At 45.5% G+C, this 144,179-nt stretch overlaps 6 protein-coding genes and 1 pseudogene across 7 annotated transcripts; 6 read left to right on the forward strand and 1 right to left on the reverse strand.

Annotated features, from left to right (window-relative positions):
• Positions 1-15,596: 15,596 nt before the first annotated feature.
• Positions 15,597-26,251, reverse strand: gm2a (ganglioside GM2 activator). The gene is made up of 4 exons (XM_083914921.1): positions 25,629-26,251; positions 23,595-23,747; positions 18,801-18,983; positions 15,597-17,881 (listed from the first exon to the last, which is right to left on the reverse strand). The coding sequence occupies exons 1-4, from the start codon at positions 25,719-25,721 to the stop codon at positions 17,726-17,728; spliced, it is 585 nt and encodes a 194-aa protein (XP_083771047.1). The 5' UTR covers positions 25,722-26,251; the 3' UTR covers positions 15,597-17,725.
• A 12,112-nt stretch (positions 26,252-38,363) lies between these two features.
• On the forward strand, positions 38,364-80,315 carry shtn3 (shootin 3; the record flags this gene model as incomplete). The annotated part of the gene is made up of 16 exons (XM_083914911.1): positions 38,364-38,444; positions 45,929-45,989; positions 62,437-62,531; positions 64,732-64,912; positions 65,083-65,180; positions 65,294-65,375; positions 66,755-66,849; positions 68,256-68,402; positions 69,582-69,735; positions 71,489-71,684; positions 74,007-74,077; positions 74,345-74,445; positions 76,748-76,813; positions 76,925-77,054; positions 79,412-79,715; positions 80,159-80,315. The coding sequence occupies 16 exons, from the start codon at positions 38,364-38,366 to the stop codon at positions 80,313-80,315; spliced, it is 2,019 nt and encodes a 672-aa protein (XP_083771037.1).
• A 6,255-nt stretch (positions 80,316-86,570) lies between these two features.
• LOC310948595 (histone H2A-like) lies at positions 86,571-87,404 on the forward strand. Its single transcript, XM_083915775.1, has one exon. The coding sequence runs from the start codon at positions 86,664-86,666 to the stop codon at positions 87,048-87,050; it is 387 nt and encodes a 128-aa protein (XP_083771901.1). The 5' UTR covers positions 86,571-86,663; the 3' UTR covers positions 87,051-87,404.
• A 2,401-nt stretch (positions 87,405-89,805) lies between these two features.
• LOC310948709 (E3 ubiquitin-protein ligase TRAIP-like) lies at positions 89,806-95,135 on the forward strand. Its single transcript, XM_083915917.1, has 2 exons — positions 89,806-89,886; positions 93,091-95,135. The coding sequence occupies exon 2, from the start codon at positions 93,149-93,151 to the stop codon at positions 94,487-94,489; it is 1,341 nt and encodes a 446-aa protein (XP_083772043.1). The 5' UTR covers positions 89,806-89,886; positions 93,091-93,148; the 3' UTR covers positions 94,490-95,135.
• A 1,084-nt stretch (positions 95,136-96,219) lies between these two features.
• Positions 96,220-96,530, forward strand: LOC310948584 (histone H4-like; annotated as a pseudogene). Its single transcript has one exon. The product of its transcript is annotated as a histone H4-like (transcript).
• Positions 96,531-99,436: 2,906 nt separating this feature from the next.
• On the forward strand, positions 99,437-99,748 carry LOC310948540 (histone H4; the record flags this gene model as incomplete). The annotated part of the gene is made up of 1 exon (XM_083915703.1): positions 99,437-99,748. One exon carries the CDS (start codon positions 99,437-99,439, stop codon positions 99,746-99,748), a length of 312 nt encoding a protein of 103 aa, XP_083771829.1.
• A 2,842-nt stretch (positions 99,749-102,590) lies between these two features.
• thoc3 (THO complex 3) lies at positions 102,591-109,393 on the forward strand (the record flags this gene model as incomplete). Its single annotated transcript, XM_083915659.1, has 6 exons — positions 102,591-102,770; positions 103,570-103,726; positions 103,876-104,080; positions 106,632-106,793; positions 107,384-107,484; positions 109,116-109,393. The coding sequence occupies 6 exons, from the start codon at positions 102,591-102,593 to the stop codon at positions 109,277-109,279; spliced, it is 969 nt and encodes a 322-aa protein (XP_083771785.1). The 3' UTR covers positions 109,280-109,393.
• Between the last annotated feature and the right edge of the window lie 34,786 nt (positions 109,394-144,179).

A 144,179-nucleotide genomic window follows, 5' to 3' on the forward strand; every position in this document is an offset into this window, starting at 1 on the left:
ACTCTGTCACATCTAGTTATTGTTTGATTTGATTTATGTTTTTATGCTTATTGTCACTCTGACCCTTTCCAATCTTTGTGTTTAAACTGCTACACAATCATTTCCCTCGGGATAAATAAAGATCCTTCAATCTTGAATCTTGAATCTTTTTTAAAACAGAATATTTCTGTCTCTTCTTTTGGTCGGACTCCAGCCGACACCGAGCGAAGAGCCCGACAGCTGCTGAATATCTTCCCAGCATGCACGGCGCTTATTTTTCATTGGGTCCCCAGAAATATCCTGCGGGCCGAGAGAGAGAGACTCAGGCGGAGGAGGGTTCAAGCGTATCACTTTCCTCTCGGCTCAGAGGGAGGGGGGGCTGTTCTCCGCAGAGAGGCATCGGCCGCTGTCATCCGTCAATGAGAGATGGATGACTGAAGAGAGGACGGAGGGGTGGGGGGGGGGTTATTCCAGAAATATCGGCGGTTGAAAGAAATCAGTGATGAGCGTCGGTGGGAGACGAGATGCAAACGGGGGAGTGTGCACGTGTGGACGAACTGTACGAGTCATATCTGAATATGTGAAAACAAAGTGACTCTAGAAATATTTTAAAGGAGCTTTTTGACGTTCTGTGACGTGTGCGGTCGTCTGTGCGGTCGACCCAAACCTGAGGCATCCAGGCAGAGCAGAGGTCGGCCAATCAGATTAGATTATCAGCAAAACAAACACCATCGACCTCCTGTGTGTGTGTGTGTGTGTGTGTGTGTGTGTGTGTGTGTGTGTGTGTGTGTGTGTGTGTCTGTGACTACATTTCCAGCTGAACCAGTTACAGGAAGAGAGACACACAAAGGAACACGGCTGTTTCCAATTAATCCACCACCTGTATGAAAGTGTGTGTGTGTGCGTGTGTGTGTGTGTGTGTGTGTGTGTGTGTGTGTGTGTGTGTGTGGTCAGGACGCTGCGTACCGTCGAGCCGCCTGCAGTGAAAACTTTCTTCACTTCAAGACCCACTGTGAAAATTTTCCACTATTTGGTTTTCATTCATTTTCTTCAGCTGCTGCGAATGAGACGCTACAGCAAACTACTGAGGGAGGAACGTCTGCAGCACGCGCGTTGATTAAGGACGAGTTTCGGATTAAAGGCCTGGCTGCTTGCAGCTCTGGAAGTGTGTCTGTCTTTGTCTTTTCTCTCTCTCCTTGTCTTCCTCTCTCCGGTGCAGAGAGATGTCCGTCCTCCACAGAGCTGGGTCTGTCTGACGTTCCTGTCTGTTATAGTGAAGGTTTTCAACGCCACCGTACTCTACGGGGGAATTGTTGGGTCTCTGTAAATCATAAATAAGAACGTGATCACACTGTCCTTTTGGCCGCGGCCAAAACCGGTTTTTCAGCTAAAGTCTAGTACCTTTAAGTAGTGTGAGCGCACCCGCTCCGCGCTCAACTGGGGCCAGCGGACCGTCCACGGCCCGCTTGAAAGAGGTGGGCTTTAGCGGAGCCGTTTGCACATGTACGAGCACGAGCGTGCGCACGTGTACGCGCACGAGCACGCGCACGAGCACGAGCCCTACGGCAGTAGCGTTGTGTCCGCCTGTTCGGACATGTAAATAGAAGGACGGACCATGCGCGGACATTTAACAACAACAACAATGGCGGTGAAAGGTTCACGTTGCTGTGATGCGGAGGTGGAGTGTTTACTGCAGATTTGGTCGATGAAAAGATTCAAAAACAGTCGACAAGACGCACAAAAACTCAGAGGTCTACGGAAAGATTTGTAAACAAAGCCACACACACGCGATCAATGCGTGTGACGTGTTACGGCGTGATGACGTATAGGCAGCAAGAAGCATTGGCCGAGGCCCAGGTAGTGTGAGTACAAACGGGGCTGGGGCGCGGGGGGACAAGGACCCTAAAGTCCGGGTCTCGGAGGATAGTGTGAGCGCGCCCTAAGTCACAGAGTGTGGTCTTTACCTACTCTGTAAAGTGTCCTGAGATCACTTAGTTCCTTGTTAGGATTTGGCACTTTAAATAAAGTGGAATTGAATTAAATTGAACACACACGCTGGGGCGTAACGAATGAAACAAGACCTGTTAACCTGCGAATATTTCAATGTGTTCTCTTGAACATCTCCGTAAGAAAACCTACGTGAAGTTACGCACAGAAATCTGTACGGAAACACGCGCTGACGGACCGCAGGAGCCAAAACACGCTAAACCGGATGTAAAAAACGCACAAAAACCAACGTTACGTGCCAACAGAAGGTGGCGGCTATGGTTAGGAATGAAAAACACTCGGGTAGGATTAGAAAAAAGGGTTGGTTGAGTACGGCCGGGAATTGACAAGATAGACATGATGATGCATTCTCTTAACTTTTAATATTCTGAGATTTAAGTTTTTGTATAAAGAACATTAATTACACGCAAACTCTGCTCCATTTGTATGAACGTTGGATGTGCGTCGGCCTAAAATCTGCACCACGCAGGAGAAACTACGCCCTGTGTTGGTCGGCTTTCACCACCCTCCAGAGCAGCTTCACCTGAGTGTGTGTGTGTGTGTGTGTGTGTGTGTGTGTGTGTGTGTGTGTGTGTGTGTGTGTGTGTGTGTGTGTGTGTGTGTGTGTGTGTGTGTGTGTGTGTGTGTGTGTGTGTGTGTGTGTGTGTGTGTGTGTGAGTGTGTGTGAGTGTGTGTGTGTGTGTGTGTGTGTGATTATATGTGACCCCATTAGCAGCCATTAGCGGTGCAGTCGACAGTAAATTCACCTTTTGTTTTCCTGAAGCCTCGCTGAAAGACTCTTCACACCGACAGGGAGTGTGTGTGCGTGTGTGTGTGTGTGTGTGTGTGTGTGTGTGTGTGTGCGTGTGCCAGTGAGTGTCTGTGTGTGTTAAAAGCAGGATGTAGCTGCTCTGCTGACCCACATGTTGCCAGATAAGGATCAGAGTGCAAGAAGATAAATACCCACACTCTCCGGTGTGTGTGTGTGTGTGTGTGTGGGTAGGTGTGTGTGTGTGTGTGTGTATATGTGGGTAGGTGTGTGTGTGTGTGTGTGTGTGTATGTGGGTAGGTGTGTGTGCTGAAGTCTCCATTCATTCATTTTATGTTAGCTTCATGTGGCCTGATTTAATGTTTTCATTAAATCTAATGTACAGAACTAAAACCTTTATTTATGATGTTCCTGGAAATCCGAACTTCCCTCAGTCACTTCTCTTTTAATAACTGCAGTTTAAAGGATGTGCAGGAAGAAGAAGAAGAAGAAGAAGAAGAACGGACGCAGCTAGAAGCCTGCAGCGAATTAATTGCAATTGGACGTTGCATTCATAATATGCATCAAATCTACAGTACAGAGCAAACGTCTGGACACACCTTCTCATTCAAAGAGTTTTCTTTATTTTCATGAGTATTAAAATCGTAGATGCACTCGGGGACACTTTCAAAGTTTTCGGACTAACTGACCTTCATTTCTCAAAGTGATGACGGCCGCTCGTTTCTCTTTACTTTGCTGCTTTAACACAAATTCTAACAGTCTGTTCAGTGGGACTATCAGCTGTGTATCCACCTGACTTCTGAGGGTCCATACCCCGTTTCTAAGGCAAGAAATCCCACTTATTGAAGCTGACGGGGCACACGTGTGGAGTGGAAACCATTTCAGGTGACCACCTCTTGAAGCTTGGCTACACGGTGGTGTAGTGGTCAGCACTAACCCTAACGCTTCTGTGTGGAGTTAGCATGTTGTCCCCGTGTCTGCGTGGGTTTTCTCCGGGTTCTCCGGTTTCCTCCCACAGTCCAAAGACGTGCAGGTGTTCGGTTCATTGATGACTCTAAATCACCCGTAGGTGTGAATGGTTGTCTGTCTCTGTTCGTCTCTATGTGTCCTGTGATAGACTGGCGTCCTGTCCAGGGTGGACCCCGCCTCACGCCCGATGTCAGCTGGGATCAACTCCAGCCCCCCCGCGACCCCGACAGGGACAAGAGGCTGAAGATGAATGAGATTCCCTGTTGTGTATTAAAGTGTGACACTAGTTTCAATTGAGACATTAAATACATCTCATCTCAGCTTCAGCCTCTTATCCGGGGTCGGGTCTCGGGGGCAGCAGCTCAAGCAGGGGACCCCAAACTTCCCTTTCCCGGGCCACATTAACCAGCTCTAACTGGGGGATCCTGAGGCGTTCCCAGGCCAGTGTGGAGATCTAATCTCTCCACCTGGTCCTGGGTCTTCCCCGAGGCCTCCTCCCAGCTGGACGTGCCTGGAACACCTCCCTAGGGAGGCGCCCAGGGTTCATCCTTACCAGATGATCCTGAACCACCTCAACTGGCTCCTTTCAACGCAAAGGAGCAGCGGCTCTACTCCGAGTTCCTCACGGATGCTGAACTTCTCCCCCTCTCTCTAAGGGAGACTCCAGCCCCCCTCCTGAGGAGACACATTTCAGACGCTTGGACCTGGACCTGGTTCTTTGGGTCCTGACCCAGCTTTCATGACCACAGGTGAGGGTAGGAACCAGGATTGACCGGTAGATCCAGAGCTTTGTCTTCCTCAGCTCTCTTTTGGTCACAACGGTGCAGTAGAGCGACTGCAGCACCGCCCCCGCTGCTCCGATTCTCCGGCCAAACTCACGCTTTCATGACCATTTAGAAAAAATTCAAATACACGTTTTAGTCGTGTCCCCGGGGTTTTCACTCGGCCCCGTTGCCCTGAAGCATTAAAACCTTTTACAAGTCATGTGATCAACAGGAAGTAGCATCCTCTGAGTCTCCTAACGACCCAAACTCATATTTTTAATCATATTTCAAACAACTGAGACGCTCAATCTCAGCTCTCAGTCCGGTTTATCATCTCTCAGGTGTTACGTTTTATTTTGATGATAAGTTTAGGAATGAACAGACGACAGGTGACGACTCAGAGACCCGATCAGTGACCGCACTGAGCCGGCTCACCTGAGATGTTTGTTTACACGGTGACCTCCGACCTCTCCGCCCCTCCTCTCCCTCCCCCTCTTCATCACCAACTCTTTGTCTGCCTCCTTCACCTCTCCGCCCTTCTTTCTCTTTCGTCCCCTTCTCTCCTCCTCCGTCGCCTCCTCTCCTGCGTCCGTGAACGAGCTTCCTGTCGCAGGAAACAGCCTGATGGTGGAGGTCAGAGACAGGATGTCCTGCAGAGAGGAGGGGGGAGAGGAGGTGAGGAGAGAGGAGGGAGAAGAGGAAACAAGAGAGGAAACAGGAGAGAGGAGAGGAAAGGAAACAAGAGAGGAGAGGAGAGGAAACAAGAAAGGAGAGGAACAAGGAGAAGAATAAGGAGAGGAGAGCAGGAGACAAGAGGAGAGGAAACGAGAGGAGACAAAAGGGGAGAGGAGACAAGAGAGGAGAGGAAACGAGAGAGGAGAGGAAACAAGAGAGGAGAGGAAACGAGAAAGGAGAGGAGACAAGAGAGCAGAGGAAACAAGAGAGGAGAGGAAACAAGAGAGGAGAGGAAACAAGAGAGGAGAGGAGACAAGAGAGGAGAGGAAACGAGATGAAACAAGAGAGGAGAGGAGAGGAAAGAAGAAAGGAAACAAGAGAGGAGAGGAGACAAGAGAGCAGAGGAAACGAGAGAGGAGAGGAAACAAGAGAGGAGAGGAGACAAGAGAGGAGCGAAACAAGGACAGGAATAAGGAAAGGAGACAAGGAGAAGACTAAGGAGAGGAGAGCAGGAGACAAGAGGGGAGGAAACGAGAGGAGACAAGAGAGGAGACGAGAAAGGAGAGGAGACGAGAAAGGAGAGGAAACAAGAGAGGAGAGGAAACAAGAAAGGAGAGGAGACGAGAAAGGAGAGGAAACAAGAGAGGAGAGGAAACAAGGACAGGAATAAGGAGAGGAAACAAGGAGAAGACTAAGGAGAGGAGAGCAGGTTTAGTTTTCAAAATCCCTTTATTTCACTATTTCAGGGACAAACCAGGTGATTTTCACCTCAAACACAATGAAATCAAACCCTTAAACATCAATAAACAGATATTAAAAGTGAATGCTCAGCTCCCCATCGCTGCTCACAGAACACAGCACCTCCCCAACAGCCCACATGTGGCTGAAGGCCTGCACATGATCCATCATGGTGTCACAGGTGTGCTCCACCCTCAGCCTGGCTTTCACCAGTCCTGCCAGAACAGGCACCGGCTCCACACAGCCAGCGTCCTGGACCCGGTTCCTGCAGGTCAGCCAGAAGGCCGACTTCGCAGCACCGGACAAAAGGTTTAGCAGGAGGTGCACAGCCTTCTTCTGAACAGTGTACTCCTCCCCAAAACCCTCCACCCGACTTTTTAAAAGCTGGAACAAGGCTGAAAGACGAGGACATTCAATGAACAAGTGTGTTAAAGTCTCAGCTCCAGAACAGAACCCACATCCCTCCCCCAGCTCCGGATCAAGGTGCGCTCTGTACCTGTTTGTAGCTATCGCCCCGTGCACAACCCTCCACTGGAGGTCAACTGTCCGCTTTTCAATGGGCAACTTGTACAGGCAACGCAAGCGGCCTTTCGGGGAAGAGTCCGGACCAAAGAACTCAGTCCACCTCGACTCCTTTACTCCTTCCAGGGAGACACGGTTCAAGAGCTTCACCAGGAGTTGGTAGAGTTCTTTCTTCCCTGCTTCTTCAAACTTCTTGAGGGGCGGTGTTTTAAAAGAGAGCAGCTGGCCTCCTCCTTCCTGCCAGTCCCCCACAGCTGGTGCGATCGACAATGCAGGGAAACTGTAGCTGCCGTCCTCTAGCCACTGGTCACACAAGGTGGCATCCTCAGCAAAGGTCCTCAGGGACTGTGGCAGGGCGGCACGGACCTCTCCCACCACTCTGGTGACCAGTCTGAGAGAGGAGATGCTGCAGCGGGCTCTCATGTCTTCAACAGACGATGTTCTCAGCAGATGGCCCACCTTTGGAAAACCGGCCTCTCTCAGACTGTTCTGCAGGCCGGCAGACTCCAGCGTTTGTGGTCTTAAGCGGATGTTAAAAAACAGCGGTCCTTCCAAAACCCACATACCTGGAACTCCATCCAAGGCACTTGCAGTCTTAACCGCCTGCCACGCCTGCAAGACTGAGGAGTAGAAAGGCGTCAGTGTGGTCAGGTCCACCTCGCTGAGCTGCAGAAGAAACAGCTGTTTATCGTAGCCCAACCTGCCAGCACGCCTTAGCAGTATCTTAGCCGTGTCCAGCCAACCCGGGCCACAGGCATAAAGGAGTCTCTTTGCAGTTTGCAGCCTAAAAGCAGCAATCTTTGCCTGGATACTTACTAGCGCCTGTCCCCCTTCAGCTACAGGCAGGCAAAGGACTGCTGCCGGGACCCAATGTCGACCAGACCAGAAGAAATCCACTATATCCCTTTGGATGTCCTCGATAAGACCTCTAGGTGGTGTCAGAGCAGAAAGTCTGTGCCAAAGGGTCGAGGCGACCAAGTTATTAGTAACCAGGACTCTTCCTCTATAGGACAGCTGAGGTAGCAACCATTTCCACTTAGTTAACCGAGCGCACACCTTTTCCTTCACTCCCTCCCAGTTCTTAGCTTGAAAGTCCTCGGTCCCCAAAAACACCCCCAGAACTTTCAAGCCGTCCTTTCCCCACTTAAGACCACCGGGCAGAATGGGCACGGCCTTCTCTCGCCACTCTCCAACCAACAGAGCTTCGCTTTTTGTCCAGTTCACTCTGGCAGAAGAAGCTCTCTCATATAGGGAAAGTGTGTCCTGCAAAAACTTAACATCCTCTTGGTTAGAGACAAAGACATTGACATCATCAGCATATGCAGATAAAACAAAAGAGCGATCGAGATCAACAGACCCCGACAGTGACAGACCCCTGAGCCGACCCCTCAGACTGCACAGTAAGGGCTCAATGGCCAGGCTATATAACTGTCCTGACAGAGGACAACCCTGTCTTATTCCTCTCTGCAAAGGAATTGGCCGACTCAGCCCAGCTCCCATTTGTCCCGTGCCCCGTGCTTTGCGGTCCTTGTCCCCCCCTCCAGCCCCGTTTGTACTCACACTACCTGGGCCTCGGAGAATGCTTCTTGCTGCCTATACGTCATCACGACGTAACACTTCACACGCATTGATGACGTCATCGCGATGCGTGGCTTTGTTTCCAAAGGCAACGCAGAAAACATGGGAACGTTTTTGGCTTTGTTGTTTTTTTGGACTAATTTTTGATGCGGCACGACGCCGTTTAGTCGACGTTGCAAGGCGACAACATTGTTTGAAATGTCCGCGCATGGTCCCTCCTTCTTTTTTCTACGTCCCAACAGGCGCACAGGAAATGACCTCAGAGCCGCCGTAGGCCTCGTGCTCGTACACGTGCGCACGCTCGTGCTCGTACACGTGCAAACGTGCTTTACTAAAGCCCACCTCTCCCAAACGGGTCGTGGACGGCAAGTGTGGCGCTCCTAGACGTGGTACGGTTGCACTCACACTGGTCAAAGGAACCAGACTTTAGCTGTGAAACGTGTTTGGCCACGGTACGGATGCACAGTGTGAGTGTGACCTTAATGTTCAGGTAAACTAACAAAGCGACTCAGCCGTGATTAACTTCACCTTGGGTTTGATTTGTGGATTAAAGTTTAACGTTTGTGTGAAGTCACTGAATCCTTAAAGCACGTTTCTGTGACACTAACATTAGTGCGGTTTAATCTGCGTCCGTCTGTTTAAAGCAGATAGAAACTGTGACAGTGATGCTCTCGGCCTCTTCCTTCCTTCACCTCCTGCAAGAAGAAGAAGAAGAAGAGGTGGCGATGCATTTTTACTTTTCCCTGTTTGTTTGCGCGCAGGATCACCACGGCAACACGTCGTTGGACAGATTATTTAAAGGTGGAACTGCAGACGGAGGAAACGGCAGCATCAGGACTTTTCTGGGTGTATGTCTGCGGGGTTAATTGTTTCTTCCTGTGATTGTGGATCTTCCTCCACCTCACCCGAACCTACTGACCTCTTCAGTCACACTCCGCGTGTATAGTGTGTCTGTGTGTGTGTGTGTGTGTGTGTGTGTGTGTGTGTGTGTGCGTGCGTGTGTGTGTTGAATAGATCCTGATCCTGGTATTCCCCTGGAATTCTTGCCAAAATTCGTGCGGCAGTAAAAACCTGAAGTCAACTTTGTGACGATGGTTCGAGTCTTTCACGTGTATTAAAACTGGTGTCATGTCTTAAAATGGCCGTACTATGTTATAAAAATACAAAAATATATAAGTGTGCACTTGCATTATCCCAAATGTTTGCAACAATATTGAAACTAGAGAAATCTGTAACTTCACTATACAAATATACTCAGTAACAGTGATTTGTTGTCTGACGTACGGCTTTATTTAGAGCATAAACTACGTGACATTTTGCCAGTGGCGGGCACAGGGGTGGAAGTCGCCACCCCCCCCCCCCTCCGGCCTAGTTGTTAAATAAGGTTTGCTGAAGTGTCCTCATGGGGGCCAAAATGTGTGCTACAGTGTCCTCTAGAATGCAAATTGTGTGCTAAAGTGTCCTCTAGGATGCAAAATGTGTGCTAAAGTGTCCTCTAGAATGCAAATTGTGTGCTAAAGTGTCCTCTAGAATGCAAATTATGTGCTAAAGTGCCCTCTAGGAGGCAAATTGTGTGCTAAAGTGTCCCCTAGGAGGCAAACTGTGTGCTAAAGTGTCCTCATGGGGGCCAAAATGTGTGCTAAAGTGCCCTCTAGGAGGCAAAATGTGTGCTAAAGTGCCCTCTAGGTGGCCAAAATGTGTGCTAAAGTGCTCTCATGGTCGCCAAAATGTGTGCTAAAGTGTCCTGTAGGAGGCAAAATGTGTGCTAAAGTATCCTCTAGGAGGCAAAATGCGTGCTACAGTGTCCTCTAGCATACATTTTAGCCCCCATGAGGACACTTTACCACACATTTTGCCTCCTAAAGTGTCCTCTAGGAGCCAAAATGTGTGCTAAAGTGCCCTCTAGGAGGCAAAATGTGTGCTAGAGTGTTAAAGGTGGACAACTCTTTTTGCAAGCAGCAAACAAAGACTCCAGCCAGTTTACTTCTTTAATGAAAAAGTCTAATTGTGTCGTCTCTTTCTCCAGAACAAACAAATCCCAAACACTAATTGCATGCTGTCAGAGGCTGCAGCTGAGCGCTCGTCAGTGATGCGCTACACCTGCCAAGGTGTCGCTCAGCACTCTATAAGTCACCTCCCCTCTGAGCTGCAAACTCACACATCATAAACGGCACCGACGCTGCACACTCACACTTCATTTGTCCCGTTTTAGTTCAGTTATTTTATGCAACCTTTCTGGAAAATACCTCAGTTACGACTCCACTCCACTTGTTTCTCTCATGGTGGAATAAATAAGACCTAACTGCACGTCATTGTGTGATAAAGCAGCAATGATCGGTTATCTCTAAGTGGAACCGGTGCTTCCTTTAAGTTGGTTTCATCTCTGAATCCACAGACTTTGGGAGAGGAACTTAAATGAAAGCTGAGAGAGAACCCGACCTGTCAGCATTGCACATTCTGCTAATTTCTACACATTTTAAACCTGAACGTCCACATTTAAAGTCTGTGCTTTAATCTCATTTGCAGCTGAAGTCACAATAACACAGTGAGGATGATGATGTTTCCCCTGTTACTCTGGATTTACTGTGACTTGTTCTGCCCTCTAGTGGCCAAAACCACACGATGCATGAGTAAAAACATGTAAATGACATAAATCAAGTCAATTATTAACGTGGTTAATAAAGCACATGTGTGTCTGGTGTCCACATGCTGCGGTGCAACCACATTAGCTTCTCTGCCAAAGCTGCGCACTTCCTGTCTGAGATTAGGGGACAGCTGCAGACCACCTGCTGCTCTTAAAGGGGTAGTTCTGCCTTTTTAAAGGGGGGTTGCATGAGGAGCTTGCAGTCAGTGTATTAATGCTTTTATTATAGAAATAAAGACAAAGAAGCTGCTGCAGCAAAACTCAAGCCACCTTTAGAAAAAGGTCCACGTGAAGAAATGAATATATGTTTAAGTGTACCTTTTATATTTAGGGTATTTTCAACACTTTACCTTTCTGTCAGACACTACTTCTCAATCCCATGGCGTCAAATACGGCTGTTTTTAGACGTGTCAACAGAGTGTTGCGACACTTTTTACCGTCAGAAAATGCCAATAAATATCATTTTAACACAGACTGTAAAAAAAATGGACGTAGCGTCTCCGTCGTGGTCCGTTCTCTCAACTTGATCCAATCGTCCTCGCCTACAGGAGTCTCCATCTTGTCAGATTTTGACTCCGCCCCATTTCCATTGACCGAAATAGGGCATGTATGTGACGTTGGGGGGAGGGGCGTACGTCCATCTGGCTGACGTTTACCTCCGAGGAGAAGTGAGGGCTAGAGGCTAGCTGTCACTCAAGAGGCCACGCCCCTAATTATTCATAACCTTTAACCTCCAATAAAATAAAAACTAGCCCCTCCCCCTCAGTGTTGTCATGGAGATATGAGCTAAACACACAGACTAGAATGTTCTTTTGTCCTTAAACAGGTTTAATGATGCTGTGTAAACGGCCTGTTTAACATGGGGCTCAATGAGAAACTGCTCTGTTATGAAACCTGCCCCTAGTGGACACTCAGAGAACTGACGCTGACGGAGCTTCCTGATTGGATCAACCAGGAAGTCCCTGAGGTTGGGGCTTGAATATAATAATAACAATTAAAAACTAGACAATCCGACATGTTCCAGCAGGAATAGGATCTGAATTTACAACAGACGATGTTTACATTCACTGCTACACGTAGCTAGCTTCATGCTAACGTCAGGGAAAGCTAATCCTGATTGATGTTGTTCATTTCTCCCCATTTTCAGATCTGATAGCTGGGAAAATGTTTTATTGTGTAGTATTTGGTTTATATGCGACTGTAACGTTACTCCGCTGCTAACTAAGGTACATGTAGCTACATGCTAACATCAGGGAATGCTCTAATCTTGGTTGATGTTGTTAATTTCTCCCCATTTTCAGATCTGATAGCTGGGAAAATGTTTCATTGTGTAGTTTTTGGTTTATATGCGACTCTAACGTAACTATGCTGCTAACTAAGCTACATGTAGCTACATGCTAACATCAGGGAATGCTCTAATCTTGGTTGACATTGTTAATTTCTCCCTAAATTGGGGAATAATTAACTTTGAATTTGGTTTAGAAGCTTTAATTGGCTGTCAAAAGGTGAGTAAGTAAGTGTAAGTGTAAGACAAATGCAGTTGCATGTCGTCGAGTGGAGCCTATTGACGGCGTTCACGTCAACACGTTTAGCTGCTGTTGTGTAACATCTAAGATGGCGTCCACAGAGGGGTCAAACTCTGACGGTGATGACTTTGAATACACATACATGTCTTTTAAACGTAATTTTTACAGAAAAAACTTAAACAAAACAAAGAAAAGTATCACTTTTCTGAAAAAAGGGCAAATCGTGACACACGCACACAAACTGATTGATCACAGATGCCAAATGCTACAGAACTCGTTTAAGGATCCAAAATAAAAGCCACGTGTTGCATACTTTTATTTTGAAAGGTCACAGCATTAGCGGTTGAGGTCTGCTCATTACGAACACACAAGAAAAACCCCTTGATTGGACGCTGCGGTTGGTTTCTGCCGTGGTTTTCGCTGCTGTTCGTCGTCTGACGTGAAGTCTTTCATGTCTCACCAAACCGCAGAAGAGCGCTGAGTGAACTGTACCAGACGCCAGCCGGAAGCTCCTTTTCATCAGCAGAGCGCACGATTCAAAGGGTACAACGGCTGAAAACACACGTGAACAAGATCCTGTAACTAACCCTCATATTCATGGGTTCATACATGATTTAAAGGATGATGCACACTGTGCTTGTGTTCACTGTAGGCTGAGCATCAGCGGCTGAGTCTCAAGGAAGTGTTTGCTCCTGCATGTGTAATTCCTTCTTTCCTCCTTTTGTTTTCTGCTTTCTCGGCGGTTTCCTGTTAACATCCAAAGTCTTTATTATGTCTTTGTCGTCATGAAGATTACATAAAGAGACCAGGATGTTGTGTTAGCGTGGTTTCTTTACGCTGTGTGAGCTGCTGCAGAAGGAAATCTGATAAATCACAGAGGATTCAATTCAATTCAATTCAATTTTATTTATAGTGCCAAATCATAACAAAGGTTATCTCAGGACACTTTACAGAGTAGGTAAAGACCACACTATATGACTTATTTATGATTTACAGAGACCCAACAATTCCCCCGTAGAGTACGGTGGCGTTGAAAACCTTCACTATAACAGACAGGAACGTCAGACAGACCCAGCTCTGTGGAGGACGCACATCTGTCTGCACCGGAGAGAGGAAGAGAAGGAGAGAGAGAGAGAGAGAAAAGACGGACAGATGGACAGAGAGACACAAAGACAGACACAAAGACAGAGACAGACAGAGAGACAGTCCCAGAGATGCAAGCAACCACAAAAGTAACAGTAACTATAATAATATCTATAGTAATGTGAATATGACTCATATGTTAAGTCAGTTAATACAACAGAACAGTAGAAACAAGCACAGCTGAGGTGATAGAATATGAAAATGATAATAATTATGGTGGTAAATATGATCAATGATGAGTCGTGGCAACAGCAGCTACAACACAGTGAGACACACCACTGATGGTGCCTCTACGGCAGGAAAGCTCCTGTCCTCCATCTTTCTTTGGGTCGTTTTTGGGGAGGGGTGGATTCAGTGTGTCTGCAGAGACTGGTAGCATGGATGCTCATGTGTGTTTACAGAAAAGTAGACGTGGATGTGCTTTATACTCGCGGGCCAGCTCTCAGAGAACCTTGATATGATCTTGCGGACCAAATATAATTACACCGCCAGATTTGGCCCACGGGCCTGAGTTTGACAACCCTGCTCTACGGCTACAAATCCATAGTTTATAAGACTAGTGATGGTAAATATAACTTACACTTATGCACTTCATGGTGTTCAGAAGTGCTGGTGCTGGTGTGTGTGGTGGCAGTGTGTGCAGCAACAGTGAACACTTCAGTCTCATCTTAGAGGAAATGCTGCCCCCTGCTGGTAAAACATGCAACTGATAGAGTGATCAGAGGTTCTTATGTTTACTTCAAAGCTCAAAAACACGTCATCGTTTTTTATTTAAAACAAAATGAAGACGATCAGTCTGCTGCTGCACTGTGCTGAAACCAGGGGAGTGTGAGGAGTCTGGGTAAAGCAGCTCCGTCACATGTGACGGAGCTGAGCGTGCGAAGCTCTGGAGGCAGGAATACGAATGCAAAGTGTGTGTTACAGTGCTGAGTGTGCGATGAGATAAAGGTGTGTGTGAGTTAAACGGCTCAATTCAATTCAATTCAATTTTATTTACAGTGCCACGGACATCTGTCTGCACCGGAGAGAGGGAGAGAAAAGACGGACAGATGGACAGAGACAGACACACTTACATTAACTATAATAACATCTATAGTAATGTGAATATGACTTATTAATACAGCAGAACAGTAGAAACAAGCACAGCTAAGGTGATAGATTATAATAGCAGCAGGAAACGTCATGCAGGACCACAGCAGCAGGCACCACCACCATCAGCAGAGACCTGCACACAGGACCACGGCAGCAGGCACCACCACCATCAGCAGAGACCTACACACAGGACCACGGCAGCAGGCACCACCACCATCAGCAGAGACCTGCGAGACGACAAAGCACAAACAACTCCGGGGAAGAAGCTGAGTCAGTAACATGCACTGATGAGACATGGTTGACACAAACAGAGAGGAGAGAAGCTCAGAGGACCAGGAACAGGATCATCCCCCGGCAGATGAGGCCTAAAGCACCGCGATTAAGCAGAACATCATTTAAAAAAATAACATTATTGTTAAGGGATTGTAAGCCGAGCTGAAACCTGCTGCTGGACACTGAAGCATCACTTCCTGTTTGTTTTTGAGGATGTGTGCGTTCAATCTGCAGCTCAAACACATCATGTAATGGTGTTTATTAAAAACTGCACAGTGTGTTCGGACATTATTTGTTGTTTTCAACACTGTAGAAAAAAAAAACAACTAAAAATTTAGGCAAATCAGAAGCTCTGGAGGCAGGAATACCAATGCAAAGTGTGTGTTACAGTAGTTCAACGGCTGAAACTTGCTGCTGGACACTGAAGCGTCACTTCCTGTTTGTTTGGAGGATGTGTGTGTTCAGTCTGCAAAAACACGACACAGCAAAATACACAAAGGTCACTCTGCTGCTGCATCATGCTGAAACTAGGGGAGTGTGTTTACAGAGTGAGAAGTAGAATTACTTTATTTATCCGGCAACGGGGAAATTGAATTTTTTTTTCACTCTTAATCATGTTGCACGCGCACACACACACACACACACACACAATTAAGGAGAGATGTCAGAGCGAGGGGGCTGCCAGTGACCAGCGCCCCGAGCAGTTGGGGGTTCGGTGCCTTACTCAACAGCTCCTCAGTAGTGCCCAGGAGATGAACTGGCACCTCTCCAGCCACCAGTCCACGCTCCATACATGGTCCACACAGGGACTTGAACCAGCGACACTACGGTTCCCACCCAAGTCACCTATGGACTGAGCATCTTTCAGCTTTATACTAAATGTAATAAATGCGTATTTTGACGTATTTGACCATGAATACAAACACACAGAGTTCACGTGATGGTGTTTATTAAAAACTGCAGTGTTCACACATCATTTGTTGTTTTCAACACTGTAGAAAAAAACAACTAAACATTTAGTTTCGCTCTTAAAATCATAAAGAAATCAAACAATCATCGTAGATAAAGACGTCATCAGGCACTTAGTTAAACTCTAAATATCATCTTTCATACACTGGCTGAAATCAGATCATGATAAAATGAGAATCAGGTTAATTCCCAGTGTTTTTATTCATTTATAAGAAAAAAATCCTCCGTTTTCACAACATCCACGTGAAAAATAAGCAACAAAAAAGAAACAATGGATGAACTTAAAGCACTTTTAAAGAATCACCCAGAGAGGAAAGTTGTGTGTGTGTGTGTGTGTGTGTGTGTGTGTGTGTGTGAGTTTAAAAACGTTTTCACCAAGAAACGAGTCACACAAAGTGTTTTTCATGTGATTAAAAGGTAAAAAATCAACTTTAATCAAAGTTTCTGACGCATCTGACGTCAGATCTTTGCTGTTAATGTGAAATAAAACGGATTTAGTTAAAACTAGAAAACGAGGTGTGAGCTCCTGTGGACAGCTTGGAACAGCTTCACCCCAAATCACCAACTTTAAGTCAAAGAAAGAAACAACTTAGACATGATTTCAGATGTTGCTGCCTGAGGAAACAGAGTGTGGAAGTCAAAAAACAGTAAATTAAACCAAAATTTGCCTTCAGATGCCTTTCACTAACACCCAAAATGGCTCAAATCCGTCTCAAATGTCCTTTTAACTGTGTTTGTTGGGAGGAAACATGGAGAGATAGTGACATGAACGTTGTTATTAAAACAAATCCTGAACCTTTCCTTGAATGCAGGGTTTGTAAAGCTTTTTAAAACTTTAATTTAAGCACTTTCAAGGGACCAGAACAACAGCGTTTTGACCCTATTGCATGATGGCATGGCGGCCATTTTCTGCTTTTCGCCATGAAGCAGGAAGTTGCTGTAACTTCAGTATACGTCGTCGTAGATAAAACTACAACGATGTCGTGTTGAGACGTTTATAGAGAAGCAAAAACAACGACGTCAGCAGAACGGACCAGGATGCGTTTCAGCAGCGAGGTGTGTCGGGTTTGATGGTTTCAAAACAAAAGTCCTAAAATTCCCTTTTTAATAAAAACAAAAGGTGAAGATGATGAAGAACGCGTGAATCTGCAGGAGTTCACCTGTTAAACAGGATTAAGAAGATTTAACTCACTTTACCAATTTAAAAAGATGTTTAAAAACAACACGGTCAACGCATAAAACAGAGATATGATTATTATTACTTTTATTGTTCCTCCTTTACCTGTTGCGACCCGGACGAGCCCCCAAAACTCCCTGTGAGCCGCTCAGAACACCTACAGTATATACATTAAATTAGCCTCTTTTTGGCGCATTTATTTCATTTATTGCTGCTTTTGAGGATGTTTATGTTACCGGAGGCGTTGTTGCATCTTTGAGTCGTGTTCTGGCCGCCCTTCAAAATAAAAGTCCTCTGCCACGTTCATGGTTTAATTGCCCAGGGGACGCTTCCGGTGTCGTTTAGCCGCGGAGGAGGGACAAGTTACTCATTCCTGCCTTAAAGGTTGTTAAAGGTTTTAAAAAAGGAGCTGATTTTGACTGAATTAACCTTTTCTGTAGTCGTGAAACGGTGGAAGAACGGACGTCCGAAGCTCCCAAAAGTAAAAAAATACGCTTAATCTTCAATTTGTAAACGCACTGCAATGACGAACAGCTGCTGCTCCTGTGAATCTCTTGGTTCTTGGTGCCTGAATTTAAAAATATATCTGAATAAACGTGAGAAGCTTGACTCATGCAAAGAAGCTTTTGTGCATCGCACCACGTTGGCTTTGATTCTTTAAAGGACTCTTAATGAAATGAAATGTGTATTTAGGTAGAACGACGTTGTCCTGCAGGAGATCTTGTTCCGTTTGTTAGATTTGTTTCCCCAAAAAGCAGAAATGTGCATTATTTATTTATTTATTCCTCAATTTCAAACTTTTAAAAACCTGTGAAGAAAATCAGCTTCAGGACTTTGTGCAACTTCTGCTTCCCATATTTTTTTGATTTATGTGCAAATAAACAGCTTAAAGGTCCGGACTGTTAGTTTTGTGGCGTTGCTTCAGTCGGAGTGAAGCGACAGAGCCACTTTGAGGCAACCGAGCTCTTTGCCTTCACTGCCCAGGACGCCCTGCACGCGGTAATCCCCGTTGGATAGCCAGTAGGGCAGATCAAGGTTGGGCAGGTAGAAGTCCGACTTAGGCAGAGAGTACGAACCCTGAGGAGAGAGAGAGAGAGAGAGAGAGAGAGAGAGAGAGAGAGAGAGAGAGAGAGAGAGAGAGAGAGAGAGAGAGAGAGAGAGAGAGAGAGAGAGAGAGAGAGAGAGAGAGAGAGAGAGAGAGAGAGAGAGAGAGAGAGAGAGAGAGAGAGAGAGAGAGAGAGAGAGAGAGAGAGAGAGAGAGAGAGAGAGAGAGAGAGAGAGAGAGAGAGAGAGAGAGAGAGAGAGAGAGAGAGAGAGAGAGAGAGAGAGAGAGAGAGAGAGAGAGAAAACGAGAACACTTTATTCACACATTCAGTCTCTGCAATCATTAAGGGCGCACTCACACTGTGCCTCCGTACCGTGCCCAAACACACTTCACGGCTAAAGTCTGGTTCCTTTGACCAGTGTGAGTGCAACCGTACCACGTCTAGGAGCGGCACGCTTGCCGTCCACGGCCCGTTTGGGAGAGGTGGGCTTTAGTAAAGCACGTTTGCACATGTACGAGCACGAGCGTGCGCACGTGTACGAGCACGAGGCCTACGGCGGTTCTGACATAGAAAGAAGGAGGGACCATGCGCGGACATTTCAAACAATGGCGGCGAAAGGTTCACGTTGGTGTGATGCGGAGGTGGAGTGTTTACTGCAGATTTGGTCGATGAAAAGATTCAAAAACAGTCGACAAGACGCACAAAAACTCTGAGGTCTACGGAAAGATCTGGAAACAAAGCCACGCATCGCCATGACGTCATCAATGCGTGTGACGTGTTACGGCGTGATGACGTATAGGCAGCAAGAAGCATTCTCCGAGGCCCAGGTAGTGTGAGTACAAACGGGCCTGGAGGGGGGGACAACGACCCTAAAGCACGGGGCACGGGACGGAGGCACAGTGGGAGTGCGCCCTAACAAGCAGCAGGACTCTTATTGTGATAGGACTCACAGGCATGAAGGGGCAGCGGCAGGGTAGTCCGTAGGTGTGCAGCGGCTCGGGACAGTCCTGACCCGGGGGGATGAGCTGGTTCAGGATGTCGCAGCCGTCCTGATAGTGACAACTGCCCAGCTCCTCCAAACACGGGATCCTCACCCAGAAACCCGCCACCTCCTTCTCCAGGGTCACGTTCACCTGAGGGGGGGAGGGGAGAAAACGAGGTATGAGCTCCTGTGGACAGTTTGGAACAGCTTCATCCCAAATCACCAACTTTAGGTCAAAGAAAGAAAAACTTAGACATGATTTCAGATGTTGCTGCTGAGGAAACAGTGTGTGGAAGTCAAAAAACAGTAAATTAAACCAAATGTTGGAGTTGCTGAGGTGCCTTTCACTAACACCCAAAATGGCTCAAATCTGTCTCAAATGTCCTTTTAACTGTGTTTGTTGGGAGAAAACACGGAGACATGAACGTTGTTATTTAAACAAATACTGAACATTTAAGTATAATTTAAGCACTTTCAAGGGACCAGAACAACAACGTTTTGCCCCTTTTGCATGATGACATGGCAGCCATTTTTTGCTTTTCGCCTGAAGCCAAGGACGTGCCAATAGTGACCAACAGGCACAGCGCCACCTACTGGCAACAGGATGTCTGGCTGAGGGCAAAAAATTCATTTGAGTTTCACTGACAACTGATCCAGAGGAACAAAAAGCATGTCTGGTGCGCTCTCTAGCGCCACACAGGGGTCAGGGGACGCGGGAAGTGGTGCAAAAGTTGCGATACGTTCATCGCCGCTCGCAGCTTCAATTTTATATCTGCTTTTTTCTTTTACTACCAGAATTTTTTTGTGCTGGTCAGGAGGCACTTGGCTGAAAATATTTATTATAAAAAGTCCACCCTGCAGAAACATTTTACAAAATAAGAAAGAAAATAGCAAAAATAAGCCATAAAATCAAATTTAAAAGGGGAAAAGATGTACATATTCACATGATATAGTGTTTATTTTTTTATTTTATTATTATTTTACCATATCAGAGTTTTGTCAAGTTACTGCTGATGAAAAACCAGTATTTCCTGATTAAATAAAAACATAACAGAGGGGACTTTTATTGTGAAATTAAATGTTTTTATCCACCCTTTTGCAGCAGCTCTTTGACCGCAGACTCAACAGCTTCTAAATGGAAACCGCAGATGTTGCGACGTAACAGTAATGTCTGTAGTAACATCCTACACAAATTTAAGGGATGTACATTCATTCATCTTCAACCCCTTGTCCCCATCGGGGTCACGGGGGGCTGGAGCTGATCCCAGCTGACATCGGGCGTGAGGCGGGGTCCACCCTGGACAGGACGCCAGTCTATCACAGGACACATAGAGACGAACAGAGACAGACAACCATTCACACCTACGGGTGATTTAGAGTCATCAATGAACCGAACACCTGCACGTCTTTGGACTGTGGGAGGAAACCGGAGAACCCGGAGAAAACCCACGCAGACACGGGGAGAACATGCAAACTCCACACAGAAGGGCCCCAGCCGGGGTGGGAACCTGGAACCTTCTCGCTGTGAGGCGACAGTGCTAACCACTATTTTGTTTCATCAATGTTTATTGTTACTTTTGTTGTGTTCACATTGACGTTGATTGTAGACATTTTATATCACCATTTGTTTGATTAGTGGTTATTTAATGAGTCCTTTCTGTGTCGTAGAATAGCGGCTAATCCATCGGTGTTAGCGCCGTTTTGACGACTCTCGTAACGATAAAGCTGAAGTAAACGGTTAAAACCATATTTGGTTAGAAAGATAAGAAGTCCGACTTTATTTCTACACCATTAAATCAACTCTAAACATTACGCCATCGTTTATATTTGTAGATTAAACACAAATTTAGTCAAAAGCAGGTGAACAATGACTTTTAATGTCTGAAAAACAAACCAATAAAGGGTTTTTATGGTGTAATAAACGTATGAAAGTGGAATAAAGAACAACAACAAGGGAACGAGACTGTAAAAACTTAAGTGTGGCTGTAAAGAGGAAGTGCTGAGTCGAGCTTTGAGGAAGTCACATCAGGTTACTGACGACAAAGAGAGAAGTGATAATATTTTGATCTTCAGGAAAATCCTTGTTTAACCTCAAACTGTAAAGAAACGGGAAGAAAACGCCAAACGGATCCATATCTGAAGTCATTTACAGAGCACTGTGTGTTTACTCTGCAGCCATATCTGAGCGCAAAGAGGAGAAGCTGATAAAAATCCTGCTACTCTGCATTTCTGTTACGTTCATGTGTGTCAGTCCAGTTTCTGATGAATAAACTAATGTTAATGTAATGTAATGGGACAAGTAGCCTAAAGCACGGACAGTGGGAGTGCGCCCGTAATAGGATCCCTCAATGATACCTGTTTTTAATTTTAGGAGATGTTGTATGAGGATCATACTTCGATTTGCCAGGTACTGTTGCACATTTGTAAATTGTGATGAGAAGAACTTTTTATCAGGTAAAACATCCCCAACGTTAGTGATGGTGTTCCTTATTGTAACGTTAAACACATGCTTTATAGTCGACAGTGCAGTTATCAGAGGTTTGTTTACTCTGCTGCTGCACACGCTGATCTAATCTACACTTAGGGCGGTCGGCAGTAGCTCAGTCCATAGGAAACCGTAGGGTCGCTGGTTGGAGTCCCTGTGTGGATCATGAATGGAGCGTGGACTGGTGGCTGGAGAGGTGCCAGCTCATCTCCTGGGCGCTGTTGAGCAAGGCACCGAACCCCCAACTGCTCGGGGCGCTGGTCGCTCTTACATATCTCCATTGGTGGCATGTATATAGGTCCTGTCTGTGCATGTATGTGTGTTTCGGGCCTGTGTGTGTAACATGATTAATAATAAAAGTGAAATAAAGTAATTCTTCTTCTTCTTCACTTTTTAACTAATGAAGACAAATCTACAGGTTTCTCTCTTCAGTTCTGTGATCAAAGGCAAACTAACTAAACTTAAAACAATCCTAAAAACACACGTTAACACTGATGCACTCTTCATTCTTCTGGTTAATGATGATCAGGAAGCACTGACAGCAGAACTTAATCAGTGGTGTCTGTGAGATACAGAGTGGGGCGGTTTATACTTTGGCTTTTATTGATTTGAAACGAGATAAAAGAAGGAGAACTGTGTGCTTTGAACCTGCTGAGTCATGAGGTTTTATATCCCCGCGGGTTAAACGCACGACTGCAGCTTTACAGTCGCCACTGCCTCATAAACCTACTTCTGCTGCAGACCTGTCACCACGAGCTTAAAGGGCGTTTTGATACAAGTTTTAATGGCAGAATAAATCTGATTGAATGAGTCGAACTGTTTTTGACTTGTTCGTCCTTGACAGGGGAAAAAACTGCACCGAAAAAGCCCCAAAACAAGATTTATGAGACGTCTGCGTTTGACACACAGACTTAAAAACATGGAGGAAAGTTCACAAACATAGTTGGCGAAGGTTAGCACGACGACTCAGAGGGAAAACGCACGAATAAAAAGACAGTAAATAAGATAAAAGTGCGGAAAAGAGTGAGAGCAACTGTTGCTGGCTGCCGCTCGAAACAGCGCCGCAAAGATTAAAGTCTATCTTCCTCCCAAAGGTCCAGAGAGATTGATCCGTGCCTTTATGTCTTCACGGCTGGATCACTGGAACTCTCTGTATGTCGGTGCCGTTGCCTCGTCGCCTGCAGCTCGTGCAACACGCAGCCGCTCGTCTCCTGACTGGTAAACAAGAGCGATCACATGACACCAGTTGTGGCCTCGCTGCACTGGATCTTTGTCTGCTTCAGGATTGATTTTAAAGATTTAAATGGACTTTTACACCGTCACACTCCAGCCAGAGCGCTGAGGTCGGCAGATCAGCTGATAATGGAAGTCCCCAGGACCGGACTGCAAACCAGAGGGGACCGAGCCTCTGCGGCGGCGGCCCCGAGGCTCTGGATCAGTCTGCCCTCACACATTAGTGCGTCCGCCCCGTGCTTTAGGGTCCTTGTCCCCCCCTCCAGGCCCGTTTGTACTCACACTACCTGGGCCTCGGAGAATGCTTCTTGCTGCCTATACGTCATCACGCCGTAACACGTCACACGCATTGATGACGTCATGGCGATGCGTGGCTTTGTTTCCAGATCTTTCCGTAGACCTCGGAGTTTTTGTGCGTCTTGTCGACTGTTTTTGAATCTTTTCATCGACCAAATCTGCAGTAAACACTCCACCTCCGCATCACACCAACGTGAACCTTTCACCGCCATTGTTTTAAATGTCCGTGCATGGTCCCTCCTTCTTTTCTCTATGTCCCAACAGGCGCACAGGAAATGACCTCAGAACCGCCGTAGGCCTCGTGCTCGTACACGTGCGCACGCTCGTGCTCGTACACGTGCAGACGTGCTTTACTAAAGCCCACCTCTCCCAAACGGGCCGTGGACGGCAAGCGTGCCGCTCCTAGACGCGGTACGGTTGCACTCACACTGGTCAAAGGAACCAGACTTTAGCCGTAAAACCTGTTTGGGCACGGTACGGATGGACAGTGTGAGTGCGCCCTAACAGATGAATAGGTACATGAATATTACAGAATGTTGCTACGTCAGCTAGCTAGAAATTCAGGACAAAAAAGCCGTGTTTACGATCCTATACTCTCACTTTTCTTCGCTTCAACCACAGAGACGCTCTTCTCTCTGTAAAACACTCGCACGTGTCCAGACGTAAAGAACAACACTACATTTGTGTGATGCTTATATAAATATATATATATATATATATATATATAAAAAAGGAGAGTGTACTCACAGCCAGGGGAGCAGAGAGCTTTACAGATGTGGATCCAGAGGCGAACGCCGTCAGGTCCCCGGGGATGGAGATGGGATCTGGAGACACGCTCAGAGACTTCAGGACAGCCGGGGCGTCGGGCTTCCCGCAGTTCTTCCAGTCGAAACCCAAAATCTGTCCCCAAACACGCAGAAGTCAGTCGACACGAACCAGACACGAACCGGCCGCTCACGTTCAGCGGGTCATAAATCACGTCCAGGTCGTCTCCGCGTGTCTTTGACGTATTTAAATCCGAGTTTCAGTTTCTTTTCCTATGAAAATCCACTTGAAACGGAGTGAAGTCGTCATGTTTGTCTCATATTTATGTATTAATTTATTCAAAATAGCATTTTTGTTTTTATTTGTATTATTTGTCTGTTTTATATTTAGGTGCTTAAAGGACTCGGACTCATGTTTTTCATGTTTTTACATTAATTAATGAAAGTTTACTTGTTTTAATTGAACAAAAATGTCGTTTTATTTTAAGGTGAGTGCATTAGGACTCGGGTTCAATCATTTATGGCTCTATTATTGATTCATTTATTCATAATAGTTTCTTTTTTTTTACAAATATCTTTTTAATAACTGAACTTTATACATTTGCTTTGCTGATTAATCTTTTTCTAATACAAGTCTCTGTTTATTAATCACGTAATAATAACTAATAATAATAACTTTATTTGTGTAGCATCTTTAAAAACAGCTGTTAACAGAGCAATTTGACACTAAAAATCAAAATACATACACAGATACAGTATCAACAAAACTAATAATAATAATAAACATAATAACAATAAGAATGGTAGTAAAATCCAATGAGGTTTTGCTTTTTGTTTTTAATTAATTAATACATGATAGCATTTATGTGTTGATTTTCTTTTTTACTTTTCATTTAACATTTTGTGTTTTGTTTGTAATTAATGAATTTGCTGATTAGTCTTTTTCTAATACAAGTGTGTGTTTATTAATCACGTGTTTTATGAGCTGATGCGAGTGTGTGCAGCGTTTTCTCTCTGTTTTGGTCCGTTCTTACGTCTAAAAAGAACTTTTTAATCCTGTTTTTGAATGGTGTTATATATAAATATTGCTTATTATTATTATTATTATAATTATTGTTAAACTGTGGGACCCAAAGAAAGTCTCATGGTCACATAAATAAATAAACCACTGGAAACAAAGTAAAAATATAAATAAACATTCATTAATGTTTATTAACACTAACTTTTGTGTCGTCGACTTCAGTGGAAGAAATCAATAATATGAGTTTAATAACAACATGTTTATAATATTAATAACATCATCATAACTTTATTTCTATAGCATCTTTAAAAACAGCAGTTAACGGAGCAAAAATCTAAACACACACACAAATACAGCAGAAACAAAACTAATAATAACAATAATATAATAATAATAATAGTAGCAGTAAAATCCAATCCGGTTTTTATTTAATTAATTTTTGATAGTATTTTTGATTTGATTTTTTAATTATTTTTCTATTTTCTCTTGTTGGATTGGATTTAAATATTAAAAACATAATAATATTAGTTTAATAACATGTTTATAATAACATAATAATAACTTTATTTCTATAGCATCTTTAAAAACGGAGAACTTAGACAGCAAATATCAAAATACATAAACAAATACAATGTAACAAAACTAATAATAACAATAACAATAATAATAGTAATAATGATAATAGTAAAATCCAATGAGGTTTAACATAAGCATAAATCACACACCATTGTATTAAAGTGCACAGAGGACAAAGGAAATGATTATTAACTCGTTATTAAATTAATTTAAAGTGATTTTAAAGAGTTTTATTTTGTTTTTTAAACTTTAATTGAATCCTAATTTCCTGTTCATTCACTCGCTGTTTAACAAAGAGAGGCTGAAGCAGATATTTCTATTTAAAATGTTATTAAAGGACTTTTTAAATGTTATTAAATGACTTTTAATTGTGTTTTAAGAGGTTTTAATAATAATAATGATAATATTTCATGTCCTCACCGTCGCCTTGGTGACTCTCCTCAGTCTGGAGGAGCTTCCGTTGTTTATTTGAGTTAAAACTAAAATTAAAACTAAAAATAAAACTTTCTCCATCTTGTTTCCTCTGAGGGGACGAACAGCGACACGAACCGGAGGAGAGACGGTGCTCTGCGGCGACACAAGCCGGAGGAGAGACGGTGCTCTGCGGAGACACAAGCCGGAGGAGAGACGGTGCTCTGCGGCGACACGAACCGGAGGAGAGACGGTGCTCTGCGGAGACACAAGCCGGAGGAGAGACGGTGCTCTGCGGCGACACAAGCCGGAGGAGAGACGGTGCTCTGCGGCGACACGAACCGGAGGAGAGACGGTGCTCTGCGGAGACACAAGCCGGAGGAGAGTCGTTGCTCTGCGGCGACACGAACCGGAGGAGAGACGGTGCTCTGCGGCGACACAAGCCGGAGGAGAGACGGTGCTCTGCGGCGACACAAGCCGGAGGAGAGACGATGCTCTGCGGCGACACAAGCCGGAGGAGAGACGGTGCTCTGCGGCGACACAAGCCGGAGGAGAGACGGTGCTCTGCGGCGACACGAACCGGAGGAGAGACGGTGCTCTGCGGCGACACAAGCCGGAGGAGAGACGGTGCACTGCGGCGGCGACGAGCTCTTAAACTGACGGTTAACGGAACTAACGGCAGTTTACCTCCGGAGTTACTTCCGTGTTTACTTCCGCATCACTGTCACATGACCGCTACGTCACGTGACCGGCGTCTATCAAACAGAATTATTTAATAATAATAATAATTATAATAATAATGATAATAATAATAAATAATACAAATAATAATAATAATTATTATAATAACAATAATAATGATAATGATATTATTATTATTATAATAATTATAATAATCATTATAATCATAATAATAACTATAATTGTAACTATAACTATATCATTATTAATACTACTACTAATAATAATAATACTAATTAATAATCATATAAATAATAATATTAATAATACATGTATTTACTTTTATTAAGTTTATTATGTATTTATAACAGTATTCATGTGATGATGTGTTACTTTACTATTTTCTCAGTAATTCGCATTTTTACAATTAATTAACTAATTATTAATTAATTAATTAGTTAATCAATTCATTAATTAGTTCATGATAGTATTTCTGTGTTGTTGTTTTTTTTAATTGGTGGGAACTGGACTCAGTAATTCATCGTTTACAGTTCAATCATTTTTGTAGAGATTTTGAAACTATTTTCTTCATTTTATTTAAGTATGAGTGCATTGTGACTTGGATTCAAAAATTCACGTTTTTATTATTAATTAATTTGCTTTTATTTAGTTATTTAATTATGAATTCATAATGGTACACTCTGGGCGACAGTAGCTCAGGTCGCTGGTTCAAGTCCCTGTGTGGACCATGAATGGAGCTTGGACTGGTGGCTGGAGAGGTGCCAGTTCCTCTCCTGGGCGCTGCAGAGGTGCTGTTGAGCAAGGCACTGAACCCCCAACTGCTCGGGGCGCTGATCCATCGGCAGCCCCCCTCGCTCTGACATCTCTCCATTAGTTGCATGTGTATAGGTCCTGTGTGTGTGTGTGTGTGTGTGTGTGTGTGTGTGTGTGTGTGTGTGTGTGTGTGTGTGTGTGTGTGTGTGTGTGTGTGTGTGTGTGTGTGTGTGTGTACAATGAATAACAGAGTGAAAAAATTGAATTGTTAAAAACAGCTGAGATGCTCCTGTAGTTGCATGCAATTGCCTCTAGATGTCACTGTAGAACAGCTACCTCCACAAAAACACACACACACACACACACACACACACACACACACACACACACACAGCAGCTGATCTGAGGTCTCTGCAGGAAGCAACCAAACAGTTTTTTCATGCATCTGTAATAAAAACATGAATGCTTTTTGAATGTGAGTTGTGTTTCTGTTGTTTTAGTGTATTAAGGGAGACCGGGGACGGTCGTAACTCTGTCGTTTGCAGGTTATGTTTGTAGCCTCAGATATTCTTAAACTAACAACGATAAATGGAAAATAAAGGACTCAAGATTTAACGTGGACGTGAGACATCATGACTCAAATTACTTGTCTTTGTTCATTTCCTGTTTAAATATGTTCAGCGTTAATATTACGAGTATGAGTGATGTGTCTTCTGTGTGTCCAGTAATCAAGGAAGATTTTTGCGTATCAAGGTTTGTGTCGATGAGGTGGTGTCGTTCGAAGCCTCGTGAGCCGGCCGTACCACGTGACTGATCCAGGAAATGGTTCAAGGGTTTGCCGTGCGATTCGAAATATAACGGGGTAACCAGACGCAATGTAACTTGTATAAACTTGCTGTTACTTTTGTCAGTACCACAGCTTCATCTGTGCCCACGTGAAATCCTCAGGGAAAAAGAAATCAACTGAAGCTCAGCACTGTGGAAAAGTTACTATTAACTAAAATGTATAAAATGTCCTTTTTAACCCAAGTACATTTACATCACAACCCTCTTCCTCTCACAACTCTGTAGCTAGCTAACATTAGCCTGATATCTGTTTACTCACAACTCTGTAGCTAGCTAACATTAACCTGATACAATCTATTCCCTCACAACTCTCTAGCTAGCTAATACTAGCCTGATATCTGTTCACTCACAACTCTGTAGCTAGCTAACATTAGCCTGATACAATCTGTCCTCTCTCAACTCTGTAGCTAGCTAACATTAGCCTGATATCTGTTCACTCACAACTCTGTAGCTAGCTAACATTAGCCTGATATCTGTTCACTCACAACTCTGTAGCTAGCTAACATTAGCCTGATGCAATATGTCCTCTCACAACTCTGTAGCTATCTAACATTAGCCTGATGCAATCTGTCCTCTCACAACTCTGTAGCTAGCTAACATTAGCCTGATACAATATGTCCTCTCACAACTCAGTAGCTAGCTAATGTTAGCCTGGTGTTATCTGTTCCCTCACAACTCTGTAGCTAGGGAACAAAATGAATACTTGGTCTGTTGAGGCAAAGACACAAACACTGATCTTTTTCACAGAAAATAATTAATGTTTAGTCCATATTTAAATACATTTATGTCTTTGTGCTGGATTATTCCTCAGTTTCAGATGCTACAAAATGTAACTTGAATGCAACGCTCGTCTTGTTTTGTTTGATCACATTTATCTAACTAAATTAAAAACAAATCTATATATAATACATACACTGTAAAAAATGACCGTGAAATTTACATGAAAACTATGTAAAATCCCTACAGAATAGTATTGTAAACCCAAAAACATATATTTTTTGTTTAAATCACAGTGAACTTTTGTAAACTATTAAACAGAATGTTTTTGTTGTATTTACAACAGCAATATGTGATTATAATCAAATTTATTTGTTAAAACTACAAATATTGGTAACAAACACAGAGAAATACTGTAATACTCATAAGAAAATAATTTTGTTAATTTGACATGCAAATATTGTTAAAACTATAGTTTTAGTCAGTTCTTTTTAAAAATTAAAAAAAATATATGTAAGTCACTTTACAAGTTTATGCTGTACTTTTAAAATGATTAATGAAACGATGCAAGTTGAGGTAATAAAAATGTTTTCACAAAAACTTTCATTGTGAACCTGAGAGGTTTATATTTATATATAAAAATATACAATTATAATAAGATTGTTTTTATAATTAAGGCTATCTGTAGCCTATTGTGGAGTGTGTGTGTATATGAAATTAAAATGATAGCCTATGTTTCTGTATTATACTAACCATAATCCTTGTATGCTTTATGTTTCTTTTTGTCTTTAAATTTTAATGTAACACTTAGCCTACTGGTGTTCTATTCATATTTATTTATAAAAGTAATAATTTAAGCATTGTATCATTATCACAGGCTAAACAACCTAACAGTGCCTCCTCTAACCACAGACTGGTACTTGTACTCTCTCTCATTGTGCACTGAGTCCGCCTAATTTTGAAGTTCGAAGTGTGCATCTGAAGCACCTGATTGGATAATGACGTGAGGGCGGGCGGAGCGGGAGAAGCAAGAGCTCCTCCTTGACAGGTGCACTGACATCGTTAACAAGCCGCACCGTCTGCTGAGCGGAGAAAGCAGTAGCAGAGCAGAAATCTTCGGGTGACTGTCATTTTAAAAGTTTTTAGGACAATTCAACGATTTTAACAGAAGTTTGTTGGAGGGTCCGTGGCTGTTCAATCAGAAAATCGAAAGTTTGCAAGGTAAGCTTCACATTTCCTTTTTTTCGAGACCAAACGAAAATTTGTGCTGAAAGCACATGGTGTAAGCTAGCGCAAGTTGATATTTAGCTAGCCTGCTAAGACCAGTAGCAGCTACATCAACGCCTGATATAACTTAGTTCAGCTGAAAAGCACCTGGCTGCAAACACTTGAAATCCTAAAAATGATCACCTGCGTCTTTTGTAAAAAGAAATTGGATACATTAAGAGGCTATGTACTACATTGCAGAGTGCATAGGAATGAGCCTCGTTGTCTTTTCAAATGTGTCGGCGCCAACTGTATTCAAACATTTACCACTTACTCAGCTTTCAAGGGCCATTTTTATCGTGTGCACAATGTACCTGCACCAAAAGCTGCTCCTAAAGCTGTTGTTGCGGATTTAAAATGTGCAGTTTCATTATGTGCCAGCCATTTTCACACCGTGAAAGAGCTAGTGTCTCACTTAAATGATCATATTGGAGAGGGCAGGTCTGTGTCATGTCCAGTAAGTGGTTGTAAGCACGTGTTTACAAAAAAGTCATCATTTACTTCTCACATGTGTAGGAAGCATAAAGCATGCTCCCCTGATGGTATTGATGACATGTACAGGGAAACTCGCCCTCAGCCCCCAAATGTCATTGCCAGTACAGATGATTCAGAAAACACACATGAAGCCATGCCAACTGCAAGTGCAGCCAGTGAAATGCCAGAGAATGATAGTCAGTCTTATCTCAGAAACATGTGTCTCTTTTACCTTAAACTGCAAGGACAGCTGCTTGTTCCTGCCTCTACAATACAGACTATTGTTGAGGAAATGCAAAATGTGCACGAGTTAGGTCAAGCCTACACAATAACTAAAGTAAGTTCTTTATTAAAAAATGAGATGAGCCTATCGGATGAAGCAGTCACTAAAATCTGTGACTGCATTAAAGAGTCAGATTTGTTCTCTGTCTGTCATCAGGGACAATTAAGAACGACATACTCCAGAAATAAGACATTCACAAAAATGTTTAAATACACAGAACCCCAAAAAGTGGCATTGGGAATGGATGAAAACATGACACACAAATGTGCATACTACATACCAGTGGCAGAAACTCTGAAGAGCTTTTTACAGTCGCGTTTATGGAGGGATACACAGTCACAACAGTTTGGAGATCCTGATGTAGAGGTTTTTACGGATTTATATGATGGACAAAATTTCAAATGTAACCAGTTCTTTAATGAAAACCCTGAAAGCCTCAAACTGATTTTGTACCAAGATTCATTTGAAATTGTGAATCCCCTGGGTTCTGCTAAAAAGACGCACAAAGTTCTTGCAGTCTATCTCTCATTAGCAAATTTACCCATTCATTTGCGTTCAAATACTGATAATATGTTTTTAGTGTTGTTGTGTGTTGAGAATGACCTTAAGCGTTTTGGAATAGCCAAAGTTTTCTCAGAGTTGTTGGCAGATCTGAAATCCTTGGAGACAGATGGAATAAATGTAGATGGACAAACGGTAAAAGGGGGTCTTTACTGCATTGCTGGGGATAACTTGGGTTCTCATTGCATAGGTGGGTTTACAGAGAACTTCAGCCGCTCTCTATATTTTTGCAGGTACTGCGAAATCACAAGAAGTCAGTTTGAGGCTGATCCGAATGCCTGTGGTCCTCCACGCACCCCAGAGACGTATGACGCGGCCGTTGCTGATCTCCAGGCTGAAAACATCCAAAGCGTCAGAGGAATAAAGGTAAACTCCATCTTTAATACCCTTGAATCTTTTCATGTATCTCAGCCTGGTCTCCCGCCTTGTTTAGGTCATGACCTCTTTGAAGGAGTCTTGTCATATGATCTAGCACTGTACCTGAAGTACATTATAAAAAAGAAAAAATGGTTCACATACTCACTCTTAAACAGGCGCATCAAACAGTTGAAGTACAAGGGATCTGAAGCACTCACAAAGCCATGTGCTGTCAACCCTGACGGAGCCAAGTTATCAGGGCAAGCCATTCAAAACTGGAACCTTTTGAGATTGCTACCAGTTTTGATTGGTGACAAAGTGCAAAACCATGAGGATGAAGTATGGCAGTTAGCGCTCCAGCTAAAAGACATTGTGGATCTTATTTGTGCTCAGAACATTTCCTTGTCCCAGATAGCATATGTTGACATTTTGATCCAGGAATATTTGGAGTCGAGAAAGATGTTGTTTCCTGAAATTCAACTAAAACCCAAGCACCATTTTTTGCGCCATTATTCAGCACTGTTGTTGAAATTTGGTCCGTTGATGAGGTTATGGACGCTTAGGTTTGAAAGTAAACACAGTTATTTCAAAAGATGTGCCAGACACTTGAAAAACTTCAAAAACATTTGTCAAACTTTGTCAGAGCGTCATCAGATGTATCAGGCATATCTTTTAGCTGGGCAAGAATGCAGTAAACTACTGCAAGTGAAGGATAGCTGTGCGTTTTATCCCAACCTCTACAGTGACACTATTAAACATGCAGTCAGGGATTTAGCCTTTTCAGAAAGCAATACCAGAGTTACTACAGACATTCAGTACAAGGGCACTGCATATAAAAAAGGACAGTTTCTTGTGTACAGAAATGATGAGTATATGGAATTTGGTGAACTTCTACTCATCTTGATTCAAAATTACACATCTGTGTATGTTTTGATGGATATCAACAAAGGCATCTTCCTCTCAGAATACCATCTGTATTCTGTAACAAAGGACAGTCTTGGGTTACAGTGTATCAACATCAATGACCTGCCCGATTTCTATCCTTTGGTATCATACATTCTTGATGGATACCAAGTCATTCCACTAAAACACAGTATTGTGGCAAAATAAAGTCTAGTTAAAGCTGACTTACTTCTCACTGTAAATAGTTTGACATTAATATAAGTGTTACCTGATGCAAGTCTCTGGTCTGTTAAGTGTATGTACTGAATAATTTTTCTGTTCTGTTTGAAGGTGGCATTTCTTCGTCAGTGCAAATATGAGTGACTCGGAGCGAACCTTCCTAGATGTCGCCATCATGGAAGTCCTACCAGAACTTCAAGCAGTAAACAAAAACATCCTGGAAGAGCACTTACTGTCCATTGGAGTCGAGACGTGTGATGATCTACGCTTCGTAACAGAGGCTGATTTGATGACAGCATTAAGACCTGTACAAGCCAGAAAGCTTCTTTCTGTTTGGAAACTGAAATGTAAGAAAAACCAACACACGACTATTCAAAAGCAGATGTGGACATTGTATAATATTGTACATTGTGAATCATGATCTTATTTTTTGTCATTTAAAGACCAAACTCCCGAGAACAGCTCACTATCATCTGTGGAAGCCTCGCCTACCCAATTGCTGTCATCACTCTCTGTTTCACCCCAAAGTTCAACGTCAACCTCTTCCAGCAGCCCAGGACTTGACACACAATGGGACGACAACTTTGAAATTCCATGGAGTAAATTTCCTGAGGAAGTGATGCATTCTTTGGAGAGGGGAAAAAGGCCAGGTCCAAAACTGAGGAAGCAAATGGTCCGAATTGTTGTGACCGAGATGATGGAAAAATGCCCTCATGTAGGTAAAAAGCATTCAACTGACGTTGCAAAAGAAATGGTGGCAAAATATCCCAATTCTCTGCAAGATGTAATAGAGGGCGATATTGTTGGAACAGGCTACCATTCCCTTGTCAAACAGTTGCAAAACAGAATTGAAAATGTGAGGCGCACTTCAACACCCAAAATCAGAAAAAGAAAACATCAGACTGATAACTCAGACCACACAGACGAGATCCCATTAGAAGAGAGAGCAGCAATGCAGGACACTTACGGATGCATTAAATGGAATGTAAAATTTCTGCCCCGTGAAGAAACTGAAGAGAGCCAGCGGCAAAAGATGGAAAGACTCAAGGTGATGTGCCAACACTCTGATGCCAATCCAGAGGAGGTAAAATGTCTAATGAAGTCCACTTTTTACACACAGCGTCAACATGTCAACCAGGGAAAAAGTATCAAATGCCTTAGAGAGGAGTGGCCGTTATGGTTTAATGAACTTGGCATGTCAGTCCACTTCAAGGAACTCACTGGGATTGACCTCAAAGAGACATTCACACGAAATTTGGATTTGAAGGGGAAAAGACTTCTCAACTACATGACCACAGTTGGTGTCCACAAGAGCAAGAAGTTCCTTCAGACTTATGCAAAGCTTCAGAGGATGCGAGGACCGCAGAGTGGCTGCTCAGATGATGTGAAAGAGATGCTCCTGCTACTGCTCAGCTACTTTGATGAGAAGGAGGAGTCCATGTTCTTCTACGTAGACGATACATGTCTGGCAGAAGAGGTCCAACTGGAGCAAGTGCCTCTGACACCCGCTGTTATTGTCTGTGGTAAGTCTGTTTCATATCTCTTTTTTAAATTGCACTGTTTATAGAACTTGTCATGCGAGTACAGCACTTATTAATATAACCTGTTAAATAATTTGTTCATAGGACAGTCCTGCTATTCCTCAACAAGGTACATGCTGAGTCTAGATCGGAACCTTGTCAACACAAACATCTCCTCCTTCATTTCTGCGTTGTGCCTCATGTTCGGAAGCTACTATTGCTTCAACGTCCATTATCCATCAGAGCTGGCTTCAACTCTGGAGTTTCTTCAAAGGTGAGTAAACATGGCTTACTCATTTGTCAGACCTGATATCAGACCTGGGACTGTGGGACCTGGAGTCTGGCTCCGAGGTCCTAGTCTTAATCCGGACCTTAACTAAGGCGTGTGTGTGTGTGTGTGTGTATGTGTGTATATATATGTATGTATGTATGTATATTTATATAGGTGTGTGTATATATACACGTGTACTGTATGTATATATATATGTGTGTGTGTGTGTGTGTGTATATATTTTCTTGTCTCTTTCCTTTTTAACTGATCAATTAAAATGCTTAATATGCTTTTATTCTATAGATGTTTTTTCTCGATAAACCCAGAAAAAGGAACCAAAGTGGAGAACAAAAACTCAAAGCGCCGTCTCAACGTGAACCCTCGAGTCCTCACACTGATACAGGAACTCTCCGATCATGAGTGGCGAGCCTAAATATGGACTCTTTCTGTGGTCTCTGACTGTTTGTTTGAGAAGAGGTACTGTCCACAATGTGTATTATGGTAATTAAGGCACAATATGTAATTTTTGTTTAAGTCTTAAAGGTGCACAGTGTAACTTTTTCTGGTAGGGGCCCGCCATCTGCTTGTTTCATGAAGATGTTCTTGCTTTGCAGGAATGTTCCACAGTATGGTATAAAACTTATCTATCTTGCATTTATTCAATTAGAACTGTTTTTATTGCAAAAAAAATACCTTAACAAACGTGCATTCGTACTGTGAGGTGGCTTGCCTCTCCACAGATCTGACCTGTGACTTGGCTTGTCGGCATCACCTGATTGTCTCCATGGAGATAGATACGTTTAATTGCCATACTGTGGAACATTCCAGACAGGGAGAGTGTGGGTTGTTGTTGTGTGCCTGGCAATTCAACTTTGTTAAATGGACAGAAAAATGTCCACATTTAAAGAGGCTAATCTTCTGGAGTATTTCAACTTGGATTCAGTCATAGTTAAAAGAACCATTACATGTAGCTTCTTTGCATGTTGTATAGGTTGAAAAGAAATGCATCCAATTGTTTTATGCCATACTGTGGAAGATTCCAGACAGGGGGAGTGTGGGTTGTTGTTGTGTGCCTGGCACTTCAACTTTGTTAAATGGACAGAAAAATGTCCAGATTTAAAGAGGCTAATCTTCTGGAGTATTTCAACTTGGGTTCAGTCATGGTTAAAAGAACCATTACATGTAGCTTCTTTGCATGTTGTATAGGTTGAAAAGAAATGCATCCAATTGTTTTATGCCATACTGTGGAAGATTCCAGACAGGGGGAGTGTGGGTTGTTGTTGTGTGCCTGGCACTTCAACTTTGTTAAATGGACAGAAAAATGTCCACATTTAAAGAGGCTAATCTTCTGGAGTATTTCAACTTGGGTTCAGTCATGGTTAAAAGAACCATTACATGTAGCTTTTTTGCATGTTGTATGTGTTGAAAAGAAATGCATCCAATTGTTTTATGCCATAAGGGAGCATGTGGGTTGTTGTTGTGAATTGGGTTGTTGTTGTGTGCCTGGCACTTAAAGTTGTAGAAGTGACAGAAAAATGTCCTGATTTTAAAGAGGCTAATGTTCTGGAGTATTTCAACTTGGGTTCAGTCATAGTTAAAAGAACAATTACATGTAGCTTCTTTGGATGTTGTATACGTTGAACAAAAAATGCATCCAATTGTTTACAATTATTGACGATGGCTGTTAAATAAATTTCCCAAAAGTGATATTTTCCTCTCTTGTCTTTTCTCAAGATGTCTTTTTTGCATGTTTTGGTGTAGGCGTAGTAGTTATCATTTTGCAGGTTTATAAGTAAATTTGACAAAATAACTTGATTATTAAAACATAAAAATACAGCATATTATGAATAGATTTTACGTATAATATACAGAACGGCTCCATTTAAAATGCAAAGTTTTACTGTTGTTCTACCAGTTTAAATTAGTTTTTTGTTTGATATTTCCCTGTTAATTTTACCGTTTATTGATGCACAATAAGCAATTATTACATGTCAAAAATACAGGAAATGGTCTATTCATATACAATACCATTATGCGAAATTAACAAATTTTTTTTGTAGACTTAACAGTTTTTTAATGTGATTCAGCCGTGATTTAATTCACTGTAATTCAAATTACATATTTTGTCAGTAAAGTTATCTACTGTGCTGCTGTATTTTTTACAGGAATTCTCTGGTAACCACAGCTGCCAGCGTTTTCCTGTAAAAACGACAGTTTTTTTTTTACAGTGTACCGTATGTAGCTCATTGTCATACTTTTTGAAGAAATTAGACAGGAATTAAAAGGGTAAAATACACAGAATGCACATAAATACAAACCAAAATAAAACGCTATTAAAAAGACAAAAGTCCAACATTTAAACACATTTATTGCTTTATTCTGGGTTTTTTCTCATTTCCATCTGCTACAAAATGGAACTTGAATGCAACGCTTGCCTCGGACGCGTGTCGGACTCTCCCATCAACCCTTGAACGCACCATGACTCTGCTCTAGTGAGGACTTCAGAGTGACCAATTAATTAATTCATTAATAAGTGACTGATAATGTGTTTATATCTTGTAATATTAGGGCTCAATTGAAGACGTGCATGCAAAATAAGCGCACAATCCTCCTGCGGAACATTGAACTCGCTGTGCGCCAGTGACGTGCAGTCAGGGGAGGCAGGTGAGGCTGCGCCTCCCCTGTCATCATGAGAGAATAAAGAAACGAAATAATAAAATAACAAGTATTAATATTTGTCCTCTGGACTATGATTTTGGTGTGGTTCTTAATGTATTTTGGCCGTTTTTATAGTAAAAATGGCAGAAAAGTCTGTATTTCCTATTTAAATAAGCGGAGTCTCATCAGAGACGAGAGGTGAGGCACGGACAGCCGAGCCTCCCTCCAGATTGCGCAATCACTCACAAACTGTATTGAGCGCGTGCCCTCTGCGCGTGCTTGTTCCCATTTCTGTGTATGTTTCCAATATGATGGTTGAGGACACTTTTATGTAATAAAAGCATACGTCTTCTTTTCCATGGTGTTCAGTAATGTATTTTACGTATGTGTGTAATATTTACATCTTATTGATAAGACATAAATCCACAGGGAAAATGCTATCAGGCTGCTCACTATCGCCGCCTTCCTTGAGGCAGACAGTGCCTCTGCCTCAAGGCAGGCGGCGATAGTGAGCAGCCTGATAGCCTGCAGCCAGATCACGGTGAACTCTGACCCGTGTGCAAAAGGTAAACACAAGAAGTGTGCTGTGTGACGCTGTAGAGCTTAGCGACAAGCCGTCATTTCTCCCCCTGAAAATGGAGGATTTGATTTCTAAACTAAGAAATTTTTCAAATCTGGACTTTCAGTCAAAGCGAGAAGTCATTTACAAGTAAAGGTAAGATATACTGCAATATACAGTGGCTCTGGTGTTTTAAAATGGTTTTCAGCATCCTGTTCGCTCCTATTCTCTCATCCTATCCTATTGGCATCCAACTGTGTGTTTGTAAATCTGACTTGTGAGTCAGTGCCTCCCCAACCCCAACCCTCACTGCACGTCACTGCTGTGCGCAAATGGTTCAGTCCGACTGTGCCTGCAGCATCGAGAGAGGACGGAGAGGAGGGGGGATGAAGAGGATGGAGGAGGGGTTCAGGGAGCCGGATGATGCAGGAGGAGGAGGAGGGTCCTGTCAGCCGGCAGCAGCAGCAGCAGCAGCAGCGGCGGCGCACTGAGCTCCTCTCCATCCCCGCGCGTCAAAGGAAGCAAAAGCAGAAGAATGGGCTCGGATCCAAACACGTGCTGCTAGAATAGACCTTCATTTTTGTCTTTTCCACACCAATACCCAAAAGGTGGGGGACATTTTCTCACTTTTCTTCTCTTGCATCCCCCCCTGAAAATGCTCCCCTGCTCTTCATCCGCGCAGATGGAGGGATGCGAGGAGGAGGAGGAGAGGAGGGACGCGCACATGCAAACGGAGGTAAAACACATGAAAACAGCAAAAATGTTCGCATCAAATCCAAATTATTCAGAGTGTGAAGAGCCAAATGTGTCATTAGAGATCCGTGCATGTCCCCGCGGCTCGGATGGGACATTTTAGAGGCTATTTCTTTACAGCCGGTGTTGAATTCGCCGGCCGGCTTCTTCCTGGAGGTTATTGTAGACATCAAAGAGCCGGACCCCTCCCTAAATCCGCCGCTCCTCTCGCCATTGAACCGGAGAGGAGAGGATACACCTTCAGCTTATATTAGACATGGATTTCGATGGTTTCATGGGGCAGTTTCATGATTTCTCCCCGGGTTTGAGTCTTTTATAGAGGGTGTAAAGAGGCTGAATGGCTCCAATACAAAGAAATGAACGCCTCCTCGGGTTTGAACTGATATTTAGCAGAATTTAAAACCCTCTCTCTGCCTCTAATCTGCTGTTTGTTGGATGAAATTTTACCGTAAACACCCCAAATTCAAGGATGGATACAGGGGGAATCAAACCCACAACTACTTCTGGTGACAATGCCTTGCTCTACCCCTTTAACTACCCAGGGAATTGAACGCACGACCCTTCTTGGTGCCTAAATCTCCGCCCTTTGACCTGCAAGGACAAACCCATAAATCTGCAGTCTATAGTGCCTTGCTTCGTTCCTTGAGTTAGTTAATTTGGAGCTGAACCCCCATGTAGTTTGTTAGTGCCTTGCTCACCACATTTCCCTAAAAAGAGGGAATGGAGCCAGCAACCCTGCCTCCTTTACCCATTTACTCTGCGACAAATATAACCCATAAAAGGTGTGTCCGTGTATTGCGATACATGCTAAGTCACTGGGAATTGAACTCCCAACCCTAGAAATGTGTTAATGCCTTGCCTCATGCATTGTCCTACAAAGAGGGAATTGAACCAGCAACCCTGCCTTGGTATACACATTTAATTTGCAACAAATTTAACCCGGGACAGGTGATGTTACCAGGAATTAAACCCCCAACCTTTGAATGTGTTAATGCCTTGCTTTTGCCATTGAACTACATAAAGAGAAACAGACCCCTTTGTGGGAATAGAACCTCCAACCTCTTGTTGCCTTCCACCAGTCACTGTTAATGCCTTGCCTCATCCATTGTCCTACAAAGAGGGAATGGAACTAGCAACCCTGCCTTGCTTTACACATTTATTCTGCGATAAATGTACCCCTAAAAGGTGTCTCCATGTATTGCTATAGATGCCAAGTCACTGGGAATTGAACCCCCAACCCTAGAAATGTGTTAATGCCTTGCTTATGCCATTGACCTACATAAAGAGAAACAGACCCCTTTGTGTTTTCCACATTGGGAATGGAACCTCCAACCTCCTGCTGCCTTCCACCAGTCACTGTTAATGCCTTGCCTCATCCATTGTCCTACAAAGAGGGAATTGAACCAGCAACCCTACCTTGGTATACCCATTTAATTTGCAACAAATTTAACCCTTTAAGGTGTTTAAGTGTCCACTTATGAACAGGGATTTAACCCCCAACCCTAGAAATGTGTTAATGCCTTGCCTCATCCATTGTCCTACAAAGAGGGAATTGAACCAGAACCTTCTTAATCTTAGTTCAGCTGAACCTTACACACTCACTCCTTTTGCATGCATGCTTAAACTGAAACACATTACTTCTGCTGGTACACCGCGACTTGAACTTTGAGCCTCTTTTTTAATTCATGCTGCAAAGGATTGTGGGTCAGAGTATTCAGGAAAGCATGCTGCAAACTCCGACTGTATGCAGAGGGTCATCCTGGTATTTCTGCGTTTGACCTTGCTGCGTATCAGGACCTAGTAAATCGCACGCTGGAGCCGCCGGGCGCGGATATCGATCGGCTTCCGCGGGTAACTCGACTGTAGATCGGCTTCCGCGGGTAACGCGACTGTAGATCGGCTTCCGCGGGTAACGCGACCGTAGATCGACTTCCGCGGGTAACGCGACCGTAGATCGACTTTCTATGTAATCGCGCTGCTTCTGTGCGTGATCACAGGCTCATAATCGCATTTTCTGTAGACGTGTTTGTCTCTAAGTACGGTTCGAGTCCCACCGCAGACACGTGTGTACGTCAATGTCAGAGATTTGGGAAGAAAACGCTTATTTTGAGGCGGAGGGGCGACTTTGCGAAACATTTGAACGATATGTTCAGGCTCCTGCTGAGGACCAAGAACCAAGAACGGGTTTTTGTTCAGGGACTCGACCTGACGTACGTATCTGGACGAACCCGTAAATCCGCAGTCTATAGTGCCTTGCTTCGTTCCTTGAGTTAGTTAATTGGGAGCTGACCCCCCCATTTAGTTTGTTAGTGCCTTGCTCACCACATTGACCTACAAAGAGGGAATGGAGCCAGCAACCCTGCCTCGCTTTACCCATTTACTTTAATATAACTCATAAAAGGTGTCTCCATGTATTGCTATAGATGCCAAGTCACTGGGATTTGAACCCCCAACCCTAGAAATGTGTTAATGCCTTGCGTCATCCATTGTCCTACAAAGAGGGAATTGAACCAGCAACCCTGCCTTGGTATACCCATTTAATTTGCAACAAATTTAACCCTTTAAGGTGTATAAGTGTCCACTTAGTTACCAGGAATTAAACCCCCAACCTTTGAATGTGTTAATGCCTTGCTAATGCCATTGAACTACGTAAAGAGAAACAGACCCCTTTGTGAGAATAGAACCTCCAACCTCTTGCTGCCTTCCACCAGTCACTGTTAATGCCTTGCCTCATCCATTGTCCTACAAAGAGGGAATAGAGCCAGCAACCCTGCCTTGGTATACCTATTTAATTTGCAACAAATTTAACCCTTTAAGGTGTTTAAGTGTCCACTTAGTTACCAGGGATTTAACCCCCAACCCTAGAAATGTGTTAATGCCTTGCCTCATCCATTGTCCTACAAAGAGGGAATTGAACCAGAACATTCTTAATCTTAGTTCAGCTGAACCTTACACACTCACTCCTTTTGCATGCATGCTTAAACTGAAACACATTTCTTCTGCGGGTACACCGCGACTTGAACTTTGAGCCTCTTTTTTAATTCATGCTGCAAAGGATTGTGGGTCAGAGTATTCAGGAGAGCATGCTGCGAAGTCCGACTGTACGCAGAAGGACATCCTGGTATTTCTGGGATACTGCGTTTGACATGCTGCGTTTCTAGTATGGTGGTATGAACACTGGAACGTAGGGTTGGCAAAGAGTCCCTGAATGCATCATCAAAGTTGCATCGAGGATCTGAAAGGAAGGAGAACAGAAATAATTCATTTCTCAGAGGAGGACTGAGGCGGGCCGTCCGCGGGCTTGTTTCCATTCTCTTAGTTTGCTCGTCGTATATCTGTTCTCTCGTTACTCACAGTAAGTAAAAGAGGAAGTGGCGTCGCAGCTCGTGTGCGGTCTCCCCTCGTCGTCCAACCTTCAGCTTCAGGAAGCGTCTAAATGTGTAGTGATTTGCTTGGATCAGTGTCTTAACGTCGCTGCAGCGGCGTCACTGATGGAAGACGCAAAGTCACATTTTTAAGAAGCCATGACTCCTGAATTATTCATCTAGTTTTTGATGAACCGTCATTGGTCAAAGCGTCTTTGTCCGCACGAGTCAACGCTCCACAACTAATGATCAACTAAAGGCGCCCTCCCACTGTGCCTCCGTCCCGTGCCCCGTGCTTTAGGGTCCTTGTCCCCCCCTCCAGGCCCGTTTGTACTCACACTACCTGGGCCTCGGAGAATGCTTCTTGCTGCCTATACGTCATCACGCCGTAACACGTCACACGCATTGATGACGTCATGGCGATGCGTGGCTTTGTTTCCAGATCTTTCCGTAGACCTCAGAGTTTTTGTGCGTCTTGTCGACTGTTTTTGAATCTTTTCATCGACCAAATCTGCAGTAAACACTCCACCTCCGCATCACACCAACGTGAACCTTTCACCGCCATTGTTTGAAATGTCCGCGCATGGTCCCTCCTTCTTTTTTCTACGTCCCAACAGGCGCACAGGAAATGACCTCAGAGCCGCCGTAGGCCTCGTGCTCGTACACGTGCGAAAGCTCGTGCTCGTACATGTGCAAACGTGCTTTACTAAAGCCCACCTCTCCCAAACGGGCCGTGGACGGCAAGCGTGCCACTCCTAGACGCGGTACGGTTGCACTCACACTGATTAAAGGAACTAGACGTTTACCCGTGAAACATGCTCGGGCACGGGACAGATGGACAGTGTGAGTGCGCCCTAAACATATTCAGCATATATTGACTGATTGAACACACAGTCAGTCCTTTCTTGTTTGCTGTTACTCTTCCTGCACAGGAGGTCACTTAAATGCTCCGCGAGGTCCAATTACCATTTGAAATGAAGCGTGCAGCGTTTGCAGATGCGCTCCTCTGTTGACCGCGGTCACTCAGGAGGCCACCGTGCATCGCTGTCCAATAAAGGAAAGAGGCCGTAGAACTTCCCTTCATCGCCTCGTTAACCTGAGATCAAACAGAGTGGAACAGAGAGGATGAGAGCGAAGCGGAGACGTATTTGGTTCAGTCGAAAACTGAAGGTAAAGAACCTTCAAGGTCGTCTGTGATGGGATTGTCACTGAAATGCACCATGGGAATCTTCCCCTTTGGATTTTATTTGTCCATTTTTAGTTGTTTTGTATGTCTTTGGGATTGATTTGCGTCTGTCGTAGTGTAGTTTCTCTCATTTGCATCTATTTTTAAACATTTTGCGTGTCGTGGTTGTCGTCGTTTGTGTCTATTGGGTCGTTTTGTAGGCCTTGTGAGACCATCCCGATCAAGCCTTTATTACAAAGGACAGACAGGAAATAGGGGGGAGAAAGAGGGGGAGAGAGGGAGACGTGCAGCAAAGGGCGGAGTCGGAGCTGTTGTATTTTACTCTCAGATCAGATCTGTACTACGGCAACAGTTTCCCTGAGTCACTACGAGCAACCACGGACACATTCGACCGGTCGCTCATTAACCTGAGACACCGGTTCGTCTGATTCCACTGTTGGAACATCGACTCTGACCATCGAACACACAACAAACAGACATTTTGATGCTGTAACAGTTTTAATTCAGTGTCCAAAGCTTGCTGACTCGTTGCCAACATGCACACACACAAATTAGGGTTATTAGGGGACGAGAACACTTGATTTTTTACTGTCTGAGGTTTGATGCAAACTGTGTCGTCTCCACCCAGGGAGGAGTGAGAATGAAACCCACAGTTCGTCCTCCAGCGTTGACGCAGGTTTGCACTTGTTAACCTCCGACGGCTGCAGCTGCTGCCGCTGTCACCCAAATTTCATCCCTCCAAAGCCGGGCTTCTCGGCAGCTGCGGCTCCTAAATATAGCACAACAACGGATACTTCCATCAGACCCCGTGATGTGAAAATGAGCGGTTTCGGCCTTTTGTAGGGCAGCCGTCAGGTCAGCAGGAGCGGAGTCGGTCTGCGATCAGATGTGATGTGCTGTCAGTGTTAAAATGAGACGATGGAGAAGGGCAGTGTTCAGCTGGGAGGGGATCAGGAACACGAGTTTATTTGGAGACACGGCGACTTGTGCTGCACTTTCCTCGTCTCCTGAGACCAAAGCTAATATTTCTAAATGTTCTCACTCGTTGCAGAACCCTGTTTTGTTGCTGGACTGTCAGTCGTGGACTTTATGTCTCTTATGCATTTATTCAAGTACTGCACTAAAGTATTCCCGTTTCCTGCATCTTCACACCTTCCAGAAGGAAATATTGTACTTTTTACTTCACTACTTTTGCCTCTGAGCTTTTCAGGTCAACGTTGCACACATGCAAAATTGAATCAGCTTGAAATGTGACGCATTCATATAAATTTAACTGCATAACGGTACATTAAAGGCACTTTACCCAATTTAAACCAGCTCTGTGTCACGGCAGTGTGTGCGGAGGAACAGCGTTTGGCTTCCCTCTGTGGCGGAAATCCCCGCAGAGCAGCGGAGTTTCGCATCGTCACGATCTTTAAATTTTCTCTACACGAACGATGCTTATATCAATGCATCAATAATAATATTCCGATAATAGTTTAGCCGATTCCACTCTGGACGATGGAGCGTGAGTTTGGTTGGAGAATCGGAGCAGCGGGGGCGGTGCTGCAGTCGCTCTACCGCACCGTTGTGATGAAAAGAGAGCTGAGGAAGACAAAGCTCTGGATCTACCCTCAGTCCTGGTTCCTACCCTCACCTGTGGTCATGAAAGCTGGGTCAGGACCCAAAGAACCAGGTCCAGGTCAGAACCCAAAGAACCAGGTCGCGGGTACAAGCGGCCGAAATGGGTTTTCTCAGGAGGGGGGCTGGAGTCTCCCTTAGAGAGAGGGGGAGAAGTTCAGCATCCGTGAGGAACTCGGAGTAGAGCCGCTGCTCCTTTGCGTTGAAAGGAGCCAGTTGAGGTGGTTCAGGATCATCTGGTAAGGATGAACCCTGGGCGCCTCCCTAGGGAGGTGTTCCAGGCACGTCCAGCTGGGAGGAGGCCTCGGGGAAGACCCACGACCAGGTGGAGAGATTAGATCTCCACACTGGCCTGGGAACGCCTCAGGATCCCCCAGTTAGAGCTGGTTAATGAGGCCCGGGAAAGGGAAGTTTGGGGTCCCCTGCTGGAGCTGCTGCCCCCGAGACCCGACCCCGGATAAGAGGCTGAAGATGAGATGTTTCCACTCTAAATTATCAATGTGTATTATGGTTTTATGATACAGAAAGCTGATTATTTGGGGCTATGGGACTCTGGTAATCCAAAAAAACATTTGTCTCAGTGTAATTTAGTGGTAATATGTATTAGTAAATAATGTTTTCCTCTTCACAGACTGAATGCTTTGGTGGTGTCCTGTAGACGCTGCAAGTGTTTTGTTTTTCAAAGCGACTGCATTAAGTTGTGACTCAGGCCAATACGTTGTGGTCGCTCGCAGTGACGGCAGCTGTTGAAAACACGAACATGTAGATGTCCTCATAAAGGTGTTAAATCATATCTACTCATCTGTGTGTACTACGCACACAGTTTACCCGAGTCACTACGAGCAACCGTGGACACATCCGACTGGCCGCTCATTAACCTGAGACACCAGTTCGTCTGAAACGCTCCTGATTCCACTGTTGGAACATCGACTCTGACCATCGGACGCACAACAAACTGAATTAAAACTGTTACAGCATCAAAATGTCTGTGTCCAAAGCTTGCTGGCTTGTTGCCAACATGCACACACACATTTTTGATTAGCGTAGGCTGTGAAAAGGTCAATAATCGTCCCTGGTACCAGAAAAACCTCAGTTCAACTTCAATTCTGTTGAGTTTTGTAATCATAGATCGAATGGTTTATGAAACTGTGTGTAAAGTGCCCTCTGTGTCTGGCTCACCGCGTGTGTGTGTGTGTGTGTGTGTGTGTAACTCTACCCTGTCGGTATCAGTGACCTGTAAACTCAGTCTGTTGTGGAACATGATCTAATGAGTCGACCTGCTGTCTCCTCCTGCAGTGCAACAGACTGACGGAGGAGAGAGACGAGGCCGAGAGACAACTCAAACACATCAAGAGAGGTGAGTCCGGCTTCCTGCAGCCTCCGTCATCACACGCACTCCGGGCGGTGTCTCAACGCACGCAACTTTATGTTAAACGTCAAATATCTCAACTTGTCTGAGTACGTGATGATGATGTTGGTGACTGTGACTTGGGCTTTGGGCGAAACAATGTCTATTGCACATCTGTCTGTCGTCTCTCGCTCTTGAGGTGTCTTCCTTTTTCCACGCAATGAAGTTTTCAGGAACAAAACTACGACATTGTAAGGGCGCCCTCCCACTGTGCGTCCGTCCCGTGCCCCGTGCTTTAGGGTCCTTGTCCCCCCCTCCCGTTTGTACTCACACTACCCGGGCCTCGGAGAATGCTTCTTGCTGCCTATACGTCATCACGCCGTAACACGTCACACGCATTGATGACGTCATGGCGATGCGTGGCTTTGTTTCCAGATCTTTCCGTAGACCTCGGAGTTTTTGTGCGTCTTGTCGACTGTTTTTGAATCTTTTCATCGACCAAATCTGCAGTAAACACTCCACCTCCGCATCACACCAACGTGAACCTTTCACCGCCATTGTTTTAAATGTCTGCGCATGGTCCCTCCTTCTTTTTTCTACGTCCCAACAGGCGCACAGGAAATGACCTCAGAACCTCCGTAGGCCTCGTGCTCGTACACGTGCGCACGCACTCTACAAAAGTCCACCTCTCTCAGACGGGCCGTGGACGGCCAGCTGGCCGCAGTTATGCGCGGAGCGGTTGTACTCACACTGGTCAAACGCACTAGGCTTGACCCGAAAAACCTGTTTTGGCCCGGTGCGGAAGGACAGTGTGAGTGCGCCCTAAAGGTTATTATTATTATAATTACTGTTACTGTTACTCGAGAATTTCTACATGAATTATGACATTTCACACAAACGTCTCTCCAAAAGGTCAAAGTTCAACTTCACTGTGACGTCGTAACGTTTCAAAGCTCAGGAACTGAAGAGAAGATGTTTGATCTGATACTGAACTGGTGACGCCAAACTTTTAGATATGAAGATGTTTGTTTGCACACAAATATACACTCAAACTTTTTCATAAATACCTTTTACTTTACTCTGTTTCTCTTTTAAACTCGACTAATCTGAAACGACGTCCGTGCACAGAAAGACTCTCAGAAGTTACTGACACGCGTCGTATCGTCGCCACGGAGAAGGAGTGAAAATAAAGCGCGTGCACTGAGGTATTTGTCGCCGGACGGGAAGGTGATTGAAACTTTTCCCCCTAAAGACAAAAGCCAGATGCTCCTTTGTTGAAAGACGCGCTCGGATGTCGTGCAACACAAAGCAGAGCGACACGATCGGACAGCCGCCACCCTGACTTCCTCCCTCTCTCCTCCTCCTCCACCTCCTCGCCTTCACACCTTCTCTCCTCACCGCCGTCGACATGACATCACCGCCACCTTGACTTCCTCCCTCTCTCCTCTCTCCTTCGTCACGACACCTTGACTTCCTCCCTCGCTCCTCTCTCCTTCGTCGCCACCTTGACTTCCTCCCTCTCTCCTCTCTCCTTCGTCGCCACCTTGACTTCCTCCCTCTCTCCTCTCTCCTTCGTCGCCACCTTGACTTCCTCCCTCTCTCCTCTCTCCTTCGTCGCCACCTTGACTTCCTCCCTCTCTCCTCTCTCCTTCGTCACCGACACCTTGACTTCCTCCCTCTCTCCTCTCTCCTTCGTCACCGACACCTTGACTTCCTCCCTCTCTCCTCTCTCCTTCGTCACCGACACCTTGTCCTCTGAACGGGTGTGTCGGGGAGAGGAGCGTGTCCGTTTCCTTGGCGACTGTCAGGTTAGCCGGCCAACAGCAGGTGAGCTTTTGTGTTAAACGTCTGATTCCTGTTGGGAGGACGACGCTGCAGCTCCGGGCGTCTGTCATGACCGTTCACACAGGTGAGAGAGGACTTTATTAATAATAAGCCGACATAAAAGCTCACGGTTTAACATGAGAGGAGATAACAGGAGCTCACAGCTGCAGGGTGCTGACGTTAGGGAGGATATCTCTTTCTGAACGTGAGCGCCGATCATTTGCTTGAGTAATTTAAGTCCTATTTAGTCACTTTGTCATTAGTGGATATATTACTATTAAATATACTTTCCACGCAAACACAACGCCGGAGCAGATCAGAGCTCACTTTAGTGTCTTTACCTTTACACGCAAACACAACGCTGGAGCAGATCAGAGCTCACTTTAGTGTTTTTACCTTTACACGCAAACACAACGCTGGAGCAGATCAGAGCTCACTTTAGTGTTTTTACCTTTACACGCAAACACAACGCTGGAGCAGATCAGAGCTCACTTTAGTGTTTTTACCTTTACACGCAAACACAACGCTGGAGCAGATCAGAGCTCACTTTAGTGTTTTTACCTTTACACGCAAACACAACGCTGGAGCAGATCAGAGCTCACTTTAGTGTTTTTACCTTTACACGCAAACACAACGCTGGAGCAGATCAGAGCTCACTTTAGTGTTTTTACCGTTACACGCAAACACAACGCTGGAGCAGGTCAGAGCTCACTTTAGTGTTTTTACCTTTACACGCAAACACAACGCTGGAGCAGATCAGAGCTCACTTTAGTGTTTTTACCGTTACACGCAAACACAACGCTGGAGCAGATCAGAGCTCACTTTAGTGTTTTTACCTTTACACGCAAACACAACGCTGGAGCAGACCAGAGCTCACTTTAGTGTTTTTACCTTTACACGCAAACACAACGCTGGAGCAGATCAAAGCTCACTTTAGTGTTTTTACCTTTACACGCAAACACAACGCTTGAGCAGATCAGAGCTCACTTTAGTGTTTCTACCTTTACATGCAAACACAACGCTGGAGCAGATCAGAGCTCACTTTAGTGTTTTTACCTTTACACGCAAACGCTGGAGCAAATCAGAGCTCACTTTAGTGTTTTTACCTTTACACGCAAACACAACGCTAGAGCAGATCAGAGCTCACTTTAGTGTTTTTACCTTTACACGCAAACGCTGGAGCAAATCAGAGCTCACTTTAGTGTTTTTACCTTTACACGCAAACACAACGCTGGAGCAGATCAGAGCTCACTTTAGTGTTTTTACCTTTACACGCAAACACAACGCTAGAGCAGATCAGAGCTCACTTTAGTATTTTTACCTTTACACGCAAACACAACGCTGGAGCAGATCAGAGCTCACTTTAGTGTTTCTACCTTTACACGCAAACACAACGCTGGAGCAGATCAGAGCTCATTTAAGTGTTTTTACCTTTACACGCAAACACAACGCTGGAGCAGATCAGAGCTCACTTTAGTGTTTTTACCCCTTTACATGGTGACGAGTTATTAAGGTTTACACTCTGGTGGTTAACTTTTTTGCGTTTTTAAACCCCAAAAATGCTTTCGGCGTCCATACGAAAGGAACATCTGATTAGATATTGTGTCGTTTTTTACTCGCAAGCATTGTCGTGTAAACAGGGCCTGAGTGATTAGAACAAACCGGAATAGTTTCGCATTTTATTGAACTGTTTCAATTGATTACTTCTTTCCAATGTCCACATTTACAAGTCATCTAGTGGACGAACCTGATTGGACTCTTTGGTGGTCCAGTCGGCTGATTCACAGATGCAATGGAGACATAATGGTTTTGAATTTTCCACTTCAGTAAATGTTAAAAGGCGTCTGGAGTTTGATGTAACACATGAAAACATTTGCATTGGAGGGTTTTTATTTGTTTCTAATGACGGACATGTAGATCTCCGTCTCTTGCGTCTCTCAGGTCGTTCACAGTGAAATGAAGGATGATAAACTTTAAGATAAATATGATATGAGCCCCGTGGTTGGACACGAAACATGTCAAAAACTGGTCTGCACCGGCAGAAGTGGACCCGCGGTCTTCACAGTCACGGCACCGCGGGTGCCGTCGTGTCATCCCTTCATTCATTCACTCATTTATTCATCCGCCGCCTCTCCCCGGAGAACACGGCAGTCACTCTTGTCATGTTATTCCCATGAATTATTAAAACCCCCTGACATGAATTATTCAGCAGCAGAAAATGGGGGGAAGGAGGAGGATTACCACTCCTGCCCGACTCTTCATCCATTGTGGTCCGTTCTACCTGCTCCTCCATATTTGATGGCCACATTTTAATGGATTTAATGAGGGAGACTCTGCTCGCCGGCAGGCACGCTTTGTTTTCATTTCAGGCTCGTTTCGAATCTCAAAGGCCAGACTGAGAGTTCACCGACGTGAAAACAGTGATGACCTGAGACTCACCGTTAGATAACGTACTCCACCGTGGACACTCATGATGGCGCTGCATTTAATCTGTAACGCATCCGTGTGGATGATTGAAGACAATTGAATTGAATTTCACTCAGGGACAACAATTGTCATTATAACCAAAGTTATCTCAAGACACTTTACATACAGAGTAGGTCACGACCACACTATGACTTATTTACAGAACAATTCCCCCTTGAGCCGCAACAAGTCGCACTATCTTTAATGAAAGTAGTAATAATTGTTATAGTTATATTTACAGTAATAATCCAGCCATCTTGTGCACACAGGGGTGTTAAAAACCTTCCTGTTAACAGGCAGGAACGAACAGATCCAACTCTCCCAACTCCCAACTGGAGGACGGACATCTGTCTTTTCACAACAAGTATTTGATGGGTGACTTGTTAAATTTGGTACGAACATTTGTGATTCCTTGACTTTTCCTCTGGCGCCACCATAGACGTGTGTGTGACATGGGTAAAAAAGGGACGTAGCATACCCGTTGAGGTTCGTTCTCTTAACTTGACCCAGTCGTCGTTGTCTACGGGAGTCGCCATCTTGTCAGACTTTGTCTCCGCCTCATTTCCTCTGACCAAAAGCTTGCATGTATGTGATGTTGGGGGGAGGGGTATACGTTCATCGAGAAACTGCTTTGTTATGAAACTTGCCTAGTGTCCTAGTGGACACTCAGAGAACTGCAGTTGTTGGCAGCGACTTCCTGATTCGATCAACCAGGAAGTCGCTTGGGTGCCACCAACAGTTTTCACATGTTCAACAAAACAACAACTCTTCAAACCTAAACAACCAAAAATATATTTTGTCAGCTACTTACAAAGGTTAGTAAAATTACGACAATCTTTTGGTGCCTCAACTCTTTAGCCCGACCTCCTTCCTGACACCTTTTGTGACAGTATATATATCATAATGCAGAAGTAACGAACTAAAACCAAACGCACAAGAGAAACGAACACTTAAAGAAACATCAGCGTGTTAAAAATGAGGACTTGTACTGCAGCGAGCCACCAGGGGGCGATCCAGATGTTTTTCGGCTTCATTGGGATGCCGTCAAACCGTCCATTGTTAAATGCGGTCTTTAGCTTTAGCTTCAGAAGGCGACGTTAGCTAGCAAGACACGGTTACTCGTCTTGAGAAGACGTAGCATCTATTCACCGGCAGCTGTGTCGCGTGTAAATGTGTCTGTGATGCTGTCATGCCTCTGTTTGCGTGAACCTTCATTTGTCCAGTGCGTCGGATGTTTTTCCTCATTGTTTGTACGTTGATGCACTTAGGAGGCAAAAACTCTCAGGCGCTGCACTTAAAACCGCACAATGGCAGGGGTAACTCTGCTTTCATACATGCAGCCACGATAGGAACCTGAATCAAGACGACACAAATAAATGAAATACAGCCAACAAGACAGAAGACGCAGGTACAAGAACCTTTGTTGGTCATCTGATGCTCCTGTAAGTGAGCCGTGAGCCCACTCAGCGTTTACAGGACGGATCGCCCGCAGCGGCGTCCGCTCGTGCAGCGGCGTCCGCTCGTGCAGCCTAGTTACTCACTCTACTGTACTCAGATAAAAGCCCGTGGCTGCACTTTCTCTGCATTCAAGTGCTTTCGGAAATGCGGTTAATTACACGCTGAGGGAACATAAAGGACCAACAAACTGGTGACATGACACCAGGGACCAACAGAGACAGTCAGGGACTTATTATATACACTGCATTTTATATTGTTTATTGTGTTGGATCATTTATTAGTAGCTCAGGTGGCTGTTTCTGTGTATTCTTTAGGGTCTTTGTTAGCGATGAACATGTTTATTATCTTTTCGACTCACTGGTTCATTCTCCAGTCTATTAAATGTGAAACCACGTCTGTCGCAGTTCCCCAGAACCCAAACTTACAGGCGGAAAAACCCAAATATATTCAATATTTATTGACATTTACAGCACATGAAGAGCTGGAACCAAAACAATGTTTGGCATTTCTGCTTGACGTAAATGACGAACGGATCATAAGAAAGGTTGTTGATTAATTTCATGTTGATTGACTTGTTTCAACACTAAATTACACACGTGAAACTAATATTGAATATCTGTTCTGCCACATTGGCCTCTTATCCGGGGTCAGGTCCCGGGGGCAGCAGCTTTAGCAGGGGACCCCAAACTTCCCTTTCCCGGGCCACATTAACCAGCTCTAACTGGGGGATCCTGAGGCGTTCCCAGGCCAGTGTGGAGATCTAATCTCTCCACCTGGTCCTGGGTCTTCCCCAAGCCTCCTTTGTCCTGACCGAGTGATTTATTGGTGGATTAAAAGATGTTTAGGAAAGCAACCTTTCGCCGCCATTGTTTGAAATGTCCGCGCATGGTCCCTCCTTCTTTTTTCTACGTCCCAACAGGCGCACAGGAAATGACCTCAGAACCGCCGTAGGCCTCGTGCTCGTACACGTGCGCACGCTCGTGCTCGTACACGTGCAAACGTGCTTTACTAAAGCCCACCTCTCCCAAACGGGCCGTGGTCGGCAAGCGTGCCACTCCTAGACGTGGTACGGTTGCACTCACACTGGTCAAAGGAACCAGACTTTAGCCGTGAAACCTGTTTGGGCACGGTACAGATGGATGTTTTGGTTTGGCTTATGATATTTCTTGAAAATTAAGTAGGTTTTCAAAAAATATCACGTATAAAATGACCTTTGGGCCTGATTGATTGGTTTAAAGTCAGATAAATCACATGCAAAAAGAAATCTCTCGATACGGAAAGTTGGAGTACTCTGTTATAACTGCCAGAGAGAGCCTCAAACAACCCGGATGAAGAGAGTTTGCATGTTTTTTAACAGCGTATCTTTCCGTTAATGCAGATGAACGTGTGATTTAAGGTTTTCACCACAGCCCCAAACCCGTATCTGTGTCAGCGAGGCCTTCAGGGGCTCACTTCACCCTGACTCTGACCTTACAGGAGCTCAGGTGAAGGGTTTTCTGCTCACGGGCGACATGACTAATGCTTCTGTGTCTGCTAATGTAGCACACACACACACACACACACACACACATACACAGAAATAACTTATCATTAAACTGGAGTGAAAAGTGTTTCTGTAAATGCATCGTAAAACCTCTCAAACGTTCGACGGATCGTCAAGTCGAAGCTTAAGAGAAGCTCTTGAAGGCCGGATTAGTGCGTCTATTGTTCACGGTTTAGCTCAGTTAGTGTTGCAGCTTAAACACCTCTGGCATTAACGCTCACTTCCTTTTTCAGGAGAAGAAAGTTGATGTTTTCAGTCGCCAGACGTCCTTTAACGTCAGGCCAGACGACGGTTTGGTTCTGGTTTGGACCGGAAGCCTTCAGCAGCGGTTTGCACGTCTGTCTTGTCTTAATCCCCCGTCCGTCTCTAACGGTTTTAACCCTCTGCGGTGGGATTTCACCATGACTCGTGCATGAATGTGCTTAACCGTTGGCTAATCCTCCAAATCATCTGTTAATAACGCACGTCGTCACTAAAGAGGCTTTTCCCAGCTCCTGCTCGCTGCCGAGGAACAAAAGCAGTTCTGTGTTTGAGGCCGTCTGTCAGATCATCGCAGGCTTCCAGGGCGCGTCGTCATCGTCGTCTCTGTGGTGAAGCCTCCGAACCCTCACGAGTCCCTGACCCAGAACCGTTTCTGACAGGAGGCAGAGGCCGGAGGAGCGGCTCTGTCCCTGAGAGGAAAACTGTGCGTTTGAGGCTTTTTCAGCTCTCCGTCGTCTCTCTGGAAAAACTCGGTTTGTGAAGCTGAAGCAGGAATAATTCATCAGGATTCAGGAGTGTTGTTCGGTCACATGTGGCGTGACACACATGTGAGGATCAGTTCATCATTTAAAGATTTGTAAACTGGCGTTTTAGGATATTAAACTGAACATCTGTATTCTGTTTATTATTTTAACTACCGTAATTTCCGGACTATAAGCCGCTACTTTCCCCCCTCGTTCTGGTCCCTGTGGCTTATACAACGGTGCGGCTTTTCTACGGCTTACGGTAACCAGGGGCGCGCACTACCGAGGATGCGCGAGACCGAGGCAGACATCTGGCGCCAGGTAACGAGAGCAAAACAAAGAGTAGGAGAGCGTCAGCGACAGTTTGCGCGAAGGAAGTGTTCATGCAAACACCCTCAATATGGAAAACAAACGGAGAAGTGCATATGATGCTGCTTTTAAGTTAAAGGCAATCGATCTGGCTGTCAAAGAAGGAAACAGAGCTGCTGCACGTACCCTTGACATCAATGAATGGCTGGTTATTTTGATAACGTAAACGGCCGCGGGACTGCACTTTTACTGCCGTGTTACAGGCGAGCACTTTGTATTACTTTGCACCGTTGTATTATTTGTACTCTGCACGAATGCTGTTCGCCATGTCAAAGATGTGAAAGTTTTTTCATTGAATGATTGAAAGATTTATTGTTAATAAATGGGACGCATTGCGTTCCCAAACAGTCATCTCTGTCCCGACAATCCCCTCCGTGGTAGCAGGAACCCCTATATACTACGGTAATTACACATCAAAACGCCTGCGGCTCATAGTCGCCTGCGGCTTTTATATGGAGCAATCTGTATTTTACCCTAAATTTAGCTGGTGCGGCTTATAGTCAGGTGCGCTTTATAGTCCGGAAATTACGGTATTTTCTGACCTTTTACAGACAAACCCAAGTAAATCAAAGGTTGTTGTTTACATGATCGTGTATAAAATGATATAAAATACACCATAATGTGCATTTCCCTGAGTTGGGCCAAAGAGCACGTGCCCGTGCTCCGTTGTATTTTACTCTCAGATCAGTTTGGTGACGTGCGGTGGAGAAAATTAGGAGCCGTTTGCCAAGCGAACGTCCAATCAGCGTTGGTTTCTTTGGTGGATTGAAGTGGAACAGAAGAGACTGTTGAGTGTAACCAACATGGAGGCTTCCGCGGATGAGATGAGCAGCTATGGAGCGAGCCGCTCACTAACTCTTTGTTCTCTGGATCCTTCTGTTGGATATGGACCGGGCTCCTGAAATTGGGCCTTTGATCCGTAAATTCACGTTAAACACAAAGGGAAAATCTCCTTTACCCACATGTTGTTTCCTTTCTGAGCTTTGCCTCCACGCTGTTAGCACGTCACACGCTTCACTCATCTGATTGGTTGGTTTGGCCCGTGTGTTGGTGACAGACAGATGGTTTACATCAGCTGACATCGGGCGTGAGGCGGGGTCCACCCTGGACAGGACGCCAGTCTATCACAGGACACATAGAGACGAACAGAGACAGACAATCATTCACATCTACGGGTGATTTAGAGTCATCAATGAACCCAACACCTGCACGTCTTTGGACTGTGGGAGGAAACCGGAGAACCCGGAGAAAACCCACGCAGACACGGGGACAACATGCAAACTCCACACAGAAGGGCCCCAGCCGGGATTCAAACATGCACATCTGAATTTGGACAACAGCCAATAGGAGCGCTCTCCCCCCCTCTCTCTCTCTCCCCCCTCTCCCCCCCCCCCCCCCCCCTCTCTCTCTCTCTCTCTCTCTCCCTCTCTCTCTCTCTCTCTCTCACCCTCTCTCTCTCTCTCTCTCTCTCTGTCTCTCCCTCTCTCTCTCTCTCTCTCGCCCTCCCTCTCTCTCTCTCTCTCTCTCTCTCCCTCTCTCTCTCGTATCATCATTAGCTAACAGACAGTTCTCCAGAGCTGCAGCGGAGTCGAGTGAAAACAGAACTATAAATAGCCGAGCATGACCCGCTCTCCTCCGGTGTTGCTGTCTGACCCGCGGAGCTGCACTTGAACCGCGGTGCAGCCGAGCAGAGGTCGATGCGCCGTGGCGTGTGGGTTGAAGCGGTGGTTAAAGCGACTGAATGGAGCAGAGAGAGAGAGAGAGAGAGATGAGGGTACAAGTGAGAGTCTGACTCGGAGGGAATCACACCACCGAACCCATCCACAAGCATTAAACATTGAATGGGGGATTAAAAATAGATCCTTCGCCCTCGTCGTCATCTCCTCGCTTTCCAAACCGGGATGATTCGAGATGAGCGTCATCACAGGGTTCAGCCGTCACTTCGTTAAACGTCAAACGCAGCTGCAGTTAAAGCTGTTTCCTGCTGCCCGTCCAATGGGATCTCAGCATCTTTACGCCTCTTTTTAAATGTTAGTTTTTTATTTGGATGTAAAAGTTCTCCGCGCTTCATTTGAGAGTTGAGCGTACCGTAGTTTTCGGAGTAAAATAAAGAAGGAAAAAAAACATTTATAAGTCGCACCAGAGTACAAGTTGCATTTTGGGGGGAAATGTATTTGATCAAATCCAACACCAAGAAACGACATTTCGTCTTGAAAGGCAATTTAAACTAAAACTAGAATAGAGAACAACAGGCTGAATAAGAGTTTACGTTATATGACGCATAAACAACGACCTGAGAACGTGCCTGGTGTGTTAACGTAACATGTTACGGTACGTTTAGGTAGTGTTGTGGTTTGATGTTATTGCGTGACTATTGTAGTGTGCATCGTGGGTCTGTGTGATAAATATCACACACGGAGGCGAGGCTGTAACATGTGCTCTTTTCGTAGCCGCACAACTTTATAACACAAATACAGGAACAATCAATCACCGCACACACCGAGTGACACAGTCATGAACAGTCGAGCACCGATCAGCTACACCACAGCTAGCATCTTTTTTTTCACAATGCACTTCTGCCATGACCCGCCCCCGCCCAATTCTGATTGGTTGACGTGTGTGTGTGACGATTGCTGGTATACGCCTCGTCTCTTACGTCTCATCTCATCTTCAGCCTCTTATCCGGGTCAGGTCTCAGGGGCAGCAGCTTTAGCAGGGGACCCCAAACTTCCCTTTCCCGGGCCACATTAACCAGCTCTAACTGGGGGATCCTGAGGCGTTCCCAGGTCAGTGTGGAGATCTAATCTCTCCACCTGGTCCTGGGTCTTCCCCGAGGCCTCCTCCCAGCTGGACGTGCCTGGAACACCTCCCTAGGGAGGCGCCCAGGGTTCATCCTTACCAGATGATCCTGAACCACCTCAACCGGGCTATTATTTGATGTTTTACGTTAATGTGTTAATAATTTCACACAGAAGTCGCTCCAGAGTAGAAGTCGCAACCCCGGCCAAACTATGAAAAAAACTGCGACTTATAATCCGAAAAATACGGTAATGCATCCAAACTGAGCGGCGACCTCCGGTGCTAGTTTATTATTTGGTGAGTTTGGGTGTTTAAGGTTTATTATTTGTGTCTTGTTTCATTCGGGCACGTTAGGGGGCACCTGAAATTGTATAGATATGCTGTCGGTGAGGGACCAGCATGCACCTGGGCGGGCACTGGAACTTTCTTTGTTCTTTGTTTGCTCGTCTTCTGGTTCAATAAACCAGGTTTTTCGTTGAAACTTGTACATTATGTTTTTCCCATCCGTGTACACCACAACCCATGATGCAACAGTGGCCCCTTTGGTTCATATCATTCAAACTCACCAATGGTGGCTTGGTGGAAGAGTGGGTCGTCCTCTGTTCAAGACATTGGTGGTTCGATCCCCATCTCCCCCCGGTCCATATGTCGAAGTGTCCTTGGGCAAGACACTAAACCCCGAATTGCTCCCCGTGCTGCGCATGGTTGTGTGAATGGGTGAATGTGACAAACACTGTGAAAGCGCCTTGAGTAGTCAGAAGACTAGAAAGGCGCTTTATAAGTACAAGTGCATTTACCTTTCAAAGTTTGATTTGAAACTTTAATTAATGCTCAATTTGTTTGGACAAAGATCTACTGCAGTGCTGAAATAACAAACCCAGAGGATCATTTACCTGCTCAGGCGCGTGTCGTGTCCTCTGAGCGTTTTGTGATTGTAGTAACTCTTTAATACGAGGACTTTTAAAACAACTTGTTCATTGTTGATGAAATATTAAATCCGGATCATTTTTCTGCAAACAGAAGTATCGTTAAAGCAGCTGCCTCTGCTTTCCACATCAAATCAATACGCTGCTGTGGCTGCAGTCAGCGTGATGTCCTGGAGAGAGCCTGTTCTCCTAAAAGCATCCCTACACAAACACACACACACACACGCACACCAACGACAGTGTGTGTGTGTGTGTGTGTGTGTGTGTGTGTGTGTGTGTGCTACATAAGCAGACACCGAAGCATTAGTCATGTCGCCCGTGAGCAGAAAACCCTTCACCTGAGCTCCTGTAAGGTCAGAATCAGGGTGAAGTGGCCCCTGAAGGCCTCGCTGACACAGATACGGGTTTGGGGTTGTGGTGAAAACCTTAAATCACACGTTCATCTGCATTAACCGAAAGATACGCTGTTAAAAAACATGCAAACTCTCTTCACCCGGGTTGTTTGAGGCTCTCTCTGGCAGGAGCACGGTCTCAGTGAATCCAGTGTGTGAGTCGTTCATAATGAGATCTGAGGCTTGTAAACATCGACCGGGAAGAAGTCTGTTAATGGATCAGGGCTGCTTCCTGCTGACTGTTACACAATCCAGGCCAACTGAGACCATCAATGAGAGGGAGAGAGAGAGAGAGAGATGAGAGCGAGAGAGAGAGAGAGAGAGAGAGAGAGAGAGAGAGAGGGTGGGAGGGAGAGAGAGAGAGAGAGAGAGAGAGAGGGAGAGAGAGAGAGAGAGGGAGAGAGAGAGAGAGAGAGAGAGAGAGAGAGAGAGAGAGAGAGAGAGAGAGAGGGAGAGAGAGAGAGAGAGAGAGAGAGAGAGAGAGAGAGAGAGAGAGAGAGAGAGAGGCATTAAGCGTATTTGACAGTTTTTGTACTTTTACTTACTTCCTTTTTCCTTTTTCAACATTTAAACGTGTTTCATTCTGCAGCACTCGCTGTAACGAGTGTCTGTGGTTAGTTCAGGTGTCTGTAATAACAGTAGGGCAGTGGGCCGTCTGTTATCTAAGGACGCACTCCCACTGTCCATCCGTACCGTGCCCAACGGCTAAAGTCTGGTTCCTTTGACCAGTGTGAGTGCAACCGTACCACGTCTAGGAGCGGCACGCTTGCCGTCCACGGCCCGTTTGGGAGAGGTGGGCTTTAGTAAAGCACGTTTGCACGTGTACGAGCACGAGCGTGCGCACGTGTACGAGCACGAGGCCTACGGTGGTTCTGAGGTCATTTCCTGTGCGCCCTGTTGGGACGTAGAAAAAAGAAGGAGGGACCATGTGAGGACATTTAACAACAATGGCGGTGAAAGGTTCACGTTGGTGTGATGCAGAGGTGGAGTGTTTACTGCAGATTTGGTCGATGAAAAGATTCAAAAACAGTCGACAAGACGCACAAAAACTCCGAGGTCTACGGAAAGATCTGGAAACAAAGCCACGCATCGCCATGACGTCATCAATGCGTGTGACGTGTTACGGCGTGATGACGTATAGGCAGCAAGAAGCATTCTCCGAGGCCCAGGTAGTGTGAGTACAAACGGGCCTGGAGGGGGGGACAAGGACCCTAAAGCACGGGGCACGGGACGGAGGAACAGTGGGAGGGCGCCCTAAAGTGTCAAACAGGTAAACGCATTTTGGTTTTCATCAATAAAACTATGAAGAGTAAAATCGACTAAAACTAAACAGCATTTTTGTGTAATTCTAAATCTAAAATCGCTGCCAAAACACTTTAAATTAAAATAAAATATAAATAATCATATTATTAAATAAAACAATTGAGTGCACGTTTGACATTCACATAAATTAAATCATGTCTGCTTGTAGACGTCTTCTCACGTCCCCTTTATTAAGCATAAAACACGTTATTTTGTCTTTTTTACAGTAAAAAAGGTGGAAATTTCCTGAATTATTTGGCAGAAATCGGACTAATTACAGAAAAGATGCACCAGAGAAACAAAGAGGAGAAGTGACGCGGTGGCTCATATCTGGGTCGTTTTAAAATAACCGGGGTCTATGTGAGCGGAGGTGACACGTTCGACAGCTGCGAGCGTCAGAACGACCGCGGGCTCACGTTGTTTTTAGCTTTGTGTGTGTTTCTGCTTCTACACTGAAACGCTCTGATGCTCACTGTCTCCGATAAACATCGCCAAGACAGACAAACGCTCGCTTGGAAAAAGTGGATATGATTCGTGTTTCAAAGCTAAGATCAGGACCAAGAAGCCTCTCACTGGGTTTTGGCGTCTGATCATCGTCAAACTTACAACGTGTTTGTTTCAGGAGGCGGTTGTCTGCACCGTAAAGACGATATTATACAATACAGTTATGCTAAGAGGCCATCTTTGGAAAACTGCGTGGGGGGCAGCTGCTTTCAACACATTTCCAAAACAGTTCTTCTTAAATTTAAGTTTCTCAAGTCAAAATTCCAGTTCATCCACAACTGGGTTTGAGCATTTCACCGCTCCATCCCCTACTAGTCTCCCGTATCCATCATATTCTCTGGAGAGCTGAGTCCTGACCCCCAAGTGAAGGAGTTCAAGTACCTCGGGATCATGTTCACGAGTGAGGGGACGATGGAGCGTGAGTTTGGCGGGAGAATCTGAGCAGCGGGGGGCGGAGCTGCAGTCGCTCTACCGCACCGTTGTGATGAACAGAGAGCTGAGGAAGACAAAGCTCTGGATCTACCCTCAGTCCTGGTTCCTACCCTCACCTGTGGTCATGAAAGCTGGGTCATGACCCAAAGAACCAGGTCCAGGTCCAAGTGTGTGAAATGTGTTTCCTCAGGAGGGGGGCTGGAGTCTCCCTTAGAGAGAGGGGGAGAAGTTCAGCATCCGTGAGGAACTCGGAGTAGAGCCGCTGCTCCTTTGCGTTGAAAGGAGCCAGTTGAGGTGGTTCAGGATCATCTGGTAAGGATGAACCCTGGGCGCCTCCCTAGGGAGGTGTTCCAGGCACGTCCAGCTGGGAGGAGGCCTCGGGGAAGACCCAGGACCAGGTGGAGAGATTAGATCTCCACACAGGCCTGGGAACGCCTCAGGATCCCCCAGTTAGAGCTGGTTAATGTGGCCCGGGAAAGGGAAGTTTGGGGTCCCCTGCTGGAGCTGCTGCGCCCGAGACCTGACCCAGGATAAGAGGCTGGAGATGAGATGAGATGTCCCCTAATAGGTCATCACCTCACACAGATGTGCAATCCTAAAACATCTGTGTGAGGTGATGACGGATGGTTTATTAAATATTTATAATAAACAATATCCGACCTCTTAGGGGAGGGAGCGGTGTGATAGCACATTAATGCCACATCAACATTACAGTGTTTCCATTTCTCTCTCTCTACATTTACACCTGGCGTCCACTCTACTCCGGCGCCTCCGAGCCCTTAAAATGCAGACGTTTGGAAACGATGACACAGACACACGCGTCAGTCAACGCGCTCATGCCCGGTGTACATGAACGCACATGCCCGGTGTACATGAACGCACATGCCCGGTGTACGTGAACGCACATGCCCGGTGTACATGAACCCTCATGCCCGGTGTACATGAACCCTCATGCCCGGTGTACATGAACGCTCATGCCCGGTGTACATGAACCCTCATGCCCGGTGTACATGAACGCACATGCCCGGTGTACATGAACGCACATGCCCGGTGTACATGAACCCTCATGCCCGGTGTACATGAACGCACATGCCCGGTGTACATGAACGCACATGCCCGGTGTACATGAACCCTCATGCCCGGTGTACATGAACGCTCATGCCCGGTGTACATGAACCCTCATGCCCGGTGTACATGAACGCACATGCCCGGTGTACATGAACCCTCATGCCCGGTGTACATGAACGCTCATGCCCGGTGTACATGAACCCTCATGCCCGGTGTACATGAACGCACATGCCCGGTGTACATGAACCCTCATGCCCGGTGTACATGAACGCACATGCCCGGTGTACATGAACGCTCATGCCCGGTGTACATGAACGCACATGCCCGATGTACATGAACGCACATGCCCGGTGTACATGAACGCACATGCCCGGTGTACATGAACGCACATGCCCGGTGTACATGAACGCACATGCCCGGTGTACGTGAACGCTCATGTGATGTGTGTTTTCAGACATGTTCATATGGACGTGTCGCTAAAATCGCTGGTGTGGATGCAGATCGGTTTTATTTTGAAATGCTGTTTTAGAATGAAAACGTAGTTGTGTGTAACCCTAAAAACCCTGTGTGTCTGTGTGTGTGTGTGTGTGTGTGTGTGTGTGTGTGTGTGCGCGTGTGTGTGTGTGTGTGTGTGTGTCCTCCCCTCAGTGTCTCAGATGGTGATTGAGGAGGTGAGCGTTCTGCAGACTCAGCTGGAGATCGAGAAGTCGTGCCGGGAGAATGCAGAGGCCCTGGCCACAAAGGTCAGACACACACACACACACACACACACACACACACACACACACACACACACACACACACAGAGTCATCAATACTATAAGATTAGCATTATCAGGGTCCAGCTGGCGTTAGCAGGAGAATCGACTGAGTCAGCATGACTCTGCACACAGACGTTACTGCCTCCACTGCAACAGCTGTGCTTACATTACACTTATATTCAGGGGTCGATAAACAGGTAGATTATTTATTTCTGCTATTAACATATAAATATATCATATATCTATCATGTGTAACATTACCAATGAATATGAAATGAATGACACATTTATTCTGCACTTAAACTCTTTAATTTTCTATATTTAATCAGTTAAAAGTCTTGTTTTTTAAAATATAGTCGTCAGGCATAAACAACAACAGCACAAACGATTTATCTAATTCAACTTTTTCAGCAAATGATATTTAGGAGCGATCACATTGAAGAGTGTCGTTTTCTCAATCCTTCAAAAACTTAGGGCGCACTCACACTGTCCTTCTGCACCGCGCCAAAACAGGTTTTTCGGGTCAAGCCTAGTGTGTTTGACCAGTGTGAGTGCAACCGCTCCACGCATGGCCGTCCACGGCCCGTCTGAGAGAGGTGGGCTTTTGTAGAGCGCGTTTGCACTTGTACGAGCACGAGCGTGCGCATGTGTACGAGCACGAGGCCTACGACGGTTCTGAGGTCATTTCCTGTGCGCCTGTTGGGACGTAGAAAAAAGAAGGAGGGACCATGCGCGGACATTTCAAACAATGGCGGTGAAAGGTTCACGTTGGTGTGATGCGGAGGTGGAGTGTTTACTGCAGATTTGGTCGATGAAAAGATTCAAAAACAGCCGACAAGACGCACAAAAACTCCGAGGTCTACGGAAAGATCTGGAAACAAAGCCACGCATCGCCATGACGTCATCAATGCGTGTGACGTGTAACGGCGTGATGACGTATAGGCAGCAAGAAGCATTCTCCGAGGCCCAGGTAGTGTGAGTACAAACGGGCCTGGAGGGGGGGACAAGGACTCTAAAGCACTGGGCACGGGACGGAGGAACAGTGTGAGTGCGCCCTTAAATTCTCACGTAGTCAGCTCTCGGGTCCTTCTGAACATCATTCCAGGAAGAAGAAGCTGCAGCGTATTTTTCTTGGTCGACTGAAATTCTAGCTATTCGTCAACCAATCGTTCTGCACGTTATCTCTTGATTAACTTAAACAGGAGATAAAGATAAAGCACGATAACATACGGAACAGTTTCCACCATCTTTAGACACTGCAACTCCAATACAGGTTGTGATCAATAGTAATACCTAAATACTTACGACCATTTCAATTTCAACCCCTCGAGCAGCTGAGACCTTAACCCTCCTGTTCTCCTAAGGGTCAATTTGACCCCATTTAATGTTTAAAATCTCTAAATAATGACATCTTTTTGTGTTTTTTATGCTTTATATTTATGACTTTTCCTCATTTTATGGGGACAACTCATAAAAAAACCTAAAATTGTCATGATTATATATTTTTTTATTGTTCTTATCGTACATGTACTAGTGGCATCGGTGTTCCTTTGGGTCAGTTTGATCATCTGGATGATTTAATCATCATTATTATTATCGTTTATTTTACAATTCAAATATTATATGAGGTCAAATTCATGCTGCTGTCCTTGATAACGGACGTTACTTTCATTCCAGATGTTACAAATAACACAAAATAGCACTTAAAATAACAGACTTACTTTAAAACACACACACAGAAATCCCTCCATGCAGTTTAACATCAGTGATATTTTTCATTCTGTTAAATAAAAACATAAAGTACCCGACTTCACTTGAGTCACACATTGATTATGATCATTTTTTTAAATGTTTAAATTGCTACGGTCAAATTGACCCCAAGAATAAATGGTGTTAGTCAAATTTGAGGGCAACAGGAGGGTTAAGAAGATCGCATATAAAGGTTTTTCCATATGAAAATAGTTTTCTCTCAGCATTTAACAGGGTTTGAAATACAGAAGGGGATGTGAAATAGAGAGCTGTATCATCTGCATAAAAATGTAACTTACCGGATTATTTAGATAACTTTAAAACAGCAGTGGTCCTAGTGTGGAGCCCTGGGGCACACCTTTTGATAGAGGAGAGGAATTAATTAGCGTTTTTAATTACGTTGTCATTGACCCCTGTGAACTTTGACCTCCAGCTGAACTGCGAGAACAGGAAGTTCAAGTACCTGAGCATGACGTCTCGTCCGTGTTTGGACGACCTGCTTCCCAGCATCTCCGACTGCATCGCTCTGGAGGCGGACGCGGAGACGGATGCGGAGACGGACGCAACAGACGGAGGCCCCGACAACTTCACACAGTACCAACAACAGGTTAAAGGTACAATACAAACACAAATACGTACAAATGAAACAGCAGGTGCTCCCCAGAGGATGAACTGTTTGGGACACTTTGTAGACATTACGCGCTAATGTCGATCGTGCAGTATTTAGTCCGTAAATATTCCAGAAACATACTTTATTCTGTCCTGTTGGTCTGTGTTTTGTCAGAGCTGGGGGAGACGGTGAACAGTTTACTTGAGGAGAAGAAGAATTTCGTGTGTCAGATTCATGAACAGCAGAGACGGATAGAAGAGTTGACGTCACAGGTGAGGGGGGAGCAGTTTCAGTCAGCGTCAACCTGCAGGACCGACCCTTCTTCTGTCACGCCGTTCAGCCTTTTAAAGATGCATACTCTGACTCCTACTTTGACTCTTTGCAGTCAGAGAAAGATCAGGCCGAGATGAAGGAGCTCCGCGAAACTGTCGAGCAACAACGTAAAACCATCAAGAGGTTTAACAGAGGTGAGTCACGGACGAGAACAACGTCAACTCTGAAACACACAGCCTTCTACAATCTGTACAGTGTTAGCTACAATGTTGTGTAAGTCATTAAACCAAAATAATAAATAAAAGTATAGAAAGTAAGTCATAAATATCAAAATGATAATACAATAATTGGGTATGCTTGTTCATTATATTGTCATGAACGGTACGGGGATAACGCAAAGAGACTGGATCCAAATGCAGACATGGACACGGGATAGAAGTACAAACAAATGTTTAATATAAACGACAAACAAAACACGTAAAACACTACAGGGTAACAAGTAACTAGGGACGAGACGGTCGAGGGAAACAGGAACGCGGGAAACTACGGAGAAAACAAAAGACAAGCAAGGATTAATATGATTACCGACGGGGAGCGTAAAAACCACAAACGAGTAAGGAACGCCAATCCAGTTTACCAAGGGAAGGATAACGACGGTCCAGCGCTGCATGTCTGTCAGCTCTGGGTGTAAGTACTCCACCGGGTGATTAGCGTAAGGGCGCACTCACACTGTCCTTCCGCACTGCGCCCCGTGCTTTAGGGTCCTTGTCCCCCCCTCCAGGCCCGTTTGTACTCACACTACCTGGGCCTCGGAGAATGCTTCTTGCTGCCTATACGTCATCACGCCGTAACACGTCACACGCATTGATGACGTCATGGCGATGCGTGGCTTTGTTTCCAGATCTTTCCGTAGACCTCAGAGTTTTTGTGCGTCTTGTCGACTGTTTTTGAATCTTTTCATCGACCAAATCTGCAGTAAACACTCCACCTCCGCATCACACCAACGTGAACCTTTCGCCGCCATTGTTTGAAATGACCGCGCATGGTCCCTCCTTCTTTTTTCTACGTCCCAACAGGCGCACAGGAAATGACCTCAGAACCACCGTAGGCCTCGTGCTCGTACACGTGCGCACGCTCCTGCTCGTACATGTGCAAACGTGCTTTACAAAAGCCCACCTCTCTCAGGCGGGCCGTGGACGGCCAGCTGACCGCAGTTATGCGCGGAGTGGTTGCACTCACACTGGTCAAACGCACAAGGCTTTAGCTGAAAAACCTGTTTTGGCCCGGTGCGGAAGGACAGTGTGAGTGAGTCCCTAACAGACTGCAGCTGGGGGGGGGGCACGCCTACCGGACCTAGACAACAGAAACAAGAGGAAGACACATGCAGGGAACCACAGACAGAGGGAGACAAACTCACACTAAAGGGAGAGAGGAGGGACGGACAGAACCGACTCTTAACATATATTTTACGACATAAACTCACAAAACGCATCGATCCAAACTATTCCCAATGAAATACCAGTTTAAAAACAGTGTTAATCCTTCTTGTGTGTTTGTCCCTCTGCGTCCGTAGTCTCCATGATGGCGACTCAGGAGTACGACGGCATGAAGGATCAGCTGGACTTGGAGCAGAGCCTGAGAGTCAAAGCCGAGACGTACGCACACGAGGTAAAGAAGCGATCGCAGGAACACGCTGCGGTCAAAATGATGACGCACCGTCTCACGCACAGTGCAAAGGAGAACCCAGGAGCGAGGGTTCATACGATAAAACAAACTGTATGTTCAGTAAACATGTTTGGACCTTAAAGCTGCGTTAATGCTTTGGCCACTAGGGGGGAGAAACAAGTCTGACGGATTTCAGTCTCCTTGTAGCTCCAGTTTGGTCTCCACCAGCTCCTACGAAGAACACCACCCTCTGAGAATGTTATTATCACTGATGCACGTCCTTCTGACCCGTAACGTGATGCCGATGACGACTGATTACGACCATTCAATGTCAAGATTACACTCAAAATGGTATAATTCAGTGTTAACCCTCCTGTTGCCCTCAAATTTGACTAACACCATTTATTCTTGGGGTCAATTTGACCGTAGCAGTTTAAACATCTGGAAAATGATCATAATCAATGTGTGACTCAAGTTAAGTCGGGTACTTTATGTTTTTATTTAACAAAATGAAATATATATATTTTACTGGAGGTCCTTAAGGTGCCCTCCCACTGTGCCTCCGTCCCGTGCCCCGGGCTTTAGGGTCCTTGCCCCCCCCTCCAGGCCTGTTTGTACTCACTCTACCTGGGCCTCGGAGAATGCTTCTTGCTGCCTATACGTCATCACGCCGTAACACGTCACACGCACTGATGACGTAATGGCGAAGTGTGGCTTTGTTTCCAGATCTTTCCGTAGACCTCAGAGTTTTTGTGCGTCTTGTCGACTGTTTTTGAATCTTTTCATCGACCAAATCTGCAGTAAACACTCCACCTCCGCATCACACCAACGTGAACCTTTCACCGCCATTGTGTTAAATGTCCGCGCATGGTCCCTCCTTCTTTTTTCTACGTCCCAACAGGCGCACAGGAAATGACCTCAGAACCGCCGTAGGCCTCGTGCTCGTACACGTGCGCACGCTCGTGCTCGTACACGTGCAAACATGCTTTACTAAAGCCCACCTCTCCCAAACGGACCGTAAACAGCATCCGTGCCGCTCCTAGACGTGGTACGGTTGCACTCACACTGGTCAAAGGAACCAGACTTTAGCCGTAAAACCTGTTTGGGCACGGTACGGATGGACAGTGGGAGTGCGACCTTAATTTCCAACACTGGCTCCTCCTGAATGAAGAGCTGCTGCTGTGAGCCGCAGTGTTGAACACTGACCTGCATTGTTGTGTGTGTTAATAACTTTGTCTCTGATTAATTAAAACGTCCTGAATGTGAGTGTTTACTGACCTGAAAAGGAAAGAGCCTGCAGGATTGAAACCCGCTGTGTGAAATGGAAAAACAGGGGGGATCTGTTGGAAGTAAAAACATTTTTCTTCTTCCTCCTCCTCCTCCTCCTCGTCGTCGTCGGGCTCCTGCAGATGCTGGTGAAGCAGAAGGAGGCCAACAGGCAGAGCATGCTGCTGCTGCAGAGTGCTGAGCCCAGCGTTCAGCTGCTGAAAGCTCTGGAGGACGTGGCTGCCATCACCAAGACCCTGGAGGAGGAGCGTCTGCAGCATCAGCACAAGGTGAACCCAGAAAACACTGTTGTTGTCGGGAAGGAACGTTTTGATTGACAGAAAGTTCAAAGTCACAGTGAAGGACTGAGTCATAGTGAGCTGCTCTCTCTTTAACCAGCTATACCTGCAAGTTCATGGCTATTTTAATGCAAACAGTATCCTGTAAGGGCGCACTTCCACTGTGCGTCCGTCCCGTGCCCCGTGCTTTAGGGTCCTTGTCACCCCCTCCAGGCCCGTTTGTACTCACACTACCTGGGCCTCGGAGAATGCTTCTTGCTGCCTATACGACATTAGAGAGAATGCAGTTTTAAGTGGAGTCTCCTCCTGCTGGACATTAGAGAGAATGCAGCTTTAAGTGGAGTCTCCCCCTGCTGGACATTAGAGAGAATGCAGCTTTAAGTGGAGTCTCCTCCTGCTGGACCTTAGAGAGAATGCAGCTTTAAGTGGAGTCTCCCCCTGCTGGACATTAGAGAGAATGCAGCTTTAAGTGGAGTCTCCTCCTGCTGGACATTAGAGAGAATGCAGCTTTAAGTGGAGTCTCCTCCTGCTGGACATTAGAGAGAATGCAGCTTTAAGTGGAGTCTCCTCCTGCTGGACATTAGAGAGAATGCAGCTTTAAGTGGAGTCTCCCCCTGCTGGACATTAGAGAGAATGCAGCTTTAAGTGGAGTCTCCTCCTGCTGGACATTAGAGAGAATGCAGCTTTAAGTGGAGTCTCCTCCTGCTGGACATTAGAGAGAATGCAGCTTTAAGTGGAGTCTCCTCCTGCTGGACATTAGAGAGAATGCAGCTTTAAGTGGAGTCTCCCCCTGCTGGACATTAGAGAGAATGCAGCTTTAAGTGGAGTCTCCTCCTGCTGGACATTAGAGAGAATGCAGCTTTAAGTGGAGTCTCCTCCTGCTGGACATTAGAGAGAATGCAGCTTTAAGTGGAGTCTCCTCCTGCTGGACATTAGAGAGAATGCAGCTTTAAGTGGAGTCTCCTCCTGCTGGACATTAGAGAGAATGCAGCTACAACGTAAATATCAGCGCTTTCTTAAGGTTAAAAATACAAAGGCAGGTGCGTAAGGTAGAAGGGATATGTTTGAATACTCCCATTCATCTGTGTGTGTGTGTGTATATGTGTGTGTGTGTGTGTGTGTGTGTGTGTGTGTGTGTGTGTGTGTGTGTGTGTGTGTGTGTGTGTGTAGGTGGAGAGCCTGGAGGCCCAGCTGGAGCAGAGCTGTGTGAAGAAGCAGCTGGAGGCTCTGCAGATGCAGCTGGAGCTGCTCGACGAGGCCAAGAAGGAGGTGGACGGACGACTGGAGCAGGCGGAGAAGAAGAACGAGGAGCTGGAGAACAGAGGTGGAGACACACACACACACACACACACACACACACACACACACACACACACACACACACACACACACACACACACACACACACAGGGTGGTAAATAAAGGTATTTAAGTGGAAAATAAAGGTATTTATGGGAAAATAAAGGTATTTATTGGAAAATAAAGGTATTTACGCGTAAATGAAGGTGTTTATGTGGAAAATAAAGGTATTTACGTGGAAAATAAAGGTATTTACGTGGAAAATAAAGGTATTTATAGGAAAATAAAGGTATTTACGGGAAAATAAAGGTATTTATGTGTGAGATAAAGGTATTTACGTGGAAAATAAAGGTATTTATGGGAAAATAAAGGTATTTATGTGGAAAATAAAGGTATTTATAGGAAAATAAAGGTATTTATAGGAAAATAAAGGTATTTATAGGAAAATAAAGGTATTTATGGGAAAAATAAAGGTATTTATGGGTAAAATAAAGGTATTTACGCGGAAAATAAAGGTATTTATGTGGAAAATAAAGGTATTTATAGGAAAATAAAGTTATTTATAGGAAAATAAAGGTATTTATGGGAAAATAAAGGTATTTACGTGGAAAATAAAGGTATTTACGGGGAAAATAAAGGTATTTATGGGAAAATAAAGTTATTTATAGGAAAATAAAGGTATTTATGGGAAAATAAAGGTATTTACGTGGAAAATAAAGGTATTTACGTGGAAAATAAAGGTATTTACGGGGAAAATAAAGGTATTTATAGGAAAATAAAGGTATTTACGCGGAAAATAAAGGTATTTATGTGGAAAATAAAGGTATTTACGTGGAAAATAAAGTTATTTATGTGGAAAATAAAGGTATTTATAGGAAAATAAAGGTATTTATGTGGAAAATAAAGGTATTTATAGGAAAATAAAGGTATTTACGTGGAAAATAAAGGTTTTTACGTGTAAATAAAGGTATTTACGTGGAAAATAAAGGTATTTACGTATAAATAAAGGTATTTACGTGGAAAATAAAGGTATTTACGTGGAAAATAAAGGTATTTATGGGAAAATAAAGGTATTTATGGGGGAAATAAAGGTATTTACGGGAAAATAAAGGTATTTATGTGTGAGATAAAGGTATTTATGTGGAAAATAAAGGTATTTATGTGGAAAATAAAGGTATTTACGGGAAAATAAAGGTATTTATGTGGAAAATAAAGGTATTTATGTGGAAAATAAAGGTATTTATGGGAAAATAAAGGTATTTACGTGGAAAATAAAGGTATTAATGGGAAAATAAAGGTATAAAATTGGGACAAAAGACCATTTTTAGGAGCTAAAAGAGGATGTTTTTTGTTTCAATGTCCCCCTGTCACAGAGGACAAACTCCCACGTTCTGATTTCAGGGTTATATTTTAACATAAACGATAAAACAACAGATAAAACTATGTCACAAAATAAAAATGGGCTCCGACGCAGACCCCGTTGACCCGTCTGCTGCAGGAAAAGCTGGCAAACGTGCAGACTTTCCCTCTAAATGGGTCACGGGACGTCACCGACTGACTTCACCCACAGACCGTTAAACAGGAAACAATAACAACAGAAGCCTCTTTCATGGCGAGGAGGGAGGATTTAAGAATCTTTATGGTCATTTTAAGGTAGAATAACGTCCCTCATGACTGTGTTGAATATCTCCTCTCTGAGCTTCCCCTGAATCACCCCCGTAGTTAGTCCGCGGCAGTAACCGTAGATGTTAACGCCATTAAACGTCTTCCTCCCTCAGTCCACCAGCTGCAGGAGGAGACCCAGAAACAAGAGGTCGCCATGACGACCAGTGTGGCGGCGGCAGCGGCAGCTCCCCCTCCCCCTGAACCCGGGGTCGCCCCGCCTCCCGCCCCTCCGCCGCAGCCGCCTCCTCCCCCTCCTCCGCCGCCTCCACCCCCTCCTCCGCCTCCTCCATCGAGATGCAACCCCCTCAGGTGAGAGAAACACACACACACACACACACGTTCTGTCATAACTGCGATCAGGGGACCCCGATCTGACAGTGAGGACCGTGTCGTCAGTGCAAACTAACACACGTCTGCTCTTACTTTGCACCATAATTGTTCTTCCTCTGTAGTATTTTCATTATTTTATACATCCCTGATTTTCAACCGCAGACAATCTGCTTCCTGTTTCCACCGATGCATAAAACACACATGACTGAAGCTGATGTGTGTTAATATGCACACAGATTAATAATAAATAGATTTAAAAAGGATTTCAATACGTTATAAAGTTAGAAAATGGAGAAGAAGTAGTGTTTAATAAGTCATTCTTCTTACTACGCCTTTTTGTACATGTCAAAATAAATATTTATACATATTTTGTTGGTTATTTGTGTTTTATAACTGTTAAAAAACAACAACCACAAAAAATACTGTTGAAAAAATGTTATTCTGAGTTTGTTATTATTGTTGTTTGTTTGCTTTTGTCTTTACATTATTTCTATTTATGTTGTTATTCCTTTTACATATTTAAAATAAGAAACTAAACTAAACTAATAATGGATACGGAGCTAAAACGCTCGTGTGGACGGAGGTCATTAACAAACGTAGTCGTGCGGATGAAGCGTATGTCGAGAGGAGGTCGGGGCTGGAGAGGTGTCAGTTCATCTCCTGGGCACTGCAGAGGTGCTGTTGAGCAAGGCACCGAACCCCCAACTGCTCGGGGCGCCGATCCATTGGCAGCCCCCTCGCTCTGACATCTCTCCATTAACTGCATGTATATAGGTCCTGTCTGTGCATGTGTGTGTTTGTGTGTGACATGACTCCTGACTCGGTTGTTTGTCGTCTGCAAAGGCGCGTTAAAGTCAGGGTTCACACTCTTTTTAAGGAGTTCATTTCCAGGGCGACACAGTGGTGTGGTGGTCAGCACTGTCACCTCACAACGAGAGGGTCCCTTGGTTCGAATCTCGAATCCCTTGGTTCGAATCCCGAATGGGGCCTTTCTGTGAGATGTTTGTTCTGACTCCTGACTCTGGTTTCTGACTCTGGCTCCTGACTCCGGCTCCTGACTCCAGCTCCTGACTCCGGCTCCTGGTTCCTGACTCTGGTTCCTGACTCTGGCTCCTGACTCTGGTTCCTGACTCTGGCTCCTGACTCTGGCTCTTGACTCTGGCTCCTGACTCTGGTTCCTGACTCTGGCTCTTGACTCCGGTTCCTGACTCTGGCTCCTGACTCTGGCTCCTGACTCTGGTTCCTGACCCTGGTTCCTGACTCTGGTTCCTGACTCTGGCTCCTGACTCTGGTTCCTGACTCTGGTTCCTGACTCTGGCTCCTGACTCTGGCTCCTGACTCTAGTCCCTGACTCTGGCTCCTGACTCTGGCTCCTGACCCTGGTTCCTGACTCTGGTTCCTGACTCTGGCTCCTGACTCTGGTTCCTGACTCTGGTTCTTGACTCTGGTTCCTGACTCTGGCTCCTGACTCTGGCTCCTGACTCTGGTTCCTGACTCTGGTTCTTGACTCTGGTTCCTGACTCTGGCTCCTGACTCTGGCTCCTGACTCTGGTTCCTGACTCTGGCTCTTGACTCTGGCTCTTGACTCTGGCTCCTGACTCTGGCTCCTGACTCTGGCTCTTGACTCTGGCTCTTGACTCTGGCTCCTGACTCTGGCTCCTGACTCTGGTTCCCGACTCTGGTTCCTGACTCTAGTCCCTGACTCTGGCTCCTGACTCTGGCTCCTGACTCTGGTCCCTGACTCTGGTTCCTGACTCTGGCTCCTGACTCTGGCTCCTGACTCTGGCTCCTGACTCTGGTTCCTGACTCTGGCTCCTGACTCTGGTTCCTGACTCTGGCTCCTGACTCTGGTTCCTGACTCTGACTCCTGACTCTGGTTCCTGACTCTGGCTCCTGACTCTGGTTCCTGACTCTGGCTCCTGACTCTGGTTCCTGACTCTGGCTCCTGACTCTGGCTCCTGACTCTGGTTCCTGACTCTGGCTCCTGACTCCGGTCCCTGACTTTGGTTCCTGACTCTGGTTCCTGACTCTGGCTCCTGACTCTGGTTCCTGACTCTGGCTCCTGACTCTGGTTCCTGACTCTGGCTCCTGACTCTGACTCCTGACTCTGACTCCTGACTCTGGTTCCTGACTCTGGTTCCTGACTCTGGTTCCTGACTCTGACTCCTGACTCTGACTCCTGACTCTGACTCCTGACTCTGGCTCCTGACTCTGAAATTGCGGACAGCTACACGTTTACCTCGTAGAGTGTGAACGCAGCATTAACCGTGTCAACGTTTCACTTTGTCGTGTCCGTCTCAGCTCTCTGATAGCCATCATGAGGAAGTCGTCGAAAGGCTCCAAAGCCGCTGTGAAGACGGAGCAGCCTCCAGGTGAGTCTCACCGCAGCTTCTTACTTCAGACGCAGACGCCACGCAGTAAACGTACTTGTTCACGCACTCACAGAGCCGACTGCTAAACGCCATCGTCACCTTCACTCTGCAGACATTTCATATCATTACCTTCTGTATTGACACGTTGTCACCTGGAGCACAGCAGCGAGGAATATGGATATTTTACTAATTTAGTAACTTTTAATATATGTTTTTCTTTAATTGTTATTAAATTTAGACAAATGTAACGCTTTTTTGTCCCTCCAGCTGGCGAGGGAGACGACGTGAAGGCGAAGGCGGTGAATGAAATGATGGAAAGGATCAAACATGGCGTCGTCCTGCGGCCTGTGAAGAGTCAGGACACCAAGGTGAGGACGAGGCGGGCGGACGGAGGGGCTTTAAAGGACAGCTGGGGCTCACTTTGCTTTATTTATTTATTTTTTATGTTCTGCGTTTGATACTTAGTCCGTCCGTCCCGCGCCCCGTGCTTTAGGGTCCTTGTCCCCCCCTCCAGGCCCGTTTGTACTCACACTACCTGGGCCTCGGAGAATGCTTCTTGCTGCCTATACGTCATCACGCCGTAACACGTCACGCGCATTGATGATGTCATGGCGATGCGTGGCTTTGTTTCCAGATCTTTCCGTAGACCTCGGAGTTTTTGTGCGTCTTGTCGACTGTTTTTGAATCTTTTCATCGACCAAATCTGCCGTAAACACTTCACCTCCGCATCACACCAACGTGAACCTTTCACTGCCATTGTTTGAAATGTCCGCGCATGGTCCCTGCTTCTTTTTTCTATGTCCCAACAGGCGCACAGGAAATGACCTCAAAGCCGCGCTCGTGCTCGTACACGTGCAAACGTGCTTTACTAAAGCCCACCTCTCCCAAACGGGCCGTGGACGGCAAGCGTGCCGCTCCTAGACGCGTTACGGTTGCACTCACACTGGTCAAAGGAACCAGACTTTAGCCGTGACACGTGCTTGGGCACGGTACGGATGGACAGTGTGAGTGCGCCCTTAAGCTTCAGCTCTTCTAACGCGTTTCCGTTTGAAAACAAGACACGGAAACTTGGCGTGGGATTTGCGGAGTTGTAGCATTTATCCGGTGCTCTGCTTCTGTCACTGCTATAGCGTTACTGCTGGCTTCACACTCACGCTAGCTTGGCGTGGTTCTTAACTTTCACTCTTTGCGTTCAGTTAAATGTTGAATTTGATCAATAAAATAACGTTTTATTCTTTTAATTCAACAAGCTGTTTGTCGTATTTCAGCAGCAAATTGAAAACTGCATAATTATCCATTCATTTATCGCAAGTAACATCGTGAGATTCAACCAAGTAATAATATTTACAACCTTTTATAAGGAAGCGCTTGTTACTTTGACCCTGCATCCAACACTAGTGAAGAGGTCAAAGGTCACACCTCGCCGACAGCAGAGGATACTAAATTATTCCCGTTCCTGCTTCTTGGTTGTGTTTTACGATGCTTCTCGGCCTCTTTTGTCTCCGTGACGACGGTAAACGCTCGGGTCGTATCGTCTGTTATTCTGAACGCACTCAGCTGATTGCTCTTCTCTTCCCTCTCCATGTGTTTCCTTTGTGCTGCCGCAGAGAGCAGCGGCCGTAAAAGTGAGTATATTGAGCTTTGCATCAATCTTATGATGTGAAGTCACTGTTTCCCTCTGACCCCACTGACCCGACACACACACACACACAAACACACACACACACACTCTGCCGACCCTCCTGTTTTAATCAGTTAAACACACATCATGTCAGATAACTTCATGGGCTGGAATCTGTGTTGGATTATTGTTCTTCTCTACAACAACTCAATCAACTCAATCTGGAACTGTGATCACCTGGTTGCATTTTTGCTCAGAAGTGTGATTGTATAGAAGTCAATGAGAAAATTCGCCTAAACTTCTTGTTAGATTTAGTCCCTCAGATATATATATATATATCAATATATATATATATATATATATATCAATATATATATATATATATATATATATATATATCATCAATCTTATGATGAGTCTGTGGCTGCAGGATCAACTGCACATGCGGGTCACTTGAGGAGTGTGAGCCGTTCACACAGTCATCCGTAGACGGGCCACATTTAAAGACGTAATGTGAACAGACAACAATGGTGCGTTACGACCTGCAGTGTGAATGTAGTGACATAGACCATAAAGCAGGGGATGATTTAGGACGGGGCTATCTTGTGATTGCCAGGTCGCCGTGCTAGCGACAGGGTAGAGGGTTAGCGAAACATATACACGACACTGTGCACATTATAATAGCCGTGGACTTCTTTTTTGTGTTGTCTGTGTTAAAGTTTGAGGACTTAAACCCAATAGTCTGTTGAGTGACTCGCGTCAGGCAGTTGGAAGTCGCCAGTTTCCCTCTTTAGTGTTTAGAGTAGCACAGCACCAGGAGTTTTTCAGTTGAACCTTGCTAATCATGCTAGCGCTAGTGTTATCTGCTAACTAGCATGAACATTAAGCTTAGCGCTACAGCTCCACCCTCTCGTCCAAACTTGGTCACGCCAGGTCTCAAATAACCAAGATGGCGTCGACCAAAGTGCCAAACTGGACAGTGTGCAAACGAATCTTCTGGTGTTATGAGAAAAACAGGAAGAACAATTATTTTTCTGTTCCTTTCTCAGCCGCCGCCGCCGATCGTTGAGGAGAAACCGCAGGAGAGCGCCATGGAGGAACTGAAAGGCATCCTGGTAAACTTTACTTTCATCAGCAAACATTTATGCTAATGCTACATGTGTCATAGAAACACACATTTGTAGAATGATAAAACAGCTGCGGTGACGTCGGTGTTTTGTCTCCAGGAGACGGTGAAGCGGAGCCCGAGCCGAGGCTCTCAGGAGTCGGGGCCGTCGCCACCCGGGAAGAAAGACAGCGAGCTGGAGGTCATTCTGAGACGCCGACGCAACAAGGCGGGAGAAGCCGGCTCCGGAGGTAAACACAGATCTCCTCTCATCTTCAGCCTCTTATCCGGGGTCGGGCCGCGGGGGCAGCAGCTCCAGCAGGGGACCCCAAACTTCCCTTTCCCGGGCCACATTAACCAGCTCTAACTGGGGGATCCTGAGGCGTTCCCAGGCCAGTGTGGGGATCTAATCTCTCGCTACGGTGTGTGTGTGAGCTGTTGTGTGTGTGTGTGAGCTGTTGTGTGTGAGCTGTTGTTTGTGTGTGAGGTGTGTGTGTGTGAGCTGTTGTGTGTGAGCTGTTGTTTGTGTGTGAGGTGTGTGTGTGTGAGCTGTTGTGCGTTGTGTGAACTGTTGTGTGAACTGTTGTGTGAGCTGCGGTGTGTGAGCTGCTGTGTGTGTGAGCTGCTGTGTGTGTGAGCTACAGTGTGTGTGAGCTGCGGTGTGTGTGCGCTGTTGTGTGTGAGCTGCGGTGTGTGAGCTGCGGTGTGTGAGCTGCGGTGTGTGAGCAGTTGTGTGAGCTGCGGTGTGTGTGTGAGTTGTGTGAGCTGCGGTGTGTGTGAGCTGCGGTGTGTGTGTGTGAGATGCAGTGTGTGAGCTGTTGTGTGTGTGAGCTGTTGTGTGTGTGAGCTGCGTTGTGTATGAGCTGCAGTATGTGTGTGTGTGTGTGAGCTGTTGTGTGTGAGGTGTGTGTGTGTGAGCTGTTGTTTGTGTGTATGTGTGTGTGTGTGTGTGAGCTGCAGTGTGTGTGTGTGTGAGCTGCGGTGTGTGTGTGAGATGCAGTGTGTGTGTGAGCTGCGGTGTGTTAGCTGTTGTGTGAGCTGTTGTGTGTGAGGTGTGTGTGTGTGAGCTGTTGTTTGTGTGTGAGCTGTTGTGTGTGTGTGAGCTGTGGTGTGTGTGTGAGCTGCAGTGTGTGTGTATGTGTGTGTGTGAGCTGCGTTGTGTGTGTGAGCTGCAGTGTGTGTGAGCTGCAGTGTGTGTGTGCGTCCAGCAGAGGGAACGCCGCTCCACAGAATGACCCAGGTCACATTAATGCTGATGAATGGATTTATCTGCTTTTCCACGATCGATGGACCTCGTCTGCAGAATTCACCCGCTTCATTTCAAACATTCACACTCACCAGACTCTTCTGGTCTGAGGGGAATCAAGAACAGGACGTTTCTTTGTAATGGAGTTTTTTTTAAATGGTTGAAATGCTGCTTTTACATCAAGGATCCGAGTGATGTCAGAAATGAACCGTGAGTTTTGTTTTGCATCAGAAACAGGAGAATCAGGGACGTCCTGGAGGTTCTGGTGTGAATATTTGTTGCACGTCGTCTCATTCAATTTCAATTCAATTCAATTCAGTTTTATTCATAGTGCCAAATCATACCAACATTCATTCATTCATTCATCTTCAGCCTCTTGTCCCTGTCGGGGTCGCGGGGGGGCTGGAGCCGATCCCAGCTGACATCGGGCGTGAGGCGGGGTCCACCCTGGACAGGACGCCAGTCTATCACAGGGCACATAGAGACGAACAGAGACAGACAACCATTCACACCTACGGGTGATTTAGAGTCATCAATGAACCCAACACCTGCACGTCTTTGGACTGTGGGAGGAAACCGGAGAACCCGGAGAAAACCCACGCACACACAAGGGGAGAACATGAAAAATAAAAATGAACAAAATTCTGGATTTCCAGATCATTTATCGTTATCGTTTCAAATTAAAACAATGATTCATAACTGCACTATGAAAAAACAGTAATCCAGCTTTACGTAAAACAAATATAAAACAATGAGAATCAGCAGTTACTTACATATAATCAGTCATTTATTTTACAGTGGATCCTTTTTTAAAGAGCTAAAATCATTATTTCCTCAACGTTTTAATGGTGTTTTTATTATGCCAAGATATTTTCCATCTCATCTCATCTTCAGCCTCTTATCCGGGGTCAGGTCGCGGGGGCAGCAGCTTTAGCAGGGGACCCCAAACTTCCCTTTCCCGGGCCACATTAACCAGCTCTAACTGGGGGATCCTGAGGCGTTCCCAGGCCAGTGTGGAGATCTAATCTCTCCACCTGGTCCTGGGTCTCCCCCGAGGCCTCCTCCCAGCTGGACGTGCCTGGAACACCTCCCTAGGGAGGCGCCCAGGGTTCATCCTTACCAGATGATCCTGAACCACCTCAACTGGCTCCTTTCAACGCAAAGGAGCAGCGGCTCTACTCCGAGTTCCTCACGGATGCTGAACTTCTCCCCCTCTCTCTAAGGGAGACTCCAGCCACCCTCCTTTTATTATATAGAATACATTTTTCAGTGTGTATCAGTTCCTTTTGAACACTTTCAGCATATTTTAACAATACGGTGATCATTTAGGTCACTATAATCTCGTTTCCTCTCTGTTTCCAGATGAGCGGGAGGGCCAGATGAGCCACGTCTCGTCCTCAGACAGCCTGAACGGGATGCGCACCAGCAGCGACTCGGGCAAGGATCCGGAGGGGCCGACGGGGCCGAGCGTCCCCTCGGACTCTGCGGGTCCCAGGATCGGCTCAGAGAGAAGGGGGTCGGGACCGGGGCCCGTGGTGGCCAGGAGGAAGAGCTCCGACACGGGCAAGGAGCCCCGAGTGGGCTCCTGGCAGGAGAGGAGGTCCTGCAGCTCTCTGTCTGAGAAGGAAACGGCCGAGTCACCGCTCAGCAACGGCTGCGTCAACAGGTGGGGTTTCAGAAACACGGACGACACTAGATCATAAAGTTTTGCAAACACATCGGAGATCACAGTTACCCATAGGAAGTTCTATACTTTTGGTTGAAAGTTAATGTCACAGGTAACATGAATTATGGACACACCTTGCTAACTAAGCTAGTGCTAACGTTAGTTGGTAATTTAGCATTTGGCTTAGTGCTCCTCCCCAGCTCCGACCTCTAGTCCAAATATAACTCTTCCGAGCCTGGACCGGCTCCAAAGAAAAGGAAGGTGGTGACGGTCAAAAATGTCAAACTCAAGGCTTCAAACTGTTCCACACACAAACGGGGGACGTTACGGTGGAAATGACCGCTTCTTTTAACCAATCCACTGGGCTAGCTATCTTACAAAGAAGTATAGTATCGTTTGGTTTGACCTCTGACCTTTGCTGTCTGTTTGTCTCTGCTCCACAGTGTGGGGGAGGACGATCAAAAGGCAACGGAGAAGTGCGCCCAGTCAAACGGAGTCGAACACGCCGGACCCGGTGAGGACGCACGCACCACCACCACCACCACCACCACCACTGTCTGCGCCGGCCCGGTCAATGGCAGCGCCGACGCCGAGTGCTAGGATGGACTCTAGAGGATCCCGGGCTGGTTTCTGTAATCTGATCAATGCATTTACGGGCCGATGTGAGAGTGGGTTTTAGCTGTTCTTGGTGTGAACGCACCTCAACACGTGTAGCCATTGTAGAAGCCCTACCCTTCAGTTAGCTCAGCGTAGTTTTTATTTCCGTCGGCCTGAAACAGCTTGAAAACTAAGATAAAATACGAGGGTGAAAGCGCTGAGTCATCCAGAAGTGACATGACTGCGACTGCTTTCCCTCATGAGATGTTTTTGTTAAAAGAAAATATGGTCAACAAACGTACAAATGGACCGTCGTAGAGGTGGCGGGTCTTCCAGTGTCTCGGAAAGTACGGAAAAGGAACAAATCCTGATGCAAAAACGTTGTTTATCTTTCATACTTTTTTGTAAACACTGCTTTTTTTCTTACTCTGTACCTTTAGGCAGGTGGAAAAGGGTAAATATATTACTCCTTAATTGAATTTGCATGCACAGCTCAATAAAACTGCATGTAAAGGCCCCGAATAATCAGGCTCATTTACAAAAAGCGTGGCGACACAGTCGTCGTTGTGGGGCTTTCTACGATGGCCGAAGACATTATCGGAGCTTTTTGTGAATCTGCTCTACATCTTACTTTGAAGGTTTCTGAAAACAGACCCGTGGATCCCCGGGGACAGGCTGACCTGACCGAACCGTACGAGGGAAGCTGCACTTTGTTTTTGCACAGAACTTCAGTTTTCAGTTCGGACACTTGTACAACGACTGCAGCGCTTTAGGCTGGTGTCTTTTCTTTTTCTATTGGATGCACAAAGAGTCTGTTCGATATCACTTTGTGTCGTCATGAGGAATGCACCGTACGGTTTAGATTCAAGGGGCGGCATTACAGAAAGTTTCTCTTATCTCAGTTTATGATGACATGATGTTTGGCATTACAGAAACATGTTCATTAGCTGCATTTAGGGGAAAATCCTCTCTCATCTGAGGATAGGAATTTATAGTCATTACAGAACCGTCCTAACTGAAGAAATTCCTACGTTAGGACGGGACAGACCCTGTCCTTAAACAAAAATATTATATGTAAAAGTCTGTTTAACAAAGACAAATTACCCAGCTGAATCTCGACCACCATTCCCCTTTACTGTTAGCTATTGTTAGCAAAACAGTAGCTAACAAAGGTAGCTAATATAAAGCTAGCAAAAGGGAGTTAGCTTGATGTCAGATCACTAACACTGATGTCAACGGAGAAATATGTTGCTCACGTTTTTAAGGTGACATGAATTATCGCTACTAAGAAAAGTTCAAGGCTAACACTTATAGATGTATGCTAGCCTTGCATTAGCTAGCTGGCTAGCGTTTTGCTAACAGGAAAGTGGAAAGGTGACTGAGGTTCTGGCAGTATTTAAAAAATTCGAACTCAAAGTTGAGTGGTTGTGTATTGTTTCCTGCGCCATCTTCGCTGATGTTAGGCTGAAATGCATTCTGGGATACCTGGTTGTCTGAAGTCAACACGAGTCACCTCAGATGCCTCCTCGATAAAATGGGCAGAGCCAGTCACATCCGGGCATTTGGACCGTACTTGGCGAGATGAGGACTATTGAATTGCAACAGTACAGTGCAACAGTAGTAGTAGGGCTGTGACTGATGACGTTTCTCAAGTCCAGCTCCTTTCCAAGCTTGGTACCTGGCAGAAGCTGTCAAATTTCCCCTTCACTGTTGGCTAAAGTTAGCTAGCTATAATGACTCAATTCCTACCCTCGGATGAGATAGGATTTTTTCCATAAATGCAGTGAATTAACATGTTTTGTTAATACCAAACATCGTGTCGTCCTAAACTGAGATAAGACAAGATTCAGACTTGGGAACTTCCTGTAACGAGGCTCCAGCTCTCCCACTCCTTCTGCTTCTCCTCGTCTTTCCTAATTAGCGGGGCTGCACAACGGATTTAAGGTAGAATCACATGTTGGGAGCTTCATCAGTGGCATTACGCAAACGCAACTTACTTTGATGCAAACAGTGTGTTGAAACACGCTTTCCCTTCCACCACTGAGGAAGATATCCCCCATTAGGCCTGGGACACACTTTTTTGAAAACTGTTAAATTGAGACAAACTAAACATTCTTTGTTAATGGTTCATTTTACATCAGTTTTACAGACGTCTGATTGAAGTTCTTGAAGTTCTTGAAGGTCCAGAACCCTTAAGCTCTAACTGACTGATGTCTTGAGCCTGAGTTGTGCAGCCCTGACCGTAGCATCCAGGGCCACGTTCAGTCTGAAAACGCTCTGCACCTACCTTTGCGGTTTCTGGGTTGAACAACGCGTTGCCTCAAAACGGTGAGCGACAGCTTTGGGGTACATTTTCTATCGTTTGGTGGGTGTGTCAAAGGTGTTAGCCAATCAGCAGCGATGTGTATTTAAATTGTGTTAAAAAGGTACGTATACAACGGGGTGTTCAACGCACCATCGTTTTAGTTTTAATGAACACTTTTCTACGTTTTGTCAGGGCTGAACACAACCCCAGGTTTTCCTGCACTTCTTCTGTTTAGTCCAGGAGTGGCCCTCCAGGACCCGAATTTCCTACCCCTGGTTTAGTCTGTAGACTGTATAAAAGAGATTGACGCAGCTACCGTTACGTAGCCCGCTGGTTTGTGGACTGACGTTTTGAAGCCTCGAGTTTGGCATTTTGAAACAGGACGTGGCCACGTAGGGTTCAGCTAGCTAACATTAGCTTTGTCAGCTGATCGAGACGTTTTTAAGGTGAACATTTTTAGGCTCAATTTCTCATTGACTTCTATTCAAGCAAACTTCCTTATGCAACTAGTGGAGTGGCCCCCTGCTGGACATCAGAAAGAGTTTAAGCCACTTCCATATTGGCTTCACTTTCCAGACCAAGAAGCTACGTCCATCTTTATTGTACAGTCTTTGGTTTAGTCCAACCTCTTCCTGAGTCTAAATGGAGGGAGATTGACTGAAAACACCTAGGAACACTATAATAATAAAGCCAGGGTTATTGAAGCAGGAAACCGGTGGATTGCTTACTCCAGGTAGGGAATGAGTCCTTACCCCAAGTGAAGGAGTTCAAGTACCTCGGGATCATGTTCACGAGTGAGGGGACGATGGAGCGTGAGTTTGGTCGGAGAATCGGAGCAGCGGGGGCGGAGCTGCAGTCGCTCTACCGCACCGTTGTGACGAAAAGAGAGCTGAGGAAGGCAAAGCTCTGGATCTACCGCTCAGTCCTGGTTCCTACCCTCACCTGTGGTCATGAAAGCTGGGTCAGGACCCAAAGAACCAGGTTGCGAGTACAAGCGGCCGAAAAGTGTTTCCTCAGGAGGGGGTCTGGAGTCGCCCTTAGAGAGAGGGGGAGAAGTTCAGCATCCGTGAGGAACTCGGAGTAGAGCCGCTGCTCCTTTGCGTTGAAAGGAGCCAGTTGAAGTGGTTCAGGATCATCTGGTAAGGATGAACCCTGGGCGCCTCCCTAGGGAGGTGTTCCAGGCACGTCCAGCTGGGAGGAGGCCTCGGGGAAGACCCAGGACCAGGTGGAGAGATTAGATCTCCACACTGGCCTGGGAACGCCTCAGGATCCCCCGGTTAGAGCTGGTTAATGTGGCCCGGGAAAGGGAAGTTTGGGGTCCCCTGCTAAAGCTGCGATGAGATGAGATGTTATTGAAACAAACAAACAATGCACAGGGAGAGGCACTTTTCCGTTCTTCCACTCTCGCTGCTGAGGATCTGGTTCAGGTTTCAGCGCGTTGACCATCAGCGTGCGGTATAAGGCCTGAGGTGGAAACGTGGAATAGACTGATGTGACTGATATTTCAGACTTAGAGGAAGAACAGAGAGTAACGACGGTGGCACAGATCCAACTGAATCACACCTTACAGAAATGCTCTCAGGGTCCATGGGACATTCACCAAACCCACTCACCGTCACTGTGGGACGAACGAATAAGAAGCCATTTTTTTTTAAAACCAGTGGTTGAATGAGCAAAAGATTTGAGCAGCTTCGTGTTCTTTCTCTACCTCTCCATAGACACCTGCCTCTATACCTTTACGTCCTGAATTACATTTTGTGGCGTGAATACGGTCATTGCGCCTCCACCTGAGATGTCTTCCACGCGCCTTCCTCCACTAAATCCGCCCTGCGCGCACAAATGCTGAGACGCCCGCAACATCTCTGCACTCGGTCAACTGTACCCCCCACATCACCGTGCGTTCCTTGACTTTTATTTTGTAGGGCTGTACCGTCTATATAGCTTTTCCTGACACGCGATGCAACATTTAAGGGCGCACTCACACTGTCCATCCGTACCGTGCCCAAGCACGTTTCAGGGCTAAAGTCTAGTTCATTTGACCACGGCCCGTTTGGGAGAGGTGGGCTTTTGTAAAGCGCGTTTGCTCGTGTACGAGCACGAGGCCTACGGCGGTTCTGAGGTCATTTCCTGTGCGCCTGTTGGGACGTAGAAAAAAGAAGGAGGGACCATGCGCGGACATTTCAAACAATGGCGGTGAAAGGTTCACGTTGGTGTGATGCGGAGGTGGAGTGTTTACTGCAGATTTGGTCGATGAAAAGATTCAAAAACAGTCGGACAAGACTGTTTTTTACCTCCCAGGACTGGGAGGAGGCCTCGGGGAAGACCCAGGACCAGGTGGAGAGATTAGATCTCCACGCTGGCCTGGGAACGCCTCAGGATCCCCCAGTTAGAGCTGGTTAATGTGGCCCGGGAAAGGGAAGTTTGGGGTCCCCTGCTAAAGCTGCTGCCCCCGCGACCCGACTCCGGATAAGAGGCTGAAGATGAGATGAGATGAGTCAGACAAGACGCACAAAAACTCCGAGGTCTACGGAAAGATCTGGAAACAAAGCCACGCATCGCCATGACGTCATCAATGCGTGTGACGTGTTACGGCGTGATGACGTATAGGCAGCAAGAAGCATTCTCCGAGGCCCAGGTAGTGTGAGTACAAACGGGCCTGGAGGGGGGGACAAGGACCCTAAAGCACGGGGCACGGGACGGAGGCACAGTGGGAGTGCGCCCTAAGAACAGTATGCAATTACATTAAATAAGGCACATTGGTACGATGCTTTCACACTTCGTCATTCTTTCGTAAAAACACAGGATCACGTTTTAAAGAGTGCATTTTGTTGGTGTTTTATTCTGATGCAGAGGAGCCGCTCAGCTGCTGCAGGCCTGGAGGATGTTATGCATATCGAGTCCTCGCACAGGCCTTCAGACGCACGGCAGCTGGGCGGGTTGTGTGTCCGGTCCTTCTACCCATTGCGTAGTTGTGTAACCAAGTGGCTACTTAAAGGGATTTGCTGTATCCGACAGAGTTTGGGTGACTATAGCTATTGTGTGTGTTTGGGATATAAATGGAGTGTTAAACAAAGTTTTTTAAAACATGGATTTTCATTTTAGCATCACTTGAAATAAATTGAGATGAAAACGAGCGTGCGTTTGTCTTTGTTTGTGTCAAAAGTCAACTTTAATGTCAATAAGAGTCAGACGTACAGAAGAATGGATCAGACGTTTCTCTCAGACCCACGGTGCAATAAACAAAATATACATACAATAAATAAATAACGTTTAATTCTAAATAGTGCTTAAGAGAAATAGAAAAACACAAAGAAATATAAAAACAGGGGATGAAAATGTGCAGTGTAAAGGACAAACTGTGCAATATATCAACTATATAAATATAAATAAAACTGAAACAACAGTTAAATTATAATAATAAATATATTGTATTACCCTTTATTAATATAATTATATTATATTACCCCCCTTCCCCGGCTCCTTAAATATTAATTTTATTTTTAATATTATTTTTTTACCTAAATGGCCTTAATACAAAGTACAAAACATGATGTATTCTTTTATTTATTCATGTTTTAATATTTATCTAATATATTTATTTAATTTATTTACCTAAAATGACCTTACTACAGCGTTGTAAACTACACAACATGATGTATTATCTTATTTATTCATTTATTATTATTTAATTTATTAATTTTTACCTAAAATAACCTTAATACAGCGTACAAAACATGATGTATTATTTTATTTATGTATTTCTTATTTATTTTCATTCGTGGCGTCTTATTTTGTAAATCTCAGATTCCCCGGGGCGGAAGTTGTGGTAACGGAGTCTTCTCTGATTGGACGATTACACTCCCGCCCCAACTGACCAATGAGCGAAGAGATCAGAACTATATAATGTTAGCTGCTGCTACAGCTGTACCTCAACACGGAACCGAGCTAAACCGAACCAAAACAAACCAAAACCGAACCCAACCGAGCTAAACCGAGTCAGACCGAGTCAGACCGAGTCAAACCGAACCGTTTAAGCAACCCGGAAGATGTCCGGAAGAGGGAAAACCGGCGGAAAGGTGCGTGCTAAGGCCAAGTCCCGCTCCTCCCGGGCCGGGCTCCAGTTCCCCGTGGGCCGCGTCCACAGGCTCCTGAGGAAGGGCAACTACGCCCAGCGCGTCGGTGCCGGGGCCCCGGTGTACCTGGCGGCGGTGCTGGAGTACCTGACCGCGGAGATCCTGGAGCTGGCCGGGAACGCCGCCAGAGACAACAAGAAGACCCGCATCATCCCCCGGCACCTGCAGCTGGCGGTCCGCAACGACGAGGAGCTCAACAAGCTGCTGGGCGGCGTCACCATCGCTCAGGGCGGCGTGCTGCCCAACATCCAGGCGGTGCTGCTGCCCAAGAAGACCGAGAAGGCCGCGAAGAGCAAGTGAAGCTCCGGGCAACTTCCACCGCCACTCCGGCTCTCTTTACCCCGCCACACCGGGTCTCTTTACCCCGCCGCTCCGGCTCTCTTTACCCAGACACACCGGCTCTCTTTACCCCGACACACCGGCTCTCTTTACCCCGACACACCGGCTCTCTTTACCCCGCCACTCCGGCTCTCTTTACCCCGCCACTCCGGCTCTCTTTACCCGGACACACCGGCTCTCTTTACCCCGACACACCGGCTCTCTTTACCCCGCCACACCGGCTCTCTTTACCCCGCCACTCCGGCTCTCTTTACCCGGACACACCGGCTCTCTTTACCCGGACACACCGGCTCTCTTTACCCCGACACACCGGCTCTCTTTACCCGGACACACCGGCTCTCTTTACCCGGACACACCGGCTCTCTTTACCCGGACACACCGGCTCTCTTTACCCGGACACACCGGCTCTCTTTACCCGGACACACCGGCTCTCTTTACCCGGACACACCGGCTCTCTTTACCCGGACACACCGGCTCTCTTTACCCGGACACACCGGCTCTCTTTACCCGGACACACCGGGTCTCTTTACCCCGACACACCGGCTCTTTTCAGGGCCACACACTCTCCTCTAATGGGCTCGATCCTCACCGACAACCGTGACTGTGTTTCACTGTTAATAACATTTAATGTGTTGATCAGAACTACGTGAAATTATATAAATTATTTAAAAATCCTCTTTGGAGACTTTGACCCTTAAAACCTTGTTCATTTTTGTTGTTTTTTTCTAATTTATGTGATTTTCATTGTGCTGCGTTTGGGGGTCATGGGTCTCTGTAGTTTCAGCATTATTTTAGGTAATAACAAAAAAGTATATTACAAAGGTAAAGGGGTAATTCTGAGAAAAACACAGAATTATAACAAATATATATATATATAAGGAAAAATTTGGATACATTGGAGATTTAAGTGGTAAATTTGAGGAAAAACACACAAACAAAGGTTTAAAGTACGTAAAGTTTGTGACTTTAAATTCAAAAAATTTCAGACTTTTTCTTGTAATTTTACGGTTTTATTTTCATTTTTTCCTCGTAGATTTACCACTTAAATCTTTGTTTGTGTCTTTTCCTCTGAATATTATTCAAAGTCAGCTTTAGTGTCACTTCTGCAACATTTGGACCAGAAACCAAGTTTCCATCTTCATCATTTTTCTTTTTTCAGGATCTTTTTGTTCCCAAATTCTTCATTTTCAGTAATTTAGTCTCGTTTTTATTGGGTCTCTCCTGAAGCTTTGCTTTCATGTTGTCAGACTCGACACAGTTTGAGATAAAAGATAAACTTTACTCACATTTGTCATGTTTTCATATATTGTGATGACGCTTTATCGGGTGTATTGTGTCGGGTAAGAGTCCCCTGGTGTTAGTGATGATGGTTAATAATGATGCACTCAGCAGGAAGCGTTTGGACTTTATTCAACTAGTTACTGCATATTTTAAACGTACTACATCATTTTTTTTTAGAAAACTTTATTGAATTCCAGAGTGTTTACAAGTCTCTCAATGCTTTTAATGTTTCACTGAAGCACTTTGAATTCCCTTGCTGTTGAATTGTGTTTTACAAACCCATAAATCCTGATTATCACAGGTGAAGCTGCATTTGACAGCTGCTGCATTAAAGTGATGAACACACAAATGCATCTGTAATATCAACTGTTGCTGTGTGTTGTTCTTAAACTGTCCATAAAAGTAAAGATGCACTGATCTGATATAAATCAGCTTATTTATCAGAAGAATGAGGCTTTGTTATTAATATCACACACAGCAAGTTAATGAAGTCACTGTTTGTTGGGTTTCAGGCAGCTGCTTTTCATGAATTTATTTATATATATATTTATATGTGACATTTAAAGTATCTGTTTGCAGGTCACTTTACATGCACAAGTTGTTTCCTCCTTTCTGCTGCTGATGCACACTTAATTTGTTAAAATACAACGTTTGTAAACCTTCAATTTCAAACACTTTTAAGCGCTTTTCAAGCTTTTCCAGCCCCTGGACAACTTATTTATACATACAGATATTTAAAAATCTGATTTCCCTTTTTTTTATTATTAAATCACGTTAAACTGGATGCTATTACGTTATAAAAGAACTAAAAATTGTTTCGTTATACCAGAAAAAGAAGAAGAATTCTCTTTAGTGTCATTAAACTGAGTACAATGACATGTTTTATGTATTATCCTGTACACACTTATCAAAACAATAAAATAAATCAAAACACAAAGACTAAGGCAACAGCTGGCGTGGAAACAAGAGTTTAAAATGTACATTTACAAAAGGGTACAGTATTATTATTATACCTTAATAATAATGACATGATATTTTTATTCTATAGCTGTTTATTGTGAAAGAAATGCAAATACAGTTTACTTCACTTTATCCAAAATTCAAGCACTTTTCAAACGTTGGTGACATTAAATTCAAGCATTTTCAAGGATTTCAAACACTTTTAAATGAAATGTTTGCTTAAAATGAACCTTTCTAACTTATTTTACGGGACAATGAAACTTTAAATATGACGCATTTACGTTTATTTATTAAAAAAAACACCAATATCGAAGGGGAGTTTGGTGAACCCGTGCTTTTATTTTGAAGGACGTTCACAGTAAGCGGAAACGCCGTGTCTCTGTCTGCTCTGAGGCTGCCTGTCCTCTCTTAGGTCCGCAGACGGCCTTTATAAGCAGACACCCGTCTCCTGCGGATGAACACTTTCTCCACACAACCGGAAGCAGGTTTTTTTGAATCAGTAACGGACGCGGACGCCGACTGAGCGTTAAACACCAACGAAGAAGAGCACTCGGCTGTGAGTTTGACTTCTTTTTGACGTTTAAAATGAGAATAAAACATAAACAAAGAGGTGAAAAACAAAAGTAACGTTAGCAGCAGTGAAAGTCAATAAATAGTGATAAAATAAGAAGTTATCAGATGACGTAAATACCCTAAAAGCGCCGCACACACGCCGAGTTTTGATGCTTTTTTGTTCCGTGACGAGGAAACTGTTGAATCTACTGTTGCGTTTGTTTCATAAACACAGTGAAGTTTTGTGAAAGTGAAGTTTATTTAACAGTAAAATCAAACTACTAAAAGAAGAAAGCATCCTCGTGTTTACAGCTCATGTGTTCACAACCAAAGAAAACATGTTTATAGTAAAGATTCAAGTTCCAAGAAGCTTCATTTATTAAATGATTGTGCAACAGTTTCAACACAAAGATGGGAAAGGATCAGAGTAACAATAAGCATAAAAACATCAATCAAATCAAAATAAAGCAAACGTAAAATAAATCAAACAATAACTAAATGTGACAGAGTGCAACAGACATCGTGGTTAAACGCAGGTTTATACAATATACAACAATACGCAGCGTGCAGTTTAGCAGCAGATTAAATCAAATAAGTACAAACTAAAGAAGTGAGAAGGAGCGATAAGTGATAACAGTGTTAAACGTGGAGCACGGCGAGGTCTGGAGAAATACAGGACACTGTAAATGAGTTAATCTCGGTCCACAGATCAGGAGTAAAGTCCCAGAACCAGAACAGACGAGAACAGGTTTCAGTAAGAGCTTTTCCATCGATATCATTCTGCAATTTTTATAAGAAATGTTTGGCTGGATAGAATTTAATCTCATCTTCAGCCTCTTATCCGGGGTCAGGTCTCGGGGGCAGCAGCTTTAGCAGGGGACCCCAAACTTCCCTTTCCCGGGCCACATTAACCAGCTCTAACTGGGGGATCCTGAGGCGTTCCCAGGCCAGTGTGGAGAGTTAGGGCGCACTCACACTGTCCTTCCGCACCGGGCCAACCCCTGTTTTTCAGCTAAAGCCTAGTGCGTTTGACCAGTGTGAGTGTAACCGCTCCGCGCACAACTGCGGACAGCGGGCCGTCCACCACCAGGACGAGAGAGGTGGGCTTTTTTAGAGCGTGTTTGCACATGTATGAGCGCGCGCACGTGTACGAGCACGAGGCCTACAGCGGTTCTGAGGTCATTTCCTGTGCGCCTGTTGGGACGTAGAAAAAATAAGGAGGGACCATGCGCGGACATTTAACAACAACAACAATGACGGCGAAAGGTTCACGTTGGTGTGATGCGGAGGTGGAGTGTTTACTGCAGATTTGGTCGATGAAAAGATTCAAAAACAGTCGACAAGACGCACAAAAACTCCGAGGTCTACGGAAAGATCTGGAAACAAAGCCACGCATCGCCATGACGTCATCAATGCGTGTGACGTGTTACGGCGTGATGACGTATAGGCAGCAAGAAGCATTCTCCGAGGCCCAGGTAGTGTGAGTACAAACGGGCCTGGAGGGGGGGACAAGGACCCTAAAGCACGGGGTACGACAGGTGGAGAAGTTCAGCATCCGTGAGGAACTCGGAGTAGAGCCGCTGCTCCTTTGCGTTGAAAGGAGCCAGTTGAGGTGGTTCAGGATCATCTGGTAAGGATGAACCCTGGGCGCCTCCCTAGGGAGGTGTTCCAGGCATGTCCAGCTGGGAGGAGGCCTCGGGGAAGACCCAGGACCAGGTGGAGAGATTAGATCTCCACACTGGCCTGGGAACGCCTCAGGATCCCCCAGTTAGAGCTGGTTAATGTGGCCCGGGAAAGGGAAGTTTGGGGTCCCCCTCCTAGAGCTACTCCCCCCGCGACCAGACCCCGGATAAGAGGCTGAAGATGAGATGAGATGGATAGTTTTGTCTGCGACTGACACTTGAGAGGCATCCTTAAGAAATAAAGCTGTATCATCTGCCGGCTGACTGGTGATTATTTCCCTGTTGGGGATAGTAAAACCTTTCAGAGGGCAGGCTTTGATCTGTAGATGTAGTTTTACATCTAGAAGGAAGAGATGTACGGACAGAGGGCATCCTTGAAGAACGCCACGATTTAACGGAAATCTTGGAGAGGTACCGCGACTTAATTCAATAGAACTATTTCCATTTGTATATAATGTTCTAACTAATTTACAAAACAAATTGCCAAAACCAAATTTACTTAGAGGTACCGTCGTAAAATCATGCTCTAAGGAATCAAAAGCTTCATGAAAGTCTAGGAAAAGAATATAACTGTCGTCTTGTCGTCATCTGAGTAATCTAATACATCTAAAACAAACTACATTATTAGAGATATGTCTGTTTTGCATAAACCCTGATTGACACTCATCTATTATGGTATCTAGTGTAGATTTCAGCCTGTTAGCTAAAACAAGTGCAAAAATCTTGTAAATGATTATTTTATAATGATATTGGGCGCCAATGATCTAATAGGAGGCGATCCTTCTTAGGGCGCACTCACACTGTCCTTCCGCACAACAGGTTTTTCTGGTCAAGTCTAGTGCGTTTGACCAGTGTGAGTGCAACCACTCTGCGCATAACTGCAGCCAGCTGGCCGTCCACGGCCCGTCTGAGAGAGGTGGGCTTTAGTAAATCAGGTTTGCACATGTACGAGCATGACCGTGCGTACGAGCACAAGCACGAGGCCTACGACGGTCCTGACGTATTTTATGTACGCCTGTTGGGACATAGAAAAAAGAAGGAGGGACCATGCGCGGACATTTTAAACAATGGCGGTGAAAGGTTCACGTTGGTGTGATGCGGAGGTGGAGTGTTTACTGCAGATTTGGTCGATGAAAAGATTCAAAAACAGTCGACAAGACGCACAAAAACTCCGAGGTCTACGGAAAGATCTGGAAACAAAGCCACGCATCGCCATGACGTCATCAATGCGTGTGACGTGTTACGGCGTGATGACGTATAGGCAGCAAGAAGCATTCTCCGAGGCCCAGGTAGTGTGAGTACAAACGGGCCTGGAGGGGGGGACAAGGACCCTAAAGCCCAGGGCGCGGTGCGGGAGGACAGTGTGAGTGCGCCCTTAGGTTTAGGAATGAGGGTGATAAGTCCTTGACACAGTGTGGGGGCGAGTGAACCTCTGTCTATACTTTCTTTTACACTTTTAGGAATGGGGCTACATTTTTGCGTTTGACCTTTGTCTGACAGTTTTCTGTTTCCGCACGTTGTTCCAGATGTTTGACGTCACTTCCGGGACCCGAAGTCTCTGATGCGCTTCCTGTGACGGCCAAGATGCCCATGCGAGCGTACTGCACCATCTGCTCCGACCTCTTCGACCGCTCCACAGACGTCGCCGCCATCCACTGCGGACACACTTTCCACTACACATGTCTCCTCCAGTGGTTCCAGACGGCGCCCACCAAGAACTGCCCCCAGTGCAGGAAACAGGTCAGCACCAGGCACATCATCAACAAGCTGTACTTCGACGTCGGCGGGGAGGATGAGGAGGCCGCCGCGGACCCCGAGACGTTACAGAACGAGCTGGACAGACTGAAGGTGCTCCTGAGCTCCAAAGAGCGAGACTGGCGAGACAAGCAGAAGGGTCTGGAGAGCCTGAAGGAGGCGGCGGACAAGCAGAGGAGGGACCTGGAAGGCGTTCGCAAAGAGCTCGCCGAGAAGGAGATGCTGTGCTGCGCGCTCAGGAAGCAGATGGGCTTCCTGGAGACGCAGCAGAAGGAAACTCAAGCGGCCAAGGAGGAAACCCGCAGACTCAGGACCAGGGTGAAGGCCTTCGAGAGCCTGGAGGTGTTGTTGCAGGGCCAGAGGACGGAGGTGGAGTCCATGATCGCGGACATGGGCGTGAGCCAGGCAGCGGTGGAGCAGCTCTCCATCTACTGCATCTCCCTCAAGAAAGAGTACGACAGTCTGAAAGGCAACCTGAAGTCTTCCAACGACATGTGCGAGAAGCTGAAGAGGGAACTCCTCTCCGCGAACAACAAGTTGCACAAAGCGGCGGCGGAGGGGAGTCAGGCGAGAGAGGCCGCGGCGTCCCTGCAGAAGGACCTGGCGAACGCCGACAAGCAGATCTGCAGCCTCCAGAAGAAGGTGGAGTTCCTCCAGAGGACCCTGAGCACCCCGTCGCGCACCAACGAGGCCCTCAGTCGGCTCGTCTTCGAGAGCCCGGCGCCGGCGGAGCTGAAGCCGCCCCGCCTCCACGAGCCCGCGGAGGGCAAGGACATCGACCTCAACATGACCTACGACGTCGCCACGCCGGACGACGGCACCAAGAGGCAGACGCAGATCCACTCCAAGAAGATGCGGCTCGATCCTCTGGCACCGTCCGTCTCCAGACACAAGGAGAGAAGTTCGGCGCGCGACGAGGACGCAGTCGCGGACGCCGTGTTCAGGAACTCCTTCCTCTTGAAAAAGAAGACTTTCGGCAGCATGTTGGACCCTCAGAGGACGCCCGGGGTCATGAGGAGCGGGTACGACGGTTTGGGAGGGCGCACCAAGTTCATCCAGACGTCGTCGTTAGCGGAGATTCGCCCTCTGATGAAGGCGAAGAGGAAAAAAGTCACCAGGCCTCAGCCCAAGATCGCAGCGTGCCTGACTCTGGACGGCTTCCTCCAGTGAAGGGGGACCCCTCAAGGGGGCGCGGGGTCCAAGGTCAGGGCACGTGATACTGCGGCGCGTGATGGTCGGGCACTTCTGCCGCTCGGCACTAAACAGGAACTGGATTAACTTTATTTAAACGCGGTGACCTTTGACCCTCCCTCTGGTGACGTTAGCGAACCGGCTGCGCTTTCTTTTTCGTGTTGACCTGAACTCCTCATCGTCGTCGTCGTTGTTGTTGTTGTTGTTGTTGTTGTTGTTGTTGTTGTTCTTGTTTCTTGGAGCTTTTTTTCTCGTTGGTTTCTTTGTGCGTCTTCTTTCAGGACCAATCAAATGTCAGCGCTTTGTTCTCTGTACGTATAAAAGTGAACTGTTGTGTGTAAATACTTTTGTCTGAAACATCGACACGTGGAAATACTTTAATGTTTGTTTGTATTGTTTGCTGCCAGGTGTAAAAACCTACTCATAATAAACAGTACTTTGTTTTTTTAAGTATTAAGTAGTAAAGTATTTGAATTTTGGATTAGAGCGTTAAATTATCGGCATTTCTTTCAAAACAAACGACTAAAGAATGTGAATTTAATCTAAATTCTTCTCCATCTGTTGTTGCGAAACACAGTTTTAGGTGTTTGTTGCATAATACTTTTTATTTTTAACGTGATTAAAAGAACAATACATTCTTTTTATTGTGTGTTTGTAGAAATATGTCATTAACGTATGGGGCGTGAAATTAGGAAAGCACCAATAGAAAGACAGAACAGCAGCTGATTATTAATATTTAGAGATCGTACGATGCACGGTACTGGGGAAACTCTGGGATTAAAGGGTGAAATGATGATTTATGGATTAAGGATTTTTGGGTTGGACAGCGAGTGGGGACATTTGATATTAGAGGGTTTTATAATAAAGTGTTTAAAAGGCGTTAAAATACTGTTTTGTGTATTCTGTGGATAAAACAACTAGATTTGCATCTATTTTTAGTCATTTTGCATCTTTTTGTGGTGGTTTTGCATCTATTTTTAGTCATTTTGCATCTTTTTCTGGTGGTTTTGCATCTATTTTTAGTCATTTTGCATCTTTTTGAGGTGGTTTTGCATCTATTTTTAGTCATTTTGCATCTTTTTGAGGTGGTTTTGCATCTATTTTTAGTCATTTTGCATCTTTTTGTGCTGGTTTTGCATCTATTTTTAGTCATTTTGCATCTTTTTGTGCTGGTTTTGCATCTATTTTTAGTCATTTTGCATCTTTTTGTGCTGGTTTTGCATCTGTTTTTAGTCATTTTGCATCTTTTTGTGCTGGTTTTGCATCTATTTTTAGTCATTTTGCATCTTTTTGTGCTGGTTTTGCATCTATTTTTAGTCATTTTGCATCTCTTTGTGCTGGTTTTGCATCTATTTTTAGTCATTTTGCATCTTTTTGTGGTGGTTTTGCATCTTTTTAGTCATTTTGTATCTTTTTGTGCTGGTTTTGCATCTATTTTTAGTCATTTTGCATCTTTTTGAGGTGGTTTTGCATCAATTTTTAGTCATTTTGCATCTTTTTGTGGTTGTTTTGCATCTATTTTTATGGATTTAAGGTTCTGGATCACTCCCCACCAGTTGGTGGCGGTAACGCGAGTTGGTAAAAACCAGAAAAGACAGGGGGAGGAGGCTGCCTGTCCTCTCTCAGGTCCGCAGACGGTCTTTAAAGCAACACACCGGCTCCATCGGAGCATCAGTTCTTCTACGGAACCAAACTAGCACCAACTCAGAATGTCTGGCCGCGGAAAAGGAGGCAAGGGACTCGGGAAGGGGGCGCCAAGCGTCACCGCAAAGTCCTCCGTGATAACATCCAGGGCATCACCAAACCCGCCATCCGCCGTCTGGCTCGCCGCGGCGGAGTGAAGCGTATCTCCGGCCTGATCTACGAGGAGACCCGCGGTGTGCTGAAGGTGTTCCTGGAGAACGTGATCCGTGACGCCGTCACCTACACCGAGCACGCCAAGAGGAAGACGGTGACCGCCATGGACGTGGTGTACGCCCTGAAGAGGCAGGGCCGCACCCTGTACGGCTTCGGCGGTTAAACCGGGACCGACCCAACACGACACAACGGCTCTTTTAAGAGCCACACAAACCGCCTTAAGAGCACTTTTCCTGCGTTGTTTAAGTCTGATTCTTGCCTCTCTGACCTCAGAGTATCTGATTATTGTTCATAATTTACTTTACAATCAGTGTAAAGTTGTTACGGGTTCGTGAAACGGGGGATTTGACGTTGTTTTAATGTAAATTATTAGTCCTCGTTATCAGAGTACTACATTACCCACAATCCCTGTCAGAACAGCAGCGTCTCTGATTGGTGGAGCTCGATGTTGCTATGCAACCGTTGACCGAGCCCGCGAAAAACTAGGAGACAGCATTAACAAACCACATAACGCCAATTTTTTTATGTTCATAGTTTAACATTCAAGAGGAGCAGGTAAGTTAAAATAAACATTAATAAATAAAAGCTTATACTTATCGTAATTGTTGTGGGTCTTGGAACAAACTACGCTGTTGCCCGTAAAGATGGAATAATTATGATAACGGCTCTTTTAGAGCCACACAAACCGCCTGAAGAGCACTTTTCCTGCGTTGTTTAAGTCTTAAAACTATTTATTCTCAACCAGGACTTCGATTAGTGTCCATATTTAACTTTACATCAAATGTAAAGTGGTTACGAGTTCATGAAACGGAGGATTTAACGTTGTTTATAAACAAAACTACTATCCCGCCTTCGAGTACTACATTACCCACAATCCCTATCAGAACAGCGGCGTCTCTGATTGGTGGAGCTCGCTGTTGCTATGCCAACGTCGACTAAGCCCGCGAAAAGCTAGGAGGCAACTTTATTAACAATGATCTTTTCTATGTTCGTGCTTTTTTAACATTCAAAAGGAGCAAGTTCATTAAAATAAACAACTAAAAAAATAAATATTAATAAATAAAAGCGTATACTTATCGTAATTGTCGTTGTGCTTGTAATAAACTACAATGTTGTCTATAAATATGGACTAATTTTGACTCAACGGCTCCTTTTAGAGCCACAAACCTCCTGAAAATTAAAACTCCTGCTTCATGTTGTTTAATGAATAAAGTGTCAGGGTTCAGGGTTCGTGCAGGTGCTTGAGACCCTTTAAAAAGCTTAATATCAGCATTTATTTCAAAACACAACCATAGAATATGACTTGCATTCAATTTCCTATCCATCTGTTATTGAAAAACACAAATTTTAGTTGTTTATTGCATAATACTTTTTTATTTTTAACGTTTTTATAAAATAATACATTCTTTTAATTGTGTGTTTTTTAGAAATGTGTCATTAACCACGGCTGTGAGGGGCTGGAAAAGCCTGAATTTGACCTTGGAAATGTTTAATATTTAATGTTATTCACTTTAACTGTGTTGTATTTATGGTTTCTCCAGAGTCTTGCCTTTATGGTGCTTTATTTTCATGTTCGTACATTTAAGAAGCCAAAGTTGTGCTTTAACTCCACTTTACTTAACTGATAAGCTGTTTTTACAAAGTATGAATAATAATTAAAATGATTTAATAAGTTAAGCGACCCAGTAATTATTAAAATAAGCTTCATCTGCCACGTTAATGTGATTAATACATAAATAAACATGATTCTACATTAAAACTCTGTTCAGGTGCTTAAATCCTGGAAATCCTTGAATTTAAATGTTTTCAAGGTTTGAAAAGTGCTTTAAAATTGTGTCTTTCACAACAAATAGAGCAAGAATAGAAATGTAGTTTCTTATATTATGAGACAAACCTTTAGTTGTTTATAGCTTAATACCATCTCTCTCTTTAAACGTGATTTAAAAAGGTGAAATCATTTTTAATATGTATTTATGAATGTAATATTAACCACAGCTGTGAGAGGCTGGAGAAGCTGGAATTTGACCTTGGAAAAGGTTTGAACCCTGAATATTTAACGTTATTTTCTTTAACTGTGTTGTGTTTGTGGTTTCTCCAGAGTGTTTCCTTTATGCTTTATGCTTTATTTCCATGTTCGCACGTTTAAGAAGCCAAAATTGTTCTTTAAAAATCATTTCTCACCTTAAATCTGATGGTTTATGTTTCAGTAACTCATCGTACCATGTCACCGTCTGTGTTTATGCTTATTCATATATGCACCTTTATGTTTTACTGATCATTGATCCCCTTTTCTTTTTCTTTTTGTATCAGTCTTACTCATTATGTTTGTGTCATGTTTTATGTCTGTATTAAAAATAAATAAATACAAGGTTCGTTCACCTTTTCGGGGTCAAATTCAAGCACTTTACAAGCTTTTCCAGCTCCTTCCAGCTGTGGTAAACTTATTTATACAAATTCATAGATATTGAAAAGCATGATTTCCCTTTTTTTCCCATTAAATCACGTTAAACTAGATGATATTAGGTTATAAAAATTGTTTCCGTTATACCAGAAGGACAAAAAATGACATCTCTATTCTATAGTTGTTTATTGTGAAAGAAATCCAAATACAATTTAAAGCACTTTTTCCAAAATTGAAGCTTTTTTCAAACCTTGAGGACACCAAATTAAAATCAAAGTATTCAAGCACCACTAAAAAACCCTGAAAATAAGACAACACACTAAGCAAATCCTTTAAAAACACTTTTAAATCAAATGCTTGATTAAAATTCACCTCACTGGCCTTTGTAACTTCTCTTACAGGACAATGAAACTTTAAAAGATTGAAACTTTTATATATTTATCTATAAAAATGCCAATATTTAAGGGGAATTTGGTGAATCAGTGCTTTTATTTTGAAGGACGTGTACAGTAACCGGATATGCTGTTAAAAAAAGAGCGGCAGGAGAATTGGCGGGCTGAGCCGAGGCTGCCTGTCCTCTCTCAGGTCCGCAGACGTACTCTAAAGGTGCACACCGGCTCCACCGGAGCATCAGTTCATCTACGGAACTAAACTAGACCCAACTCAGAATGTCTGGCCGCGGAAAAGGAGGCAAAGGACTCGGGAAAGGAGGCGCCAAGCGTCACCGCAAAGTCCTCCGTGATAACATCCAGGGCATCACCAAACCCGCCATCCGCCGTCTGGCTCGCCGCGGCGGAGTGAAGCGTATCTCCGGCTTGATCTACGAGGAGACCCGCGGTGTGCTGAAGGTGTTCCTGGAGAACGTGATCCGTGACGCCGTCACCTACACCGAGCACGCCAAGAGGAAGACGGTGACCGCCATGGACGTGGTGTACGCCCTGAAGAGGCAGGGCCGCACCCTGTACGGCTTCGGCGGTTAAACCGGGACCGACCCAACACGACACAACGGCTCTTTTAAGAGCCACACAAACCGCCCAAAGAGCACTTTTCCTGCGTTGTTTAAGTCTGATTCTTGCCTCTCTGACCTCGATGTTTCAACACCAAATGTACCGTTGTTAAAAGTTAATGAAACGGAGGATTTAACGATGTTTTAAAGAAAACTACTATTTCGCGTTCTCAGAGTACTACATTACCCATAATCCCTTTCAGAACAGCGGCGCCTTTGATTGGTGGAGCTCGCTGTTGCTATGGAAACGCTGACTAAACCCGCGAAAGGCTAGGAAACAACATTAACAAAAGGTTCATGCTTTTTTTAACAATCAAAAGCAGCGTGTACATTAAAACAAGCAATATAATATGAATAAAAACAAGCTTATACTAGTTGTAGTTGTTGTGGGTATTGTTATAAACTGTTATAAACCCATAAAAATGGAATCATTTTGACTCAACCGACACAACGGCTCTTTCAAAAGCCATACAAACCGCCATAAGAGCACTTTTCCTGCGTTGTTTAAGTCTAATTCCGACCTCAGTAACTGTTTATTCTCAACCAGGACCTCGATTCTTGTTCATATTTAACTTGAAATTGACTGTAACGTTTTAAGGGTACATGTAACGGAGGATTTAACGTTGTTTTTAAAGAAAAAAACAGTTTACCGCATTCTCATACTACATTACCCACAATCCTGGTGGGAAGAGCGGCGTCTCTGATTGGTGGAGCTCCCTGTTGCTATGCAACCGATGACTGAGCCCGCGAAAAGCTAGGAGACAACTTTATTAACAAAAACAAGTTTTTTCTATGTTCACGACGTTTTTTAACATTTAAAAGAAGCAACTACAGCAAAATAAACAATAATAATAAATAAAAGCTTATACTAATTGTGATTGTTGTGGGTTTTGTAATAAACTACACTGTCGTAAATAAATATGGAATAACTTAGTGCTTAGACTCATTTCTCTCAATTTTAACATGCAGTTGAATCATCACTGGGACATGTTTGTAGATTGATAAATCAAACTATCAAGAATAAATCACATTGTCACAGTCACTTCATAAGAGGGGGTACAAAATAGTTTTCCAACTATATACAAACATATACACAGGGCGTCCCAAAAATGTATACACCCTTTAAATTATTAAGCAGGTGTTATTTAAACTCATTTTATAATCAAAATGTAATATTTACAAACATTGTAGTGTAGACTTTGTCTTTGAGGCATCTCCATAATATGTAGCTATCTTAGATGGACAATTTCACCCAAGGTAAAATAAACTCAGTTCAAATTAATAAACAGTATTTATCCTGCTGCTGAAACTATAAGGAAAAGATACAATTTAGAAGTAAGTCTGTGTTTTTTCTGTTTGATGGAACATGAAACAATTGAACATTATTCTTCTCTTGTTCGGTCACAATGATGTTCTAGAGAGATGTTAAATATTAACACATTTCAAGTGATGATTTAAATGGAGGGTTTGAAAAAGGAATCCAAAATATAGTGAACATAATTTTCATTATTGGAAAATATCATATACACAAGAATCAATGGAATAACAGCAAACCACCATAAACTGTTTTAAAAATGACATTAAAATCTATATGACAACCCTAAATGTATTATCATACAAAAGAAACACACACACTATAAATGAATAATATGAAACAATGTCAAAGGCTCCTGCTCTTTAAGATACAATCCTGTGTTTTTTTTAACACACTTAAAGCACCTTTGCTGAAATGTCAACTCCTTTGATTATTTAATTTTATGTTTTTAGTGTTTCGTAAGCTTGTGTTTTGTATTATTTGTATTGTATTTCAAATTGAAATGTACGGACGTTTGTACGAAGGCGTGTTAGGGCCAAGTATGAAAAAAAGAAACAATATTTTAGCTGTATTCTGACATCTACCTCATATTTAACTAAGGGTTTATTGTTTACTGTATATACTGTATACTTTCTGTATCTATTTATTTAATTATTTGTTATTGGTTATCCTATACTGTCTTTATTTTTTTTTTATACCCCCCTTGTGTTTTTCTAAGCTGCTGGATATTAATGTCCTTGTTTTGAGATGCACCTGCATGGGATTGCTGCTTAGATATACTGCACATAGAGTTATTACTGTACACAGAGTAATTACTGTACATAGAGTAATTATTAATGCTACCAATGGTTTGAACTGTTTAAATGTTCTATGTTTTATGAATTGTATGTATTTGAACTGTATTAGGCTACAGTGTTTATTGTTGTTATAGGTCAATTATGTTGTTAATTAATGCTGTATTTAAACAGACAGTAATGTATCTTGCTGGGCCTTTTTCAGTAGTTATCTCTTTAAATAACCTGTTACGTCCCTGCACCACTTTTAATTATATGAATACGCTTAATATAGGCTATTTTTTTTTTTCTAAATATACCAAAATGGTGGCTACTGAAAATGCTGAGTGGCAGTAATTTCTCTTGCTGGGCCTTTTCAGTAGAGTTATCTCTTTAACTAGTCTTATACATCTTATTATCCACTTTTAATTATATAAATACACTTTATATAGGCTATTATTTTCTAAATATACCATATATACAAAATGGTGGCTACTGAGAATGTTGAGTGGCTAGTAAAAGTGTCAAGCCCTGATTGTGATATATGAATTTATGGTTTTATACATTTAAATACACATGTATGCCGTGTAAAATAACTCTGGAACATGTTTATATTGAATCTTTTGGAGTAAAATTACATTTAAAAAATGAAAAAGTTCCCACTCCGAAGCACAAGATGGCGGTGATGACAACCCGCCGGTTCCCAACCGCCGCTCAAGCGTTTCAAAATGGCGTCGCAGTACTACCAGGAGATGCAGGAGAGCTTCAAAAACAACAACAAAAGTCGGGAGTTCCCGGCTCACACGGCCAAAGTGCACTCGGTGGCGTGGAGCTGCGACGGCAGGAGACTCGCCTCCGGCTCTTTCGACAAAACAGCGAGTGTGTTCATCCTGGAGAAGGACCGTTTGGTGAGTCGCTGCGCGGTCCTTCGGCTAGCATGCTAACGTTAGCCTCGTCTCAGTGAATGAATGGATGCGCAGCGTCTATCTTAGCCCAACTTTAGCAAGCGAACGCATACAAATACAAGACTTTACCACTGGTTTAAACATATTTTATCTTTATTTTACACTGTAAACACATTAGCAGCGAGTTTCCCCTTGACTTTAATGTGTAATTTTGCTAAAATGTCGCGTATTATTCCCAGTACGCCTTGTTAACGACAAAGAATCAACCTGAAACGCATGTTGTGCAGGTTAAGCTAGCTTTATATTACATATTCTACCGTTATAACACTTTGAACATACGCCGAAGTGAAGATTAACTCATAGTGTTTGAGTTACTTCTGGTTATCCGTGTTCTTTTGATGTGGTTTGCTAAGAAACAATGGAAACCCCAGAATTAGAGGTTTTCTTAATGGTGTTCTCCATGAAGAGTTATTTTCAATTGTCTGTTTATAGTTTAGTGCAATTTCCAACATGGCTAAAAGAAGTTACAGTGCAAAACAACACAGCAGTAAACTGTCGCAGCCTTCCAGTTAATAAAACAAATATAAAAGTCTTAATTCTTGATTTTGAGAGCTGAGATTTGCAGCAGACTTGTTAAAGTGGAACCATAAATAAGCTGCCACTTTGTGACCAGGTCTTTTTTAGTCGTTTTTACCACCAAATGGGTAAAAGTCAGTAATTCCTGATATGTCATTAATACAGGGAAGCGTGCTTGCATGTTTGAATATCTATTAATGCTCTTTAAATGCACCTCCGTCCCCAGGTGAAGGAGAACAACTACAGAGGTCACGGTGACAGTGTGGATCAGCTCTGCTGGCACCCGACCAACCCCGATCTGTTCGTCACAGCGTCCGGAGACAAGACCGTTCGCATATGGGACGTCCGCACCACCAAATGCATCGCCACTGTCAATACTAAAGGTGGGACGGTAGTTCGTACGGTTTTCACATTTACGTAAATTATTACAAATGGCAGTTGAACCCTTGTGAAAGATGACGACCCTCCCTGATCGACCACTGTCCCTGAGATGATTTTTTTGGTTTTTAAAGTCTCAAGTCATGTTTTTTAGGAGAGAACATCAACATCTGTTGGAGCCCCGACGGTCAGACCATCGCTGTCGGGAACAAAGACGACGTGGTGACCTTCATCGACGCCAAGACACATCGCTCCCGGGCGGAGGAGCAGTTCAAGTTCGAGGTGAACGAGATCTCCTGGAACAACGACAACGACATGTTCTTCCTCACCAACGGCAACGGCTGCATCAATACCCTGAGGTAGGAAACCAAACACAGTAACGCAACTGTATCGCCAGACGGACGCCCTTCGCTGGTATTATCCCTATCCAGGCAGATCTGGTCCGCCACAGTCTCCAGGCTTTTCATGGTGCTTTTACTGGGTGATCTCCACCAAAGTGCAATTAATTTACACACTTCTAAGAATCTACAAGGTAAATTTCATATTTGCACGTGGGCTTTTCCATGTCAAATGAGTAAACGAAACTGACGTTGATGAGAGAAAGCGGTAAGAACGTTTGGGCGACGCTCGGCCTGAGCGGCTCAGGTGGTGATTTACATTAAAAATAGAAATGAAGAAGACTTCACGCTTTATTTTGGAGCTTTTGAAGCATGGACTTTTATTGTGAAGGACTGAAGCTTGGTCCTGGATGTTTGGACAACATTGATGTTAATGTGGACGACCTGCAGCTCCCAGTGTTTACGGAGAGAAGATCAGGGGTTAGCGCGCGGCTAATTCAGCGGTTTTAGCGTCCTTTTGACCACTCTGGTTAACACAAAGATAAATCAGGACGTTAAAACCACATTTGGTTACAAAGAGAAGAAGTTAGACTTTAGTTTAACTCCATTAAATTAACTCACACATCACACACCACCAACACACCATCGTTTATAATTGAAGGTTAAACTGAAAACCGTCCCGACTGGTGACACAGTTCTGTTAGAGTAGGTCAAATAAATACAAATCCTTCCCTGTAAGCTGCACGCTTCACTGCTGCTAAAGAAATAAGATGATATGAGCCAGCAAAGGTTTTAATGCATCACAATAAATGTTGATTTTTGAATAATAATCGCATCCGAAACAGAAGTTACAGTAAATCAGCTGCTCTTTATTAACAGCGATCGCACAATTTAATGTTGCACAACACTTCAAATCTTATATTCTGTTTCTTATCCCAGAGTTCTTAAGAAATGAATATAAAACCTTCTTCTATTCTTCATCTGACTTTGAGACGTGCAGTGTTTGTGTGATGTATGTCGACGCGTTGACTTTATTTTGCACCGACACCAAAGCTGATGTTTCTTCTTTTTAAACTGATGTCATCCGTCAGCAAGGAGAACGTCATGATCTACTGCTGTTTTCATATTTTGATAAGAGTGAAAAGACACCTGCCAACAGTGGGTCATGCACTTCATAACAATTCAAGGCACAAAATAACATCAAATATCCACCAATGCAACAAGAAATCACTTCTGTGCTGAAGTTTTGGTTCACCTAATATGTTTTAAGAACAGTCTTAGGGCGCACTCACACTGTCCATCCGTACCGTGCCCAAACAGGTTTCACGGCAGAAGTCTGGTTCCCTTGACCAGTGTGAGTGCAACCGTACCACTTCTAGGAGCGGCACGCTTGCCGGCCACAGCCCATTTGGGAGAGGTGGGCTTTAGTAAAGCACGTTTGCACGTGTACGAGCACAAGCGTGCACACGTGTACGAGGCCTACGGCGGCTCTGAGGTCATTTCCTGTACGCCTGTTCGGACATAGAAAAAAGAAGGAGGGACCATGCGCGGACATTTCAAACAATGGCGGTGAAAGGTTCACGTTGGTGTGATGCGGAGGTGGAGTGTTTACTGCAGATTTGGTCGATGAAAAGATTCAAAAACAGTCGACAAGACGCACAAAAACTCTGAGGTCTACGGAAAGATCTGGAAACAAAGCCACGCATCGCCATGACGTCATCAATGCGTGTGACGTGTTACGGCGTGGTGACGTATAGGCAGCAAGAAGCATTCTCCGAGGCCCAGGTAGTGTGAGTACAAACGGGCCTGGAGGGGGGGACAAGGACCCTAAAGCACGGGGCACGGGCACCAGGCACAGTGGGAGTGCGACCTTTATTAAAGCAGCACAGTGACACTCTGGATGTCTGCACTGGATCACTCAAAAGAGCGAGTAAGTGGACTTTTGTGCACAGTCCATTAAATATAGATGTAATGCGTATAACTGCATACTATCTTCATTACTTAGACTATGAGGTGACCATATTTTCAATTTTGGCGACCAAACGTTTATGCCTGGTTGCCAGGTTTGCAGGATTTAATTTTCAGTCACCGCGGCCAAGAAAGAAAAAAATGCGGCATGTGGCTGCATCAATACTCTGAGGTAGGAAACCAAACGCAGTGACGTAACTGTATCGCCAGTCGGACACCGTTCGCTGGTATTATCCCTATCCTGGCGGATCTGGTCCGCCACAGTCTAAGGTGACCATATTTTCAATTTTGGCGACCAAACTTTCATAACATGAACCGAGAGCTGGAACTAAATTTGTGACTCGTCTCTACACAACAACGTGGTTCCCAAAGGAAAAGCCGCCCAGGTAAATGGAGCTTTTACTCTCTGGGCTTGTGGGTGATTCACACTTTATCTTCTTCACCTGTTATTGTTGTTCACCTGTTTACGGCACGTTTGTGGAGGTTGAGTTGGGACAAACTGCACCTGGGCTCGAGATCCTTTTAAATGATTGTAAAGTCTCTGTTGATGCGTGACTGTCTTTGAGTTTGCGGCTGAAATCTGACCGCTGTGTCGTGTTTGCAGCTATCCAGAGCTGAAACCCATCCAGTCCATCAACGCGCACCCGTCCAACTGCATCTGTATCAAGTTCGACCCCACGGGGAAATACTTTGCCACAGGAAGTGCCGACGCCCTCGTCAGCCTGTGGAACGTGGAGGAACTGGTGTGTGTCCGCTGCTTCTCCAGGTCAGTGTTTTACGCGCTTTCACCTTTTTAAAGTGTCATTCCAGCGTAAAATCATCCCATGGTTGTTTTCAGCATTTACATACATCAAATATAATCAAGACAGGTTTTTTGTGTAACAACTGTTAACGGAGGTATCCCTGAGAGTCGCTAACAGCCGGACGTGGCTAACACTGATTAGCTCGGGGCATTCAAAGGTCTTTTTTAACCACTAATGCTGCTGAAAATAACAGCAAACCTCTGCAGCAGCATGAGAAGAGTCCCTACACACAAAACAAAGCACCAACAGCGTAGTTAGTGAAGCCTGAGTTTATTAAAAGAGTGTTTTAAAGACTTGCCTACTGGCCCCTGTACCAGCTCCTCTCATAGTAAAGTCCATTACAGTGGATTAGCAAAGTCAATCCCAAAGGAAGGAGCCCATTGCTGCTTTGAAGAAGACCACGGGATGATTTTGCATTGGAATTAAACATCAATGTTTACATTTGTTTTACTGTTTTCGTTGGGGTGTTTATGGGTGTGTATCACGCATCATGGTGCTGAATCTCTCCTCTGTAATGACTCGTGGGTTGTTCTCGTTGCTGCGGTCGCTGCAGGCTGGACTGGCCGGTGAGGACACTGAGCTTCAGCCACGACGGGAAGATGTTGGCCTCGGCCTCGGAGGATCACTTCATCGACATCGCAGAGGTGGAGACGGGTCAGTACGAGAGACTTTGTCTGAGACAGAGAGAGACAGAACTGTTGGTTTTGAAATGTACAGAAGGTGATACGTTAAATACATTGATAGTAAACAGTGTTACGCCCCCTGATCGAGGGGAATCAGTGATGTAACATGATGTGCTGCTCCACATTCTTCCCACTCCCAAGAAGGCCAGTGTCACTTTTAAATAAAAGGTAGCATTTTATTTCTTCAGAGGGAGAGGAGGTTCAAAACAACAAACACAAATCACCTAACTCCCTACCTTCCCTATACAAATCAAAAGTATTAACAAAAAGACTAAATCTGACCTGATCTAATCTCCTAAACAGGGGAAACAGGAGAAAAGGCGTCTCCCTCCTACTGGGCTACACACAATTTACTAAAGGTACAAGGTTACAACAGACTCAGGTGGACATTTACACTAAGTTTCACAAAAACACAACTCAAAATCCTTAACAAGCGAGACACGGGTCCCAGTTGGATGTGGGTGAATGGTTGGAGAAGAAGAGTGCAGCCACTCCTCTCCTGCTTCTGGCCAATCAGGCAGCAGCGTCAGGTGGGCTCCAGCCAATCAGCACGTCCTACCTGCTGTCAATCATCCCCAAACACACTCAAAGCAAACTGCCCACGCACTTGGAGGAGGAGGGACAGAGCAGCATCACAGCTCCACACACACACACACACACACACACACACACTCACTATAATAATGACCTAAACCAGGGATGTCAAAGTCAAACACATCAGAGGGCCAAAAAACCAAATCTGCTACAAGCCGAGGGTCGGACTAGTTCAATGTTTATTAAAATATATTAAAATGATGCATTTAATCTGTTGAACCAAGACCTAACACAGTGCACCGTGTTTTATTTAACAATTAAATGAATAATCCAATATTTTTGGTGCTGAAAGTCATCTGCCCTGAATGCTGATGAATAATAAACCCACTTGCAGCGCTGCAGTGAGTTCGTGGGCTACCGTTGCATTGTGGGTAATGTAGTTTTGGTGCGTAAAAACACCAGCAGGCGGCTGTGGCGTGCGGGCCGGTTCTATACTAATCACATATCATCCCGGGGGCCAAGACAATTCATTCGCGGGCAAAATGGCTGCCTTAAAAAGTCCAAATTTATTCATGCAGCGTTATTTAAAAACATCAGGTTGGTGCCGAAGTGGTTTATAACGAACTTAACTGAGCAAAAAGATCACAAAGCATTATAACGTTGATAGAATGTGGCGCACACATGCAGCTGAAACACATTTGTGTGTGCTTACGCTCTGCAATGAGCTACTCCGATCAAACCCAGCTGTGTTTTCATGTTTCTCTCCCTTGACGTGTGTTTATAATATATATTTAATCATCTCTAATTGCCGCGGTAGACAAAGGAGTAAAGGTCTGTCTTAAGACAAACACCAAAGATCACAAGAGTCAGCTGTTTTTATAGTTTCAGGGACACTTTCACGGCTCTTCTGCGTAATTTTCAGTAAAATACGACGCTCAAAATCCTGCTTCAAGTCTCCGCGACAACATTTAGGAACCTGAAGTTTCAAACAGTGAGAAATGCATCGGTGTCTATCGCTTTAACTGTTCTAAGTTTGAGTAATTACGTGTCTCCTCGTCTGTGGTGCAGGAGAGAAGCTGTGGGAGGTTCAGTGCGACTCCCCCACCTTCACCGTCGCCTGGCACCCGAAGAGGCCGCTGCTGGCGTACGCCTGCGACGACAAGGAGGGCAAGTACGACAACAACAGGGAGGCGGGGACCGTCAAACTGTTCGGGCTCCCCAACGACTCCTGAGGCACCTCAGCTGAGTAAAGGCAGGCAAATCTTCTTGTGATAGGAACGGTGACCTCCTGCCACCAGCAGGCGGCGCCACGCTCCTTTAAAACAGCCAGAAACGCACAAACTCCCCCTGCTGTAATATATTGTTTTTTATGTAAAATAATGCTTTTCTTTTATATTAAAATGGGTCTCTTCATAAATAGTGTTTGTCTTGAGAGATGATTTTCACATTAATGAGGAGGAACTCAACTCGCAGCTTCTAATCTAAAGTAATAAGTAATACAATGAGCTGAGTCCATAATTCAATATCAATCACATGTTTTATTGTTAGAAAACGTGTGACCCAAAGAACCAGGTCACGGGTACAAGCGGCCGAAACGGGGGCGGTGCTGCAGTCGCTCTACCGCACCGTTGTGACAAAAAGAGAGCTGAGGAAGACAAAGCTCTGGATCTACCCTCAGTCCTGGTTCCTACCCTCACCTGTGGTCATGAAAGCTGGGTCAGGACCCAAAGAACCAGGTCCAGGTCCAAGCGTCTGAAATGTGTTTCCTCAGGAGGGGGTCTGGAGTCTCCCTTAGAGAGAGGGGGAGAAGTTCAGCATCCATGAGGAACTCGGAGTAGAGCCGCTGCTCCTTTGCATTGAAAGGAGCCAGTTGAGGTGGTTCAGGATCATCTGGTCTGGATGAACCCTGGGCGCCTCCCTAGGGAGGTGTTCCAGGCACGTCCAGCTGGGAGGAGGCCTCGGGGAAGACCCAGGACCAGGTGGAGAGATTAGATCTCCACACTGGCCTGGGAACGCCTCAGGATCCCCCAGTTAGAGCTGGTTAATGTGGCCCAGGAAAGGGAAGTTTGGGGTCCCCTGCTGGAGCTGCTGCCCCCGAGACCTGATCCAGGATCAGAGGCTGAAGATGAAAATGATCCAACAGCAGACAGGTGCAGGTTTAGGTAAAGGCTGCAACCTAAATCAAACAGGCTCATGATGAGTTATCAACTGTTAAATTATACATCGATATAAACAACTATTTTGATAATCGACTCATCAGTTTGAGTCATTTTTAAAGTAAAAAACTCTTATTTTTGCTTCTTAAATGTGACTATTTTCTGGTTTCTTTCCTCGTCTGTGAAACTAAACAGAATATCTTTGCGTTTTTGACAAAACGAGACATTTAAAGACGTCCTGATGCTTTTTTTACAAAACACTGATCAAGAATTTTCACATTTTATCGACCAAACCACGACGGGCAACAAGTGTTTACTTGTAAAGCACAATTCAACAACAAGGCAGTTCAACCAGCTTTACGTAAAACATAAAATAATTATTTAAATAAAGTACATAAATCATAATAATAATAATAATGCTATGAGGTGTGAACGTATGGTTATCAGTGTGTCTGCCGTGAGTGCAAAATGCCACAGCCAGGAAAACAAGACAATGGCGCCGGAGGAAAAACCCGGTCCTTCTGGTGAGAGAGAGCGAGTGCGACTGAGATGGCCTGCTCTTAAAACTTCCAGGAGACCGGCCAGGTGCTCCTAGTTTCAAGCCCCGCCCCCTGAGACACCTGCAGACAGGAAGGACACATAGAACAGCAGGCGGCCGTCACACCAAGCAAACAGAGCCCGGCATTTAAGGGCGCACTCCCACTGTAAAAAGATGCAAAATGACTGAAAATAGATGCAAAACCACCACAAAAAGATGCAAAATGACTAAAAATAGATGCAAAACCACCACAAAAAGATGCAAAATGACTAAAAATAGATGCAAAACCACCACAAAGAGATGCAAACCACCACAAAAAGATACAAAATGACTAAAAATAGACATGTCCATGGTCCTCATCTGCAGAACTGGACTGGACACAGTTGGAACGTGTGTGTGTGGCTGTGTGTGTGTGTGTGTGTGTGTGTGTTGGGTCCATTTCCGAGCCAACATGCAGATCCCTGTAGTGGAGCGCCTGCGGTTGGACGTGGCGCTGTGGCGGCGTGGAGGATCTGGATGGCCCTTGAGCGTGTCGTCCCGTCACTCTCCCCTCTGATCCCAGCTGTTCTTTATCACGGCGGGGAAACTGTGAAGGGGTCGGTCAACATCCGCAGATGTGATCGCCGGCGTGCGTCTCGGGACGATGAATCAACCCGGCGGTGTCTCCTTCACGTGTCCGTCTCTGTGCGAGCAGGAAGGCCCGTCCCGTCTCACCGCTCCACTTACCGCCGCCACGTTAAATCACCGCTGTTTTGGCACTTTGATGCGTCTCTCTCAGCGCTCGCTGGACGGAGGACTGAAGCGCTAAAGGCGTGTGCCGGTGGAGTCAAAGTCAGAATAACACAATTAATCTTCTCAAGCTTCGTCACAACACTGTCAGAAGTCGAACGCTGTGAAGGGTGTAGTCTAGTTCATTGTTCACTGTTCAGGGCGCCCTCCCACTGTGCCTCCATGCCGTGCCCCGTGCTTTAGGGTCCTTGTCCCCCCCTCCAGGCCCGTTTGTACTCACTCTACCTGGGCCTCGGAGAATGCTTCTTGCTGCCTATACGTCATCACGCCGTAACACGTCACACGCATTGATGACGTCATGGCGATGCGTGGCTTTGTTTCCAGATCTTTCCGTAGACCTCGGAGTTTTTGTGCGTCTTGTCGACTGTTTTTGAATCTTTTCATCGACCACCGCTCGGTTAGAATTAGAAAAAAAGGTCGCCCGGGTGAAGGCTCGCTGGTTCGAATCCCGGCTGGGTCCCTTCTGTGTGGAGTTTGCATGTTGTCCCCGTGTCTGCGTGGGTTTTCTCCGGGTTCTCCGGTTTCCTCCCACAGTCCAAAGACGTGCAGGTGTTGGGTTCATTGATGACTCTAAATCACCCGTAGGTGTGAATGGTTGTCTGTCTCTGTTCGTCTCTATGTGTCCTGTGATAGACTGGCGTCCTGTCCAGGGTGGACCCCGCCTCACGCCCGATGTCAGCTGGGATCGGCTTCAGCCCCCCGCGACCCCGACCCCGACCCCGGGATAAGCGGTTGAAGATGAATGAATGAATGAATGATATCCACGTCTTCTTCGTGTGCCTCACATTTCAGACGTACAGAAAGCGAAACAGTGTAACGTCCTGCATCAGGTTTCACACCGATCGATACTCTGGTTCATCGAGCGGCAGCTTTTTCCCCAAGGTGATCCGGCTCAGATGTGCTCCGGCACGCTGATCAATCCATTCAGAGCCTAATGCTGTCGGACAAGAGTGCGTGTGCGTGTGCGTGTGCGTGTGTGTGAGTGCACGTGTGTGTGTGCACGTGTGTGTGCGTGCATGCATGTGTACATGTGTGTGTTGAGGGAGGGCAGCTGCATGCGGAGACATAATCAGAGCCACCCGTCTCATTTGCTTCAGTCCAAACTCATTAGCGTCTGGATGAGTTAAAGGGGCACTTGTGGATAATTGCGGCGCGGCATCGAGCGCACGCTTCCTCATTGATCCGTGGAGTTTTGGGGAGATGAGGCTCTTCGATGCTCCGTCACTCTCTGGTTTCCTGACAGGTCACCCACTTTTAGTCCAGCAGGATATTATTTTTAGTCATTTTGCATCTTTTTGTGGTGGTTTTGCATCTATTTTTAGTCATTTTGCATCTTTTTGTGGTGGTTTTGCATCTATTTTTAGTCATTTTGCATCTTTTTGTGCTGGTTTTGCATCTATTTTTAGTCATTTTGCATCTTTTTGTGGTGGTTTTGCATCTATTTTTAGTCATTTTGCATCTTTTTGTGGTGGTTTTGCATCTATTTTTAGTCATTTTGCATCTTTTTGTGGTGGTTTTGCATCTATTTTTAGTCATTTTGCATCTTTTTGTGCTGGTTTTGCATCTATTTTTAGTCATTTTGCATCTTTTTGTGCTGGTTTTGCATCTGTTTTTAGTCATTTTGCATCTTTTTGTGGTGGTTTTGCATCTATTTTTAGTCATTTTGCATCTTTTTGTGGTGGTTTTGCATCTATTTTGAGTCATTTTGAATCTTTTTGTGGTGGTTTTGCATCTATTTTTAGTCATTTTTCATCTTTTTGTGGTGGTTTTGCATCTGTTTTTAGTCATTTTGCATCTTTTTGTGCTGGTTTTGCATCTATTTTTAGTCATTTTGCATCTTTTTGTGCTGGTTTTGCATCTGTTTTTAGTCATTTTGCATCTTTTTGTGGTGGTTTTGCATCTATTTTTAGTCATTTTGCATCTTTTTGTGGTGGTTTTGCATCTATTTTGAGTCATTTTGAATCTTTTTGTGGTGGTTTTGCATCTATTTTTAGTAATTTTGCATCTTTTTGTGTTGGTTTTGCATCTATTTTTAGTCATTTTGCATCTTTTTGTGGTGGTTTTGCATCTATTTTTAGTCATTTTGCATCTTTTTGTGGTGGTTTTGCATCTATTTTTAGTCATTTTGCATCTTTTTGTGCTGGTTTTGCATCTAATTTAAGTCATTTTGTGTATTTGTTAACCCCTCTGTCCTGTTTACAAGCCTGTGTCATAGTTACATCATTACTTTATTCATCCCGCAGCACAGAGCGTAAAAGGAACATTGAACGAGACTTAAGTGGTTCAACATGGCCGCCGTTCTCTGGACCTGATCACAGGGAGAGTTCAGTTCATTTGGCCCAAACTTGTACATTTGTTCCTCTTTATCATCCTTAATATTTAGAAGTTTCCGTCTCCGTTCCTTTCGATGTGTTCGGGTCGAGACGCAGCAGCAACAGCAAACATGAGACAACGACACAAGGCTGAAGGCTCAGCCCGCGGAGCGTCCAGACCTGGAGACCAAACGCACCCAGATCCCATTAATGAGCGTGAAGACCAAACGCACCCAGATCCCATTAATGAGCTTGTCGTCTGGCAGCACGTTCCTATTTAAAGACATCATGATTTAATGCAATTGCACCCTTCGTGCTCGTGTTTGTCAGGGAACAGCCTGCAGACGCCGCCCGCGTGTCAACGTGGAAACATATCGCACAATGTTCACTTCACAGTTCTGCTGCGGTTTCTCTCGGCCCACTGACTCTGACTCTGAGTCTCAGTGTGTGTGTGTGTGTGTGTGTGTGTGTGTGTGTGTGTGTGTGTGTGTGTGTGTGTGTGTGTGTGTGTGTGTGTGTGTGTGTGTGTGTGTGTGTGTGTGTGTGTGTGTGTGTGTGTGTGTGTGTGTGTGTGTGTGTGTGTGTGTGTGTGTGTGTGTGTGTGTGTGTGTGTGTGTGTGTGTGTGTGTGTGTGTGTGTGTGTGTGTGTGTGTGTGTGTGTGTGTGTGTGTGTGTGTGTGTGTGTGTGTGTGGATCGCATGATCAGTGGAGTGGAGATGAAGCAGCTTCCTCTGTTGGAGTAAAAATATCACAGAAAGTTTGGACACAGCTCGTTCCCCATGTTGTTTTAACCCAAGTATAAAATCCACTCTGTTATAAAACATGTGAAGTAAATTTCTTTTTTTGTGCAGCAGCTGAAAGTTTCTCTGGAACAGAAATAAAAATATAATAAAGTTATTTATTTTAAGGAATATTTCTCTTCTTAAACGTCATTTTTCTGCCATTCGGGTGAAAGACGCAGCTCATTATTTAGGGTTTATTTAATAATAATAATACATTTTATTACATTCAACACTTCCAAAGGGCACATTTGATCGAGACAATAAACTGGAAACCTTTATCTAAGTATCAGTGTTTCTATATCAGTTTGTAGGAGACGCTGTTTCCACCACAGTTCTCCTCTGAAACAAACTTAAAACGGGTAAAAATCACAGAATGAAGCAGATTTACGTTAAAAACCCAGTTTCTCCGACTCCGTTTACGTCATCTTGTGTCGCTGGTGACTTCAGATCCAAACGCCCGGCGACTGAAAACCTTCATCTGGTGAAAAAACACCAAGATCTAAAGAACAGTGAGGTAGATAATGTGGGCATTTATGAAGCGTCACCACAACGCTGACGCACGCACGAGGATAGGACGCCACCGACAGGCGACCTCATGTTACGGAGCGCGACTGTGAACACAATCACACATTTCTCTGGTTTGAACGTTGTTGGAGACGCTCGGGAAAATGGAAGAACGCAGCTCGAGAAATAGTGATAGTACGTGATTGCGCGGAGGGTCTAAGATTTTGTATCAACGCGGACAGACTCGCACGGACCACGTTGCGATGGCCGGCTCGCTACGGGAACTGGAATCCTGTTGGCGGAGAGCGAAACATCCGTGGCTGAGCAGTCCGTCTTTTGGAGCTCCTCAGAATGAAGGACAAGACATTCGCGGGGACTGCGCCTGCACCGTGCCGTCTGCAAGAAGCATGAAACAGACATTAGACAGATCCTGCGGCAGCCAAGTCGCCCCGCGTACCCAGCCCGCATACACAGTCCGCATACGCAGCCTGCGTAGTTTGGCCCGTAAGACTCTCTGCACTTTGTTTTACATTGTCTCATCTCAGTCGTCTGATTCTGTGAAACTCCCAACACAATACAGTGATTAGATGCATCATTCCTGCTTTTTTTTGCCTTTCCAGGTCTATTTTCTCTCCTTCAGTTACAGATATCTTGACGTATCGTAGACGTTTGTCGCGCAATATCGAGTGTCGTAGAATCGCAGGCTGTTGTGATAGCATCGTATCCCTCACCTTCAACTACACACACAACCAGTCGTTCTTTAGACATTTTAATGTGTAAAAGTCACATATTGTACCTTTAAATGCCTCCTGTTGTCTGATCTGGTGGTTTTGCATCTATTTTTAGTCATTTTGCATCTTTTTGTGGTGGTTTTGCATCTGTTTTTAGTCATTTTGCATCTTTTTGTGGTGGTTTTGCATCTATTTTTAGTCATTTTGCATCTTTTTGTGGTGGTTTTGCATCTATTTTTAGTCATTTTGCATCTTTTTGTGGTTTTGCATCTTTTTGTGGTGGTTTTGCATCTGTTTTTAGTCATTTTGCATCTTTTTGTGGTGGTTTTGCATCTATTTTTAGTCATTTTGCATCTTTTTGTGGTGGTTTTGCATCTATTTTTAGTCATTTTGCATCTTTTTGTGGTGGTTTTGCATCTATTTTTAGTCATTTTGCATCTTTTTGTGGTGGTTTTGCATCTGTTTTTAGTCATTGTGCATCTTTTTGTGGTGGTTGTGCATCTTTTTGTGGTGGTTTTGCATCTATTTTTAGTCATTTTGCATCTTTTTGTGGTGGTTTTGCATCTATTTTTAGTCATTTTGCATCTTTTTGTCGTGGTTTTGCATCTATTTTTAGTCATTTTGCATCTTTTTGTGATTGTTTTGCACAAAGAGCCACTTCACCCACGGCTCGATGACCCCTTGTGACAAGTATAAATCCCACTTTACAACTCACGCCTGCAGGATACAAACAGTGCACAAAGAAAACAGTTTGTGCGAGTTAAACGTAACTAAATCTCTATTTCAAATATTTTAAATCAGTTATTTTGAAGCAGCATCTTTCCCTGAGGAAAGGGAGGCGGCCTCCTTTACGCGAGACCATCGAAGAGACTTTAAATCATAAAAATGTGGAATTTAAGCACCACCAGTAATGAGAGGGTGATAAAATATTTACATTTCCATCTGCAGACAATGTGAAAGAATGAGAAACTCCCTCTGATGACTATTGAAGGCGTTAAGCAGCAGCAGCAGCAGCAGCTCGGCCTGAAATCTCATCACAACAACACTGATCTCACACAACGGCGACATCGAGCGTTTGAATCCAGCCAATATCAGACAATCATCAGACGTATCATGAGCTCTCTCCACAGTGGAAGTGGGCGTGTGCGTCACCTCGCCTCGACCCCACAGGATGGATTTTATGGGCGAGGACCGGAGCGGTGATGTGAGGACCGGAGCGGTGACGTGAGCGCCGTAACAAAGATTTGTGGCAGAGACAGAAGAAGCTGCCGACCCCGGGAGAATATTACAAACCTCTTATCTCCCAAAACCAATGTTGGAGTTAATGTCCTCTATTTCACTGTGACGGGCTACTGGACTAAAACTTCATTGTGTTGACTGTGTGTGAGGATGTGTGCTGCATGGAGCAAAGGACTATGATCGGCCGGATACAAGCTGATGTATCCAGCCGACCCATAGACTTTATAAAAACAGACGTAGCGTCTCCGCCAGGGTCCGTTCTCTGAACTTGATCCAATCGTCCTCGCCTACGGGAGTCTCCAGCTTGTCAGACTTTGACTCCGCCTCATTTCCTCTGACCAAAAAAGGGCATGTATGTGACGTTGGGGGGGAGGGGCGTACGTCCATCTGGCTGACGTTTACCTCCGAGGAGAAGTGAGGGCCAGCGGCTAGCTGTCACTCAAGAGGCCACGCTCCTAATCATTCATTGTCATGGAGATATGACCTGAACACACAGACTAGAATGTTCTTTTGTCCTTAAACAGGTTTAATGATGCTGTGTAAACGGCCTGTTTAACATGGGGCTCAATGAGAAACTGCTCTGTTATGAAACCTGCCCCTAGTGGACACTCAGAGAACTGACGCTGACGGAGCTTCCTGATTGGATCAACCAGGAAGTCGCTGTGGTGGTAGGGGAAGGACAACTGAATAGATCGCTGAACTTGAAGTGCTGTCCTTATCTTTATTCATTAATATACAGTAGACTTCTGCTGGTGAAGGATTCAGCATCCCCAGTTTTTTCATTGTAAATTTTTCATTGGGAGTTGAGCGCGTTATATCCTGTTTTCTCAAAAGTCAAGTCACAAGTCATGCAATGCACTTGAATGCACTTATTCTAAGTCACTTTGGATAAAAGTGTCAGCTGAATGAATGTGTTGCTGGAGAACACACATTGCTGTGGTGGGGGCTTGGTCCAACTCGACGGTGCGTCGCTGTCTCCATCGGTTACGCCCCGCCTATAACAAATAGTACGATTTGATTGGTGAGTTGGGATTTTCTTACATAATTAAAGAGCTCCAGCAGGGAGTGCCTAAAGGAAGCGGCAGCGCAAGTTGCTGGCGGTGCGTCTGTATTTCCAGGGTATGGCGGTTCGGTGTTGGCATCAAAACGACTTGATAAGATTAGAAAAAAGGTCGCAGTTTACAGAGATATTGAGGGGTTTTGAAGCGTCTAATAATATGTTTCTAGGGCTGTGTCACCGCTTACAATGTTTTGTTCTTTGCAGACAATTTGTCATGAACGGTGCGTGGAAATACCACAAAGAGACTGGACCCAAATGCAGACAAGGACACGGGATAAAAGTATAAACAAGTATTTAATACAGACAACAAAACGGGAATAAATACAGGGGACAAGAGCAATACGGGCGAGACGGTCGAGGGTAACAGGGACGGAGAAACGACGGAACGTCAGGGATCTGGACAGGGGGACGGGATCGAGGGAAACTACGGAGGGAAACAAAGAAACAATAATTAACAAACAACACAGAGCAAATATGCAGGTACGAACGAGAAAAACAGGAACCAACCGACGAGAATGTTGGTCCGAACGACGGTCCGGCGCTGCATGGGTGTCAGCTCCGGCTTCTTATACCCCTGGAGGTGATCAGCGTAACTCGACGCAGCTGGGGTGGAACCACGCCGACCTGCTCCTGGACAAAACCAACACACAGGGGAGACACATGCAGGGAGAAACAGACAGAGGGAGACAAACACACACAAAAGGAAAGAGAGGAGGGGCCGACAGGACCGGGATCCTGACACAATTACAGTAAACTTAACTTTCCTACGTCGTATAGAACCGGCACAACAACAACACAGCTACAGAACCAGGAAATGTGGATAGGTGCTAAAACCATGGCCATCCTCTCTCATGAGACTACAGGTTTAAAAACAACACATTCAAATGAATCTACATGTTTTTATTGCTCTCCTGATAAAGAACCCATCTGATTCAGCCTGTCGTTGGCGTGACGCGGTGGCGAGCAGCAGCAGGCAGCACCTGTCCGCTCTGTTTGCTCTGTGTGTGTGTGTGTGTGTGTGTGTTTGCCCAGTGATAAATGAGCCTGGTAATAACACTTTAACAATGAGTGCATTAGCGTTACACCAGGCTTCACATCAGCAGCCTCCAGCAACGACAGTCAGACGGCGGCCGGCGACGGCGCCCCGCTCTGACAGCCGATGACACCTGAACGCACCAGCAGCACTGTTGTTATTTATAAAGAGCTGCAGCCGCCGCCATCTGCTCCTCCTGACATCTGAACACCCTCTTATTACTTAACATTATATCCGCCTCGTTCACAGCCCCCGCGTTTTCTGTGGTACTGTTATCGTGTAACATTACAATATATTCAGGGCGCCCTCCCGCTGTGCCTCCGTCCCGTGCCCCGTGCTTTAGGGTCCTTGTCCCCCCCTCCAGGCCCGTTTGTACTCACACTACCTGGGCCTCGGAGAATGCTTCTTGCTGCCTATACGTCATCACGCCGTAACACGTGACACGCATTGATGACGTCATGGCGATGCGTGGCTTTGTTTCCAGATCTTTCCGTAGACCTCGGAGTTTTTGTGCGTCTTGTCGACTGTTTTTGAATCTTTTCATCGACCAAATCTGCAGTAAACACTCCACCTCCGCATCACACCAACGTGAAATGTCCGCGCATGGTCCCTCCTTCTTTTTTCTACGTCCCAACAGGCGCACAGGAAATGACCTCAGAACCGCCGTAGGCCTCGTGCTCGTACACGTGCGCACGCTCGTGCTCGTACATGTGCAAACGTGCTTTACAACAGCCCACCTCTCCCAAACGGGCCGTGGACGGCAAGCGTGCCGCTCCTAGGCGCGGTACAGTTGCACTCACACTAACTGTAGTGGGTTTCTCAGCCTTTACTTTGTTGCCAAGGATTTTCCAGAGGTTCTCTATGGGGTTTAGGTCTGGACTCTGACACACTCTCTGAATTTAACTGCCTTCTTTAGTCGTTCCCCAGTCTGACACCGCAAACGGTCGTCCACAAACCAACGGGTAGATTCTATACATCCATCTTTATTACAGCTGCAGTTTATGGTGAAAACCTGTGGAAACGACTAAAATGCAGTGGCGTGCACAGACAGGCGTGAAAAGGAAAAGAAGGGCACATAAAGCACATCCTCGCCACTGAAGAGGACACTTTAGCGCGTGTTTGGGTGTCATTGATTGTGATTTCTTACGTATTCTAATCTTTAGACGGGCTAACATCCTTATTTTTCAGTGTTTTAGGCAGAAATTCTTTAAATTGCAATTAGGACTTTAATATAAATGCTATATATACTTAGATCTGTTGCGTCGCCATGAGAGAGAGAGAGAGAGAGAGAGAGAGAGAGAGAGAGGAGAGAGAGAGAGAGAGAGAGAGAGAGAGAGAGAGAGAGAGAGAGAGAGAGAGAGAGAGAGAGAGAGAGAGAGAGAGAGAGAGAGAGAGAGAGAGAGAGAGAGAGAGAGAGAGAGAGAGAGAGAGAGAGAGAGAGAGAGAGAGAGAGAGAGAGAGAGAGAGAGAGAGAGAGAGAGAGAGAGAGAGAGAGAGAGAGAGAGAGAGAGAGAGAGAGAGGAGAAGAGAGAGAGAGAGAGAAGAGAGAGAGAGAGAGAGACTAGGGCGGGCGTCGCACGGAGCTCGGGCTGCACACTGGTCGGATCCCTCTCGCCGCCGCCTCGGTCGCCGCAGACGCATCAGAGGTTAGTGATGAGACAGAGACCGTGTCGGGAGGATGCTCGCTCCCTGTTCTGTGCTTCACTTGACGCTGTTGTTGTTGTTGTGCATCTGTGCTGAAGCTGCAGCAGCGCTGTGGAGACGGAGACGGAGATGGAGGTGTGTGGGGATGAGTGAGGAGCGGTGCGCACAGGGGTTTAGGCGTGAGCCGCTGCCGGATGCGGGTGTTTGTGCAGATGAGTCGGCTTCACCTGGGTGGATGCGTGCGTGCAACATGCGGAAGCGGCGGTGTGCTGCGGGTGGTACCCCTCCTCTCCTCCCCTCTGCTTCTCCTCCTCTCTGTTATCGTTTCATCCAGGTGAAGGCGGGTCCTCTCTCCTCTTCCTCCGCATATCTCGCCTGTTAGGGGCGACTGATGAGACGGGGGGGGGGGGGGGGGGGGGGGGAGGCTGCAGGGCTTTCCCCTAATTATCACCGGTGAGGGTTAGGTACAGAGGGCCTGCCTGGCCGGCTCCGGTGCTCCGCAGTGCCGTCACCAGCACATCCAGCAGCAGCAGCAGCAGAGCAGCTCCTGGGGCTGGTGATGGATGGTGATGGATGGTGGTGGATGGTGATGGATGGTGGAGAGGCTGAATTATTTATAGCTGCCTGTGCATTGATTAGCTTTATGTAATGCAGGGCAGCTGAGAGAGGGGCTGCCATAGTGTCAGGGCGGTGTTTGTTTGTGCATCAAGGAAAGAAATGCAATGAAAAGTGTGTGTGTGTGTGTGTGTGTGCGTGTGTGTGTGTGTGTGTGTGTGAGATACAAGCATGATCACAGAGAGGGAACGAACCATGGTAACCTATGAAACATCAGCTTTGCTGCACGTTCAGAGGAAATCCCTCTCATAAATGAAGTGTTGTGTATTTTAAAGCTTTTGAAGCAGCTTCAGTGAAGTTTAATGTGGTTTAAAATATTAATATAAATAGGATGTGTCTTATTAAAGTGACAATCATCCCTTTTTCAGCACTTACACTCATCAAATCAGCCACCGAGACCTTTTTATTTCACAACTATTAACAGAGAAAGCAAAAATCCTAGCACTGATTAGCTCGGGGCAGCACGGTGAAGGCATTCAAAGGTCTTTTTTAACCACTAATGCTGCTGAAAATAACAGCAAACCTCTGCAGCAGCATGAGAAGAGTCCCTACACAGCAACTCACTACAACAGGTAGAAATCAACAGTTGTTTTTTTATTTTTTTTATTAAATGAACAATTTAAATGTACAAAAATACAACTTATACCATAAACAGCACACTGGGGTCATCATTAATGCATAAATCAAAGAGAGATTATTAATAAACTAACCAAAAACAGCAGATTCAATGAATAATAGTAACTAAATTAAATAAATAAATACATAAATAGATGGTTCAAACAGGAGCTTCAAGGTAAAACTGTTCATAATGACTCAGTGAGATGTTTAACGGTTAAGGTTTTTAAGCAAAAAGCTCAGTTTCAGGAGAAAAGGAGGAAATTTAGGTTCAGATTTCTGCAAATGTTTGTTTGTGAATGAAGAATTTCTGCGTATAGGAAACAAAAGTTCATCAGGTGTGCAAGAGCATTATCATCTGGGTTAACATCACTTTATATCACTTTATATCATCACTGCATCACTGTATTTAGTTGTACTGTAACTTAGTTCTGTAGGAAATGCTGCTGCACGTTTAACACTCTTATCACTTCTTTAGTTTGTACTTATTTTATTTAATCTGCTGCTAAACTGCACGCTGCGTATTGTTGTATATTGTATAAACCTGCGTTTAACCACAATGTCTGTTGCGCTCTGTCACACTTAGTTATTGTTTCATCTTCATTCATCTTCAACCGCTTATCCCGGGGTCGGGGTCGCGGGGGGGCTGGAGCCGATCCCAGCTGACATCGGGCGTGAGGCGGGGTCCACCCTGGACAGGACGCCAGTCTATCACAGGACACATAGAGACGAACAGAGCCCTTCTGTGTGGAACGTGCATGTTCTCCCTGTGTCGGCGTGGGTTTTCTCCGGGTTCTCCGGTTTCCTCCCACAGTCCAAAGACGTGCAGGTGTTCGGTTCATTGATGACTCTAAATCACCCGTAGGTGTGAATGGTTGTCCAGTTATTGTTTGATTTATTTTATTTTAGCTTTGTTTTGATTTGATTTATGTTTTTATTCTTGTTGTCACTCTGATCCTTTCCCACCTTTGTACTGAAACTGTTGCACAATCATTTCCCTCAGGATAAATAAATAAAGCTTCTTCAATCTTGAAGTAAATAACACACGAGGGTCAGAGAGTAGAAAGAGTTATGGAGATTCAACATCATTCCTAAACTTCATCGATATATCACAGTAAAAAAAACAGATGTAACATTGTTTCTGTATTAATTAAAAAAATAAAGTGCAGGAATCATCAGAATCCATGAACGTAGCAATGATACCACTAACTGGGTTTATATAATGCACTATTTTAAAATGTACTTCGTTAGCTTTGTTAGCTATGTTGTATTTGTGGCGTAGAAGCCGAGATCTACTCCAGTTTAGATCCTCTTTAAGGGCGCACTCCCACTGTGCCTCCGTACCGTGCCCAAACACGCTTCACGGCTAAAGTCTGGTTCATTTGACCAGTGTGAGTGCAACCGTAGCGCGTCTAGGTGCGGCCAACCTGCCGTCCACGGCCCGTATGGGAGAGGTGGGCTTTTGTAAAGCACGTTTGCACGTGCACGAGCGTGCGCACGTGTACGAGCACGAGGCCTACGGCGGTTCTGAGGTCATTTCCTGTGCGCCTGTTGTGACGTAGAAAAGAGAAGGAGGGACCATGCGCGGACATTTAAAACAATGGCGGCGAAAGGTTCACGTTGGTGTGATGCGGAGGTGGAGTGTTTACTGCAGATTTGGTCGACAAGACGCACAAAAACTCAGAGGTCTACGGAAAGATTTGGAAACAAAGCCACGCATCGCCATGACGTCATCAATGCGTGTGACGTGTTACGGCGTGATGACGTATAGGCAGCAAGAAGCATTCTCCGAGGCCCAGGTAGTGTGAGTACAAACAGGCCTGGAGGGGGGGACAAGGACCCTAAAGCACGGGGCACGGGACGGAGGCACAGTGGGAGGGCGCCCTTAAGGACCTCCAGTAAAACTCTTCATCCTTTAAAAAACATCAGATGCTGCAGCCGTCAGTGACTTTTCACGTGTTATTAAAACAGTTTGTTTGGTCGTAACACTCAGAATAACAAGAGCGCGCCATCATCTCTACATCCGTGTACTTATCCAACCATATAACCTCCCCCAAACATTAATTCATTCATCTTCGACCTCTTGTCCCTGTCGGGGTCGCGGGGGGGCTGGAGCCGATCCCAGCTGACATCAGGCGTGAGGCGGGGTCCACCCTGGACAGGACGCCGGCTGAAGCAATTAGCTGATCCACAAAAACATTATTCATTCATTAGTGGTCAGCACTGTCGCCTCACAACAAGAGAGTCCATGGTTCGCATCCCGGTTGGGGCCCTTCTGTGTGGAGTTTGCATGTTGTCCCCGTGTGTGCGTGGGTTCTCTCCGGGTTCTCCGGTTTCCTCCCACAGTCCAAAGACGTGCAGGTGTTCGGTTCATTGATGACTCTAAATCACCCGTAGGTGTGAATGGTTGTCTGTCTCTGTTCGTCTCTATTTGTCCTGTGATAGACTGGCGTCCTGTCCAGGGTGGACCCCGCCTCACGCCCGATGTCAGCTGGGATCGGCTCCAGCCCCCCACGACCCCGACAGGGACGAGAGGATGAATGAATGTTTGGAGCGTTAAAGCCGAGCGGCCCGTAGTGTGACGAGGTCTGCGCGGTGTTACTGTTGCAGACTGACGTCGTTAACAGGCAGTTTGATGAAGATCTCTAAAGTTGATCCCAGAACACATGAAACCTGGTTTTGGCAGATTCGTCTCGTGTTCACAGAGTGTTCTTTGAATCAGCATCTGACGGCCGTGAGAGGATCTAAAGCCAAACTCCATGTTGTCATTTGTGGAGGAAAAACACATCTCTGATGCTCTGAAGTTGAACATTTGCATGCTGATAACATCAAACTGTGCGTACGTGTGTGTGAGTGTGTGTGAGTGTGTCGTCATGCGTTTGCTCGGCAGGAGCTTCACCACAGGAGCGACTGTACGTCAGAGGGAACTCATAAAAGATGCATCACTTGTAACTCGCTGTGCACTGAAATATCTTCTATCAGGCTGCTTAGAGCGCTTTATTTTGAAGGAATCAGTTTTTTTTAACGCCGTGGTTCCTCTCACTCTACACCCTCAGTCTCGTGCGTTTGGTTGACTTCCTCTAAAGTCTGACAACATGAAAAGATTAGCGTCTACGTGTGCAAACACTGTTTTATTTATTTATCGCTTTTCGGTCTCGTTCCGCGCAGGAGGATTTAAAAAATGTACATCTCAGCCGTTATGCAGAAACGACGATGGCGAGGAGAGGAAACGCTGAGCTTCATGGGAGAGTGTGTGTGTGAAGATGTGGCGTCAGAGTGTTTCTCTGACGGTTTTGGTTGATTTGATTTTTTTAGACTTAACATAAAGTTGATCAGGAATCAGTAAAGAATCACACCAATAGCAGAGTCGACACGGTGGTGTGGTGGTCAGCACTGCAACTTAAAACAAGAGGGTTTCCTGGTTCGAATCCCGGCTGGGGCCCTTCTGTGTGGAGTTTGCATGTTGTCCCCGTGTCTGCGTGGGTTTTCTCCGGGTTCTCCGGTTTCCTCCCACAGTCCAAAGACGTGCAGGTGTTGGGTTCATTGATGACTCTAAATCACCCGTAGGTGTGAATGGTTGTCTGTCTCTGTTCGTCTCTATGTGTCCTGTGATAGACTGGCGTCCTGTCCAGGGTGGACCCCGCCTCACACCCGATGTCAGCTGGGATCGGCTCCAGCCCCCCGCGACCCCGACAGGGACAAGAGGCTGAAGATGAATGAATGAATGATAATGGGATTACATACATCTAAAGTTCACACACATTAATCGTTATTGTTCAGCAAAGCCGAAAGTTATTTACAGAAAATACAGAACTCTTTGAGTTACGTGTACAGAAGAGATTTCCTTTTTTTACAACCTCTGTTTTTATATATATTTTTTTTTTCTTGCACAACAAAAAAAGAAAAGATTAAAGTTTTAGCAGTAAAAATTGTCGAAATTTTTGTGCCATATCATTTAATTTGGGGGAAAGATGAAAAGATCAGAATGGGTTTTATCCTCAAGTCATTTCTCACATACACGGATTTTCTCTTGGTGTTTGGGGGCACACAGTAGACATGCAACAAAGAATAACAATATAAATTATAAAGCAATAAAGTACCCCGACATAAATATAGAATATCAATCAATCAGTCAATCAAATGTAGTTTTATAGTCCTTTACAATAGCCAGAATATAAAAGTAGACATAAAATATGATAAATTCCCAATAAAAATACTGGATATGTTGAAGGTGTACAGTAAAAAAACAAATATGTAGAATAAAATAGCGTTAGAATTGGAAATATAGGAGTTGGGGCGACAGACATTTAACATAATTAGACATCTGTGATTCTTATTCTCATTTTAAAGCAAATTAAATATGACGTCTGGGTGTCAAATACTTCTGCAGAGGAAACACCTGTGCATCCTCCATAATATCGACTTTGCAGGAAGTCTCCACGCTCCTCCAGATGCATTTTAGACACTGACACTGACACTGAGAGCTGAGATTGATTCACGGAGGATGAAACAGACGTGAGAAGCGCCCGTAGTTCCTCTTAAAGCGACCTCACCGTCTCATTCGGGCCCCAGAGGATAGAGAGAGTCGCCCCGACGGATCTGAAAACCGTCACTGAGCCGCCAAGTCTGCGGCGATTCCTGAAGCTGTCACTTAACCCAGTGGCTCAGCCGCCGCCTCACCTTCCCGCTGCAGCCCGGCCTCGGCCTGAACCCCCGGATACACAACCTCGGTCACACGCGGGGACGCCATCGACGTGTTAGGACCCTCACTGACAACCCTGAGCCTTAACTCTTAAACCTGTATTAAACCCAGAAACAGCCCTTTAAGTTAGTGAGGACGTCCTCGCTGTCATGCTAGTCCCCACAACGACAGAAGTACAAGATCACAAGCACACACAGAAAGTAGGAAATACACGACCAATCGCGTTTAACCTCAAAACAAGAGCCAGAAGAATCACCCTTCCCGTCCTATATTTATTTTAGTGATCTGTTTATTAAAGTACACATCCACCTGTCCGTCTGTCTGGTTCACTGAGCAGCTGATGAAGCGTTTCACTGATTAGCACTGAACCGATGACTCCATTCATTCATTCATCTTCAGCCTCTTGTCCCTGTCGGGGTCGTGGGGGGCTGGAGCCGACCCCAGCTGACATCGGGCATGAGGCGGGGTCCACCCTGGACAGGACGCCAGTCTATCACAGGACACATAGAGACGAACAGAGACAGACAACCATTCACACCTACGGGTGATTTAGAGTCATCAATGAACCGAACACCTGCACGTCTTTGGACTGTGGGAGGAAACCGGAGAACCCGGAGAAAACCCACGCAGACACGGGGACAACATGCAAACTCCACACAGAAGGGCCCCAGCTGGGATGCAAACCTGGAAACCCTCTCGCTGTGAGGCGACAGTGCGAACCACCAAATCACCGTGTCGACTCTGCCTATTGGTGTGATTACACCACCGTGTAGCCCACAACAAATAATGAGCCACATAAAGACACTAAAAACATACTTGTTTAAAACACTTGCATAAGGAGAGCCTGGACACATCTTTAAAATCATTCAAGGGTAAAAGAAGAAGATGAAGTTCAGTTTAAAGATTGTTCAAAGCAACAGGTGCTAAAAACGTGAATGCTTAATAAAGAGGAACTTTACCCAGAACGGCCTCTGGATAGATGAATCAGCGACTGGGTCGATGTGCATATAACGATGATCACAGTGATGAGTGAGAGAACCACAGTTAACCATCATCTGTCATCTGCGACCGTTTGTCCCTGACGGGGTCACGGGGGGCTGGAGTCGATCCCAGGCGGGGTCCAGCCTGGACAGGACGCCAGTCTGTCGCAGGGCACATAGACACGAACAGACACAGACAACCATTCACACACACATTCACACACACGTCCAATTTAGAGTCTGAATCGATGACTCATCCTAAAAAAAACAACGGTCTGAGTCACAGACGCCTCTCCGGCTCATTATGCGTCTCACACCTGCGATAGATTTCACTTGTGTTTCCCGTTAGATGAGTCATAATTAAACATTCAGACGTTCATTGCTTTCTAATGACCACTCAGACACTTAATGCACTTTTGTGAGGTAGAAGGTCAGAATCACGGCCTCTTCACTTCCTGTTAAATGCAAACGCTCTCACTGCTGCACGAGCAACTTATGTTTTATGGTGGTTTCTCATCTCTGCTAAGTTCGTGTCTCTAATGACCGCAGAGTATGTCACAACTAAAACGCAGTTAGCTAGCGCTTCAGCTCTCCAATAGCAGGGAAGTGTGGTTGAATGCTTGTCCCCATGTGTTGGATTCTTTAATTATTATTTTAACTGATGGTATCAATCAGTCAAACTTCGTCTCCGTTCTCAACCTACCGTATTTTCCGCACTCTAAGTTGCACCTAAAAACCTCCAAATGTCTCAGTGCGCCTTATAATCCGGTGCTCCTTATATACGGACCAATATTGAGCCACAACAGGTCTCCAACTACGGTGAGCAGCCGCCGACTCTATTTTCCCCCGTAGAAGAAGTAACGCGCGGTGCATGTTGAGATATACGACTGCGTGAAGCGTGCCGTTTCATTTCCATGTGTGTGTTTGTGTAAAGAGCCCAAAATGGCTCCTGTTAAGGGCGCACTCACACTGTCCTTCCGCACCGGGCCAAAACCGTTTTTTCGGGTAAAGCCTAGTGCGTTTGACCAGTGTGAGTGCAACCGCTCCGCGCTTAACTGCGGCCAACTTGCCGTCCACGGCCCGTCTGGAGAGGTGGGCTTTAGTAGAGCGCATTTGCACATGTACGAGCACGAGCGTGCGCACGTGTACGAGCACGAGGCCTACGGCGGTTCTGAGGTCATTTCCTGTGCGCCTGTTGGGACGTAGAAAAAAGAAGGAGGGACCATGCGCGGACATTTCAAACAATGGCGGTGAAAGGTTCACGTTGGTGTGATGCGGAGGTGGAGTGTTTACTGCAGATTTGGTCGATGAAAAGATTCAAAAACAGTCGACAAGACGCACAAAAACTCCGAGGTCTACGGAAAGATCTGGAAACAAAGCCACGCATCGCCATGACGTCATCAATGCGTGTGACGTGTTACGGCGTGATGACGTATAGGCAGCAAGAAGCATTCTCCGAGGCCCAGGTAGTGTGAGTACAAACAGGCCTGGAGGGGGGGACAAGGACCCTAAAGCACGGGGCACGGGACGGAGGCACAGTGGGAGTGCGCCCTAAGAGACACACTTACAACGCAGAGTTTACACTCAAGGCCATTAGTCACGCAGTAGAACACGGGAATAGAGCAGCAGCCAGAGAGTTTAACATGAACCAATCAATGGTGCCGAAGTGGAGGAAGCAACAAGACGACCTCCCCTGACTGTTGTGTTGACGTTCCCTTTAGCGCAGCTCCATCTAATGGATGCAGAACGTAACCCCAGCTTCCACTGTAGCGTCTGTTCTATGCGCCTTATAGTGTGGAAAATACGGTAGTTTCTGTCTCGATGTCGTCCAAAGTGAAAAACAGTCTGACTCTGGATCTGAAGCATCACATCAGGACTTTATTTATGTTAAAGAAAGCATAAGTTTCTAAAGACAGTGTGCCAAAAAGTAAGTTTAATGCTATTAACCTTCCTGCTGTCTTTGGGTCAAAATGACCCGTCACTGTGTTAAAAACCCCAAAAAATCCCCTAAACGATATTTTTTTAACCTGAAATTTTATGACTTTTCCTAAATTGGCACCAACAGTAGAAAAAGTGAAATGTTGCTTTTGTTCACATTTCCATGTAAGCTACAAAAAAAGGTACAAAGGTCGTCCTGGGGTCAAAAAGAGTTGAACTCAAGGTCACAGAGTTATTTACAAACCACAGAACGTTACAATGTTTGAGTTGTTTTAATCAGTCGCAGACGTAACAAGACAGATCATGGGGTCTTCTCGTGGACGGCTGTGTCTTTGATCAGTCTCAGATCAATGAGTAGCAGACGTGAACGAGACAGTAGCAGACGTAAACAACACACAGGTGTTATCGCAGACTGCAGAGATTATAAAGGTGCTGCAGACGACAGGGCCCCGAACTCTGTCTGTGCTGAAGCCGTGAGTGTGTTACAACGCTGAAGAGGCTCTAGAGCAGGGATGTCAAAGTCAAACACATCAGAGGGCCAAAAAAACTAATTTGCTACAAGCCGAGGGCCGGACTGGTTCAATATTTATTAAAACATATTAAAATGATGCATTTAACCTGTTGAACCAAGACCTGACACAGTGAACCATGTTTTATTTAATAATTAAATGAATAATCCAATATTTTTGTACGGCTCTGTCAGTGATTGGGCTGAAAGTTGACATCGGCCCACTTGCGGCGCTGCAGTGAGATCGCAGGCTACCGTTGCATTGTGGGTAATGTAGTTTTGGTGCGTGAAAAACACCAGCAGGTGGCTGTGGCGTGCGGGCCGGTTCTAATACTAATCAAATATCATCCCGGTGGCCGAGATCATTCATTCGCGGGCCGGATCTGGCCCACGGGCCTTGACTTTGACACCCATGCTCTAGAGCGAGACAACTGTGATTCAGAAGAGGAAGTGGAGGAATACGACCCAGAGCAATGGGTTATGTTATTTTTCATATCTTGTATTGTACATTGTCTTCATCCTCAAAGCAATTTCAGTCAAAAACAACTGGACTGGTTGTTTGTCTAGGAAGACGTTTCACCTCTCATCCAAGAGGCTTCATCAGTTCATGTACACATCTGACCAGGCTGGGACTGGACCAGGACCAGGACCAGGACCAGGCTGGGACTGGACCAGGACCAGGACCAGGACTGGACCAGGACCAGGACCAGGACCAGGACCAGGCTGGGACTGGACCAGGACCAGGACCAGGACCAGGCTGGGACTGGACCAACTAACTGGTGTGAGATCCAGGTATTTAACCTCTCACAAGGCCGATGATGTCACTGACACCCTTTGTGCTCCAAGTGCCAACGCCGTCGTTAGAGTGACAGTCGTTGGGGTCACCCGGGGCCATGTGTGAACAGTTGTCCTTTGAGGTTAGATTGTTGAATCTCCTGGGAAGGGATGAAAGGGCAGCATTGTAAATTGGAGATAAGTGGTGTCTCAGACCTCCTCCTCTGTTTAGCGATGGTTTCTCCACCAACGACTGTCACTCTAACGACGGTCGTTGGCACTTGGAGCACAAAGGGTGTCAGTGACATCATCGGCCTTGTGAGAGGTTAAATACCTGGATCTCCACACCAGTTAGTTGGACCAGTCCCAGCCTGGTCCTGGTCCTGGTCCTGGTCCAGTCCCACCCTGGTCCTGGTCCTGGTCCAGTCCCAGCCTGGTCCTGGTCCTGGTCCAGTCCCAGCCTGGTCAGATGCGTCCATGAACTGATGAAGCCTCTTGGATGAGAGGTGAAACGTCTTCCTAGACAAATAACCAAGTCCAGTTGTTTTTGACTGAAATTGCTTTGAGGAGAACGACGACCTGGACACATGAGAACATTCACAGGCCTACATTGTCTTCAATTGTTCAAACTGAGTCATTGGGATGAATACAAATGCATTCAAAGCTCAAATGAAGTGAAGAGGGAAAACTCAGTTATTCACACATTTTGTGGTGAATGAGAAGTTGTTTCTTCAAGCAAGATGAAATTTGGTGTTTAAATTCAATTAAGCTGCTTATATTAGGGGTTTAGTGAAGACACGGGGTCTGTACAGAAAATGAGGACAACAGGAGGGTTAAGATACAATCGTGAGTCGTCGTTTTATATCTCATCAGGTTCCCGTCTCTGCTCTCTGCGTTGATTCCGCGCTCCTGCCTCTTAAACTCAGGAGCCTGCGCGCTCGCCGGGCCTCTCCCTCCCTTTACCGCCGTCCTGTCGCTGATGCAAAGTGTCACCGTTGCCGCGGTAACGACCCTTTGGCACCTGTTGCCAAACGTCGCCGTTCTGGCTGACTTGGGAGAGAAAACAGCTTGTGCAGCAGCGGGGAGGGAGGGAGGGAGGAGAGAGGAGAGGGAGGGAGGTGCAGAGGAAATGAGGCGGAGGAGGCTCACCTCCGTGTGTTTCAGGGCTTTTACTGCTCTGCGTTTAACGTTGTCGAGTGTGTTTGTTGTCGCGGTGCACGAGGTGAGACGGGCAGCTGAGGGTTACAGAGTAAGGAGGGTGATGTTCTACATTTGTCTTATCTTTCTTATCTTAAAACACATTAAATGAGAGTGACTTCAGGGCCGTCACAGCTGTAACAGACACGATGGGAGCGTCCACACGGTGAAGCCCCACACGTCCCTCCTCTCGTGCATTGTTGTGTTTCCTAAATGCATCGAATGAGCTTCCATAAAAGAGGCAGGAACAACATTTATGGAGCACTTTGTTATTTTATTAAAGCAGCAGCAGCAGCTGTGCCGTGCAAGGCGAGGAGAGAGATGGTGTCGCTTTACACTTGTTTATTCTTTCTTTATTTATTTATTATTATTATATAGACGCCTGTAAGCTGTGATGGATGTTGATTGGCTGTCAGTGTTTCTATCATTCATCATAAGGTGCTGAAAGTGATCCCGACAATACGGCCGTTATCTGGTGTTTAAGTCTGGTCCAAACGCTCCGTCGAACAAACCTCAGATCTGTTCAAACAACAGAAATATGAGGCTTCGATCTGGAAATAGTACTTTAAAAATGGCATTACGTCACGACTTCACGCTGCAGTTGGGAAGTCTGGCAGATCGAGTTGACTCAGTCAAATTTCGAATGTTTCCAACTCTCACGCCCCTCCCCCTCTCCCATCGAGTGCTCGTCAGTGCACGTGCACCAGATTCCGTGAACGCGCCCGTGCCTTCTCTCAACTATAAATAGCATGAAGTACACGCTATATAGAGGTAGGCTGGCTAACTTATTCGTAAATAGCAGCTACTGACATCATTTAGCGTATATGCTAGCTTGAGGCGTGTGCCTGTGATGTTGGAAGATGCATGAGCCGGGAGGGGGGATCTGTGGCGTGTGCACGAACTGTGCCGGACAGTCAGCTCTGCACATGGACAGGATGTATCGTGGTGCATGTAAAGGCGCCAAATGAATGATATATGTCGTTTTATCGGAGCAGGGCGTCGGCTTCAGTGAATATGATCAAACAAACACCCAACAACACACACTTGCTCAGTGTTGTGTCTTATTGGCTACACACCAACGTCGCAGGTAGAGTGACAGTTTCAACCGCCAATTACAAAGTTAACCGCGTTTGGCGTGTGCCAACTCGACATATGGGTCTGAGACTAAACCAAGGAGCCTGGGTCGTGGTCTGTGACTCTTTATTTCAACAATAAATAACATTTCAGTCAATTTACACCTATGTAACGTTTACATTTACTATCACAAGGCAACGTTTTAAGCCGCCTGTGACATTGTTGCACATAAAATAATCGTCCCAGTCGAGCTTATTCACTTTCAGACGGCAGAGAAAACACATGGGGATGTTTATGTAACCAGGAAAGGTCACTCGGTGTCTCCTTTGCTGTTGTGAATGCAGAATTAGCCGACAAGTTGTCATAAAGTGTGACATTTAAAGTGAAAAGTACCTGCAGTGAAAGCGTAGTGAGGTAGAGAGGAGACAGCTGAGGTCCGTATGACTCTATCATCCTGTGTGCAGTGAAAAACAAACCCTTTAAAATCATAAACGCATCATAATTCAGCGTCTCCTCGGTGAAAGCCCCGTCCCTGCGCTTCGACCTCGGCGTCACCGAGCCCCCCTCGTGTCGTCCCTTCAGAAAACACGCGGATGTATTGTTCAATCAGGCGCGTAATGAATCCCGCCGTCCAGAATCCCCAGCTAATTAACCGCGCAGCAGGCTCCGCCGCTAAGTTAAATAACTTGCGGCCGGCCCACGCGGTCGCCGCCTTGAAGCGGAGCCAATTCACTTAATTTCCAACTAAACACCTTCAACGTATTCAGAAGGAAAAACCAAAGAGACGTTCGTCTGTAACGGTGTGCTGAGTTTCCCATTTAGAGGTTTAATGCCCTGCTCTTTGTGCAACATAAGTCAGTGTGTATCACGAAGGCTTTGGCGAGGTGCCAGTGCAGCGAGGGCCCTCTGATGTCCTGTTTAACACCCCGGCTGTCACTTCGTTTACCGCGGAGCTCCTCACGCTGTCAGTCGGTGACAGAAAATGGAGCAAATCTTTGGCCTCCGCTCCACTGTTGAGCACAATGTTGGCAGCGTGACAGCGGCGTCTCACTTCGCCGTACGAGGCCTTAGAACAGAAGCGGGTCATGAGTTAGAATGAGTGTTAGTCCGGAGCTCTTTAAGGACGGGACGAGGTTCAGATAGAGAGCGAGTAACAGGGCAATCATGATGCGTGATGCAGAGAACCGGGTTTTAATTTCCTGTTAAAGAGAGACTCACAATGAATCTAAGGGCACCCTCCCACTGTGCGTCCGTCCCGTGCCCCGTGCTTTAGGGTACTTGTCCCCCCCTCCAGGCCCGTTTGTACTCACACTACCTGGGCCTCGGAGAATGCTTCTTGCTGCCTATACGTCATCACGCCGTAACACGTCACACGCATTGATGACGTCATGGGGATGCGTGGCTTTGTTTCCAGATCTTTCCGTAGACCTCGGAGTTTTTGTGCGTCTTGTCGACTGTTTTTGAATCTTTTCATCGACCAAATCTGCAGTAAACACTCCACCTCCGCATCACACCAACGTGAACCTTTCACCGCCATTGTTTGAAATGTCCGCGCATGGTCCCTCCTTCTTTTTTCTACGTCCCAACAGGCGCACAGGAAATGACCTCAGAACCGCCGTAGGCCTCGTGCTCGTGCTCGTACATGTGCAAACGCGCTCTACAAAAGCCCACCTCTCTCAGGCGGGCCGTGGACGGCCAGCTGGCCGCAGTTATGCGTGGAGCGGTTGCACTCACACTGATCAAACGCACTAGGCTTTAGCTGAAAAAACCTGTTTTGGCCCGGTGTGCGCCCTAAAACACTCTTTTAATAAACTCTGGCTTCACTAACTACGTTGTTGGTGCTTTGTTTTGTGTGTAGGGACTCTTCTCATGCTGCTGCAGAGGTTTGCTGTTATTTTCAGCAGCATTAGTGGTTAAAAAAGACCTTTGAATGCCTTCACCGTGCTGCCCCGAGCTAATCACTGTTAGCCACGTCCAGCTGTTAGAGACTCTCCGGTATTTCTCCGTTAATAGTTGTTACACGGAAAAAAATGTCTGGCTTATTGATGAGACCCTGGGATGAGTTTACGCCAGCTTTCCATTTTAATGACGCAACATATTTAAAAGTATTTACATTGGAATATAATTTAATTTATACAGTTTCTTATCTAATTCCAGTGACGTGTATAAAAAAACACACTCACTGTGGTTCTGATACAAAGAGAATTGTGCAAACCACAAAAATACGTCTGTATATAATCCACCACATCTTCTCAGGACTTCCAGCGGCGTGCAGGAAGCTTCACAGTCGGCTAATACACCGTCTTTAAATAATGTTGTTCTGCATGTGGAGCATTTTAAACGCTCTGCAGATCTCCCCGTCGGTGTGGGGCAGTGAGTGACCCACTGCGAGCTGCAGGCCTCTGTGTTCAATGCTAATCACCCATTGTTCCTGCTGTCACATCCACTCTGTCAAAGAGGAAAAGTATTGAGCGTAACTTCATTCTACGTACTCCCCTCCGCCCACACACACCTCCCCGCCCCTCCACCCCTGTGCTCACACACTCAAACACACACTTTTTTATCATTCTTACCCAATGTGGACGACATTTACGGACAATGCCCTCGCGGAAAGTGGTTGGGAAGAGTTGAAAAGGCTTCGGCGCCGTTCAAACGTTACAACACTAAAGATGTTTGAGGTGTGTTTGTGGTTAGCACTGTCGCCTCACAGCAACAAGGTTACATGTTCGAATCCCGGCTGGGGCCCTTCTGTGTGGAGTTTGCATGTTGTCCCCGTGTCTGCGTGGGTTTTCTCCGGGTTCTCCGGTTTCCTCCCACAGTCCAAAGACGTGCAGGTGTTCGGTTCATTGATGACTCTAAATCACCCGTAGGTGTGAATGGTTGTCTGTCTCTGTTCGTCTCTATGTGTCCTGTGATAGACTGGTGGTGTTGCAGTCGCTCTACCGCACCGTTGTGATGAAAAGAGAGCTGAGCCGGAAGGCAAAGCTCCCGACCTACCGATCAATCTTCGTTCCTACCCTCACCTGTGGTCATGAAAGCTGGGTCAGGACCCAAAGAACCAGGTCGCGGGTACAAGCAGCAGAGTAGAGCCGCTGCTCCTTTGCGTTGAAAGGAGCCAGTTGAGGTGGTTCAGGATCATCTGGTAAGGATGAACCCTGGGCGCCTCCCTAGGGAGGTGTTCCAGGCACGTCCAGCTGTGAGGAGGCCTCGGGGAAGACCCAGGACCAGGTGGAGAGATTAGATCTCCACACTGGCCTGGGAACGCCTCAGGATCCCCCAGTTAGAGCTGGTTAATGTGGCCCGGGAAAGGGTAGTTTGGGGTCCCCTGCTAAAGCTGATGCCCCCGAGACCCGACCCCGGATAAGAGGCTGAAGATGAGATGAGATAATCAACTGCACAGATGATGAACATAAAGTAAAACATGCACCTGGGCTCTCTCCTCTTTGGTTTTTCCTTTTTTTTACCGCAACTCTCCATCTCCCAGCAACATTCATCACGAGCAGTTGGCAGGCGTAGCAAACATCCCACCCACACAGCATCGCCGCCCACCCTCCCAACACGCTGCTGGCCACTTACCACAGCCCTCTTAACCCTGATGGAGTGAAGGAGAGGCTCAGTGAGTGCTCGCTGAAAGGACAAAATAATAGCTGAAGGAGGAAACAAACGGCATTTATATTCACCGATCATCTGTGACATTTCCATACGAGTGAGTGTCACCACTCTCGTCTCTGATTATCTCTTTTTCTTCACTCCTAACATTGATTGCTGGTTTTTTGGCATTGTTACGGGTAATGATTGGTGCTCCTACAGTTTGTGATTACAAGTGAGCTTTATTTGTTTCTCTTTTCTGTGGATTTCTGTATTTGGTGCAGATGTTTGCAGGCTTTAATCTACTAACCCTCACCCTTCACACACTGCCACCGCTAACTTCTAAAGGGAAACCAGATGTCAGAACGGAAAATATGGTTGCCATTTTTAGCCACCTTGTATTTTGAATCATTGAGGGCGCACACTGTCCTTCCGCACCGGGCCAAAACAGGTTTTTCGGGTCAAGCCTAGTGCGTTTGACCAGTGTGAGTGCAACCGCTCCACGCACAACTGCGGCCAGCTGGCCGTCCACGGCCCGCCTGAGAGAGGTGGGCTTTTGTAGAGCGCGTTTGCACGTGTACGAGCACGAGCGTGCGCACGTGTACGAGCACGAGGCCTACGGCGGCTCTGAGGTCATTTCCTGTGCGCCTGTTTGGACGTAGAAAAAAGAAGGAGGGACCATGCGCGGACATTTAAAACAATGGCGGTGAAAGGTTCACGTTGGTGTGATGCGGAGGTGGAGTGTTTACTGCAGATTTGGTCGATGAAAAGATTCAAAAACAGTCGACAAGACGCACAAAAACTCTGAGGTCTACGGAAAGATCTGGAAACAAAGCCACGCATCGCCATGACGTCATCAATGCGTGTGACGTGTTACGGCGTGATGACGTATAGGCAGCAAGAAGCATTCTCCGAGGCCCAGGTAGTGTGAGTACAAACGGGCCTGGAGGGGGGGACAAGGACCCTAAAGCACGGGGCGCGGTGCGGAAGGACAGTGTGAGTGCGCCCTAAGATACTTTTATAGCCTCGTGAGACCATCCTGATCTCTGAGCTTCGTTGTATTTTACTCTCAGATCAGTCTGGTAACGTGTGATGGAGAAACTTTAGAGAAGTTTTCCAGTGACCGAACCAATCAGCGTTGGTTTCTTTGGTGGATTGAAGTGAAACAGAAGAGACTGTTGAGTGTAAACAACATGGCGGCTTCCACGGATGAGATGAGCAGCTATGGAGCGAGCCGCTCACTAACTCTTTGTTCTCTGGATCCTTCTGTTGAATATGGACCGGGCTCCTGAAATTGGGCCTTTGATCCGTAAATTCACGTTAAACACAAAGGGAAAATCTCCTTTACCCACATGTTGTTTCCTTTCTGAGCTTTGCCTCCACGCTGTTAGCACATCACACACTTCAGTCATCTGATTGGTTGATTTGGCCCATATGTTGGTGACAGACAGATGGTTTATCCAATCAGAAACCAGGATTTTCACCCCCTCCCAAAAGATCTCCACACCAGAGTTTAGATGGATCTGCTGAGACCATGAGAACCAAACCATCTGGAGGAGTCAGGTTAATATGTCACCGCAATGTCATGTTAGCATCCTGAGACCTAAATAGAAGTGATACGTGTCTTTGAGTCAGTGTTTGTCCTTTGACAGTAAACTCCTGTGTGATTTGTTTGGACCGGAGGTGCCGCGACTCTGTGAGGTCCCTTTAACCCAGATCTGTCCCCACGCGACGGAGCAGACGGTCCGACTGAAGACGAACCACTCAGCTCTGCATGCATTATGTAGCATTCACCTCTCTGAGGACAGAAACACCGAGCTGCACGTCTTATGATTACTAATTCATTGTCTTGCTGCTCCTCCAGTTTATCCAAAGCGCTGCACATCGTCAGTACACAGTTTTCATTTTGGCACAAACAAACATTGGTAAAAAAATTAAGTTTTGTTGGAAACTGGTGGAAGATGTAGCTGTTATATTTCCTCCAGCAGTCCAACTTCAGCCCCCGCTGCTGACTTCTTGTCTCCTCTACACGGTTGTGTATTTATTCTCTCTGCAGTGTTTTTGCTTTATCTGAACTTTATTCTCCTGCGTCGTGTGAACAGTTCTCACTTGACTTTAACTTCAGTTGTTTCCTAAAGTAAACCAGCTTTTCTCTAAGTTTGACAGATACTCAACAGATAATATATGAACTTGGTTAAAGGCAAATAAACTGTTAAAATAAGTCTGTTATTTAATTAAGGGCGCACTCACACTGTCCATCCGTACCGTGCCCAAACAGGTTTTACGGGTAAAGTCTGGTTCCTTTGACCAGTGTGAGTGCAACCGTACCACGTCTAGCTGCGGCACGCTTGCCGTCCACGGCCCGTTTGGGAGAGGTGGGTTTTTGTAAAGCACGTTTGCACGTGTACGAGCACGAGCGTGCGCACGTGTACGAGCACGAGGCCTACGGTGGTTCTGAGGTCATTTCCTGTGCGCCTGTTGGGACGTAGAAAAAAGAAGGAGGGACCATGCACGGACATTTCAAACAATGGCGGCGAAAGGTTCACGTTGGTGTGATGCGGAGGTGGAGTGTTTACTGCAGATTTGGTCGATGAAAAGATTCAAAAACAGTCGACAAGACGCACAAAAACTCTGAGGTCTACGGAAAGATCTGGAAACAAAGCCACGCATCGCCATGACGTCATCAATGCGTGTTATTTAGAGCTTAACAGTACACTGAAAAGATCTGAGTTTCATGAGCATGGTAATCTGCGCTGGACTGAGATTGTTGGTTATGTTAGTAACCATGACGCCCCGCTGGAGATGAATTGGCTTCCTCAGGCTTAGGTTCCTCTGGTCGGCTGGAAATCTGTCTGAATGAGCGACAAATGAAACATGAGCTGGTTTCCAGGTTTCCACTTACGGAGCCCTGGATGTACGGTATTGACGGCTCTCTCTGAGTGAATGGTTGGCAATGGTTAATTTTGTTTGTACAGTATTGACGAGGATGGTCTAACGTTAAAGTCTGTTGAAAGCATCATATAGACGCTAAAGGGGGCATAATGTGTGGTTACCAGCTGCAATTCAATGGTCATTTTATGAGATTTCAAGTGAATGTTGTCGACTAAAGCTCCAACTAATGACTCACTGCAACACCACCCTTTTAATATATACACCAGTGGAGCCTCAAGAGCACCACCTTTACCTTTACCAGTACTTCAAACGTGTCACATCCATCAGTTTTCCTTGGCTGAACATTACTGCCTGAACTCCACCGTCCTCCCGCCGCGCCGAGCTGCCTGCGAGCCTCGAGGCCTGAGAACAGATGTGTGGCCTCAGGTGGGTGTTTCACACGCCGACCAGGAAAAGGGAGCTGCTTTTGTAGCAGGTGACTTGTGGCTACAGCTAGAATTGGCACCTGTGGGGCCGTCAATGTGTCAAAAACTCCAGACCGTGAAGTGAAGCAGGAATATAAAGTCCGTTGCCGTCCATCATGTGGTCTGACATCTCTAATGTCGGCTCCCTCTGAGTGAATGGTTTTTATATGAATGTGTTCTGGATGTCAGCGTTTTGAACATACATTTATAAAAATTACAAAAAATATGGTATGTGGCCGCCAACCTGAAGCCCCGCTCTGTCTGAGGGGATGTTTCCTCCCCTCCATTGCTAAGTTGTTCCTCATTGGGGCGTGTTGTGTATCTGTAAATTAGAGCGTATGGTCTGGGCCTGCTCTATAATCTCTGAGTTTTAGCCGTCATGCTTTTATTCAGCTGGCCGTCCACGGCCCGTTTGAGAGAGGTGGGCTTTTGTAGAGCGTGTTTGCACATGTACGAGCACGAGCACGACGCCTACCGCGGCTCTCACGTCATTTTATGTGCGCCTGTTCAACATAAAATAAAAAAGACGGACCATGCGCGGACATTTAACAACAACAACAATGGCGGTGAAAGGTTCACGTTGGTGTGATGCGGAGGTGGAGTGTTTACTGCAGATTTGGTTGATGAAAAGATTCAAAAACAGTCGACAAGACGCACAAAAACTCCGAGGTCTACGGAAAGATCTGGAAACAAAGCCACGCATCGCCATGACGTCATCAATGCGTGTGACGTGTTACGGCGTGATGACGTATAGGCAGCAAGAAGCATTCTCCGAGGCCCAGGTAGTGTGAGTACAAACGGGCCTGGAGGGGGGGACAAGGACCCTAAAGCCCGGGGCCCGGTGCTGAAGGATAGTGTGAGTGCGCCCTAAGACTGCCAAACTCTGCCGTGTAGAAGCCGGTCGAGGTGGTGGTTGGGTCAAAAAACTTTTACGTCCTGTGCATCACAAAACACTTATTTTAACCCCAACTACAGGCGTTTTCTAACCCTAACCAAGTGCATTTGTTGCCTAAACGTAACCAAGTGTTGGAGCATCGTGTGTTTGACATGCAGAGCTACCCAGAGCATTGACACAAAAGGGTCCTGACAAGATGGTCGCATGCGACTAAGTTTGGAAGAGGACGGGTTGTGCGTCCCGCATAGTTCGCACAAGTCGGCCCTCATCAGCGACTTTTTGTTGAGTCAAATCAAATTCATAATTTTTCAGCCTAAAGCAGGTTTGTGTTACATCGTAGCTGCACATGTCTTTTAGGGCACACTCACACTGTTGTTCTGTACCGGGCCAAAACCGTTTTTTCAGCTAAAGCCTAGTACGTTTAAGCAGTGTGAGTGCAACCGTTCCGTCCACGGCCCGCTTGAAAGAGGTGGGCTTTAGTGGAGCCGTTTGCACATGTACGAGCACGAGCATGAGCCCTACGGCGGTAGCGGTAAGTGCCTGTACGGACATAGAAAATAGAACGACCATGCGCGGACATTTAACAACAACCACAATGGCGGTGAAAGGTTCACGTTGGTGTGATGCGGAGGTGGAGTGTTTACTGCAGATTTGGTCGATGAAAAGATTCAAAAACAGTCGACAAGACGCACAAAAACTCCGAGGTCTACGGAAAGATTTGTAAACAAAGCCAGGCATCGCGATCAATGCGTGTGACGTGTTACGGCGTGATGGCGCATGGACAGCAAGAAGCATTGGCCGAGGCCCAGGCAGTGTGAGTACAAACGGGGCTGGGTCGCGGGGGGAGAGGGAGGGGGGGACAAGTACCCTAAAGCCCGGGGTGCGGTGCCGAAGGACAGTGTGAGTGCGCCCTTAGAGAGATTTTAAAAAAGCTTCTGTCACGTCTTACTGCTGACCCACCTCACTTCCTCTACTTCTTTCTCCATCCTTTCACTTTCTTTCTCTTCTCCACCTTGATTATCTCCAGTGTCCTCCAACTTCCTCAGTCCTTCCTTCCTTCCCACCATCCATCATTTCCTCTCTCTCACTCTGTCACTTTCCTCTTCCACCCCCCTCGCCTCCCTCTTATGCTTCCCCCTTCCTCCCATCTGTCTCCCTTTCTTACCCACAACTTCTCTTTTCCTCGATCATTTCTTCCTTTTCACTTTTATGCCATTCGTTCCCTTCCTCCACCTTCCTCTTGTCACATTTACTCTAGCGCCGTGCATTTTCTCCACCAATCTCTCTCCATCCGTCTTTTCTTCCTACCTTCCCCCGCTCCCTTCCCATGTCCTCATTTCTCTTCGTTACCCTCCCTCTCTCTTTGCACCCCCCTCCTACTGTATCCTTTCGTTGTTTCCCTCTTTCTCTTCCTTCAGCCACCCAACCGCAAGACGAATGGACAAATGCCTCGTTGGTGATGTATAGCCTGCTTCCTCCCCCTCCATCCTCCGGCGCCTGAGGGGAGGAGGGGGCGAGGTATGCAGTTGCATCTATAAGGCAGGAAAAGTAGCCGGAGTCAACGGAGTATGGTTGTGTGGCATCATTGGCTCCATTTCGATGCATTAATGTTGTGATTTTCAGTGACAGCAGTCAGATACTTGAGTCCTGTGTTTTCCGTCCTTGATTATGGGAAACATCATAATCACAATAGTTTTGGTCAATATTGAGATCACGATTAATGAACATGTTTTTTTCACTGACTTTGAAAATGTAAATCGTATTAATATCTAACCTCAAAGAACAACTGGTCACACATGGACTCCTGTGTCCCCAACGACTGTTGTTAAGACTCAAAAGAGCACTAACGAAGTCGAAACCTACTTCCACCAACGACTGTGACTCCAAGGACTGTCGTTTAGACTCAATAGAGCTCTAACCAAGTCCAGACCTACTTCCACCAACGACTGGACCAGGACCAGGACCAGGACCAGCACTAACGAAGTCCAAACCAACTTCCCACCAATGACTGCCACTCTAACGACGCTCGTTGGCACTTGGAGCACAAAGGGTTCCAGTGACATCATCGGCCTTGTGGGAGGTTAAATACCTGGATCTCCACACCAGTTAGTTGGACCAGTCCCAGCCTGGTCCCGGTCCTGGTCCAGTCCCAGCCTGGTCCTGGTCCTGGTCCAGTCCCAGCCTGGTCCTGGTCCTGGTCCTGGTCCTGGTCCTGGTCCTGGTCAGATGCGTACATGATCTGATGAAGCCTCTTGGATGAGAGGTGAAACATCTTCCTGACAAATAACCAAGTCCAGTTGCTTTGGACTCAAATTGCTTTGAGGAGAACGACGACCTGGACACATGAGAACATTCACAGGCGTATTAATATATGTTTTTGTAATAAGCATTTATTATGCAAGTGTTTGGGAACAAAGTAGTCGTGCACGGTAGTCTGAGTATCATAGTTTACCTTATTTTTAAGCTAATGAAATATGTTTTCCTATTATTTAAGCAGTGTTTTTTTGTTGTTGATGGAGATGGTAGTTTTACCGGCAGACGGGACGGTTGGAAACGCGCTTGTGTCTTTGTTAGTGTTACATAAAGTCTCAACAAGTGAAACCACGTTCCAGTGTCCATCTGTGAATTCTGGCTGCAACGTTTTTACTCGCAGCCGACCGAAACATATTACAGTCGGTAACTCGGTGAAAACGGGACAAAGATATTTAAGGTATAACACAAGACACAACGAGAGCATCATTGAGATAATCTCGATTATCTTGTTTTTATAATCTTAATTGAGCAGCCCTACGTTCTAGAACAGGAGTGTCAAACTCCAATCCACAGGGGGCCAAATTTAAAAACTGGGACAAAGTTGCGTCCCAAACTCTGTATTTGTTGCATGTGTTCCCTTCTCTCCAGATGTGTAACGTTGAACCTTTCCAGTGCAGCTCCTTGTTCTTGTCGTGTTTCTTCTGTTTGATTCTTTGGTTACAACCACGGTGACAAACAGCTCTTTACCTTCAGACACAGATCATCTGCTGAAAGATCCTGTCCTCCATCTTTCTTTGGGTCGTTTTTTTGGGGGGGGGGAGGGGTGGATTAAGTGTGTCTGCAGAGACT

The sequence above is a fragment of the Echiichthys vipera genome (assembly GCF_963691815.1).
Source record: "Echiichthys vipera genome assembly, chromosome: 6".
NCBI lineage: Eukaryota > Metazoa > Chordata > Actinopteri > Perciformes > Trachinidae > Echiichthys > Echiichthys vipera.

Excerpts from the sequence above, each read along its gene's own strand:
- gm2a (XM_083914921.1), bottom strand. The coding sequence starts at position 25,721 with ATGGAGAAAGTTTTATTTTTAGTTTTAATTTTAGTTTTAACTCAAATA. Across the intron at positions 18,984-23,594 it reads AGCTCTCTGCTCCCCTGGCT|GTGAACGTGACCCTGGAGAA; the intron begins GTGAGTACACTC and ends TCCCCCCCTCAG. Across the intron at positions 17,882-18,800 it reads GCCGCTGCCCCTTCATGCCT|GGTTCGTACTCTCTGCCTAA; the intron begins GTGAGTCCTATC and ends CTCTCTCCTCAG.
- LOC310948595 (XM_083915775.1), top strand. The coding sequence starts at position 86,664 with ATGTCCGGAAGAGGGAAAACCGGCGGAAAGGTGCGTGCTAAGGCCAAG.
- LOC310948709 (XM_083915917.1), top strand. The coding sequence starts at position 93,149 with ATGCCCATGCGAGCGTACTGCACCATCTGCTCCGACCTCTTCGACCGC.